The following is a 127141-nucleotide window of genomic DNA, read 5'->3' as shown; positions in this document are numbered from 1 at the left end:
TAATCAAAATCTGACTTCCAGTGAGACAATAACCCAGGCACAAGGCCTAATCAAAATCTGACTTCCAGTGAGACAATAACCCAGGCACAAGGCCTAATCAAAATCTGACTTCCAGTGAGACAACCCAGGCACAAGGCCTAATCAAAATCTGACTTCCAGTGAGACAATAACCAAGCACAAGGCCTAATCAAAATCTGACTTCCAGTGAGACAATAACCCAGGCACAAGGCCTAATCAAAATCCACAAAAAAATGCTTAATTGACCTCAAAATACTTTTTTTGCAATGACCATCTCTGTCTCCGGAGCAGAAAAGTACATAAATAAAAACTGTGGGGATGAGGTATGTGAAAATGGGTGTGCTATTTACCAATAGATTATGTACAGCTGCAGCGATCGGTTAGCTGCTCAGCTATCTGATGTTTGAAGTTGGTGAGGGAGATAAAAGTCTCCAACTTCAGCGATTTTTGCAATTCGTTCCAGTCACAGGCAGCAGAGTACTGGAACGAAAGGCGGCCGAATGAGGTGTTGGCTTTAGGGATGATCAATGAGATACACCTGCTGGAGCGCGTGCTTCGGATGGGAGTTGCCATCGTGACCAGTGAGCTGAGATAAGGCGGAGCTTTGCCTAGTATGGCCTTGTAGATGACCTGGAGCCAGTGGTTCCGGCGACGAATATGTAGCGAGGGCCAGCCGACGAGAGCTTACAAGTCGCAGTGGTGGGTAGTATAAGGTGCTTTAGTGACAAAACGGATGGCACTGTGATAAACTGCATCCAGTTTGCTGAGAAGAGTGTTGGAAGCAATTTTGTAGATGACGTCGCCGAAGTCGAGGATCGGTAGGATAGTCAGTTTTACTAGGGTAAGCTTGGCAGCGTGAGTGAAGGAGGCTTTGTTGCGGAATAGAAAGCCGATTCTTGATTTGACTTTCGATTGGAGATGTTTGATATGGGTCTGGAAGGAGAGTTTGCAGTCTAGCCAGACACCTAGGTACTTATAGGTGTCCACATATTCAAGGTCGGAACCATCCAGTGTGGTGATGCTAGTCGGGCATGCGGGTGCAGGCAGCGGTCGGTTGAAAAGGATGCATTTGGTTTTACTAGCGTTTAAGAGCAGTTGGAGGCCACAGAAGGAGTGTTGTATGGCATTGAAGCTCGATTGGAGGTTAGATAGCACAGTGTCCAATGACGGGCCCAAAGTGTATACAATGGTGTCGTCTGCGTAGAGGTGGATCAGGGAATCGCCCGCAGCAAGAGCAACATCATTGATATATACAGAGAAAAGAGTCGGCCCGAGAATTGAACCCTGTGGCACCCCCATAGAGACTGCCAGAGGACCGGACAACATGCCCTCCGATTTGACACACTGAACTCTGTCTGCAAAGTAATTGGTGAACCAGGCAAGGCAGTCATCCGAAAACCGAGGCTACTGAGTCTGCCGATAAGAATATGGTGATTGACAGAGTCGAAAGCCTTGGCAAGGTCGATGAAGACGGCTGCACAGTACTGTCTTTTATCGATGGCGGTTATGATGTCGTTTAGTACCTTGAGTGTGGCTGAGGTGCACCCGTGACCGGCTCGGAAACCAGATTGCATAGCGGAGAAGGTACGGTGGGATTCGAGATGGTCAGTGACCTGTTTGTTGACTTAGCTTTCGAAGACCTTAGACAGGCAGGGCAGGATGGATATAGGTCTGTAACAGTTTGGGTCCAGGGTGTCTCCCCCTTTGAAGAGGGGGATGACTGCGGCAGCTTTCCAATCCTTGGGGATCTCAGACGATATGAAAGAGAGGTTGAACAGGCTGGTAATAGGGGTTGCGACAATGGCGGCGGATAGTTTCAGAAATAGAGGGTCCAGATTGTCAAGCCCAGCTGATTTATACGGGTCCAGGTTTTGCAGCTCTTTCAGAACGTCTGCTATCTGGATTTGGGTAAAGGAGAACCTGGAGAGGCTTGGGCGAGGAGCTGCGGGGGGGCCGGAGCTGTTGGCCGAGGTAGGAGTAGCCAGGTGGAAGGAATGGCCAGCCGTTGAGAAATGCTTGTTGAAGTTTTCGATAATCATGGATTTGTCGGTGGTGACCGTGTTCCCTAGCCTCAGTGCAGTGGGCAGCTGGGAGGAGGTGCTCTTGTTCTCCATGGACTTCACAGTGTCTCAGAACTAAGAGCAGATGAAGGATATCAAGGATCTGGAAAGATTCTGTGTGGAAGTATTGTGTAGCACTTTCCCTGTCTTGCTCTTGCTCAACAAAAATGTCCTGTGTGTCATCACAACTTTTGGAGATACTTTAACAAAACCATTTTGTGGTAAATTGATTAATTAAAATAAAAATGTTTCAAGTTGTAGTTATATTCCAATGAAGTTAGATCTATAATTGTTTTTTGAATATACACGTAGGAAGGCCTTAAGATATATAATCCACTTGTTTTTTGAATATACACATAGGAAGGCCTTGAGATATATAATCCACTTGTTTTATGAATATACACGTAGGAAGGCCTTAAAATATATAATCCACTTGTTTTTTGAATATACACGTAGGAAGGCCTTAAGATATATAATCCACTTGTTTTTTGAATATACACATAGGAAGGCCTTAAAATATATAATCCACTTGTTTTTTGAATATACACATAGGAAGCCTTAAGATATATAATCCACTTGTTTTATGAATATACACATAGGAAGGCCTTAAAATATATAATCCACTTGTTTTATGAATATACACATAGGAAGCCTTAAGATATATAATCCACTTGTTTTATGAATATACACATAGGAAGCCTTAAGATATATAATCCACTTGTTTTATGAATATACACGTAGGAAGGCCTTAAGATATATAATCCACTTGTTTTATGAATATACACGTAGGAAGGCCTTAAGATATATAATCCACTTGTTTTATGAATATACACATAGGAAGCCTTAAGATATATAATCCACTTGTTTTATGAATATACACGTAGGAAGGCCTTAAGATATATAATCCACTTGTTTTATGAATATACACGTAGGAAGGCCTTAAAATATATAATCCACTTGTTTTTTGAATAGACACGTAGGAAGGCCTTGAGATATATAATCCACTTGTTTTATGAATAGACACGTAGGAAGGCCTTAAAATATATAATCCACTTGTTTTTTGAATAGACACGTAGGAAGGCCTTAAAATATATAATCCACTTGTTTTATGAATATACACGTAGGAAGGCCTTAAGATATATAATCCACTTGTTTTATGAATATACACGTAGGAAGGCCTTAAGATATATAATCCACTTGTTTTATGAATATACACATAGGAAGCCTTAAGATATATAATCCCCTTGTTTTATGAATATACACGTAGGAAGGCCTTAAAATATATAATCCACTTGTTTTTTGAATATACACGTAGGAAGGCCTTAAGATATATAATCCACTTGTTTTATGAATATACACATAGGAAGCCTTAAGATATATAATCCACTTGTTTTATGAATATACACATAGGAAGTCCTTAAGATATATAATCCACTTGTTTTATGAATATACACATAGGAAGTCCTTAAGATATATAATCCACTTGTTTTATGAATATACACGTAGGAAGGCCTTAAGATATATAATCCACTTGTTTTTTGAATAGACACGTAGGAAGGCCTTAAGATATATAATCCACTTGTTTTATGAATATACACATAGGAAGTCCTTAAGATATATAATCCACTTGTTTTATGAATATACACGTAGGAAGGCCTTAAGATATATAATCCACTTGTTTTATGAATATACACGTAGGAAGGCCTTAAGATATATAATCCACTTGTTTTTTGAATAGACACGTAGGAAGGCCTTAAGATATATAATCCACTTGTTTTTTGAATATACACATAGGAAGCCTTAAGATATATAATCCACTTGTTTTTTGAATATACACGTAGGAAGGCCTTAAGATATATAATCCACTTGTTTTATGAATATACACGTAGGAAGGCCTTAAGATATATAATCCACTTGTTTTTTGAATATACACATAGGAAGGCCTTAAGATATATAATCCACTTGTTTTATGAATATACACGTAGGAAGGCCTTAAGATATATAATCCACTTGTTTTATGAATATACACATAGGAAGCCTTAAGATATATAATCCACTTGTTTTATGAATATACACATAGGAAGCCTTAAGATATATAATCCACTTGTTTTTTGAATATATAGGCTTTGGTAGCAAATTTGACTGTTGTAAACTATTTGATGGGGGATCGAGCTACACATTTACTAATGATGGAAAGTGACGGGGGTACAAAGCGGTGCAATGTGGAAAAACGTAAACGTAAAACATTCTGAGTCAAACAGTTCTGACGGGCCTAATCAAGGGCCTGGTGTTAGACAGTTTCCATTGGCCAAGGAACAGCTTGTGCTAATGGCTACAGGACAGGACAGCCTGTCTGGCTCCTTTACAGTCAGGACATCAGCCTATGATGCAGGGAGCAGAGCCTCAGTTTCCTATTCATAAGAGCCCTATAAAGCAGCTTCTTTCAGCCTTATTATAGGCACCATCTCAAAGGGCTTTGGAGTAGACCTAGCATAACAGACCATGAAGCTGCTTTGGGGTTGCACAAACAAGGTAGGCTCTGAAAGTAAAAAGGCTACGGATAACCCTCACTCTCTCCATGTCTCTGATTTGGTGGGTATTCTAACTTGGCAACATTCTTCCCACCCGCTCCACTACACTACACACACGGCTCTAACAGGAAGGGCTATTGCCCTCTAGGCGTCTCTGTTGCCTCATCCCAGGATCCACCTCAGGCCCCAACAACTACTAACTAACTGAATAACAGAGGCAGACTATCTCTCTCTCTCTCTCAAACCCTGATAGGCAGATAAGTCACCATCTGCATCCCAAACGGCACCCGATTCTCTATATCGGGCCAATAGGGCTCTGGTCAAAAGTAGTGCACTATGTAGGGAATAGGGTGCCATTTGGGACGCATACACAGTTTCACTAGAGTAATGAGGAGTCTTACTGTAAAAACTCTTGAGATGAGCAATACGTTCTCTTCCTCACTGATGTTCACTCTCTCTCTGGTCTAGTGTGATAGAGGTCTGATTGCATTTGTTTGGTCAGTGCCCTCCGAGAGCATTCCTGATGAAAATGGCTCTTTCCCACGGAATATGAAATCCACTATAAGGCTGATTGTGAAATGATGCAGAGCATTGGGGAACCGTGGCGTTGAAAAAGCTCATGTTTTTGTTTTTAATCCGTGAACTTTTGCTGCATGTGAGATAAAATGTTGTACATAAGATCAAGAAAAAGGCTTTTGTCATATGTGGTCCAGAACTCTAGTCCATCTTCTAAACAGTATGACGTTTTATTAAATGTGAAAACTTAGGTGCATCTGGGACAAAAACCATGAATACCATTTGTACATTTGTAAACAAGGTTTTACTGATACAGTTGATAATAATATTGATACCGCAATGTAAAGCTACCATATTACACATACCTATGGATTTATGAATAATCATGGGCACTAAATGGAATATAATAAATAGTTGAACACAACATCTGTACACAGAAACAATGCCCCAAATCCATAGAAATGTACATATACCAGTACAACACGTTTATTTTTCCATAAAATTACAATTGACATAAAACCTTCCAAAATAAAATTGTTATCCTCTATTTTCACTTCCATGTCATCGAAATAAACACAAGCAACTGCTGAATTTTTAAGGGATTATTTACAGGTTCCTAAAACAAGTAACTCCAAAAAGGCACAATTGTCTATACAACATGTACAAAAAAAAATTGTCTGGAGCTGACACATTTTTTAAAAAGAAAAACGATTGGTCATCATTATCATCATCATCATAATAATAATTATCATTTAAGATTGCACATACAATATGAATGTCAGAAACTGTGCTTTGAAAGGTGATTTGCAGAGTAACAAACCCACCCTGAAGTGTTTTCAGTCTTAGAAAGTGACAAGCATTACAAAAAGAGAACAAAGAAAGAGCTTTTCGATAGGTAGCCTGGTAACCCAGATTGAATGCTGCGATCACCATTGTAAGCTCAGCATTCGGTTTGATTTGACCAGGCTATTCGACTGGGGGTTTCAGGTGGCGATGACCAGTCGGTCCTCGTCATCGCTTGATGCTGAGTCATCGATAAAGTCTTCCGTCACCTGCTGCCGTGACAGCATCGACTGCCTCCGAGGCATGACAGGCTCACTGGCTCCCCCTGCCCGCTCAACAACCCCCTCAGCAGCTGGAGCCGGGGAGGGTTGTGGTAGAGATGTTGTAACCCTCCCTTCCTTCCCTGGAGTCTGCATGTGATCAGAGCCTCCGGAGTTCCTGTGCCCAGAGCTGCTGGGTCTGCTGCCCGATGATGTCATTTCCTGGGCGGGACTTCCTCTCATGGTGGCAGTGGGAAGGGATGATGCAGCAGATGGAAAGCTGACCAAGGGTCCTAGTTCAGTCTGAGAGGAGAGTCGGGTGGCCCCTTGGGCCTCAGGGCTGCCCTGCCTCTCAGAGGGTCCAGGGAGGGGACTGAGGGCGGAGAGAGGGCTGAGCGAGGGGATGAGTGCGGGCAGGGCAATGTTGAGGATCTGCAAGCCGGGGATGGGTGTGTGGTGGGTGTGGTGATGGTGGGGGCCCGTGCTGCTCTGGGAGCTGGGGCTGGCAGTCAGGGCCTGCAGGCCCAGGGTGGCGTTGAGCGTTAGGCCGTGCTGGGACAGCAGCTGAGTGGAGGTCAGGCCTCCTGAGCTGGTCAGTCCCATGACGTTGAGGGTCTCCAGACCCATGGACTGCAGCGTCTGCTGGGAGGCCCCAAGGGCCTGAAGTCCGGTGACCTGCCCCAGGGGGAAGCAGGGCATGATACTGCTGATGGGCTCCTGAACCACCAGGGGCTGGTTGGTGGGGGTCAAGGCAGAGCCCTCAGGCTGGGGGGAGTTAGAGGATTTGGGGAACGGGAGTGGACTGGTATTCCGGTGGATGACACTCACTGCAGGGATGGTGAGCTGGACAGTGCCAGCCTGGATGGGCACGAAGGTGGAGTAGGTTGGCAGGCCAGCTGGCACCAGCTGGATGCCCCCCACGGGGACCATGCTGTAGGAGGAGCAAGAGGGCTGCTGGGAGTGCAGAGGCAGGTGACTGAAGAGGTGCGTGTGTCCCCCCTGTGTGGCCCCTGATCCTTGGGTCGGGCCCTGGGAGGGAAAGTGCCAGGGGCTGTAGGAGGAAGTCTGGGGGGTGAAAGAGGCGGTCTGAGTGCTGACGTCTGTCCCGAAAGGGACACCTGGCTCACTCATTGGTAGGGTGGGAGGAGCCAAAGAGCCATCCTGGGAAACAGCAAACATTTATAAAATGAGTAATTATGACCTTTACATACTCTACATGTCTTATCACTGGAAACAGGACAAACACTTGAACATACTCCCCATATCTTTTCACAGGAAAAACTCAGTGAAGACATGAGAAGATCATCTGTTACTAGAAAAAAAGCTTTCTAACAAGCTGCCCATCATAAATGTATTCACCTTTTCAAGCATTCAGAGCAACTTTGCTGAAGTGTCTCACATGCGGGATTCAAGGAAAAGGGTTTGGGTATGAAAGTGCAGAGAGACAGGGACAGAGGGATGGAGGGAGTGATGGAGAGAGAGAGGATGGGATGAGGAAAACATGGTGGGTCTCACCTGGCCGAGCTTGGAGCAGCCCTTGCCTGGTACGGGGGGACTAGGGGGCACGTCAACATCGGGGTAGTCGATGGACATCTGCCTGCACGGCGAGACAGGGCTCATCATGTGCACCGACTCAGTGTCGGAGGTGTGGGGGGGTGGGGAGTAGGGTAGGGGGCCAGGGCTTGAGCACCCTCCGGAGATTGACATCTGCTTGACCAGGGAGACGGGGCTCAGCATGGGCACGGACACTGTGTCTGAGGCGTCGTGGGTGTGGTGGGTGTGGGAGTCGGATGCGGGGAGCTGGGGGAGGGACAGGGGAGCTGGGTGGTGGTGGTGGTGGATGGACATCTGAGCCAGGAGGGAGCTGGGAGGGAGCTCAGCCTGGAGGGAGGAGGGTATGTGCTGGGGGCTGGCCGAGACCGAGGGGTTGGTGGACAGGCCCGACTCAGCCTGGCTGTCCTCTTCCTCTTCTTCGTTGTCATCATCGTTGTCATCGTCAGCGCCCTCCGAGTCCTCTCCGTCTGAATCTGGGCGGTCTGTACTGCCCACCTGGCTACGGTCTCCTGGGGTAGAGAGATAAAGGGCACTTAGTATACGAGACAGCAGTGTCAATATGTTCAACTATTAACCAACATTGACACAGTCATATGGGGGCCTTGGAAATCCTATATCTGGCACTGCTTCTATATCCCACTCCTAAAGTAAGAAAACTTGGCAATGAATAGCATTAAGATTGAGTACACAATGAGTGCACAATGAGTGCATCCGAAAGGGTATTGGTCCCTGGTCAAAAGTAGAGCACTATATAGGGAATAGGGTGCCATTTGGAATGTAACCTAGCATTGAAGGAGGCAGAAGGAGACAAATAAACAAATATCCTATCGGCCTGGGACCATAGAAAGCCTTTTAGCCTCTGCCTCTCTCCCTCTCTCTTTCTAAAATTAGACGCAGAAATTTCCCTTCTAAACACTGCCTGTGCACGCCACCCACGTGTACTCCCAGTTAACTGATAAAGAAGCTACATTTAGAATGTCTAATTAGAAACCTAGCAGTGGCATCATGGCTATTGATTGGCATGGCTACACTACGCAGACAGGGAATCGGCATTTCATAGCTGTGTGAAGTCATTTTCGGGAACTAAAGGACAGGGTGATTCTGTTGTTAGAATCCATATGAGATTGGTGCAAACCTTCCAAATCAAATTCACATTTTGTGTTATAAACACAGGCTTAAATCTGAATGCTAGTGCATCCCAGTTTAGCTATGGGATCTGTGTGGATTAAGAGTTCTGATACTGTAAGTGAAAAAACACAAATATTACTACAAATCTGTAATATCCCTTTGAACTAAGAGGAATACGTTAAACCAACAGGAATTATGCTCTCTTTCAAACCTGTGATGAACTGATTTTATAACAGCTATCCTATCACATAGGTCAGTACACCTGTGTGCAGAGATGGGTAGAATTTCTGTTACATGTATTTTAAATATATATTTAAATTACTATTGAGTATTTTGTCATTTATATTACAATGGGCTGAACTACACTCCAATTTATTTTGTAACAAGATCATTTGGGAGCTGTAATTTGTATTTTCTAAATACAAAATACTTTTCTACACTAGTTTTTATAGCGGTTCACCATATTGTGACCCCCTTTCACCCTGCATTGTTATCAGAAGTCTGATGACACTATGGCGTGATAAGAGTGTCTGCTAAATGAACTAAATATAAATGTATATGTAAAAATGTACAATTGCAAAGCATTCTGAGTATTATTCTAATGAGCTCTGCCCCAAAACAAGGCCAATAATAATACCCAGTGTGCTTTGCAGTTCATTTTTGTATGTTCATTTTCACATGTACATTTTGGTCATTTAGCAGACACTCTTATCCAGAGTGACTTATAGTCAGTCCATTCAACTAAGGTAGACGAACAACAACATATCACAGTCATAGCAAGTAAAACAGTTCTGTAACCGTTACAGCGAATGTTGTTGATGTTCGGGCCGCCTAATTGCAAATGTATTTCTGTATTTTAAAATGCAAAATACATGTATTTTAATTAAAGTACGATGTAGTTTATTTGGATACATTAATATTTAGGGTATTTTGTAAATATATTTTAACATTTTTGCCCATCATTGCCTGTGTGTATTACAGATCTGTAGTGAATTCATTTTTAAAATAGCCAGCACATAGGGGCCCTACGACAGCGGGTCGATGCTGAAATGTGAAGTACCTGAGTCCTCTGTATCATGGTCCTCGAGGCCTGCAGACACACCCATCTCCATGCACTTCTTACTGTGAGCCTTGGACTTCATATGCTTGGTCAGATTCCCTGTAAGAAGAGATTTAAGTTTTAAATAGAAACATCAATGCATAGCAGCAATATAAAAATGAGATGCTCTTTACAAGTGGAGGACCATTCTGAAATAAAAACCAAACATCACATCATAACCACATCATTTCTTTTTTTGAGAAAGAAGGCCACGAGTTCGTTAAGGTGGGACAAGCTTACGCACCACAGGAGGAGCTTACGTAAGTCTGAGAGCACTGACTGTGCCCCAAATGACAGCCTATTCCCTACATAGTGCACCACTTTTAACTAGGGCCGATAGGGTCTGGTCAAAACTGGTGCACTACATAGGGAATAGGGTGCCATTTGAGATTGCGCCACCATCTCTAGGCAGGCTGCATGTAATGGGTGAGTAATTGATAAATAAATGTTTTTAAAGGAACGTGGGATGATGCTCTGACACCGAGTACTGTTCTGCAGTGCCGCGTGGGTAGACAGGTTCGAGAATGGTGAATCATCCTGCCTCTTTTAGAAGACAGAGAGAGAGACAAAGTCTTCAAAACCATCAAGGCTTCTAACAGGAAAAAGATTAGAGCGAAACTCAGTTATGTGCTATTGAAAGTAAAAAGGGCCTTAAAAAGTAGAAACAAAAGGAATTAAGTGCAATATCTGGCAGGCAATTCATGTCTGCCCACACATGTCATTTAAGATTTTTTATCCTGTCACTTGATTGAACATTACGTTATTGGCCTCACAATGCTTGTTTTCTTGCCCAAAGAAATATGACAATATGACTGTTTTCTGTGCACATCCCTTATGACACCAAAGCCTGTCTCAGCCAGCAGCTACTGCTAGGCATTATTTGTAACTCACGATAGCTATTTGCTTATCTACAGGGCTGGAGTTAATTCAGATTGAAGGCAGTCAATTCAGGAAGTACACTACGGGTCCAAAGATTTAGAAGTACTACTCATGCAACGTGTTTTCGTTATTTGTACTATTTTCTACATTGTAGAATAATAGTGAAGTCATCAAAACCATAAAATAACAAATATGGAATCATGTAGTAACCAAAACTGTGTTAAACAAATCAAAATACATTTTATATATTTGAGTTTCTTCAAATAGCCACCATTTTCCTTGATGACAGAATGCTCTCTTGGCATTCTCTCAACCAGATTCACCAGGAATGCTTTTCCAACAGTCTTTGAGTTCCTACATATGCTGAGCACTTGTTGGCTGCTTTTCCTTCACTCTGCGGTCCGACTCATCCCAAACCATCTCAATTTGGTTGAGGTTGTGTGATTGTGGAGGCAAGGTCATCTGATGCAGCACTCCACCACTCTCCTTCTTGGTAAAATAGCCCTTACACAGCCTGGAGTTGTGTTGGGTAATTGTCCTGTTGAAAAACAAATGATAGTCCCACTAAGCACAAACCAGATGGGATGGCATATCACTGCAGAATGCTGTGGTAGCCATGCTGGTTAACTGTGCCTTGAATTCTAAATAAATCACAGACAGTGTTCACCAGCAAAGCACCCCCACACCATAACACCTCCTCCTCCAGGCTTTATGGTGGCAAATACACACATCTGTTCACCCACACCGCATCTCACAAAGACACGGCAGTTGGAACCAAAAATCCCCAATTTGAACTCCAGACCAAAGGACACCGGTCCACTGCTCGTTTTTCTTGGCCCAAGCAATTCTCGTCTTCTTTTTGGTGTCCTTTAGTAGCGGTTTCTTTGCAGTAATTCGACCATGAAGGTCTGATTCACAGTCTCCTCTGAACAGTTGATGTTGACATGCGTCTGTTACTTGAACTCTGTGAAGCATTTATTTGGGATGCAATCTGAGGTGCAGTTAACTCTAACGAACTTATCCTCTGCAGCAGTGGTAACTCTGGGTCTTCCATTCCTGTGGCGGTCCTCATGAGAGCCAGTTTCATCACAGCGCTTGATGGTTTTTGAGACGGCACTTGAAGAAACGTCAAAGTTCTTGAAATGTTCCTGGATTGACTGACCTTCATGTCTTAAAGTAATGATGGACTGTCATTTCTCTTTGCTTATTTGAGCTGTTCTTGCCATAACATCGACTTTGTCTTCTACCAAATCTATCTTCTGTATACCACCCCTACCTTGTCACAACACAACTGATTGGCTCAAATGCATTAAGAAGGAAATAAATTCCACAAATTAACAAGGCACACCTGTTAATTTAAATGAATTCCAGGTGATTACCTCATGAAGGTTGAGAGAATGCCAAGAATAAATAATAAATATAATATATTTTGATTTGTTTAACACTTTTTAGTTACTACATGATTCCATAAGTGTTATTTCATAGTTTTGATGTCTTCACTATTATTCTACAATGTAGAAAATAGTAAAAATAAAGAAAAACCCTTGAATGAGTAGGTGTCTGAAAATGTTTGACCGGTAGTGTCACTTTTAATACAAAAATACAAAACGAAAAACAGCATCAATGACTTCTCAATAAACTGAGGAGTATAAGATATTTATTGGAAAAGTTTTTCAATTTTTGAATATTAAATTACTGACTGCCTTCAATTTGAATTGAACCCAGACCTGTAGATAAGCAAATAGCTATCTTGAGTTACAAATAATGTTAACACTTTAAGATATATATTATATGTACCTTATAATCATTCGTTTTAAGATATTACTGATTTACAAATCTGTAATAAACACCTGTAACCCATTGGTTAATTTATTGTAAACCAAAGGTATATAAGGTGTACCTTACATTTTAAGATAAAACCCTTTTATGTATAGCAGGTGTAAGTGGGTTCTGAATTATTTTTGATGATCAAATAAAAATGTAACATCTTGAGTTAAAAATAATGGTAACACTTTACATAATGTTACACATTATAAATGTTTTATAAATAATACAAATTGTAAAAAAAAAGAAGATGAGTTTACAGTTATTATTATTATTATTAATTGTTAGGATTATAATTAATTAAATGCTTATAGATAATTAATAAACAGCAATAACACGTTGATTAATTTATTATAAACCAAACCATGCTACTGGTATAACTAAGCAATAAGGCCTGTGGGGGTGTGGTATATGGCCGATATACCACGGCTAAGGGCTGTTTTTAAGTACGAGCCAACTCGGCGTGCCTGGACACAGCCCTTAGCCGTGATGCATTGGCCATTCAATTTCTGTTAGTCACATGTCTGTGGAACTTGTTCAGTTTATGTCTCAGTTATTGAATGTTGTTATATTCATACAAATATTTACACATTTTAAGTTTGCTGAAAATAAACGCAATTGACAGTGAGCACGTTTCTGTTTTTGCTCAGTTTATAAACTGGTTACCAATGTCATTAGAGCAGTAAAAATACGATGTTTTGTCATACCCGTGGTATACGGTCTGTTATACCATGGCTTTCAGCCAATCAGAATTCCGGGCACAAACCTCCCAGTTTACAATGTAATATATACATTACGTTATAATATAACTTGTATTTATAAAGGGTTTATAAGCAGTTTACAGATATAACAGCTATTGATTCATTTATTAGAAACCAAACCACGCTACTCCTACGGTAAGCTCTGACCTTTAGTCTTGAAGGAGAAGTTGCAGTGGGTGCAGTGGTAGGGCCGTACGTCAGAGTGGGTGCGGATGTGTTTACGCAGCATGCTGGGCTTCTTGCAGCGGATCCCACACTCCTCACAGATGTATTTACCACGACCACGCCCGCGCACATAGACATAGTCCTCGTTAGATTTGAATCTGCAGGGTTCACAAGAAGGTGACAAACAATAAGTGCATACACCCAACATGACTGAATCCTTAATCCAATAACTGAATCCAATAACTAATCAAATTGAAGGGACAATGAAAATATTTATATTACGGTTAAGACACCTACCCTCCATCAAATATTTTGACCCTCCGTGGCTCTATTTTGGATGAGGAAGAATCCTTGTCTGACTCGCTGCTCACCTGACTCTCAGGTTGCACTTTGCTGTTATTCTCAGTTTTCTGAGGCTTTAGGACCTAGGGAGTAAGTTGATTTGAGAAATTAACTAAGTACAAGACAGAAAAGATAATGTGACATGCCCTTACACATTTCTATCATGAAATTATGGATATATTTAAATGGATTAAGGGATTAAATTATGGAAAATTAAACACAGATAATTCTACAATTAAATGTGAAAAATGCAATTAACGTTTGGTTCTTACCTTCGGCATGACGTCTTTTAGCTTGCTTGAATAGGCCAAGATGTCGGATTTCATACTTGTCGTTATGGCCTCTGTGTAGTGTATTTTTTTCGAGTTCTGCTTGGAGTCAAAGAGAGACATCACCACTTTGGTGGGCAGGCCCAGTGGGTTGGGGTTGTTGGGGCTCACCGCCCAGATGGAGTAGGCCGAGACCTTCTGGTCCGTCTGGGGAACATGCAGAGGCCTCCTCTTCATCAGGTAACACCAAGTAAAGGTGGTGGCAGTTTTCAGGCTGGGGAAAGACAGGCGATGGCTGTCTCGTGTGTTGACGACAGATACAGATGAGGCCAATTTCACCTGTCCATGGAAAGTCGAGGGCCTAATGGGAGACTTGGCGGGAGACCATCTCTCTTCCTCACTTTTGTCTTGAGGCTTCAGAGAGGCATTAGCTGGCACAGAGGAGGAGACATGACTCCCTGGAGCGGTGTTTAATGCAGAGCGTGGTTGTTCCTGGGGAACTACAGAAGATGGTTCATCCTTTCCGGTGCTTTCTGGTGTCATAGTCTTGCAGTTCTTAGGAGTCTGGGCGTCCTTTTCACCTACTGGCTTCTCGTGTTGCAGTGGAGGGGCCTCAGTTTCAATGGGACTGTCCACTGGTTCAGTGGTACACACCTGCCTGACTAGCATCAGCTTCCGTTGCCTAGTTACCTCCGCCATCTTGGAGTTCAGATAGTTGACTGACCTGCCATCAGTGAGGCATGCAGCACCATGTTCATCCTTTGCTCGCTTCTGATGTTTTTCCATGGCGATATCCAAGCTGTTGGCAGGGGAGAGCATTCTCTTGCTTGAGGCAATGGGCTCTTGTTGTGGGCAAAGGGTCACAGCTGCCATTTTCTGGGTGCAGTGTAAGGACCCCAGGGAGGGAGCTCTTTGAATTTCACCAATATGGTTCTGGGTATTGGAAACTAAACCGTGTTTTACTTGAAGGCTAGTAGATGCTGGAGGCCTGTCCTTGTTCGTTTCTGGTACAGTCTTTGTGTCAGTATCTACAACATACAGGTTACTGGTCACAGAGAGGGAAGGGTGCATCTGCTCATGAGTTATCAGTATCTGTGGCAATTGGAGAGCACCTGGTAGGTTTTGAGAAGGTGGGTCATTTTGTAGGCTTACAGGCAAGACTATTGATTGTGTCTTATTGCTTACAATCTGAAAACACGGTTGTGCCACACAGACGTTGTGGAGAACATCTGAAGACTTCAAAATACTTTGCATCTGATTGGCAATAGGTATTGTTAAGACTGGCAAAGTTGTCTGAGTACCTTGTGTGGTAGAGAGAGAGTATGTTTGGCTTGGTCTCAGAGCAGGACACTGCAGTTGGTATTTGGGCACAAAGCTTTTGTCTTGAGAGTCAGCAGAGTTGTTCTGGGCATCTTCTTGGCCGACCACGACATGAACCACAGATTGCTGTATATTTTGGCATGTCTGAATCCTCGACGTTAGGTGCCAAGGGTGTGGAAGGCCATGAATTTGAGGCAGTTGACCATGGCTGCCCAAGTTAATGCTTTGCACCATTCTTTCATTCTTCTGAGGGAGAGTTTCTCCAGAATGCACAATAAAGGGTTGGGCAAGGGGAGGCTTGTTGGTAGTCTGTTGAGGCCTCTGCTGAGATGTAGAGAATACAGTGGGGAGCCTCTGGAGAGGTATGGCATGCCTCCCGACATGTTGCTGACTCTCTGGCCCAATCTTTAAAGACATCTGGCGTACCAAGGGCCCCCTTCGCCTTTCAATGAGAGGTACCTGTACAGACGGGAAGGCTTGAGCACTCGTTGGCAGTTCCATTGGTGACATTGACCTGTTGGGTGGCAGAGACCTGCAGGGGGAGACACTGCCAAAGTCAAAGGACTTGCTGCGATAGTCGCACAAGATCTCCACTGAGGGTTGAGTGCAACTGATCTGTTCTGAGGCAGCACGTCTTATCATGCCAGGGACCCCCAGGGTGTTGAAGGCTATTGGTAGCCCTTGATGCTCAGATATTTTGTTCACAAATTCTCCTCTGGAGGGGCTTTCTGACCTGGATGGCTCATCCCGGTCGAAGGAGGCTGAGATACTGGAGCATCTTGAGAGGCTACTGTCTCTGCTGAGGCTACGAGACAGTGAGGACTCGAAGCTTGATTCTCCAGAGGAGTGTTCCATCTGAGCCAGACGAATTCTCTTTTTCTTGGGTGGAAGCTTTTCTGTCGGTAGTTTGGACAGGCTCTCGCTCCTCTGGGGCCAGTTGAATGTATCTGCAACCTTTTCCCCTTGCTCAGTGCTCTGACCGTCATGCTCCCGATCGGGTTCCTCTGTGACCAGGATTTCAGGAATGTTATTTTGGCGAACCAGACGAGACTGCTGGACAGCAGCACAGCTCTCAGCCACTGCAGCTAAAGTGCTGTCGACACGGTTTTCCATCCCTTGTTTCCCCTGGTCGGCACATTTAGGAATGGACATCTTTTCATGGTAGCTCTCTAATGAAAGATTGGCAGTAGCATCAGTCTTAGTTTTTCCTGTTCTATGGCCATCTTTGTACATTAAATCAACAGGAGAGGCCCTGTCAATAGATTCAGAGGTCTCAAAGGAATTGGGCTTGCTTAAAGAGTTGGTGTGTCTGATAACTGATGTACCGCTGCCTTGCCTCTGTAGGTCGCCTCTCTCTTTACCAGAGGTGTTAACCTGGGTTTCTCTGATCGGTGACAGTCTCGATTCTGATGCCTCTGTACCTCTTGCTACTAGCTGATTTTGAGTTATTTGCGGTGGGTTGCTTTTAGGCTGTAGATCAACCATGATAGAGTGCTGAGAAAATGGCCGATCTGAAGTGGCTGTTGATAGTTGGCAAGAATCAAAACTGACAGAGCATGGGGGATTGGTGTCAGTTGGTGATTGGTCATCATCGTCACCAACACTCTTCATTTTCCTTCTTTTTCTAAATGATTGCTGTTGGTCCATTATACATGAAATAACTGTTCTGGGGACTAACGGCTGCTGCATGACATGTTGAAAAACATCCTGCTCAGTCTCTCTGACAGATACTGGCTTGTTTTTCGGACCATGGAGCTCTGAACAATAGAATTTCTTGTGATTTTCAAAGTTTTCTAGTTTTCGGTACCTATTGCGACAGGTCTCACATTCATACATTGTGCCTTTGCTCTGCAGAGGCTTTCGGTTTCGGTCTTGTGCATGCTCAAAAGACCTGCTTCTTTGCATTAACTCAGTGGAGATGCTAGACCCATGGTAACCTTCGTCCATGGAACGGACTGAGGTAAGGCCCTCACTTGTGGAGAAATCCTCCACTGCTACTTGTCGTACAAGAGTACGAGAATGTATTGCTGGATTTGGGGTAGAGGGGGCAGATGAAAACACATCATCGTTTAAGGAACTCATTTTGTCATCAAAAGACTGACAGATCCGTAGTGGGTGGGGTTGCTGGACAATGTTTGGTGGGAGACCCGAGTGCCCTGGAGTTGTGGGCATAGAATTACTTCTTGTTATTGGTAAACAGTCCATCGGTGTATACTGATTGGGTACAGATAGAAGAAATACTGGCTTAGATTTGTCTGTGGGGGTGAAGGGGGACTTGGGTATGTCTGAGCTGGAACTCGACCTTCTCGCCATTGGTTTAAGGTCAAATTGAAAAGAGTCTTTAAATATATACGACTTGGGGGAGTCTATGCTACCTCTCCTAGAAAGAGAAGTCCTTCTTGGTTTGACACTGTCCAGTTGTTTGTCGTCAACCACTGCCTCATTGTCCGATATTAACTTTGAGATTCGTTCCTCGAGAGAGAGTGCTTTTGTTTCTAACGGAGGACGCATTTGTCCTTGCACAACACGTGGCTTCTCCACAGAAGCCACATGCATTGCAGTGGCAACCACTGCAGGGAGATTAGGAAGTACATTTTTGGTGACATCCATGTCTGTTGGTGGGGTTATTTTGACAAAGGGACTCGGGGGACTCATGGCCTGGTCTGCACTTTCAGAACGTGAGAAGTAACCAGAGTCTGTGCTGCCTAAACTGCGGGGACTAAGCAGACACTTGCCCTGCTGCTGCTGAGAAAAGTCTGTGGCTTGCTGCCTCTGAAGCTGACCATGTCCGCCTCCTGGTGGAGTCCTGCACTGCTGATACTCATCTTCACTTCCTGCATCCTGTAAGGGGCTTGTGCAATCCACCTCTTTCAAGGACGACAGGACGGTGATGCTGGATCTCAGATGTGCCGTTTGGAAGTCCTTTTGCCGCTGGGCAGTAGCCTGCTCAGGGCTGGAGTCTGTGACTCTTGGACTGTCCGCCCGCTGAGGGGAGACATTGACAGGATAGACGACCACTTTTGGTAGGCTAGCTGTCCCTTTGGACTCATAGCCCCTCTGACTCAGAGGGAAAACAGCTGATGGATCCCCTGCATCCCCATGATTGCCTTGTGTTGTGCCTGCACTCAGCAAACTGCTCTCAGAGAACGCTGCAAGACTGCTTTGTGATGAGTCAGGGTCTAGGTCTGCTGTGCTACTTTCCTCATCGCTGTCCCCACTTTCCTCCACATCTGAATGTGTTCCAAGTGCTTTGTCAGACTCCACGGAGAGGGACCCACTTCCAGAGTCGGAACGCGCCACAAGCCCCAGTTTTATTGCGTGAGCATGGGATTTCTTATGCTTGTACAAATTGCTCTTAGTTTTGAATGAGAAGCCACAAGTAACACATGGGTAGGGCCGCTCTCCTGTGTGAGACCTGATGTGCTTGAGTAACACACTGGGCTTTGCACATGCCCGACTGCAGTATTCACACACATACTTCCCCTGCTTCTTAGGCTTCTGGTCCTTTGCTGAGATGCTACACATCTGTTCAAGCCCAAAGTTCACAACCGTGGCCATCTGGGCTGGGTTGTAACCAGGTGTAACAGGGACTTGAATGGTGCTAGGGACACTAGCCGATAGGGACTGGCATGTGTGCACCACCGGCGGCTGGCTCCGTGGCAAGGAATTGGAGCCTGAGGGAACAGGTGAATGAGTTAGGGTATCGGAGGAGCCAGTACTGAAGCTCATCTGCAAGCCAGGCTTTTCCCCACAGTTGCTGAAATGCTGTGTAGCATGCTGCAAAGTCTGCAAGGGAACAGCCTGGGTAGAGGAGTGCATTGTGTAGGTCTCTTGTTTATTTACAAAGTCATTCTGCATATGCGCAGGCTGAGTTTGGAGTCCAAAATGTATAGCTGGCATAGCATTTACTTCACTATTAGACTGAGCAGAAAGAGTTCGGCCAGGTTTTTCAACGGCTGTGACTGGAAAGGATTTTTTTTTTTCTGACAAGGAGCTGAAGTCTGATTCCATAGCCTTGAGCAAGACTTCAAGGGGAGCGCTAGCATGGTAAGGAGAGTCACCTTCACAGCTTGTTTCGCCACTCTTACTGTCCTTGAGCTGCTGAGACTCCCCAACACCAGAGACAGATTCCTCTTTACCAGTGATGGGATCGAGAGACTGTGGCTTTGAGAAGGACGTATCCCTCTGCTTTAGCCTATCATTGTCAATGGAGGATGTCACTCCCTCAGAGGATTCAGCATTAGGCTGTACATACTCCGTATCTCGCTTCTGACTTGGTGAGCTGGCAGGGTTTTGAGAAGGGCTGTTGGGGTAGGAGCAAGAGGGTGCGGCTTCCTTGGACGAGGCAGCTTGGAGTGTTGCCACAGAGATCTTGGACTGCAAGGACTTCTTTACGGGAGATTTGGGTATTTTCTTCAGCTGGTTTTCTGCCACAACCTTTTTCCTCTTCAGTGCCTTTATGTTATCTGCACTTCTTTGACCACCCTCATTGATCCCTGTAAAGCAAACAAAAGAGAAATTGGCATGTATATTGAAATAATATTATATAATATACAATAACAACATGCTAGCAGACATTTTCATCCAAAGCGACTTAGAGTCATGCGTGCATTCATTTTACGTATGGGTGGTCCCGGCGGGAATCAAACGCATTACCCTTTGGAGTTGCAAGCGCCATGCTTTACAGCCTGGGCTGCAGTTTATGCAAAATAAAAATGATCCGATATGCTATGAGGATCTTCACTGAGAAGAATAGATATGATTCACCAAGAATTCACCAACCAGATAAGAAATATGGTTTGGCCTGTGTTAGAAGAAACCACCCTGCAAACTGTGCTGCCAAGCCTCTGTTTTGTTGATTAATTGGAAGTGAAGTTTGTTATGCAATACTCCTCAATGAACAAATTCCTCTGAAATTCTTCTGTCAATTTCATCCAAACAATTCTGCACGCAGGCATATTCCCAGTTTATTTTTTATCTTGCACAAAATATTCAGAGCATGATAATCAATTGGGGTATTTTACTAAATAAAACGCATCACCAGTTGCATTAACCATCGGTCTTTCTACCAAAGATAAAAGGCTGTACTCTACCTGTGCATCAAGATTTTTAACAGTAGCAGCAAATCACTTGGCTATGTCTGTCGTTTGTTCTGTAAAACCTCCATCCTCAACACCAACACCAGCCAACCTTTACCGCTCACTGCCTTTTGTCTCTGACCGCTCGTTCTCATGGATGAGGCTTCTTATTTTGGGCTCTGGAAGTTCTCCTCCGCAGCACTAGCTGTGCGTCTGAAGCCACTGAGGCCCACGCATCATTACAGTATGAATAAAACCCACTCTCTCCCTCGCTCTCTTCCTCATTCCCACTTCTTTTCAAACCATCCCTTAACATTTTCCCTTTCATAATGATGTTGAGGATAGATGAATAAAAAGCAAACCTATAAAGCAAACCTCTTCCCTATAAATGTGTACCCTAATGCAATGTTATTGTATATACATTGCATATGCATACATTAAATAGGTAGTGCATGTGTATTAGAGTATATGGAAACATGTTGAGTAACGAAGTCAATCCCTGATTGCACTTCATCCTGGAGAGAACCAGCGCTAATTATTATTGTGCCAGATAATTACATAACACCAAATACAGTAATGGGAAACAACAGGTGTATTTTATTACTGCGTTACCACACAATTAAGTGCAATTGCAGCTTTTATCCTGTGGGTGTGCAGTCAGTTACCCAACCAAATACAGCTTTTACTGTTTAAACCAGATAGACCAATAGAGGGCTGTCCCCATAACTCCTAAACCTGGCCTTGAAAGAGATGTTCATTAAAATGTCACTATTTTTCAACTTCATATTCATCATCTCCAGCACCACCCTAACATCAACATATGGAAAAATGGCACGTCTGTGTTTTGTGGGAAAAACGACAAGTGCTTCCAATGACATCATCGTGTGCATTGTGTGATTTTAACCAACTATGAGTAGACATTACCTAATACTTACTAATTGGTTGATTGTGTCATTGGAATCACTTATTGTCTATCTTTTTTACTATAAAACATTCAATTTTCACATATGTTGATGTTGGGGTGGTGCTGGAGATGATGAATATGAAGTTGAAAAATAGTGACATTTAAACACAGTGAAATAACCTTTTGACGCTTAAGTTCTAGGTATTAATAACGCCTTACAGTGCGAGTTATTTTTGCACATGGTACCAGAATTCTATGCTGCTGTTCTAGAATTTGATTGTTGCATCTTGCCACTATTCTCTGCACCCCTCATTGCAAAAAGATCACATTTTCTGCTTCATATTAGGCTTTATAAAACTATTTTTAACCACTCAATCTCTTATCCTTTCTGCTTATAGCAGTAGCAGCAAATATCTATAGTAATATTTATAATTAAAAAATAATTATTATGATCTATATTAAATTAATATATGACAGAGGCTGTGGTATTAGCCTGTCTGAGGGTCTGCGCATGTGAGACGGTGTAACGATGTGCACTGAGGGTCGGGAAGCAAGTTCAGAGAGTGAGTGTTATAAATAAATGCAACATAATACAAAACCAGAAACACGAACAACGCACAGATATAAAACTGAAACAGAAACAATGACGACTGGGGAAGGAACCAAAGGGAGTGACATATATAGGGAAGGTAATCAGGGAAGTGGAGTCCAAGTAAGTCTGATGACGTGCAGGTGCGCGTAACGACGGTGACAGGTGTGCACCATAACGAGCAGCCTGGTGAGCTAGAGGCCAAACACGTGACAGAAACTTGGTGTTAAATCCAGTGTGTTTGATACAATAGTGTTGAACAAACCAAAGTGATAGCGGGGTATGAGCATATATTACATATGCAGGCCATGGCTAAGGGAAATGCTGGCATCATAAATACTTTTTGTTCATTTTTTAAAATGTATGTAATTTATTCTACCCAGGAAAAACTAGGCTACAGCGGTGCCTACATTTGATCATCCTGTCAACGTATTATCACCACTGGGCATTTAGCCTAAAGACGCCTGCCTCGTCGCCAAGCGATGAAGATATTTCGCGTCATCAAATGCAGTAAGTATTATGGCTTGGATAAGTTTTAGCCTGGTCAGAGCGGAGGAGAGTGAGAACAAGGTCATGTAATCAACAAAGTGAGCTAGTTTGTTCGGATGGTCAGATTAAATGGTGACTGTGTGTAATCAGCTATATTGTGTGCAATGACCATGGCATTATTGGGTCACAAGTTCACATACACTCACTTAGTATTTGGTAGCATTGCCTTTAAATTGTTTAACGTGGGTCAAACGTTTCGGGTAGCCTTCCACAAGCTTCCCACAATAAGTTGGGTTGAGTGAATTTTGGCCCATTCCTCCTGACAGAGCTGGTGTACTGAGTCAGGTTTGAAGGCCTCTTTGCTCACACACACTTTCAGGTCTGCCAACAATTTTTCTATGGTTTTGAGGTCAGGGCTTTGTGATGGCCACTCCAATACCTTGACTTTGTTGTCCTTAAGCCATTTTGCCACAATTTTGGAAGAATGCTGGGGTCAATGTCCATTTGGAGGACCCATTTGTGACCAAGCTTTAACTGATGTCTTGAGATGTTGCTTCAATATATCCACATAGTTTTCCATCCTCACGATGCCATCTATTTTGTGAAGTGCACCAGTCCCTCCTGCATCAAAGCACCTCACAACATGATGCTGCCTCCCTCAAGATTTAGATGCTTCATGGTTGGGATGTTGTTCTCTGGATAAGAGCGTCTGCTAAATGACTTAAATGTAAATGTAAAATGCCTCCCCCAAGCTTCACGGTTGGGATGTTGTTCTTCGGCTTGCAAGCCTCCCCCTTTGTCCTCCAAACATAACAATGGTCATTCTGGCCAAACAGTTATATTTTTGTTTCATCAGACCAGAGGACATTTCTCCAAAAAGTACGATCTTTCTTCCAATGTGCTGTTGCAAACCATAGTCTCTCTTTTTTTATGGCAGTTTTGGAGCAGTGGTTTCTTCCTTGCTGAGAGGCCTTTCGGGTTATGTCGATATAGGACTCGTTTTACTGTGGATATAGATACTTTATGTACCGGTTTCCATCTTCACAAGGTCCTTTGCTGTTGTTCTGGGATTGATTTGCACTTTTCGCACCAAATTACGTTCATCTCTAGGAGACAGAACATGTTTCCTTCCTGAGCGGTATGACGGCTGCGTAGTCCCATGGTGTTTACACTTGCGTGCTATTGTTTGTACAGATGAACGTGGTACCTTCAAGTGTTTGGAAATTGCTCCCAAGGATGAACCAGACTTGTGGAGGTCTAGCATTTATTTTCTGAGGTCTTATCTGATTTATTTTGATTTTCCCATGATGTCAATCAGACGCACTGAGTTTGAAGGTAGGCCTTGAAATGCATCCACAGGTACACCTCCAATTGACTCAAATTATGTCAATTAGCCTATCAGAAGCTTCTAAAGCCATGACATAATTTTCTGGAATTTTCCAAGCTGTATAAAGGTACAGTCAACTTAGTGTATGTAAACTTCTGACCCACTGGAATTGTGATACAGTGAATTATAAATCTGTATGTAAACAATTGTTAGAAAAATGACTTGTGTCATGCACAAAGTAGATGTCCTAACCGACTTGTCAAAACTATAGTTTGTTAACAAGAAATTTGTGGAGTGGTTGAAAAACAAGTTTTAATGACTCCAACCTAAGTGTATGTAAACGTCTAACTTCAACTGTATTTGCAATGGTACGCTGCAGGGACCACTCAACAATGATCACAAATATGTGATCATACGCATCAAAAGGGTAAATAGTGTGGTTTTAGTGACCCATTACATAAGGTTAGCTGTACCCTGTGTGCATCCCAAATCGCACCCTATTTCCTATATATTATGTTACTGTTGACCAGGGCCTATAGGCCTGTCATGATTTCCTGGCTTTTACATTTTTCCCCTCACATTACCCATAAAATTATGTCAGGATTCTTATTAGTCCCTGACATAGATTAAAAAATTGATTAAATATATTTTCTTCTCACCCATCTACACACAACACCCCAGAAGGAAAAGTGAAAAAATGTTTTTAGAAATGTATTGAAAATTAAATACAGAAAAATCTGATTGAAATAAGTTTTCACACCCGAGTCAATATTTTGTATAATCATCTTTGGCAGCGATTACAGCAGTGAGTCTTTCTGGGTATGTTTCTAAGAGCTTTCCACACCTGGATTGAGCAACATTTGCCCATTATTCTTTTCACAATTATTCAAGCTCTGCCAAATTGGTTGTTGATCATTGCTAGACAACCATTTTCAGGTCTTGCAATAGATTTTCAAGTAAATTTAAGTCAGAACTGTAACTCGGCTACTCAGGAACATTCACTGTGTTCTTGGTAAGCAACTCCAGTGTATATTTGGCCTTGTGTTTTAGGTTATTGTCCTGCTGAAAGGTGGATACTTCACCCAGTGTCTGATGGAAAGTAGACCGAACAAGGTTTTCCTCTAGGATTTTGCCTAACTCCATTCCATTAATTTTTTTATCCTGAAAACCTTGCCATTCCTTAATGATAAAAGCATACTCATAACATGATACAGCCACCACTATGCTTGAAACTATGGGGAGTGGTACTCAGTAATGTGCTGTATTGAATTTGACCCAAACATAACACTGTACTCGGCACAAAAAGTTAGTTGCTTTGCCAATTGTTTTGCAGTGCTACTTTAGTGCCTTGTTGCAAACAGGATGCATGTTTTGGAAAATGTTTATTATATACAGGCTTCCTTTTCACTCTGTCAATTAGGTTAGTATTGTGGAATAATTAAAATATTGATCCATCCTCAGTTGTCTCCTATCATAGCCATTAAACACTTAAGGTCACCATTGGCCTCATGGTCAAATCCGTGGGTGGTTTCCTTCCTCTCCGGCAACTAAGTTAGGAAGGACACCTGTATCTCTGTAGTGACTGGGTGTATTGATACACCATCCAAAGTGTAATTAATAACTTCACAATGCTGAGTGGTGCAGCGGTCTAAGACACTGCATCTCAGCGCAAGACACATCACTATAGTACCTGGTTCGTATCCAGGCTGTACCACATCCGGCTGTGATTGGGAGTCCCATAGGGCGGTGCACAATTGGCCCAGCGTCGTCCGGGTTTGGCCGGAGTAGGCCGTCATTGTAATTAAGAATTTGTTCTTAACTGACTTGCCTAGTTAAATAAAGGTAAAATAAAAAGTAAAATATGTCCTTCTGCTCCTGAGCAAGGTAGTTAACTCACTGTTCCCCGGGCGCCGAAGACGTGAATGTCGATTAAGGCAGCCCCCCCGCACCCCTCTGATTCAGAGCGTTGGGTTAAATGCGGAAGACACATTTCAGTTGAATGCATTCAGTTGTACAACTGACTAGGTATCCCCCTTTCTCTTTCTAGATCCCCCTTTCCTATGTGCCCTTCTTTGCAAGGCATTGGAAATCTCCCTGGTCGTGGTTAAATCTGCTCGACTGAGGGACCTTACCGATAATTGTATGTGACGCAACTTATTATGTGACTTGTTATGCAAATGTTTACTCCTGAATTTATTTAGCCTTGCCATAACAAAAGACATTTCAGCTTTTCATTTTTATTATGTTGTAAACATTGAGAAAAAAACGTTCTACTTTGATATTGTGGGGTATTGTGTGTAGGACAGTGACACAAAATCTCAAGGTAATACATGCTAAATTCAGGCTGTAACACAACATGTGGAATAAGTCAAGGGGTGTGAATACTTTCTAAAAAAGACACTAAGTTATGCTTGGTGGTCTTCTAAATTAATAGGTCTAAATCAATTATTTGCACTTGCAATGAAATGCAGTTTTTCACCAGCCATGTTTTATCTTAGATTACTATTCTGGATTACATGGTACATTGCAGGGAATGGCCATGAGTTAGAACGCAAGGGAGAAAAATGACTGAAAGACAAGGAAAATGAGAAGCCATTGAAATGGTGTCCTAGTAGCACCTATTGATAGTGCCTTTCCATGGGGATTAACCTGTGATTTACAGGCCTGGTGACATCACCGGTGGTGTATTTGGAGAGGGGATTTAGACGATCAATACATTGTTTGTTCCGAATCCTCTCGCTTCAACACAACCCCACCCAACCTCATTCAAAAGGAGACTGAGGCTGTGTCTCAAAGGGAACCCTATTCCCTATTTAGCGCACTACTTTTGGGCCCTGGTTGAAAGTACTTCACTATAAAGGGAAAAGGGTGCCATTTAGGATGGATACTATGTAGGGCCTGCTCAGAGAGCAGGGGGGGATCTAATGGGATAGAGGAAATACCGGAACCTTCCTGATGTAGTAATCTCTTTGGCATACTAACACTAATCTTCCTAGCTAAGGAACATAGCCTTAACAGCGTTCAAGGCATGAGTAAATATTTATATCTAGGTCCCAAATAGTACCCTATTCTCTATATCAGTGGTTCCCAACCGTGGCACACTGATGGGATAAAAATTCCACACCTAAAATTCCCCAAATGTCCCTTTGAAGTTATTTAGTGGTGATGACCTCCATCTCACCTGGTACATACTACAAATAATCTATACAGATGTAACCATTTGTGCCATTCAATGTATTATCTGAGTGATATTCTTTCTAGTGGGACTGGTGCTCCCAAATCAAATAATCACATTCATTCCACAGGTTACATTTATAATTGAATGTTCAAAAAAAGTAGCAATATTAGGAAAACACAGTTTGAAAACTACTGCCCTGTATAATGCACTACTCAAAAAGTAGTGCACTACATGGGGAATAGGGTGTCAATTGGGATGCATCCTTTCTCCATGATAAACTCTGACCAGAGGAGTATCCTACAAATGGCAAGGAATTCTTCAGAACTAACCTGCTACGAGGCAGGTTAACTCAAGACGAACTCCATTTCAAATTAGATCACTTTTCTTTTTGGTCACAGGCGCCGAATACAAACGGTGCAGACCTTCCAGTGAAATGCTTACTTAGGAGCCCTTAACAAACAATGCAGACTAAAAAACTACAAAATTGCTGAATAAACTGAAGAAAAAATAGTACCACAATAAAATAACAACAAGGATATATACAAGGTGCAGGTGTACGAGGTAGTCGAGGTAATATGTATACAGTATACTGACTCTGCGTGCAATGAATGCAAGAGAAGTGACACAATTTCACCTGGTTAATATTGCCTGCTAACCTGGATTTCTTTTAGCTAAATATGCAGGTTTAAAAATATATACTTCTGTGCGTGTATTGATTTTAAGAAAGGCATTGATGTTCATGGTTAGGTACACATTGGAGCAACGATACGCACCGCATCGATTATATGCAACGCAGGACATGCTAGATAACTACACATGGTTGATGATATTACTAGTTTAACTAGTGATTATGATTGATAGATTTTTTTATAAGATAAGTTTAACGTTAGCTATCAACTTACCTTGGCTTACTGCATTCGCGTAACAGGCAGTCTCCTCGTGGAGTGCAATGAGAGGCAGGTAGTTAGTGTTGGAGTAGTTCACTAAGGTTGCAAGATTGAATCCCCGAGCTGACAAGGTGAAAATCTGTCGTTCTGCCCCTGAAAGAGGCAGTTAACACACCGTTCCTAGGCCGTCATTGAAAATAAGAATGTGTTCTTAACTGAGTTGCCTAGTTAAGTTAAATAAAGATTAAAAGGTGTAAAAAAAGAAGATTAAAATAAAAAACGGCCATATCGGTGTCCAAAAATACAGATTTCCGATTGTTATGAACACTTGAAATCAGCCCTAATTAATCGGCCATTCCGATTAATCGGTCGACCTCTATAGAGACAAAGTAGAGTCGCAATTCAACGGCTCAGACACAAGAGGTATGTGGCAGGGTCTACAGTCAATCACGGATTACAAAAAGAAAACCAGCCGCGTCGCGGACCAGGATCTTGCTCCCAGACAGACTAAACAACTTCTTTGCTCACTTTGAGGACAATACAGTGCCACTGACACGGCCCACTACCAAAACATGTGGACTCTCCTTCACTGCAGCCGACGTGAGTAAAACATTTAAACGTGTTAACACTCGCAAGGCTGCAGGCCCAGGCGGCATCCCCAGCCGCGTCCTCAGAGCATGCGCAGACCAGCTGGCTGGTGTGTTTATGGACATATTCAATCAATCCTTATCCCAGTCTGCTGTTACCACATGCTTCAAGAGGGCCACTATTGTTCCTGTTGCCAAGAAAGCTAAGGTAACTGAGCTAAATGACTACTGCCCCGTAGCACTCACTTCTGTCATCATGAAGTGCTTTGAGAGACTAGTCAAGGACCAGATCACCTCCCCCCTACCTGACACCCTAGACCCACTCCAATTTGCTTACCGCCCCAAAAGGTCCACAGACGTAGCAACCACACTGCACACTGCCCTAACCCATCTGTACAAGATGAATACCTATGTGAGAATGCTGACTACAGCTCAGAATTTAACACCATAGTACCCTCCAAACTCGTCATCAAGCTCGAGACCCTGGGTCTCGACCCCGCCCTGTGCAACTGGGTACTGGACTTCCTGACGGACCGCCCCCAGGTGGTGAGGGTAGGTAACAACATCTCCTCCCCGCTGATCCTCAACACTGGGGCCCCACAAGGGTGTGTTCTGAGCCCTCTCCTCTACTCCCTGGTCACCCACGACTGAGTGGCCATGCACGCCTCCAACTCAATCATCGAGTTTGCGGACGACACTACAGTGGTAGGCTTGATTACCAACAACGAAGAGACTGCCTACAGGGAGGAGGTGAGGGCCCTCGGAGTGTGGTGTCAGGAAAATAACCTCACACTCAACGTCAACTAAACAAAGGAGATGATCGTGGACTTCAGGAAACAGCAGAGGGAGCACCCCACTATCCACATCGAGGGGACAGTAGTGGAGAGGTAGTAAGTTTTAAGTTCCTCAGTGTACACATGACGGACAAACTGAATTGGTCCACCCACACAGACAGCGTGGTGAAGAAGGCACAGCAGCGCCTCTTCATCCTCAGGAGGCTGAAGAAATGTGGCTTGTCACCAAAAGCACTTACAAACTTTTACGGATGCACAATCGAGAGCATCCTGTCGGGCTGTATCACTGCCTTGTACGGCAACTGCTCCGCCCACAACAGTAAGGCTCTCCAGAGGGTAGTGAGGTCTGCGCAACGCATCACCGGGGGCAAACTACCTGCCCTCCAGGACACCTACACCACCCGATGTCACAGGAAGGACATAAAGATCATCAAGGACAACAATCACCCCAGCCACTGCCTGTTCACCCTGGTATCAACCAGAAGGCGAGGTCAGTACAGGTGCATCAAAGCAGGGACCGAGGACTGTTAAACAGCCACCACTAACATTGAGTATCTGCTACCAACATACTGACTCAACTCCAGCCACTTTAATAATGGAAAAATTGATGTACAAATGTATATCACTATCCACTTTAAACAATGCCACTTATGTTTACATACCCTACATTACTCATCTCATATGTATATACTGTACTCTATACCATCTACTGCATCTTACCTATGCCGTTCTGTACCATCACTCATTCATATATTTTTATGTACATATTCTTCATCCCTTTATACAAACAAGTGTAAGGTAGTTGCTGTGGAATTGTTCGATTTCTCGTTGGTTATTACTGTATTGTCGGAACTAGAAGCACAAGCATTTCACTACACTTGCATTAACATCTGCTAACCATGTGTATGTGACAATTTTTTTTATTTGAACCAACCATAGACATGCAGTGCATTCTGAAAGTATTCAGACCCCTTAACTTTTTCCACATTTTGTTACATTACGTTCTAAAATAGAGTAAATAGATGATTTTCCTCAAATCTACACACAACACCCTATAATGACATGGCAAAAACAGGTATAGACATTTTGGAAAAATGTATTAAAAATAAACCTAAATATTACATCAGTATTCAGACCCTTTACTGAGTACTTTGTTGAAGCACCTTTGGCAGTGATTACACTCAAGTCTTCTTGGGTATGACGCTAGAAGCTTTGCACAGCTGTATTTGGGAAGTTTCTTCCATTCTTCTCTACAGATCCTCTCAAGCTCTGTCAGGTTGGATGGGCAGTGTTGCTGCACAGCTATTTTTCCGGTCTCTCCAGAGATGTTTGATCGGGTTCAAGTCCGGGCTCTGGCTGGGCCACTCAAGGATATTCAGAGACTTTCCCCGGAGGCACTCCTGCATTTCCTGGCTGTGAGTTTAGGGTTGTTGTCTTGTTGGAAGGTGAACCTTTGCCACAGCGTGAGGCTCTGGAGCAGGTTTTCATCAAGGACCTGTCTTTACTTTGCTCGGTTCATCTTTCCCTCGACCCTGACTAGTCTCCCAGTCCCTGCCACTGAAAAACATTGCCACAGCATGATGCTGCCACCATGCTTCACTGTAGGGATGGTGCCAGGTTCCCTCCAGATGTGACGTTTGGCATTCAGGCCAAAGAGTTCAACCTTGGTTTCATCAGACCAGAGAATCTTGTTTCTAATGGTCTGAGAGTCTTTTAGGTGCCAAGCGGTCTGTCATGTGCCTTTTACTGAGGAGTGGTTCCGTCTGGCCTGATTGGTGGAGTGCTGCAGAGATGGTTGTCCTTCTGGAAGGTTCTACCATTTTCACAGAGGAACTCTGGAGCTCTGTCAGAGTGACCATCGTGTTCTTGGTCACCTCCTTGACAAAGGCCCTTCTCCTCCGATTGCACAGTTTGGCCAGCGGCCAGTTGTAGGAAGCATCTTGGTGGCTCCAAACTTCTTCCATTTAAGAATGATGGAGGCCACTGTGTTCTTGGACCTTCAATCCCCACATCTGTGCTGACACAATCCTGTCTCGGAGCTCTATGGACAATTATTTTGACCTCATGGCTTGGTTTTGGTTCTGAAATGTCAACTATCAACTAGGGGACCTTATATAGACAGGTGTGTGTGCCTTTCCAAATCATGTCCAATAATAAAAATTTACCACAGGTGGACTCCAATCAAGTTGCAGAAACATCTCAAGGATGATCAATGGAAACAGGAAGCACCTGAGCTCAATTTCAAGTCTCATAGCAAAGGGTCTGAATGCTTATGTAAATAAGGTATTTCTGTTAATTCGTCATACATTTCTAAAAAAAAACTGGTTTTGCTTTGTTGTTATGGGGTATTGTGTGTAGCTTGGGGGGGGACAATTTAATCCATTTTAGAATAAGGCTGTAACGTAACAAAATGTGAAAAAAAGTCAAGGGGTCTGAATACTTTCTGAATGCCCTGAGCTGGAATGTCAAGCTAACTGAAGCTGGTTAGCTTTAGAAAACACAATTTTTTTTTATTTTACAGTTAGCATAACCCCTTTCAAAAACAAAGCCTTCGCCGTATTCCACCTCGTGAGCTTCTGTGATTGACCAATTAAAATGTTCCTTGTATGTATCGTACAAAAAACAAGAACATTTTGAGTTGACTGACTTTAGGGTACATTGAATGATGTGCTGTTTACATCAGTATTATCATAGGGTTGACACGGGCTACCTCATCAGTATTATCATAGGGTTGACACAGGCTACCTCAAGTTATCATTAACATCAGAGGACAAAATGTATTGTGTAGCAACCAGGCAAAGCTTTTTCAATACACTGACTGTCAGAAATTGCATCCTATTCCCTCTGTGGTGCACTACATTTGACCAGGACCGATATGGTTCTAGTCAAAAGTAGTGTACTACATAGAGAATAGGGTGCCATTTCTGAAGCAACCAATGACTGCCTGAGGAAACGCAGACGGAAAATATCCAGGCAGTTTTTCCTGCGTTAAAAATGTAATCTCCATAATGTAATGACTGAACTCCACTAACACAGCGCACAAAGGACCAATACTTTTTCCTATGATGAGCTCAAAAAGACACTCCCAACATTTGCCACAGAACACCAGCAGTTGCAGCAGTACGTAAAATGGCACAGTACGTTCTTTACAAATCACTGCGTTACTGTAAGTATGGACACTTAGCATACACTTAGTTAACTAGCATATGTTGAAAGTGAAAGCATTCCATTAATTCCCTTAGATCGTTACTCATCGATTAGAAATGATACCTTTCTGTGCGCCGGCTTTGGTATCTTTCAGTTCATTCTGTGCTTCTTCGATTTTATCTGCAACACAAGAAAGGAAGGATACCTGTTGGTTTTCAGCACAGAGAAACAAACCAGAAGTAAGAGGCTGATTATTATCCACACTATAGGCAATGTAGAAAATAACTAATGATCCTGGGGATGCTTCCTACATTGGTGTTGTGATATGGAGAGGTTTTTTATTATAATAAGAACCAGACCTTCTTAGGGGAGGGAGAACACCAGAGTACTACAAAAACCATCATTATGAGAACAGCTCTTAGGGCTAGTACACACAGGTAATGTCCCAAATGGCACCCTTTTCCAAATTTAGTGCACTATAGGGAATAAGGTATGAATTGGGACACAATGTTGAGAGCTCTTAAAATACCTCAATTCCACAGCATATACATAATACATGTTAGCGGAAATGAGCTAAAGAAATGAACGCAGTGATAATGTAATTCTAATTACCTTTAAGAAACTGAAGGGATTCCATGAGGATCAATGTATGGATAAGATCAAGCACAACCTAGGCGACATCACAACACAACTCACATGGCTGTGTATTATTTCCATCTCGATTAGACCTTTTATTCACACCCTTGACCTTTTCCGCATTTTGTTGTTAGACAAAATTTAAAATGGATTAAATTGACTGGCCTACACACAATGCTTCATAATGACAAAGCAGAATTATGTCTATCAAAAATTGTACACATTTATTAAAAAAATTAAAATCTAAAATATCTTGAGTCAATAAATATTCAATCTCTTATTTATGCAAGCCTAAAGTTCATTTGCATAACAAGTCACAAGTTGCACGGACCCACTGTGTGCAATAATAGTGTTTAACATGATTTCTGAATGACTACCTCATCTCTGTAACCCACACATACAATTATCTGTAAGGTCCTTCAGTCTAGCAGTGAATTTCAAACACAGATTTAACAAGAAAGAACAGGGAGATTTTCAAATGCCTCGTAAAGAAGGGCACTTATTGGTAGATGGGTGGGAAAAAAAGCAGACAAATAATATCCCTTTTGAGCATGATGTAGTTATTAATTACACTTTGGATGGTGTATCAATTCAACTAGTCACTAGAAAGATACAGGCGTCCTTCCTAACTCAGTTTCCGGAGAAGAAGGAAACTGCTCAGGGATTCCACCATGACGCCAATCCTAGAGGAAAACGTGGTTCAGTTTGCTTTCCACCAGACACTGGGAGATTAATTCACCTTTCAGCAGGACAAATACCTAAAACGCAAGGCCACATCTACACTGGAGTTGCTTACACAAAAAGACTGACAGCTGTAATCGCTGCCAAAGGTGTTTCTCACATGTATTGACTCGGGTGTGTGAATACTTATGTAAATTATATATTTCTGTATTTCATTGTCAATACATTTTCAAAAATAAACAAAAACATGCATGTTTTCACTTTGTCATTATCTGGTATTGAGTGTAGATGGGTGATAACAAAAACCTATTTAACCCATGTTGAATTCAGGCTGTAACACAACATGTGGAATAAGGGGTATGAATACTTTCTGAAGTGTCATGCCCTGACCATAGAGAGCTTTTTATTCTCTGTTGGTTAGGTCGGGGTGTGACTAGGTTGGGTCATCTAGGTAATTATATTTCTATGTTGGCCTGGTATGGTTCCCAATCAGAGGCAGCTGTTTATCGTGGTCTCTGATAGGGGAAATGGCTGCCTAAATATGATCCCCATTATGCTTTGTGGGATCTTGACTACGTATAGTTGCCTGTGAACACGATTGTTGCTTCACGTTTCGTTTTGCGATTTATTGTTTTCTTTGAGTTTCAATTCCTAATAAAGAGAATGGAACCATACCACGCTGCATCTTTGTCCACTCATTATAACGATTGTGACATGAAGGCACTATAAAGGGAATATGGTGCCATTTGGTAGCTAAATTCTTAATTGCTAAATTGTAATTATTTCGCTACTATGGCCTATTCATTGCCTTGCCGCCCTAATCTTACTACATTTGCACACACTGTATATAGACTTTTCTATTGTGTTATGTGTAACTCTGTTTGTGTCGCACTGCTTTGCTCCATCTTGGCCGGGCCGCAGTTGTAAATGAGAACTTGTTCTCAACTGGCCTACCTGGTTCAATAAAGGGGAAATATATATATTTAAAAAAAACATGTTTTTACTAACTGCCTGATACTCAGCACTTTATTGTCCCTCTAATCACTGTATCCACTAAAATAGGAGAATCAGCTTTCTATAGGCTAGGCCTACTACTGTATATTTATTTCTCAACTTTCCTAATATTAAACACCGTGCTTATATTTACAACAGGAGTATAGCCTATCTGACTGGCATGAAAATAAACAACGGAGAAAAGCGCCCTCCACTCGCTATTTAAGTGCATAGATTACATGTTTTTTTCCTGCTGCCCCTGTTTCAATACAGGTGCCTGATAATGGTCCATTCTAAATCAAAACAAATTTCACACAGTATTTATTATATGTAAAGTCAAGATTAAATCAAGAATAGTCTGTTGGGTGATATTAGCCTATCACTTGTGAATTATATATTATCACTCGTGAATGATGCCAAGCATAAACTTTTTCAAATCATAGTTGCACACCTCATGTAGCCTAGCCCATAGGCCTATATGTTTTAATAAGGTTTGTATCACAACTAAAGTGGCCAAATAACCTCTTAAAATGAAGCACAATAATCTGATTTACAAGGGGTGTAGACCCTAACTGGCAAAAAAAGCAGTGCGTGAGTTTCAAGTTTAGGGAAGATAATTTCCCCCATAAAAATGCACCTTTATAAGAAAAGCATTACATGCACCTTTATAAGAAAAGCATTACATGCACCTTTATAAGAAAAGCATTACATGCACAATTGCACTTTTGAAAATGGTGTTTCCGCTAATGAAACATTCACGCTTATATATATATATATATATGAGCATTGCTGCGCTTATAATGTGAAGAAATAAACTATTAGGCTATCAAAATTTTAAGCTAAACATTCTGATCTGTTGTGTCAGCCACAGTAGGTAAAGTGTTTTTACATTCTACTGGTTGTATTAATTTGGAAACGATCGCATCCCACAACTGTCCCAGATCACGTTAGGAATATTTATTTCTCGCACAGAATAGGTCGACTTTGTACAATGGGGGATATTAGATTGACATAGGCGTGTGCTTTTGCTGTTCGTTAGACCTACTCATCTTGTTGGCTGCCGAAAAGTAAATGTAGCTCTTACAATATCTTCAATATGCACCTCGGAATTTAATTAGGACGCGAGCAGTTGTCTGTCTTCACTTGTAGCCTGTAAAAGGCATGGATTTTTTAGGATGCATTACGGCCACACAAAGGGGATGCTGCAGGGAAATTGGAGGCATTATCAAGTTCTTGTCAAATTGAAGTCTGCGAAAGATACATTAATAACTCTAAATTAAGCATATAGGTATGACTATTTCTTTGTTAACAGCACAACACAGAATAGCCGTATGTGCTCACTCCCTCAAATCGCTTGGAGAAAATATCCTTTCTATTTTATTCAGCTTTGTTCATTTGTATTTTTCATACTATAAAATAATGCCATGGAATTCTAAGCAAATCTTGTCTGCTAAATGAACTAGTGTAGCCCACAGCCATTTGAAATAGACTAATGGATTTATTGTGAAGGTTTGGCTATATTACATGGATTTATTAGACTTTTGAAAATGTAGACGTTCCAAAGTTCTGCATCAGTGGCTTGTAGGCTGTGTGTGGTAGCCAGGAGATTATGTGTTTGTTAATTAACTGTCAATTACCGTGAGACCAACAGTCGTGTGTGTGTGTGTGTGTGTGTGTGTGTGTGTGTGTGTGTGTGTGTGTGTGTGTGTGTGTGTGTGTGTGTGTGAACTGAGATAGCCCTCTGACAGGGGACACAGACTGATAGCATGTTCTTGGCACTGAGGCCTGGTTGGTATGCCTCCAGTGACAGAATCAGTAACAGAGTCCCTCCGACACACACACACTTCCCTCAGCTTCAGTTCATAGAACCACATTGCCTACCAGGCATTCACTAGAACTATCCCCCCAAAGCTCCCTAAAGCATTCCACAAACTATATTATTGCAAACTCATTTAAAATAATAATAAATACTCATTTTCATTGGTCAGGGGATTTGAGGGTAGACTTTTACTATTATGCTTTATTGTTTGTACATGTATTTCATTAGACCACACTGGCAATCTAATCTTCACTGATTACTACTACAACAGAACAATCTGAGGGGTAATATGGGGTATGAGACCAGGGACAGCATTCACCATAGATCAGAATACACACACCAAATGATTGACGACACACCTATTAAGTATAAGCCACTATGCCCAGTACTGAGTGCACACCGCCTCTGAACCTTAGTGAACAACACAGTTACAGTATGAAGCAGTGAAGGAGGGAGAAAGGGAGGCACTGGCTGCATACCAAATGGAACCCTATTTCCTTTATAGTGCACTACTTTTGAACAAGGCCCATGACCAGGGTCCAAATGTCAGGGACTCCAAAAGTAGTGCACTGTAAGGGAAATAGGGTGTGATTTGGGATGAAGATAACACACTTAAATCAGAATGCTAGGAGTTATTAAGACCGTGGGGAATGATTAGTGTTGTTCCTATTCCCCTCATTAAGATTCCTAGCTACTGTTATTACTGTGTGTGTTATTCCAGTACCCCTGTTATTAAAGGCAAGCTTTCAGAAGAGCCTTTTATGATGTGATGTTGGACATGGTTGGGATGACAGCCAGACAGCTACGTGTTTCACGAGAGGGAGAAAATGGAGAGATGTTAATCACGCAATTTTTACATGATTAATCAAATATAACGTAAAAAATAAACACTGCATTTATGTTGCCGGGGACGATGAACAGAGCACAAAAAATGGGTTTGTGTCCCAAATGGCACCCTATTCCCTATATAGTGCACTGCTTTTGAACAGAGCCCTCTAAGACTAGTGCACTATATAGGGAATAGAGTGCCATTTGGGACACATGCCTGACTGGAATTTAAACGGAGGGAGGGTCAACATTTGTTTTAGGGTATTGAACTCATGAAGCTATGTTATGGTTGCCAGTGACTGGACTGCTGTCGAGTGCAGGTTTAAGGAAAACAGAAAAATCTGAAGTTCATAAGATGCTTTCATACAAGAAAGCAGAGACTATAAATCAGTTCAATGCAGCTGTTTTCCATTTGACACAAGGCACTGCACCGACCTAGGCAGAGTCTGTGGTAGTACAAGTAGGTTATACAACCCTTTGGTTACACTTTCATAGATGAATTCCTTGATTTTAATGAGTTAATTATTACAACTTAGACAGCTGCTTTCACCATGTATTCAAGCAGCAAAACTGGAACATAACACCCAGTGTAATATGTCATGGTTGTGAAATTCAGAATTGATTCCCATTCAACTCATGAGCTGAAATTCAAATTGAATTGTCCACACCCCACAGGATGTAGAATTAGAATTTCAGTTTGAGTGACAGAAAATAGCATTTCATTAAGTGCAATTCAAATAAATTCCACTCTGTCATAGAACATGAATGTTTCATTGAATCTGCCAGGTCAGATACAGTAACTTTTATCTGGAAACAATGTTCATATACTCTTAACCTTAGTGCTAGAATAGCCAATTATGTTTCCACCAACCATTTAATGTGTTTGTTATTTTTTAAAGCTTTATGCTCAACTTGAGGGTTCAACTAATGCATTCAGAGATTATTTTCCCCATATTGAACAACATTTTTGTGATTTTGTTTTCCTTGATCATTCATTTTAAGAGTTGGACCTGACAATTGCATGTATATAACAACATGTTTTGTGTACACTCAATGACCAGTTTATTAGGTACACCCATCTAGTACAGGGTCAGACCCCCTTTGCCTCCAGAACAGCCTAAAGTCTTTGGGGGGTGGCAGGTAGCCTAGTGGTTAGAGCATTGGGCCAGTAACCAAAAGGTTGCCAGATCGAATCCCCGGGCTGACAAGGTAAAAATCTGTCGTTCTGCCCCCGAACAAGGCAGGTAACCCACTGTTCCTAGGCTGTCATTGTGAATAATAATTTCTTAAAACCTGTTTGGGGAAGGGGGTAGTATTGTCACCTCCGGATGAGAAGTGTGCCTAAAGTAAACTGCCTGTTACTCAGGCCCAGAAGCTAGGATATGCATATAGTTGGTAGGTTTGAATAGAAAAAACACTAACGTTTCCAAAACTGTTAAAATAATGTCTGAGTATTACAGAATTGATATGGCAGGCTAAAACCTGAGGTAAATCCATCCAGGAAGTGCTATTATTTTTAAATGGGTGTTTTTCCATTGAAAGCCTATCCACTATATAAAGGGATATGACCCAGATTGCATTCCCTATAGCTTCCACTAGCTGTGAACAGTCTTTAGAGATTGTTTCAGACTTTTATTCTGAAAAATTAGGGAGAATGACCACTTTCAATGAGTGGACAGTGGAAAGTCCCAGAGCTGTTTGTTGCGCGCAACAACCTTTCATTTTTCTTTTATATTGACGACGCTATTGTCCGGTTGAAATATTATTGATTATTTAGACAAAAAAACAACCTGAGGATTGATTAAACATCGTTTGACATGTTTATACAATCTTCACTGGTACTATTTGGATTTTTCGTCTGCCTGCTGTGATTGCCTTTGAGCCAATAGATTACTGAACAAAACGTGCCAACAAAACGGTTTTGGACATAAGAGGGACTTTATCGAACAAATCCAACATTTATTGTGTAACATGGAGTCTCCCTTTAACCCCTCTCTCTCCATATTTTACTCCCTTTACATTATCTCTCACTCTGTTTTACCTCTCCCTCACTCTCAAATCTCTGATATGATGAGCCCAGTCAGCAGCCCATTAATAGAGGCAGCATCCAAAATGGCACCCTAATCCTTATTTGGTGCACTACTTTTTGGTACCATTTGGGATGCAGAAAGTCTCCCGGTAAAGACCCTCATGTCAAACTTTGATCCAGGCAACGTGATTATATCTGGGGATCAGATTGGTGGTGGAAGTGGCTTGTGTGGGCAGGATGCATGTCAATTAAGCTGCAGAGCCGTGGGCCTAAAACGAGTCATCGTTGGAGCTACCATGACAACCAGGAATCCTATCCTCATTGCAGGCTGCCCCCCCCCACACACACGCACACACGCACACACACTGCCCCGTCTTTGCTCACTTCAGTGTGAGGTGGAATGTGATTAAACTGGTCCCCATGGACCAAAAATGACAAATCACAACCACCACATGTGAAACATAATTGACTTGGCTACAACACCCACATGTTAGTGAATTCCCGAAACACCAAGCCACAGCAAGGAGGAGGAGGAGCATAGCTTGCTCTTAACTCTTCAATGAAACAGGGCCCCTGTCAGCATTAGGCCCAAATTAATACAATTGGAGGAGTGTGCCCATGAGGTGCAGGGCACCTCTGCAGCAAACACCTGGCTCGGACTGAGGCTCTCCTCGTGACAGGCAGCACCCACTACCTGCTACCTGTCTCGGCCTGCTACTAGAAAACCACCAGGCTCCTCGTCCCCTGCCTGCCCACCTCCCCCTGCCAGGCAGTAACACATTTAGCTCCGCTCAACAGCCTGCTCTGCCCTTCTGGTGCCTGGGCCTAGCCATGCCCACTATGCCAAACAACTAAGTCAATCTGTGATTGGCATATGTGTGTTCAGTTCAACAATGGAGCACAATGCCTGGTGGGCTGCAGAGCAAACAGTATGGTGGATGGCTTTATTATTGGCTGCATTCCAAATTACACCCCATCCCCTATATAATGCACTACTTTTGACCAGGGCCAATAGGGCACTATGTATCTGGCAATAAACAGAGAGAACACAGTGGCAGAATACCTGACCTCTAACTGACCCTAAAATAAGAAAATCTTTGACTATGTCCAGACTCAGTAAGCATAGCCTTGCTATTGAGAGGCTGTTGTAGGCAGATCTGGCCCTCAAGAAAAGACGGGCAATGTACACACTGTCCACAAAATGAGGAAACTAATTTCTAATATTTCTAATATGTTTTTGTTGATGCTGTTGTCCTCTCCCTTGTGTTTGTTTATTTCACTTGCTTAGACAATATAAAATGTTTCCAATGCCAATAAAGCCCCACTGAATTGAGAGAGGGGAAAAGTGAGACTGATGCTGCTGCAGATGAGACAGGAACAGACAGCCATCCCCCACTTCTCTGTCACAGCAAGGGAGAGAGATGAAGATTGTGTAACTCAAAGAGCTACCTCCTCGGGCACTCTTCCTGTCGTCTGAAAATAAGATATTTCTTTTTCTGCAGCTCTCAGCAGGGACCTCCTGAAGCAGATAGCTACTGTACAGTATGGTCTGTCTGACACATGTTTGGGTCACCCTTACAAGAAACCATTGGAGACGCCTATGGGTCTGGGGAAAACAACCAATCACAGACAAGAAAAGATACCAAAAAAATAAGAACCTACACCCTATTCTAGGAAGTACAGTAAGCTCCTGGTTACGGTCAGTGGGTGACACACACACTGTGGTAGATGAGATGAGGAAGCCCAGTGACTAGTGTCCTATTACCCAACAGTCTATCATCATCAGCAGACTTACAGGCTAGTGCACACTGCTTTGACCTTCCCCACTCCCACAGACACTCACTGGAGCGACTGGCTCCATCAGCCTTAATAGACCAGGAGGTATGGAGAGTGTGTGTGAGGATGAGAAAGAAACTGCAGTGCTGTGCTGAGTGCTCCGACTCTCTCCGTCAATCATAGTGGACAAGGAGGGAGGGATAGAGAGAGAGAGAGAGGGGAGCAGAGAACGAGGAGAAATAAAAATAAAAAGGGAACCACGCAGACTTCAGTGCTGACTGCACGTCTGAGAGTTTCGCTTCTCAAAAGCCGTGCAGCATGACAAACAAATAATTCAGGCGAATCTCGCTCCGTCTCTCTGTCTCTGTAGTTACGGGATCAGCTTCTGACTACTAAGCACTCTGCGAGGACAGGAGGAGGGGAGGCAGCGTGGGAGGATGGTATGGTGCAGCGTTTCCTGTTGGGGCTGGGCGCGTCTCGTTCCATTGGGATAGACTGGGAGGGAGATGGTTGTGGTGTGGTGTGTATAGGCAAGGTAGTGAATGGACACAACATGCATTATGCACAAACTGAGTCAAACACCCAGTCACAACTTACAAGTTTGGTTTTGAACATGTACACACACAAGTTTTGGTGTGGGTTCTTTACAGTGCGGCTGGCCCCACAGGAAACAGTGGGAAGTAGGTAGGCAGGCAGGCAGTAGACCGGCAGGCAGCAAACAGGCGTCCATTGATTGGTGGGAATCTTCCTACAGTATCAGTCAAAATTTTGGACACACCGACTTATTCAAGGGTTTTTCATTATTTTTACTATTTTCTACATTGTAGAATAAGCAACCGACAAGTGCTCAGCATATGTGGGAACTCCTTAAAGATGGTTGGAAAAGCATTCCAGGTGAATCTGGTTGAGAGATTGCCAAGAGTGTGCAAAGCTGTCATCAAGACAAAGGGTGGATACTTTGAAGAATCTCAAATATATTTAGATTTGTTTAGCACTTTTTGGTTACTACACTGTAATTCCATATGTGTAATTTCATAGTAGAATGTATGCACACATGACTGTAAGTCGCTTTGGATAAAAGCGTCTGCTAAATGGCATATATTATATTATTATAGTTTTGATGTCTTCTATTTATTCTACAATGTAGATAAATAGTCAAAAGTAAGAGAACCTTTTAATGAGTAGGTGTGTCAACATTTGACTGGTACTGCATATAAAACTACATTGGTCAGATTGAGATGTGTTGGTTGGGGGGTTTGTGTGGGTGTGTGTTTGCGTAATGGCGCGGGTGGTGACAAATGTAAATCCTGAAACTTCCATCGCTATTAGACAAAAATCTGTCCTGTGTAAATAAAGAGACAGACTGCCAAACCAAAACACATGGCCAAGCAGAGCTAAATTATGATTTGTTTCTTTCTCAGTTGCCAATCATGGAAGGTGTGATTATGGTGCTGAAATAGACCCAATGATTCAGACTGGCTCTAGAAAACAGAACTAATTGACATTGCTGGTTGATATTTACATTTAACAAACAATCAGGAACACCGGTATGTGATTCAGTGTGTCTTACAAATCACTCACGGAATGTAAAATGTCAGAAAATATGTTCTATCAGTGGAATGGGTAAAGATTGATCTAATTGGAATAGATAAAATAAAACAAAACAAATTAAACAAAACGCAAATTTAGTAAAGAAATTAGGGAAAAGAAAATAGGAAATCAGTCCATGTGATTGGTATCACTTCCTGATTGATTAAGACAGGGGAGAGACATTATAATTGAAATGTTACAGCCAGCCCAAATACACACACACACACACACACACGCACACGCACACGCACTCTTTCCTTTCTCTGCATAAAACCCCAAAACGGGAAACAAAACAAGCCACACGTCAAATTTGATTGGATCAAAATCTCAAGTTCCCAATTGGTTGGTTCTTCTAGGGGCCGTGAACCAGAGCAAGTGTGTGTGTGACAGAACGAACATCCAGACTGCGGTTCCACTCAACTGACTCCACGGACAGACAGCCAGCAAAGGCGACCGGGACGGCGCGGGGTAGGAAGCATGTTCCATTAGATTCAGTGTAAAAACAACCTTCACATGCAGTCACACACATACACACAACAAACCTCACACAAGCCCTTCGGACCAGCCGAGGTAAGCTGAGGGCTGGGTGATTGTCGCATGGCTGAGACTAAGATTACTTTTTTTTATGCATTCCGTAATCACTTTAATTAATTAGATACTTTAGCCCGAAGTTGCCATGTCTTCTGCACACTTGGCTAAAGCTAAATGCTACATCAACACAGTCATTAGCTGAAGCAGGTCATTTGGAGAAGCCTCTGCCACTCAATTCAATTCAATTCAAGGGCTTTATTGGCATGGGAAACATGTGTTAACATTGCCAAAGCAAGTGAGGTAGACAACATACAAAGTGAATATATAAAGTGAAAAACAACAAAAATTAACAGTAAACATTACACATACAACAGTTTCAAAACAGTAAAGACATTACAAATGTCATATTATATATATATATATATACAATGTACAAATAATTAAAGGACACAAGATAAAATAAATAAGCATAAATATGGGTTGTATTTACAATGGTGTTTGTTCTTCACTGGTTGCCCTTTTCTCGTGGCAACAGGTCACAAATCTTGCTGCTGTGATGGCACACTGTGGAATTTCACCCAGTAGGTATGGGAGTTTTTCAAAATTGGATATGTTTTCGAATTCTTTGTGGATCTGTGTGATCTGGGGAAATATGTCTCTCTAATATGGTCATACATTGGGCAGGAGGTTAGGAAGTGCAGCTCAGTTTCCACCTCATTTTGTGGGCAGTGAGCACATAGCCTGTCTTCTCTTGAGAGCCATGTCTGCCTACGGCGGCCTTTCTCAATAGCAAGGCTATGCTCACTGAGTCTGTACATAGTCAAAGCTTTCCTTAATTTTGGGTCAGTCACAGTGGTCAGGTATTCTGCCGCTGTGTACTCTCTGTGTAGGGCCAAATAGCATTCTAGTTTGCTCTGTTTTTTTGTTAATTCTTTCCAATGTGTTAAGTAATTATCTTTTTGTTTTCTCATGATTTGGTTGGGTCTAATTGTGCTGTTGTCACTCACTGCAGGTCTGAGTCCCAAAGAGCACCCTATTCCCTACAGTATATAGTGCCCTACCTTTTGACCAGAGCCCTTAGGGGTGGGATATAGGGAATAGGGTGTCATCTCGGACACGGCCTCAGTCACAACTCCAGACGTAGGTGTGGAGAAATTCAGCACGGGTGTGTGGTATATTAATATTAGGCTACCCTGAAAAACAACTACGCCTAAGAAATGCTATTAGCGCTCACCCCGCTAACTAGCTAGCCATTTCACACCGGTTACACTAACAAGCTGTTCTATCTAAAACAAACCTACACCTTGCATGTTCATTTAACATTTGCTTCAGATGGGTCTCCTGTGGATAAACTTTAAAACAGACAGCAGTAGTGTTCTGAGGCAAAAACAGAAGGCTACATGAACTCTATATCATTCCTAACATGTCGGTTCCCTCATCCCTGGCCCCTTACCATATGAATGTCCATATTAAATTGGTTGCCATTGTTACAGTTGCTCTATGAGTGACAGCAGCCGAGCTGCTCCCTGTCACCTCTGCTCTCATCAAACACGTTGCTGTGGACGGTGGCAGTTAGCGGCACTCAACCCTGAACGCTCCCTCAACCCCTGGGGAGCAGTCCACCCATTCAGCTCACACACACTATATAAGTCACGGGGGGTATATATAATAGCATTAGTGGGTGCTTATATTTCTCCTATTTCACGTGTGTGAAATGGAGATATTTTTTTAATTCTCACTCCGAGACCCTCAGTGAGTGGAGGGGAGCTGGGCCAGCAGGGTCTGCCATTATCAACAGTGATCCTGGAGCAATTCAAGTGCCTTGCTCAAAGGCACAGACAGATTATTCACCTTGTCGGGTATTCAAACTAGTGACCTTTCGGTTACTGGCCCAATGCTCTAACCGCTAGCCTACCAACTGACTACTGTAAAGTATGTATCTCTCCATCCAGATACTATATAGAAGCTAGCTAGCTAGTCTGATCTCACATTCAACAAACACTTGATGACTGGCCTTTGTCCTGAAACACAAACAACAAGTCTTTTGTATAGCTTACATACTCATCCATCAGTCAACACAGTCATAAGTCATCATTTTTGGCCAAACAGCTGTGGAGCTGCAGCGGTAGCCACAGTAACTTGGCGACAAGGAGGGGAATTCCTGTCAGGGCAGAAGAGAGGGAAGGAGGAGATAGGAGGGACGGAGAAGAGGAAGGAGGGGAGCTGGGCTAGCCCAAACATAGTGGTGGAGTATGGTGACGTCACTAGAAGAAGCTCTGGTACCCTCCAGGGGTTCCGGCTCTCAGCTCTCTCGTTCTTTTTTCTCTCTCTCAGCTCTCTTTTTCTTGCTCTCTTTTTGGAGCAAGAGCGTTCGTCTGAAGTGCCAGAGGCAATGGTGGAAGGAAAGGGAAGGGAGGAGCGGAGGGGGGAGGATGGGAGTTGGGGTGGTCGGCTCTGCCAACTGCCTTCTGCCCAACTTCTAACTCAACAAGGAGGAGATACAGGTGTTGAGTGAGCCAGTTAATTATATTCTCCTCTCTCAGACCTGGTAAACAACTCAAACTATGTTCTTTGTCTTAGCAGCTGTGGTGTTAACTTACTATATGCGCAAAAACATTAATTGGGTAGGCCTACTTATTTAGAGAGAAAATTAACAGATCGTGGGCCTATAGCAAAACTGGGGATACACAATTAATGTGGCATCTTCTTAAAGCCATCTTTCAAAATGAATCACTCAATTCATTGTTCAACTAAAACTTCATCTGCACTTAAACAACTTAACGGCCCTGTATAGCCAAAAACGTGATTTTATATGTCTGGAACTCTATTGGAGGAATGCAATACCATTCTCCCACGAAATTCCATTTGTAGTTTTGTTGACTGTGGTGGAAAACTCCCCAGAATCTCACAAGTGTTCAGTTGAGTCGAGATCTGGTGACTGAGACGGCCATTGCATATGGTTTACATAGTTTTCTTGCTCATCAAACCAATCAGTGACAACTCGTGCCCTAGCATTGTCATTCTATGAGGGTGTAGCCATGGTAGCCAAAATAATGGGCAAAATATTGGCCTGTCCAGCATTTTTATACATGACCCTAAGCATGATGGCTAAGCATGATGGGAAGTTAAGTTATTAATTAAATCAGGAACCACACCTATGTGTGACCACCTGCGTTCAATAGACACTGTAGCCCTCATTTCTCAAGTGTTTCCAATATACCTGTATATTTCCACACTGAGTTTGGAATAATACTATGAAATTGTGAAAATGATTATAATGCCCTTTTAGTGTTAGAGCAGTTAGAAACCTGAATGGAGGTTTGGCCTGATGATTTGGGCCTGGGTATATAAAGAGGGAACTTCCCTGGGTTTCAGTTTTGGATATGGCTATTAGGGGAAGTCCTGAAGGCTAAAATAACCAGCCAACCTAAACAAGTGGCTTCACCCAATCAGATAAATATTTACCAAGGCCAGGGACAAACGCAGGCTGTTTCCCAAATGGCACCCTATTCCCTATACAGTGCACTACTTTTACCAGAGTCGTATGGGCCCTGATCAAAAGAAGTGCACATCTGTACATAGGAATAAGGTGCCATTTGGGACACTACCCTAGTGAGTGACCACACTGTTTTTTGCAATGTCACTGTGAAGTGGTGGTAAATAAATAGTCGTTTATGTGTTCCCGGTAAATCGTTGCAAAACAAAACCCAAACAGTGAAAACAAACCCAACACTAATTAGGGAGACACTGGGATAATTTGGCAGTAGTGTACTGTGGTAATTTTAGACAGGAATAAGGGTCACTGCCTGTAAACAACAAAGAACTACAGTACGAGTCAAAAGTTTGGACACACCTACTCATTTAAGGGTTTTTAATTTTTTTTATATTTGACATTGTAGAATAATAGTGAATACATCAAAACTATGAAATTACACATATGAAATCATGTAGTAACCAAAAAAAGTGTTAAAGAAAATATGAGATTCTTCAAACTAGCCACCTTGATGACAGCTTTGCACACTCTTGGCATTCTCTCAACCAGATTCACCTGGAATGCTTTTCCAACAGTCTTGAAGGAGTACTCACATATGCTGAGCACTTGTTGGCTGCTTTTCCTTCACTCTGTGGTCCAACTCATCCCATACCATCTGAATTGGGTTGAGGTCAGGTGATTGTGGAGGCCAGGTCATCTGATGCAGCACTCCATCAATCTGCCAGGTCAAATAGCCCTTACACAGCCTGGAGGTGTGTTGGGTCATTGTCCAGTTGAAAAATAAATGATAGTCCCACTAAGCGCAAACCAGATGGGATGGTGTAACACTATAGAATGCTGTGGTAGCCATGCTGGTGTCACCAGCAAAGCACCATCACACCTCCTCCCCCATGCTTCTCGGTGGGAACCACACATGCAGAGATCTGTTCTCTAACTCTGTGTCTCACAAAGACACAGCGGTTGGAACCAAAAATCTCAAATTTCGACTCAAGGACAGATTTCCAAGGCTCTAATGTCCATTGCCCGTGTTTTATAGTCCTAGCAAGTCTCTTCTTATTATTGGTATCCTTTAGTAGTGGTTTCTTTGCAGCAATTCGACCAAGAAGGCCTGATTCCACGCAGTCTCCTCTGAACAGTTGATGTTGAGATGTCTGTTACTTGAACTCTGTAGCAGTTATTTGGGCCGCAATCTGAGGTGCAGTTAACTCGAATGAACTTATCCTCGGCAGCAGAGGTGCTCAGAACCTCAAAGTTATACAGCTGCACCATCGAGAGCATCCTTACTGGTTGCATCACTGCCTGGTATGATACCTTCTCAGCCTCGGACCACAAGGCACTACAGAGGGTAGTGCGTACGGCCCAGCACGTCACTGGGGCCAAGGTTCCTGCCATCCAGGACCTCTATACCGGTGTCAGAGGAAGGCCCTAAAAATTGTCAGACTCCAGCCACCCTAGTCATAGACTGTTCTCTCTACTACCGCATGGCAAGTGGTACTGAAGCACCAAGTCTACGTCCAAAATACCTCTTAACAGCTTCTACCCCCAAAACACCAGTCTCAACGTCAACAGTGAAGAGGCGACTCCGGGATTCTGCCCTTCTAGGCAGAGTTGCAAAGAAAAAGCCACATTTCAGACTGACCAATAAAAATATATTAAGATGGGCAAAAGAACACAGACACTGGACAGAGGAACTCTGCTTAGAAGGCCAGCATGCCGGAGTCGCCTCTTCACTGTTGACGTTGAGACTGTTTTGCGGGTACTATTTAACAAAGCTGCCAGTTGAGGACTTGTGAGGCATCTGTTTCTCAAACTAGACACTTTAATGTACTTGTCCTCTTGCTTAGTGGTGCACCGGGGCCTCCCACTCCTCTTTCTATTCTGGTTAGAGCCAGTTCACGCTGTTCTGTGAAGGGAGTAGCACAGTGTTGTACCAGATCATCAGTTTCTTGGCAATTACTTGCATGGAATAGCCTTCATTTCTCAGAACAAGAATAGACTGACGAGTTTCCGAAGAAAGTGCTTTGTTTCTGGCCATTTTGAGCCTGTAATCGAACCCACAAATGCTGATGCTCCAGATACTCAACTAGTCTAAAAGCCAGTTTTGTTGCTTCTTTAAATCAGAACAACAGTTTTCAGTTGTGCTAACATTCTGTATTTGCAAAAGGGGTTTTCTAATGATTAATTAGCCTTTTTAAAATGATAAACTTGGATTAGCTAACACAACGTGCCATTGGAACACAGGGGTGATGGTTGCTTATAAAATGGGCCTCTACGGACTATGTAGATATTTCATAAAAAATCTGCAGTTTTCAGCAACAATAGTCATTTACAACATTAACAATGTCTACACTATATTTCTGATCAATTTGATATTTTAAATTGACATATTTAGCTTGTCTTTCAAAAACAAGGACTTTTCTAAGTGACCCCAAACTTGACCCAGAACGGTAGTGTACATTTTACCTCAATAAACTCGACTAACCGGTGCCCCCTCACATTGACTCTGTACCGGTACCCTCTGTATGTAGCCTCGCTATTGTTATTTTACTGCTGCTCTTTAATTATTTGTTACTGTTATTACTATTATCTATTTTTTACTTAACACTTCATTTGACTTAACTGCATTGTTGGTTAAGGGCTTGTAAGCATTTCACTGTAAGGCCCACCCACATCTGTTGTATTCGGCACATGTGACAAATCAAATTTGATTTGAACTCTGGGTCTTCCTTTCCTGTGGCAGTCCTCATGAGAGCCAGTTTCATCATGGCGCTTGATGGTTTTTGTGACGGCATTTGAAGAAACTTTCAAAGTTCTTTACATTTTCTGGATTGACTGACCTTCATGTCCTAATATAATGCTGGACTGTCGTTTCTCTTTGCTTATTTGAGCTGTTCTTGACAAAATATGGACTTGGTATTTTACTATAGAGGGCTATCTTCTGTATACTACCCCTACCTTGTCACAACACAACTGATTGGCTCAATAGCATTAAGGAAAGCAATTCCACAAAGGATATTTTACCAAGGCACACATGTTAATTGAAATGCATTCCAGGTGACTGACTCATGAAGCTGGTTGAGAGAATGCCAAGAGTGTGCAAAGCTATCATCAAGGTAAGGGGTGACTACTTTAAAGAATCTCAAATATAAAATATATTTTGATTTTAACACTTTTTTTGGTTACTACATGATTCCTCATAGTTTTGATGTCTTCAATACTATTCTACAATGTAAAAAAATTGAAAAATAAAGAAACCCTGGAATGAGTAGGGGTGTCCAAACTTCTCACTGGTATTGTGTGTGTGTGTGTGTGTGTGTGTGTGTGTGTGTGTGTGTGTTAATGGACGATCAACCCCCCTGCCTCCCATCCAGAGTGACAAAACAGCAGATGAACAACAACTGTATTGAAGAAGCCTGCCTCTTCTTTAATAACATTCCCTATGAGAGGCATTTCTATCAGTCTTTTCTCTAGACCGCAGCATAGTGTTTGTGTCAAATATGGTTGCGATCAGAACTGCAGGAATGGGACAGAAAGGCCACGTTCAAATGCTCCTTTATGCATCTGAAATTAACTGCTCGGCCAAGACCTTTATCAAAGATAATGTCAGCCTGTCTTTTGAACAACAGTGCACAAAAAAATCAAATGTTCTTCACTTATTATAGCAAAATAAGGAAGACAAGATAAGATAAGGAAGACACGAGGAGTGTCAGAAATGTGCACTATTAAGCTTGTGTTACTGTTGCAAAATGGCATAAAATCAGTGGTCTTACACCAGTCCACAGAAAGAAAGGAGGGTCTCAGTAGGCTGAGAGGAGAGAGGCACTGCTTGCTGGCTACCTTGATGTTGTTGCTGCTGCCATGCCTCTGCCTCACGTTGTTACTCGGTGCCAATCACCGACAGGCAGGCAGGAGGTAACGTTAAATAATCACACCCAGTGGAACACCGCTGACAGAGGAGAGCCTTCTCTCTACCCTCCCCCCACACTCTCCATCTCTCCCACTCCTCACTCTTTCCATCTCTCTTCCCACTCTCTCTCTCCTCTCTCCTTTTTTCCCTCCATCTCTTTTGCACCCGTATAACAGCATAACAAAACAAAGACATCCACTGAACATCAGGTTAATGTCGTGTATCAGACCACTGTTACAGAGTATTACTGCACCCAGATGGTAAAGAGATCGTAACAATCCCGTAAGCTAGTTTTTTCCACCCTTTAATTTCATCATGGTGAATGTTGGGCCCTGGTCAAAAGTAGTGCACTATAAAGGGAATAGGGTGCGAGATGTGTTGAGATGAAGGTGTCCTTGTACCTCTAGCAGAGGTAGTAGGATGATTATGTCATTAAAATACCTTGATGAAATAAAGCAGGGAGACCATGGCTATGTGGAACAAAACACTGAGGGAGAGTCTCACTCACTCGCACACACACACACACACACACACACACACACACACACACACACACACACACACACACACACACACACACAGCTCTCATCTGTGGGACTTGGCTGTCTGTTATGTAACCACCCCCCATCCAGCAGCTCATCCTGCTGGGTTCACCTTGTCCTCCTTGGTCCTACGTCACTCTGCCCATGAAGAAACACACCACAAACATGTGCAGTAAGCAAGCCCTGCTTAAGGACTCACTCACTGATTGGACTGACTGAGGAGTTAGTGGGAGTGGAGTTAGCATTTAGCCTTGTTAGCCCCTGACCAACTTCAACCATCCTGCCAATGTTAATGCCAACAGACAGAGAGTAGCCTGCATTTAAATTTTTTAAACGGAACCTTTATTTAAATAGGCAAGTCAGTTAAAAACAAATTCTTGCTTACAATGAAGGCCTACTGGGGAACAGTGGGTTAACTGCCTTGTTCAGAGGCAGAACGGCTGATTTTTACCTTGTCAGCTCGGGGATTCGATCCAGCAACCTATCGGTAACTGGCCAAATGCTCTAACTACTAGGCTACCTGCATCATCTGGTTGGGCACATATAATGAACAAAAAACATATCCCCACTAGGCTATTTTCCTTATTATACACTCTTAAAGACACAGGCACTCTTTTAAGATGTTACACACCATCCATAACATACCACCCTCCAAACTTGATACGTATTATTTTACAGTAAAGGTAAAACAAATTCAAAAAGGATCAGGGAAAAGGGAGGCCTCAATCCCAACTCCGCCTGGACAGGATATGACAAACAGTTCACAGTGCCACACAAAAACACCACAAAGTAGCAGCAGCACTCTTAATGGTCTAAGAAGTTAGATGAAAGGAGAGAGAGATAACGAAAGAAGGTGACGAGAGAAGGAGTCAATCAGAACCATGGCTACAGTAGAGGAGGTAAAGAAAGAGGGGGATCAATGAGGATAGTGAAGGACCGATAATCAGCAGATATATTGGGCCAATATTGGCCTTTTCTATTCTATTAGCCCTTCTCTGTTGGCTTTGCCGATAGTCCCTTTACATAGCAAAACTGTTAGTACTGTATGCCAGCCGACACTCACCGCCTGAGCCACGAGCCCTGCAGAATGCAAAGGAATGTCTAGCTAGGAAAATCAGCAGCAAGCTAGCTGTGACTGGAAATATTAATTTAGTTAATTCACTAATAATAAAGTTTGTGTCTGCATTCCCGGACATGCATGCAATAAACAAGCTAGCTAGCTAAGCAGATAGCTATGTGCCCTGTTAGTAAAGATTATGATAACGAACCCTTTCATCTGTGGTATTAGCTAGATTAGCTACTATGCTAGCTACTGTAGATAAACACCCCTGCTAAAATATCAGGAGATAATAGCCAACGTAGCTATCCAACATTAGCTGGTTATCCTTTTGAACATGCACCATTTTGGGAAACGAGCCATCTGACTTGGTGTAAGGTTAGCTATTTACTGGTGTGATGATCTGACCAGCCGCAATCGTATCCGTAAATTGACAGTTCACAGTCAGATTAGATGATTGTTGTAATAGGGAAAGTAGGAAGTGTTTTAAGCGGCCTAAATAAAGGTTGGAAATAGGTTTAGCAACCTAAGAATATTCCTGCAGGTTTAGGGGCCAAGAAAGCTGTAGATCAGCGCGAGCGAGTGTGCATTCTCACTTCACAAACTATGGACAGACTTGAGTCACGGACAGAACGTGCATAGCCTTTTCAGCTTTTTTCCTACCCTCAGTCTCCTTGTTAAATATTATTCACATGTATGGATTGGTTGCAAATGTCATTGAGCTAGTTCTCATAGTAGCAGTAAACAGCAGCAAGTGATATGAGCGATGGGGAGATATGTAACAGTAGGATCAAGTTACAATACGCCCATTTCTTGACAGATAGCTGAACTAGCCATTTGAGTCACTTGTTAAATCCACTTCAAATCTGTGACGATGAAGGGGAGGAGACAGGTTAAAGAAGGATTTTTAATCAAACTCAATATTAGGAAGGTGTTCTTAATGTTTTGTCCACTCTGTGTAAGTCCCAAATGGAAGGAACACAAGCTCAAAAACTCAATGCATGCACACACTCTTACTGACTCCACATTCATCTGTTTTGTGAGTAGGCCTATGCCATCTTAATTCACAGTTTATCAAAAGATTTACCATTCAAATAAGTATTCAAGTATTACAATTCTGTTGCTTTGTAGTTAATTTAGTAAAAAATTATATATATATATATATATATATATATTTTAAAAAATGTATACATTAATCTCTGGGAATATTTGTCATAAAAATGTAATGCTTTTGAATATCGGCCTAAAATATATCAGACATCGGCCTCATTGACCCCCAAAAATCGATATCGGCCCTAAAATATCTATATCTCCAAATGAAAACCATTGATACAGTAGGAGGTAAAGAAAGAGGGTATCAATGAAAAACATGGATACAGTAGAGGAGAACTGAAACTCAACAAGCTCTATATGAGTATATAAGGCTGTTTCAATAACACGTAGCCATAAATCAACGCACGCACGCACAAACACATCACAATACCTGTGCAAGAGGCAGAGAACTCTGTTCTGTTGTGTAGTCTGAAGTCTCTGTCTTCTCTTCTCGTCTTTCCTTCGAGTCAGACGACATGTAGCTTACAGGGGAACACCTGACCTAACATTCCCCACACAGTCGGTCAGTCAGACATGCTCCTCCAGAACAATAACCGGCTGACATTCCTTCTTGCCCCCTCCTCAACTCCTGAAATGCCACAGCAGAGCAGAAAGGAAGGCAGAGAGCCTCCGTCTGGTCACCGTCTGTCTGTCTGAGAACTCACTCACTCAACTCCACTGAGTGAGACAAGAGTCTGAGCTTTCTCTTTACACTTCTGCCTGCCTCCCCTTTTGCTGGAGCGGCAGCTAGCATGCAGCCAAGCTTCCCTTCCTTCTCTCTCTTTCTGCCTTGCCTTGCCTTTTTTTCTTCCCTCTCTCCTCCAGTTTTTTTAATCCCTGCTCTAAATCAGGGAAAGCCCTGGCTGCCATTGTGCCGACTTCCCCTACCAAAGCGTCAGCTCGCTCACTCACTCAAATCAAATCTTATTTGTCACATGCTTCGTAAAACAACATGTGTAGACTAAATGCTTATTTACGGGCCCCTTCCCAACAACTCAGAGAGAGAAAAATAGAATAATTGAAAATAAAACGCGTAATAATAAAATAAGTAAGAAATACAGATTAACGTGGCTAGATCTCTCTCAAAACAATCTAACCAAAGCAGGATGCAGGGGCAAAAAAAAAAGATCTGGTGCCTAATTCCACTTCACACAAATACAGACACACAGAGGCATAATGCACCCATTATTTTAGAGGGGGCATGAAGTACGTGAGTTTGGAGGGGGTGGAAATTGGAGAATTTACCATTTTTCAAACACCCTAAACAGCTTTTTTTCCTGCAATCCTGAGCCATAGTCATTATGTTCAATTGTAATTTTATTGAGGGTGTTAGACTGACTGTTGTTATCACACAACAGACTGCACTAACATGCCTAGGATATTACATCCACATTACAACACAGTACATGGGATCACAATCCCCAAAGATTGTAAAGCCTCTTCAAAGGGGGAGACACTCTAGACCCAAACTTTTAGATCTATATCTATCCTACCCTGCCTTTCTAAGGTCTTCGAAAGCCAAGTTAACAAACAGACCACCGACCATTTCGAATCCCACCGTACCTTCTCCGCTATGCAATCTGGTTTCAGAGCTGGTCATGGGTACACCTCAGCCACGCTCAAGGTCCTAAACAACATCACAACCGCCATCAATAAAAGACATTACTGTGCAGCCGTAGTCATCGACCTGGCCAAGTCTTTCGACTTTGTCAATCATCACATTCTTATCGGCAGATTTAACAGCCTTAGTTTTTCAAATGACTGCCTCGCCTGCTTCACCAACTACTTCTCAGATATAGTTCAGTGTGTCAAATCGGAGGGCCTGTTGTCCGGACCTCTGGCAGTCTCTATGGGGTTCCACAGGGTTCAATTCTCGGGCCGACTCTCTTCTCTGTATACATCAATGATGTCGCTCTTGCTGCTGGTGATTCTCTGATCCACCTCTACACGGACGACACCATTCTGAATTCTTCAGGCCCTTCTTTGGACACTGTGTTAACAAATCCCCAGACGAGCTTCAATGCCATACAACTCTCCTTCCGTGGCCTCCAACTGCTCTTAAATGCAAGTAAAACTAAATGCATGCTCTTCAACTGATCGCTGCCCGCACCTGCCCGCCCATCGAGCATCACTACTCTGGACGGTTCTGACTTTGAATAGTTGGTTAGACTGTAAACTCTCCCTCCAGACTCACATTAAGCATCTCCAATCCAAAATTAAATCTAGAATCGACTTCCTATTTCGCAACAAAGCATCCTTCACTCATGCTGCCAAACATACCCTTGTAAAACTGACAATCCTACCGATCCTTGACTTCGGCGATGTAATTTACAAAATAGCCCCCAACACTCTACTCAGCAAATTGGATACAGTCTATCACAGTGCCACCTGTTTTGTCACCAAAGCCCCATATACTACCCACCACTGCAACCTGTATGCTCTCGTTGGCTGGCCCTCACTTCATATTCGTCGCCAAACCCACTGGCTCCAGGTCATCTATAAGTCTTTGCTAGGTAAAGTCTCGCCTTATCTCAGCTCACTGGTCACCATAGCAGCACCCACTCGTAGCACGTGCTCCAGCAGGTACTTCACTGATCACCCCCAAAGCCAATTCCTCATTGGCCGCCTTTCCTTCCAGTTCTCTGCTGCCAATGACTGGAACAAATTGCAAAGATCACTGAACCTGGAGACACATATCACCCTCACTAACTTTAAGCATCAGCTGTCAGAGCAGCTTACAGATCATTGCACCTATACATAGTTCATCTGTAAATAGCCCACCCAACTACCTCATCCCCATATTGTTATTTATTGTTTTGCTCCTTTGCACTCTAGTATGTCCACTTGCACATTCATCTTCTGCACATCTATCACTCCAGTGTTTTAATTTATAAATTGTCATTATTTTGCCAATATGACTCTTTATTGCCTTACCTCCCTAATCTTACCTCATTTACACACACTGTATATATATTTTTCTATTGTGTTATTGACTGTACTTTTGTTTATTCCATATGTGCCGCACTGCTTTGCTTTATCTTGGCCAGGTCACAGTTGTAAATGAGAACATGTTCTGAACTGGCCTACCTGGTTAAATAAAGGTGAAATAAATTTTAAAAATTAACACACATCATCAATACAGGCACATATCATGGCATCATAATTAATACACAAATATCATGATATTAACATAAAACGCCAGATTACATTTAAATCAAGTATGTTCTGTATATCTAAGCATACCTCTTGACCTGTCTGTATCCTTCTTCTTTTTTAAAGAAACTAAATATCCTTCTCTGTGTCTCTAGTAAAATCTGGGGGGGGAAAGATGTCTTATTCAGTACATTTAATAATTGCTTGCTTTTCTAAAGTCTAGCAACCTTGCCAGTAGGCATGCAAGCTAAGATAGTTAGACAAGCGACTCCAACTCCATTGTTAGCCTGAATTGGCTTGGTACCTAGTTATTGGTTGGGAGACAGGGAACCTATCTAGCTGGCTAGCTAAAGCCAACTTCCTAAAATGACTGTTGCTAGTGTTTCAGACAAACAACAAAACATGTTCATTATATTAATCGAGAAGGAATCAACAGGCTACATATCTTGAGCAAATTAAATTACAAACATACCTCCTGCGAGTCCTGCCCATCACCGGCAGCTAAAGTCAAATCAAACAATGTGTGTCGTGGTGCACCTTGAAAGGAAACCCTTACGAAGGAGAATAAGGGGAGGGGGGTTCCAGTCACTCCTCAAAGTTCAGCTGACAGATATGATTATGATAAAACATGGGCTTAGAAATGATGTGTAGTTATTAAATTAACGTCGTAAAAAAATATATATTTAAATCAAAACTTGACAAATCTGAGGGTGCCCCTTGTGCCCCCTATGGGCAAGACGTCTCTGCACACACACTGCTCAACAGCAGAGCAGATTAGCCGCTAACCCACTTGTGGTGCGCAACAACATCCATTGGCCCCACATCAGCTTTGACTACACATCGATCTGTCCTGTGCATTGATCCTATCTGCTGCTGGACCATGAGTTCTCGCTTCGCTCCTGCCGAGGAGGACATCCGTAGCTAATACACAAACAGGGACTAATGAGTGAAGTTAACACACACATACACACATAGCAGGACAGAAATAGACACAGAGAAACAGACACACACACACACACACATAAAAAGATAAACATATGCACAGTATACACACACTCTCACACACACACACACACACACACACACACACACACACACACACACACACACACACACACACACACACACACACACACACACACACACACAGAAAGAGAAACAGACACACGCAAACACATTCCTTCATAGAAACAGACACACACATACACACTCACACATAAAAAGAGAAACAGGGAAAAGTGCACACACACACACGCGCGCTCTCTCCCTCTCGCTCTCTCACACACACAGTATACACACACTCTCCCTATTTCTCTCTCACTCTCTCTCACACACACACGAACACACACACGAACACACACACACAGAATCACCCGCTCTCTCACAGAAACACACACCAGGAAGTCTCAGCAGAGGGAGTGCTGCACATTGTGTGCTGTGTTCTTGCTGCTTGGTCTCAGCTGTGTTCTTCTCTCTGCAAGCTGGTGCTACAGCAGCCCTCTCTCTCTGTCTGTCTGTCAGTCACCTGGTTACAGAGTGACTCCACCAACACACTCCTGAGACCCACCCCAGTTAGTCATTGGCGCACCCACACACGTGCAAACGCACTCACACACACAGAAAAACTGGGAGAGACAGAGTTTTATTTTTTATAGCTCTTATATAGATATTTATTTATTTATATATATATATATATATATATTTATATATATATTTATTTATATATATTTATAAGGAACACCTGAGGGAGCATTGAGTCCCAGCCCAGCAGTTTCATTGCAGGATTTGTAGTCATAAACACACACACCATGTGAGAGCACACGAACTCTCATGCTCTATAAAATAAAGTATAGTCTAGTTCATGATAATATCCAGGCAAATGATAGGGCCCCTAAAACAGAATTTATGCTTTGTTTAGAAACACAATCCAGTTTCAGTGGGATCTACAGTATCTCGAAAAAACAATCATACAATTTAAGCACCTTCTCTCAGCCTCGACAGACAGACAACACAAGTCGGTTGGGGACAGTCGCAGGGAGCTTAGAAATCCCCAGACAGTCAGTCTCTCTCTCCTGAGTATGCGAGTGAGGCGTAGTGTGCTCAGAAAACACCTCCCTTCACCATTTTTCCCCATGGCAACAGCTGCTAAAGGAAGACGGCCCACATGTTACACAACCAGCAGGCAGTCAACCCCCTCCTCCTTCATCCCCCCTTCCCCTCCTCCATCCCCCTTACTCATACAGCTATTTCCATTGCCTCCTTAAGAGCTCAACAAAGGCTATGCAAACGGAGCAGACAGAGCCGCACAAATGTACGTAGAACTATGTACAGCAACACAAATGGACCTCAGTCAGCTCTGTTGGCATAGGCCCCTTCAACTCTTTTTTTACAGTAGACCCCCCCCCCCTCTCTCTTTCTTTCTCCAACACCTCATCTCCTACTTGCTCTCTTTCACACCCTCAATATCCAGGGCCTTGGTCAACATTTTTCACATTTTCTTTGGGAGTCCCAAATGGCATCCTATTCCCTACATAGTGCACTGTTTACTAGGTATAGGATGCCATTTGGGAGGCAGCTTGGAAAGAAACACTGGTGTCATGGCTGACTGGCTTTTCCATTAGAAAAGGCTGTTTCCACAGTGAGTCTGGTCAACAAACTGAAGTGCTGTATCTCAAATGGCATCCATTCTCTAGTTAGTGTACTACTTTTGACCAGGACTATGGTCACTAAATAGGGAATGGGGTGCCATTTGGGAAGCACTCGATAGCTGATGGAGGCTTGATGCCAGAGCTTGACCTGTAAGGAGGAGTGGAGCATGAGTTTCCCATCGTAAACCAGATCCTCCAGAGTCCAGACAATACATCAACCCATTACACCTGACTGCCACCTGTCAGTACGGGCTCTGCTGCCTGGACACTGTCTGAGAGGTGAAAGGTCAGGAACCGCCTGAACCCGATCCCTCAGGAGTAAGTTAGTGAGTGTGTGTGTGTGTGTATAATATTGACCTGACTGACCCTGCTGACCCCACATTCATGTTCCTGATGACTCACACACCCACAGTGGGGGTCTTTGAATATATCAACATCGACCCACCCGCTAGAATCCATCAGGTCCACACAACCAAGGACAGGGCCATGCTGACACCAGCACACACTTTAGACCATAGGCCTATACACTCAATTCCTCCTCCACCTCCTCTCCCTTCCTACAAATCCATACACACCAACACACCAACACAAGACCATCATTACCGGTAATGAGGGGGTTCAATTATTAAAACAACTAATTGAGGAATGTACATAACGACGAGAGGGACAGAGACAGTTTGTGAAAGTATGTCTTATCTACTTTGAGGAACTAGTAAGATAATTTAGTCCGACAGCTCTGCAGCATACTTAGGCAGGCTAGTTAAATACCACAGTATTGGGAGCACATAGATAAGATGGTCTGGCTGGCTGACTGCAACTGTCTGAGTAAAGATGAGATGATGACTAAGGAATAAAAAATTAATAGTAATCAAATAAAAACTAAAGTAATATACACAACTGAAATATTTTATTATTTCATAGTAATTTCTTATTTGTCTATTGATGTCTACCCAATGTGGACCTGTCAGAGACAATGGAATATTTTCAATGTTTTGGCAATTGAATGTTCACTATTTTGAGCTTTGGAATTTCAATTGAAAATAATAATAATTGTCATGTCATTATTTCATTATGCATTAAATGTTTACAAAAATAATATTGAAACCGAAACCGTGATATTTTTTAAAATAATCGAACCGAAACAACCTCAGAAAGCACAAAATCGCTCAGCCCTAATCCTTACAAAACCAGGCAGGAATATCTGTCAGGTTACACCAGCAAACACACAAAGCACCAGTTAACATTACATAAGCATCGTGGAGCAATTCTCTACAGAGAATGGCATTAGATTGCTTGTTGTGCTGTTCATTTCAGACCATCCTTCAACTGGACCTTGAACAGTATATTACAACGCAGCATACACAGCAGCAGTTAACTAAACAAAACCTGTGTAGAATAAATCTTCACAATAATGTCAGATTGATGGCCTGTTGTGTTGCTTATTACAGAGAACCTTCAGCATCATTCTACTGGACCTTGAAGACAATTCACCTCAGAATGTCCTGCCCCTCAACACACCACGGAGGCTGTGTCACAAATCGCACCTTAATCCCTAAATGTTCACTACTTTTGACCACGGCTCTGGTCAAAGGCTCTAGTCAAAAGTAATGGGCTCTGGTCAACAGTAGTGCAGTAAATAGGGAATAGGAGTAGTGCACTACTGTACATAGGGAATAGGGTATAATTTCAGAGCAACCTGAGAGCCACACACACACAGGTGTGCTGAGGATAGGAGAGCTTACAGTCCACAGTGTTGTGGTGACAGACAACCCATGCAAAACCAATCCCTTAACACATAAATGTCACATGCTTCATAAACAAATGCTTACTTCCCAAAAATGCAGAGAGAGATAGATATATATATATATATATATATATATATATATATATATATATATACACACTGCTCAAAAAAATAAAGGGAACACTTAAACAACACAATGTAACTCCAAGTCAATCACACTTCTGTGAAATCAAACTGTCTACTTAGGAAGCAACACTGATTGACAATACATTTCACATGCTGTTGTGCAAATGGAATAGACAACAAGTGGAAATTATAGGCAATTAGCAAGACACCCCGAATAAAGGAGTGGTTCTGCAGGTGGTGACAACGGACCACTTCTCAGTTCCTATGCTTCCTGGCTGATGTTTTGGTCACTTTTGAGTGCTGGCGGTGCTTTCACTCTAGTGGTAGCATGAGACGGCGTCTACAACCCACACAAGTGGCTCAGGTAGTGCAGCTCATCCAGGATGGCACATCAATGTGAGCTGTGGCAAGAAGGTTTGCTGTGTCTGTCAGCGTAGTGTCCAGAGCATGGAGACGCTACCAGGAGACAGGCCAGTACATCAGGAGACGTGGAGGAGGCCGTAGGAGGGCAACAACCCAGCAGCAGGACCGCTACCTCCGCCTTTGTGCAAGGAAGAGCAGGAGGAGCACTGCCAGAGTCCTGCAAAATGACCTCCAGCAGGCCACAAATGTGCATGTGTCTGCTCAAACGGTCAGAAACAGACTCCATGAGGGTGGTATGAGGGCCCGGCGTCCACAGGTGGGGGTTGTGCTTACAGACCAACACCGTGCAGGACGTTTGGCATTTGCCAGAGAACACCAAGATTGGCGTTGTAGTGAGGTCATACAGGCACGTGGAGGCCACACACACTACTGAGCCTCATTTTGACTTGTTTTAAGGACATTACATCAAAGTTGGATCAGCCTGTAGTGTGGTTTTCCACTTTAATTTTGAGTGTGACTCCAAATCCAGACCTCCATGGGTTGATAAATTTGATTTCCATTGATAATTTTTGTGTGATTTTGTTGTCAGCGCATTCAACTACGTAAAGAAAAAAGTATTTTATAAGAATATTCATTCAGATCTAGGATGTGTTATTTTAGTGTTCCCTTTATTGTTTTGAGCAGTGGAGGAATAAATACACAATGAGTAATGATAACTTGGCTATATACGCGGGGTACCAGTACCGAGTCGATGTGCAGGGGTACGAGATAACTGAGGTAGATATGTAAATATAGGTAGGGATAAAGTGACTAGGCAACAGGATAGATAAAGAACAGTAGCAGCAGTGTATGTCACGAGTCAAAAAAGGGTCAACGCAGATCGTAAAATAGGTAAACAATAGCTACATGGACAAACTATTTAGCAGTCTTATGGCTTAGAGGTAGAAGCTGTGCAGGGTCCTGTTGGTTACAGACTTGATGCATCGGTACAGCCGTGCCGCTCGAGATACAACTTTAAGCCTTTAGCATGACCTTAACCCAACCACCACACAAATTCCACCTAACTTCCCTTCTGTCCGCCCACCTGCCCACCTGCCCCTCTCAACCCATGTGTCAGCCCCAACATCTGGTAGGTCGAGACCACCTACTGTCAAACACACGTCACCAGCCAAAGCCTGTTTGTCACCTGTAGTCAAAGACAACATCGTATAGCAAGGCTGGAGAAAGGGTGTGTGTGTGTACATGCGTGCATGAAAAAGAGAGACGGGAGTCATTTGTGCTAGTATCATATAGCCCCGCATATGCTAACGTGTGTGTGTGTCATCCTAAGTATGTAACGGCTCTTTAATGTGTGTGCGTCAGATGGTGTACGGTCTAATGTGTGTCCACTGTATGAATGCAGAATATAAATGTTGACATTGAATTAATGATCTGCTTAGCTATTAAGTTCAGGCAACAAACTGTGTGTCATTAATAGTAATGACCACCGCTGCCAATAGGTTGTTGACATGGATTGCATCTCAAATGGCACCCTATTCCCTACGTAGTGCACTACTTTTGACCAGAGCCCTATAACCAAAAAGTCACATGGTACACTTACAGGCCAAGGAATAAATGCTATTTGATGATTTGAGGGGTTCCATTATTGGACTAGAGATGGTGAATGGAAAAGGGAGGAAAAGAGGGAAACATTATAAGAACAGTGGTGATTCAAACCCCAGCCCAGAGACTCAGGGACTCAGAGAGCATATCATTGTTGCCAGGCTGGCTGTTATTATTTTTCCTTCAGTATGTCACTGTGGAGCAGAAAGCGAAAAGAGACTTTAGGGGGGGGGTAACACTGCATGGCTGTCCTCTCTGGCCGGTAGATCTAAGCTGACGTGCGTCCACGCACTGTCTTGTCACTGTGCCAACCCTCCCAATAGCCATAAGCCCCCCCCGTTCTCCACACCTCTATTCTTCTGCCAGTCACTCTGGCCTGCTGAGTTTATTGCATTGTTGCTCCTACTCTGTTAACTACTCTTCTCTCCCATTCTCTACTTCTCATTCTCTCCCTCAGTCATCCCTGCTCTTTGCAGGAGTATGATTTTTCTTACGGGCCCCTACCGAGCGTCAGCTGAGGTCCAGGACTGTCCTCAAAGACTCTGGAGTCCTTTTGTGTGAAATTCTTCTTCTTACCCCCTACCCCTTTTTCTTCCTCTGTTATTTTTCCACCTTTATTTCATCCCCTGTTAGTGTTGTAACTAGGCTTTCTTAAAATCACTCTCTCCCTCATTTATGTACTTCACTACTTCTATCAAACCCATTTTATCAGTCTTACCTGAGCTGCCCAGTGCTCCCTGTCCTCCCTCCCTTCCTCCCTCTCATCGTAGGAGGCTCCAGGAGTAGGACACAAGGAACAGCACCTGCACACTAAGACTCATGCTGATCCGTTGCCCTGGCAACTGCTACATCAGGATTCGCTTGTGCAAACCATTAGGCATTGCCAGCACACTGCACTCACACACAAAGACACAAAAATACACCCCCACGCAACCACCTTATTAAGGGTTTCCGGCTGGCATACGTCAGTTCTACTGCCTCTCTTTTTCACCCAAAGCTGTTTTTCCAAATCCTTTTTTATTTGAACTGAAGTGAATTAACTCACATTTTCCCCAATCATAAAAGGAGCCTGAGGGAAAACAGAGCGCAGTGTGTGAACTCCACACAGAGGTGTAGTGTTTTGTTCAAGAGGCATTTCTTTGCAGATCAGATAGAGGGAGGATCTACTTTACTTCCCCCGCTGTGTCGTGATTCCTGAACGGGTGTCAAAACCACACTAGGTCCAATCATTGGACCATTTCATGACCGCAGGGGACTTCTCCCACGGTTCCAGATTTATAGTGCTGACGAGGACGGATGCAATTGTAAGGGGGCTCGACCGCTCCCATGCGGTTTTTCCCCTCAGTCCGGGTCAGTCAAAATGCAAACATGTCCCTTTCTAAGCAACATCAATGCCGCTATACCAAGGTTCCAGGAAGTGGTGTTGGAATGGAGCCCCTGGCTGTTGAGCTCACCTATGGAACGTGTATGTGTGTGTGTCTACGTACTTATGTGCGATCGGGGGGTGTAGTGGCCAGCTCTTCACTTGAACTTCAGTTTAAAATGTGTCAACAATTGCACAATCAATGATTCAGTCCAACGGATTGAGAAATAGTCACCATTACTAACCCACACGGATAGAGAAGGCACATAAACACACACACACACACACACACACTATAGGGAGGGCCGGTCAGGAGGTCAGACCTACAGTGCCTTGCGAAAGTATTCGGCCCCCTTGAACTTTGCGACCTTTTGCCACATTTCAGGCTTCAAACATAAAGATATAAAACTGTATTTTTTTGTGAAGAATCAACAACAAGTGGGACACAATCATGAAGTGGAACGACATTTATTGGATATTTCAAACTTTTTTAACAAATCAAAAACTGAAAAATTGGGCGTGCAAAATTATTCAGCCCCTTTACTTTCAGTGCAGCAAACTCTCTCCAGAAGTTCAGTGAGGATCTCTGAATGATACAATGTTGACCTAAATTACTAATGATGATAAATACAATCCACCTGTGTGTAATCAAGTCTCCGTATAAATGCACCTGCACTGTGATAGTCTCAGAGGTCCGTTAAAAGCGCAGAGAGCATCATGAAGAACAAGGAACACACCAGGCAGGTCCGAGATACTGTTGTGAAGAAGTTTAAAGCCGGATTTGGATACAAAAAGATTTCCCAAGCTTTAAACATCCCAGGGAGCACTGTGCAAGCGATAATATTGATTTAGTAAGGCTAAAACAGGACCGGGTTTGTGTTGTGAAACTAGCCACAATAAGGATTAGGCACAATCGTGGAATTTGCGGTTTGCATTCAAAGTAGAAGTAAAAATATGTCATTGACAGTGATGCAAATTAATACAAATAGTAGAATTATGCCATACTTTTATTTTGACGGCTAACCGCAAAGTCCACTATTGTGGCTAAACCTTATTGTGGCTAGCTTCACATAGATGAGTCCAACCACCATTTAATCAAATAAAAACTGTCTTATAAATTAGGGTTATTTTAGATGATGACACCTAGCTATATAGTTAGCTAGCTAACTGGAGGTACTGAAACAGATTGTCGTTTTGCTATGTTTTTGGGGGAAGAACATTGTTTGCATCCATGATCTAGCTAGCTTTATTTTGTGACCAGCACTGTAGGTGCGCGAGTCAACTTTACCAGCATCATGTGGCGATGAATCGTTGTGACATATGAGAAACGAGTGATAGTGTAATCGGTGTGTAATAACTATGTAAAAAATGTATGAACGCGTTTAATTATGTGATGTGCAGTCATATTCATGTCCTGATTGGTCAACAAGGTTATTTGACACATCAAAATAGTGTTGTTTGACGTGTATCTTTTTTGACATGCAAAGACTCAAACGGCGTTCCATAAAAATCCTGGTTGAGAATGAAACAACTGAACAAATGAACAACAAAACAGCACAGCAAGTAAGTGAAAGAAATAGGTTTTGATTATGGGGACATACGTAAATGCCAACAAAATACATTTTTGGTGTGTGTGTGTGTGTAACCTTTATATAACTAGGCAAGTCAGTTAAGAACGCGTTCTTATTTACAATGACGGCCCGGATGACGCTGGGCCAATTGTGCGCCGCCCTATGGGACTCCCAATCACGGCCGGATGTGATACAGACTGTAGTGACACCTCTTGCAATGAGATGCAGTGCCTTAGACCGCTGAATTAATGTGTGTGTTAACTATTTAACTGTACTAGAATGCTTAAAAAGCTGCAATTTTTTTTTTTACATCAGTTATCGGTATCGTTTTTTGCAAGGAAAATATCAGGTGTCGGCCAAAAATGACATCGGTGCATCACTAGTATGTATGGAAGGTTTCGTTCAAATCCAAAAAGGTGCTGTCAAAAGGTGATCGAGTTCAAATGGATTTAACATCAAAACAGGATATCTCAACTCTGACAAGTAAATTATACAGTTGACAATCAATTAATAAACTGTCTTGAGTTCCATTTTAAAGGGTATGGCACATTCTGAGAAGTACTGAACAGAAATAAAATGTTTCACTGCCTTCACAGTAGGACACAGGCAACACACACTAGGCAACACACACTAGGCAACACACACTAGGCAACACACACTAGACACACACACACGGGGCCTTCTCTGCGCAGACATGTGGGTGGTGTGAGCACTGGTATTAGTCACCATATAGTGCCTGATAAACAGGCAGTGTTTTTGACAGACATTCAAACCGAAACTGTCTGAAAAGAGCGCATGGTTTGAGAGGAGGTGGGAGCAATAAAAGAAAGCAGGCCTCAAACAGTGAGAGGGAGAGAAAATATAAAACTGAGAACAAGAAAACAACACAAGCGTTCCAATCCCACAGCTTAAAAAATGAACTAGTACGAAGTTAACTCAACCGTAGCTCGAGGGCCTGAGAGTCAAGTCGTGGGTTGGGTTCCTATCCAAGTAACTATCAACGAGTTCTGGCCTATTTCATTGGAAATTCACATCCAAAAAGATCTAATTACCTGAATGGACTGCTGCCATCTGAGATTGTTGGAAATTGGCCATTGGTTAAGTGCTTCCTCAAGAACATATGTTTGCCGGTAATGGAGAGGTCATCAGAGCAGACCTGCCCTCTCCTCTAGGCTAGGTGATTTGTCAGTGAACTCCCACCTCTTTAGAGAAAAAAACACCCCCCAAGCTGCTCTTGGAGACGGGAGAGACACCCCTGATGGTTTGAATCCCTACCAAATGGTGGGGGGAAAAAGGTATTCTAATGTTGTCAAGAGTTACAGCTAAACTACATATTGGAAATCATAGGTCTACTTTTCCATTGTTGAATATAAATCTATCACATTGTCTATGGTCTCTTTGGTGGCTTCCAGTTGAAATGAAAACACAGTGAGCAGTAAAACACACTGCCTTTTCCCTCTTGTAAAGGAGGTGGCTTAGAATTTAACCCATATTACAGATGAGTGAACAGCCGGTGTGTTTTTTCAACATATTCAATTTCATTCACACAAAATATGACAATAAAAATTATACTTTGTCTCCCTTGTCCCCTCCCTGTCTTTCTCACCTCCCTCCCTTCCTCTTTCCTCTCAAAGTGAAAGGCTTCTCCCGTTCTCAGAGGTCAACACTAAGTTAAACAGACGTCCGTGAACCCGTCCCAGCCTGTCTGTTGTACTAGTTACTGTTGCTAAAACCCTGGGTCCTTCCTGCCTCTGGGGCAGAAGTTCCCTTTGTGTGAATCTTGCTGGTTTCTAACACATTCATTTGAAGGAGGAGGTACAGTACAGAGGGACTGGTTTGGCTTCCTAAGCATGACACAACGTGTAGAAATCCATGACAGGAGTCAGGGTGTTAGCTCTTTCAACGCACCATTGACTCTAGCTGAGCTAAACTCAAAGTACAGTAGACAGACAGACACTATGCTATACAACATATCGTTTGATTAATTTCACCTTTATTTTATCCAGGATGTCTCATTGAGGTCATGAGACCTATTTTACAAGAGAGACCTGGCCAGTAATATAGAGCATTCCTGTTGGGCTATTTACTTAGGATATTAAGAATCTGGTGTCAAACATATAGGGTCCAATCCAGGCTCCAATCCAGCCCTGGGTAAAGTGCTTACTAAGCTGACCTAACTGCTTACAGGATGGGGGTCCTCTCCTGAGAGGAGGACCTAAGTATGGAGGGAAAGGGAATCTCCCAGACTGTGTCACAAATGGCACCCTATTCCCTTTATAGTGCACTACTTTTGACCTGGGCCCATAGTGACTTTTCAGACCCTGACCCTCCGGTGGCCCTGAGCTGGGAATTCAGAGGGGTTCACTGGGCATCAGGACAGGGCAGGGGAGCAGTCAGCAGAGGCATGGTAGGGCAGAGCTAACAGAGGAGAGGAGCCAGACCAGCAGCACAGAGCACTCTTAAAGAGCCACTGAACACACCGATTGGCACATGTGTTTTCTGTTGCTCATTAGAAAAACTAGACTTGAAAAGCAGTCTTGGAGGTGTTTCCTGACCGATTCCGCGTTTGGTTAATGATGTTTGTCCCCCATGAGACACTGTAGACGCAGAAGCCTATTTCACTTCCTGAAAAATCCCCAGAATTAGTCTAATATAACTCAAGACGCATTAGTTGTGCAATTTTGCAATTAAGGTGTGTGGTGCAGCATTTCTCAAGTAAAAAATATGTGTGACGGGTTGTCTTATGTAAACAGACTGCTATTGATTAGAGAGCAATCACAGCAGCTGTCCACCCCGTGTTAGTGGGTAAATGAACAGTCAAATCAAAACCCGTTGTGACACATGATGTGACATTTACCCGTTTTCGACAAGACTGACTTTATGACCAAAATTATCGTATTTACACTTCGTACTAAATTTTGACACTAGAATAGCTGTTTCTGACACATCAATACCACATAGGACGTTTTCAAAGGGATTCATTGCTTTTTAAAGGCAGTCGCTCTTTAACCTCTTGACCAAATCGAGACAAGATATCGTGTTACCCTTCCCCCTTCTGAGTGTGTTAGTTTTGTTTAACGAAATAAAATCCTGTAAATAAATAAATAGGCTTAACTACAGCAAATGCATTACAGAAAGAAAAAAAGCTGTGTCCTTGAAACCATAAAAAGACAAGTGAATAGCCTAAATAATACAGTAAATACACGCACCAAGCAGGAAGTAAAAAAACACATTATTGTAGTCTTGAAACCATAAAAAGACAAGTGAATAGCCTAAATAAATACAGTAAATACACACACCAAGCAGGAGGTAAAAAAACACATTATTGTAGTCTTGAAACCACAAACAAGTGAGAATGAGTGTGTGTGTCTCCCATATCTCTAGTTTACTGTGTGAGTTAGACCAGGGACTCTGACCCCAAAATACCTAACCAGTAACCACTGGCAGCAATGAAGTCATTGATTGCAGATCCATGGGTTGATTATTAACAGACTATATCCCGAATGGCATCCTATTCTCTACTATGTAGTGCACTACTCTCAACCAGGGCCCATAGGGTAAAGTAATATATAGGGAATAGGGTGCTTATTGGGACACAGACAGAGTGATGTTGGTATGGTCAGAAACTACCGTATTTGTGAAATATTCAACTGGCTAACAGAGCCGTTATACACACACAGAGCACACACTATCAACCTAAGCTATTACCCAGTTAATGCAATAGCCTATACAGTTTGCAGAGATTGAATGTATTTTTCCCTCTAAAGGGGTCAAATGTAAAACCTTGTTAAAAGTGTGGACCCCTGCATAGCAATTGTTCACCATTTTGCAGACAGTGTTTTGTTTGCTAAAGCAGGGGTCCAGACATACTGAGTCTTGGTGAGATTAAACCTTTTATAAGACAGGAGGAATGCAAGCTCGGTGCTATAATAAAAACTGGTGTGGTTAACAAGACTGGGCATTTTCAGGGGCACAATAAAAAGGAATATGAGGTGAGGGTAGCTAGGGGGTGAGCTGAGGTGCTATGCTACTGCAAGTCAACACCGACCAAACACAACATAAACTGAACAGTACCAGTCTACACATCATAAAGTTTACAAGATTACTGACATAAATAATCCAACATAAGAAAAAATCCAAGATCATGGACACTTGGTAAGGAGAATAATTACATTTTCAGAAAATATTTTTGCATTTTTAATCAAGGAAAAAAAAGCAGATCCCAAGGAGATGTGTGTCAATGGTGAATGTATGTATGATGGCCATAGAGTGTGAATCTGTCAGTCAGTGACAGGGGAAGTGGCAGGCTAGACCAAGGGGAACTACTGTTGTGACCTGGCGCCTGCCAAGCCAAAGCTGTTGGAAACCAGCTGTTTGAAATAAACAGAAGACCTGGATGGGGGTCCGGAGTTCCTGACTTCCTGCTTTGCTACCCGCAAACTACGTCACAGCATTCCTGTCATGTTGACATCACACACACACACACACACACACACACACACACACACACACACACACACACACACACACACACACACACACACACACACACACACACACATCGGAGCTTCACCCTGTTTTAACTTCACCTGTTTGCACCCTGCACATACAGCTGCGTTGAGAGTCAATAAAACAAAGAATCTTGTGTATCTCTTGACAGGACCAATGTGAGAACCTAAAGAGAATACATGGTGACACACAGACAAATACACACATGGGTGGTTCCTTCACTGACATGATTGTTGGTAATCATGGTACCAGTAGTCAGTACAGAGCTTCAAGCCAAAAATAAAATGGAGGGAACTTTGGCATTAAACACTGATTTTTAATATTTTTAAAGTATTTACAGTTGAAGTCGGAAGTTTACATACACCGTAGCCAAATACATTTAAACTCAGTATTTCACAATTCCTGACATTTAATCCTGGAAGAAATTCCCAGTCTTAGGTCAGTTAGGATCACCACTATATTTGAAGAATGTGAAAGGTCAGAATAATAGTAGAGAGAATGATTTATTTCAGCTTGTATTTCTTTCAGCTTGTATTTCTTTCATCACATTCCCAGTGGGTCAGAAGTTTACATACACTCAATTAGTATTTCGTAGCATTGCCTTTAAATTGTTTCACTTGGGTCAAACGTTTCAGGTAGCCTTCCACAAGCCTCCCACAATAAATTGGGTAAATGTTGGCCCAATCCTCCTGACAGAGCTGATGTTACTGAGTCAGGTTTATAGGCCTCCTTGCTCGCACATGCTTTTTCAGTTCTGCCAACAAATTTTCTATAGAATTGAGGTCAAGGCTTTGTGATGGCGACTCCAATACCTTGACTTTGTTGTCCTTAAGATGTTTTGCCACAACTTGGAAGTATGCTTGGGTTCATTGTCCATTTGGAAGACCCATTTGCGACCAAGCATTAACTTCCTGACTGACGTTTTGAGATGTTGCTTCAATATGTTCACATAATCTTCCATCCTCATGATGACATCTATTTTGTGAAGTGCACCAGTCCCTCCTGCAGCAAATTACCCCCACAACATGATGCTGCCACCCCCATGCTTCACGGTTGGGATGGTGTTCTTCGGCTTGCAAGCATCCCCCTTTTTCCTGCAAACATAACGATTTTCATTATGGCCAAACAGTTCTATTTTTGTTTCATCAGACCAGAGGACATTTCTCCAAAAAGTACGATCTTTGTCCCCATGTGCAGTTGCAATCCGTAGTCTGGCTTTTTCATGGAGGTTTTGGAGCAGTGGCTTCTTCCTTGCTGAGCGGCCTTTCTGTTGATATAGAACTCGTTTTACTGTGGATATAGATACTTTTGTACCTGTTTCCTCCATCATCTTCACAAGATCCTTTGCTGTTGTACTGGGATTGATTTGCACTTCTCGCACCAAAGTACGTTCATCTCTAGGAGACAGAACGCATCTCCTTCCTGAGAGGTATGACGGCTGCGTGGTCCCATGGTGTTTATACTTGCGTACTATTGTTTGTACAGATGAACGTGGTACCTTCAGGTGTTTGGGTATTGCTCCCAAGGATGAATCAGACTTGTGGAGGTCTATATTTTCTATATCTCTGGGTTTTCTTTAAGGTTGCTACCCCTATAATCACCAAGACCATCTCTGACCTTTTTAACCTGGCTCTCCTCTCTGGGGAGGTTCCCATTGCTTGGAAGGCAGCCATGCTTTGTCCTTTATTTAAAGGGTGAGATCAAGCTGATCCTAACTGCTATAGGCCTATTTTTTTTATTTTGCCCTGTTTATCAAAAGTGTTGGAAAAACTTTTCAATAATTCAACTGACTGTCTTTCTTGATGTTTATAGTATTCTCTCTGGTATGCAATCTGGTATCCGCTCAGGTTATGGATGTGTCACTGCAACCTTAAAGGTCCTCAATTATGTCACCATTGCCCTTGATTCTAAGCAATGTTGTGCTGCTATTTTATTGACTTGGCCAAAGCGTTAGATATGGTAGACCATTCCATTCTTGTGGGCCAGGTAAGGAGTATTGGTGTCTCTGAGGGGTCTTTGGCCTGGTTTGCTAACTACCTTTCTCACAGTGTGCAGTGTATAAAGTCAGAACATCTGCTGTCTCAGCCACTGCCTGTCACCAAGGGTGTACCCCAAGGGCTCGATCCTAGGCCCCACGCTCTTCTCAATTTACATCAACAACATAGCTCAAGCAGTGGGAAACTCTCTCATCCATGTATATGTATATGATACAATCTTATACTCAGCTGGCCCCTCCTCAGATTTTGTGTTAAACGCTCTAAAACAAAACTTTCTTGGTGTCCAATAAGCTTTCTCTGCCCTTAACCTTGTTCTGAACACCTCCAAAACAAAGGTAATGTGGTTTGATAAGAAGAATGCCCCTCTCCCCACAGGTGTGATTACTACCTCTGAGGTTTTATAGCTTGAGGTAGTCACCACGTACACGTACTTGGGAGTATGGCTTGACGGTACACTGTCCTTCTCTCAGCACATATCAAAGATGCAAGCTAAAATTAGAGGAAACCAAGTCTAGATATATCGTAAATTGCTCCTCTTTCACCCCAGCTGCCAAACTAACCCTGATTCAGATGACAATCTTACCCATGCTAGATTACGGAGACATAATTTATAGATCGGCAGTTAAGGGTGCTCGTCACTGCACTTTATCTTCTGTAAATTTGTAATCTCTTTATACCCGTCGCAAGACCCACTGGTTGACGCTTATTTATAAAACCCTCTTAGGCCTCACTCCCCCCATCTGAGATATCAACTGCAGCCCTCATCCTCCACATATAACACCTGTTCTGCCAGTCACATTCTGTTAAAGGTTCCCAAAGCACACACATCCCTGGGTCGCTCGTCTTTTCAGTTCGCTGCAGCTAGCGACTGGAACGAGCGGCAACAAACACTCAAACTGGACAGTTCTCAATTTCTTCATTCAAAGACTCAATCATGGACACTCTTACTGACAGTTGTGAGTGCTTTGCGTGATGTATTGTTGTCTCTACCTTCTTGCCCTTTGTGCTGTTGTCTGTGACCGATAATGTTTGTATCCTGTTTTGTGCTGCTACCATGTTGTGCTGCTACCATGTTGTGCTGCTACCATGTTGTGCTGCTGCCATGTTGTGTTTCTACCATGTTGTTGTCATGTCTCAGCCTCCAGTATTTATGCTGCAGTAGTTTATGTGTCGGGGGGCTAGGGTCAGTTTGTTATATCTGGAGTACTTCTCCTGTCCTATTCTGTGTCCTGTGTGAATTTAAGTGTGCTCTCTCTAATTCTCTCTTTCTTTCTCTCTCTCAGAGGACCTGAGCCCTAGGACCATGCCTCAGGACTACCTGACATGATGACTCCTTGCTGTCCCCAGTCCACCTGGCCGTGATGCTGCTCCAGTTTCAACTGTTCTGTCTTATTATTATTTGACCATGCTGGTCATTTATGAACATTTGAACATCTTGGCCATGTTCTGTTATAATCTCCACCCGGCACAGCCAGAAGAGGACTGGCCACCCCACATAGCCTGGTTCCTCTCTAGGTTTTCTTCCTAGGTTTTGGCCTTTCTAGGGAGTTTTTCCTAGCCACCGTGCTTCTACACCTGCATTGCTTGCTGTTTGGGGTTTTAGGCTGGGTTTCTGTACAGCACTTTGAGATATAAGCTGATGTACGAAGGGCTTTATAAATAAATTTGATTTTGATTTGATGTTGTGTTGCTACCATGCTGTGTTGTCATGTGTTGCTGCCATGCTATGTTGTTGTCTTAGGTCTCTCTTTATGTAGTGTTGTCTCTCTTTCGTGACGTGCGTTTCTACTTCATTTATTTTTAATCCCAACCCCTTCCCCGCAGTAGGCCTTTTGCCTTTTGGTAGTCCGTCATTGTAACCGAAAGGTTGCAAGTTCAAATCCCCAAGCTGACAAGGTACAAATCTGTCGTTCTGCCCCTGAACAGGCAGTTAACCCACAGTTCCGAGGCCCTCATTGAAAATAAGAATTTGTTCTTAACTGACTTGCCTAGTTAAATAAAGGTTCAATTAAAAAAAAAAAAAATTCTGTCAGGCTACATACAGTAACGTTGCCTTGAGGTCTGAGCATTATCATGTGATGGCAAGAGTCAGTTTGGGGAGTATTTTAGTACTTTATTAGGATCCCCATTAGCTACTGCTAAAGACTCTTCCTGGGGTCCACACAAAACATTACATATTACATAACATTAATAGGCAAGTACACTACATCCCTAGGATAGAACTACTTACTTCCCTCAATTCCGGATTATCTGCCCTGGGCTCTCTGTAATTCTGAACGAATCTCCCTCGCCACTTGGGGCAAAAATGTCCTAGACCACTGTTTAACCCACAAGCAAGTATACAAGGCTCTCTCTCGTTTGCCATTCGTAAAATCAGATCATGACTCCGTATTCCTGATTCCTGTTTACAAGCAGAAGCTGAAACACAAATGACCCGTGACTCACTCCGTTGAGAAATGGTCTCCAGAATCAGAGATTATGCTACAGGACTGCTTTTCTAGCGCTGATTGGAATATGTTTTGAGATTCTGCTGATAACATTGACGAGCTAACCACCTCCATCACCGGCTTCATAAGGAAATGCTTCGGCGACAGTTACATTTTGCTGCTTCCCCAATCAAAAGCCATAGATTAACACTGAGGTTAGATAGGGCTATCGCAGACAACCGAGGCTACGGCTGAGAATAGAAAAAGTACAAGAAATCCTGAAATGACCACCGCAGAGTCATCAAACGAGCAAAAGGACAATATAGGAATAATGTGGAATGATATTACACAGGCTTCGACACCTGGCGCGTGTGGCAGGGGCTACAGTCCATTACGGGATACAAAGGAAAACCCAGCCTCGATCTGCCAAAAAATGCCTCTCTACCAGATGACCTCAATGCATTTTATGCATGCTTTGACAATAACAACATTGTGCAAGGTGTGAGGGTTGCCACCGACCCAGAAGATTGGGTGATCTCACTCACCGAGGCCGATGTGAGTAAAGTCTTTAATCAGGTCAATATCCGCCCAACAGATCCATAGATGATCCCAACAGATCCATAGATCTCCCTCAACAGTGGAGCGGGTCGAGAGCTTCAAGTTCCTGTGTCCAAATCACTAAATGGTCCACACACACCGCACAATTGTGAAGAAGGCACAACAGCGCCTCTTCCCCCTCAGGAGGTTGAAAAGGTTTGGCATGGGCCCTCAAATCCTCAAAATGTTTTACAGCTGTACCATTGAGAGCATCTTGACCGGCTGCATCACTGCTTGGTATGGCAATAACACTGCCCCCAATCGCATGGTGCTACAGAGGGTGGTGTGGACAGCCCAGTATATCACTGGGGCCGAGCTCCCTGCCATCCAGGACCTTTATATCAGGCGGTGTGAAAGGAAGGCCTGGAAAATCGTGAGTCTCAAACCACTCAAACCATAGACTGTTCTCTCTGCTTTCGCACGGCAAGCTGTACTAGTGCAAGTCTGATACCAACAGGCTCCTGAACAGCTTCTATCCCCATGGCATAGGACTGCTAAATAGCTAAGAAAATGGCTACACGGATTATCTGAGTGCAAAAATAACAATAAAATACAGTCTCTCTATGCACATTCACAGGGCCCTACACAATATGCACACTGATACTCCAACATACATACAAAAACTCACTCCATCATTTGCTCACACACATATATACTCTTCATATATTCTGATGCCTAGTCACCTTAGCTACGTCTATCGATCCAATATGCCTGCACATTGTAAATATGGTACTGGAACTGACCCTGTATATAGTACGCTTACTTATTTTATCGTGTTCTTCTTATTTTGATATATTTTGTGTTTTGGTTCTACTTTGTTATTTTCAGTATTACATTGTTATTGATTACTGCATCGTTGGGGTTAGAGCTTGCAAGAAAGGCATTTCACTGTACTGGTGCATGTGACATTAAAACTTGAAACTTATGCCTTCATAATCACACCAAATTTTTTTAAATGGAATGGGAGGAGGGTGTGTGGGGTTCCCAAGAAGAACGTGACAAGGATCTAAGTGGTATGACTCTCACTTCAGCAGAATGTGAGTTTGCCTGTGATAGCATGCCACGCCACGCACTAAGCAGCATAGCATTTCCTGTCTGACTAATTAACCCCTGAGCACAGAGGGGGAGAGGTGATGAAACAGGTCAAAGGTCAAAAGCCACATTACAGAAGCTGTAAACGACCCCATGTCTATTCAATATAAAGTACCAGAAGCTGTAAAATACTCTTATACTATTTGTAATGGAGGATTTAAATCTACAGGCACCAAGTAATAACTATTATTTTTAATATATCTGATCATCTTATTTCCTTGAGCTCCTATTGAAACTACACTGAGTAACTTCAGATAGCAAAAGAGAGAGAGACTACAGAAGTTGGATCGAAATTTGAGCCAGTTTTGTACAGCAGGAAAATAATCCTGCAGCATCAGGAAATGTGGATTATTATATGGATTAAAATTCATGGGTATTTTTGTAGGGGTTGAAACATTTTTTTGTAAGGGAAATTCACGTCGGAAATTTCAAAGTGGAAATTTCTCCTGCAACGGGGTGATCAAATTCAGGTCCTACTCTGTATGAGAGGGGACTATGGGGTAAGAGGAATAGAGGAATGCATCAGAGAGAACGGGACAGGACATCCTTGTTCACTGCAGTATTTGCATGTGTAACAAAACAAAATCCATACTTTGCCAGAGGAAACAATGGAGGAAATATCAATCTTCCTTCCATTCCTTAATTAATTAGGTGTCACACCCTGACCATAGTTTGCTTTGTATGTTTCTATGTTTTGGTTGGTCAGGGTGTGAGCTGGGTGGGCATTCTATGTTACATGTCTAGTTTGTCTAGTTCTATGTTTGGCCTGATATGGTTCTCAATCAGAGGCAGGTGTTCGTCATTGTCTCTGATTGGGAACCATATTTAGGTAGCCTGTTTGGTGTTGGGTTTTGTGGGTGATTGACCTTGTTACTGTCTCTGTGTTACTTTGCACCAGTATTAGGCTGTTTCGGTTTTCGTGGTACGTTTATTGTTTTTGATTTGTGTTTAGTTTGTTTCATTAAACATGGATTGCAATAGCCACGCCACATTTTGGTCTGACTCTACTTCACCGAAAGAGAACCGTTACATTAGGTCCTACCTTTAGGTGACAGACATTTCTTCTTTTGAATTTGCTCATTCACATTGATTGATCCTAACTTTCTAACAGCTCATAAAAATGTTGCCCCAATCCCACCCTTTAGACCACATATGGACAGTTGGCATGGATATACTCACATTACATGACATTTACATTACCTCTGCCTAGCCCTGCAACTAATAAAACTGGGCGTTTCCACTCGCTCTAAAACAGTAACTGGGGAAATGTACTATCCCACACTCCTCCTTTGGGCAATCTGCTGTTATAAAACTAAATTATTTACGTTGTTTGGCCAAGTAAGCTCAAAGCATTAAATTTGTGGGTGGGGGTGTTATAATAAATAAACATTCAAATACTGGTCGCTGCTTGCCGACATTGGCAAAGTATGTTTCTTTCTAATTTTATTCTTATGGACTTTGCATGCAACACAAATAGAAACACACACAAACATCTAAATAAATCCATTACTAGTGTACATACATGCCTTAGTTTCTGACAGACACTTCGCCTCTGCGATAACGCATAATTGTTCGATAATTAGCCTATCAAAGGCAAATGATAAAGTCGAAGAAAAGCTCTGTTCTTGATTAACAGTCATGCACTTGTAAACATAAGCCGTTATAGCCTACACACTAATATATGGACCCCAACGACATAAAGGGAGCTTCCACCATAGAACGACACATTTGATTCTAGGTGTTTCCTATAGGTTCCACAGCACACACAGATTGGAAAACTAAGCACTAATAGTGAAGACAATTGTGTAACAAAAGACAAAATGAAAAAAATCACAAAAGGAAAGTGGACAACCACAGCTCAGCAGATTCTATAGACGTGTGGACAGAGAAGTGGGTAGGGGGCAAGTGTGGACAGCAGTCTAAGGGACTGTGGGAGGACAGATGGCTCAGTGATCCCTTCTATCTATTTCTCCCTCCATCTCTTGCCTTTGAATATTAAATTAAAGTCTGAACTAAGATGACCTTTGTTTTTTAAAGACCATTCATTTGTTTACCCAGGATAGTACACTTAGTAACAATTTACAGGGAGTCCTGAGTTTGATCAAATCAATAAAAACATACACATTACATGCCCTCCAAAAATGTAACAACACAGCACACAGTAGCATGACATGACATAGGCCTACACACACAGACATTTAAAACGCAGCAATTCAGGTTGGCAACTTACCTTTAAGGTTCTTCGGGTTGTTCTGCTTGGTTCGCGGCATCTTTTCTTGTTGGTTGTTTCACTGACACATCTTCTGAAAGGTTGTCAATTCTCTAATGCAGGTGGACCACGAACACTCTCTGGGTTCATCTACAAAGCACACATAGAGAGGGTCAGTGCCAGCTCAACACACCATAGATCAATAAACACTAAGCAGCCCTTATCTTCTTACTAAGTGTGTGTGAGTGTGTGTCTATGGCTGTCTGTGTGCAGTCTCCCGTCCTCTCACTTGGCAAGAATCAGAAAGGACACTGCTGTTGTTGCGTCTGTCAGTTTAACAGTTGTCCCTGTCTAAATTCTAATTCCAGTCCAAACTTGCACGGTCTAAATGTTTATTCTAGTCAAAACGTACATGGTATAAATTCTTATTCCAGTCCAAACGTACACAGTATAAATTCTAATTCCAGTTCAAACGTACAAGACTTACATTCTTATTGCAATCCAAACGTACACAGTATAAATTCTAATTCCAGTTCAAACGTACAAGGCTTACATTCTTGTTCCAGTCCAAATGTACAAGGCTTACATTCTTATTCCAGTCCAAACGTACACAGTATAAATTCTAATTCCAGTTCAAACGTACAAGGCTTACATTCTTATTCCAGTCCAAACGTACACAGTATAAATTATAATTCCAGTTCAAACGTACAAGGCTTACATTCTTATTCCAGTCCAAACGTACACAGTATAAATTCTAATTCCAGTTCAAACGTACAAGGCTTACATTCTTATTCCAGTCCAAACGTACACAGTATAAATTCTAATTCCAGTCCAAACGTACAAGGCTTACAGTCTTGTTCCAGTCCAAACGTACAAGGCTTACATTCTTGTTCCAGTCCAAACGTACAAGGCTTACATTCTTGTTCCAGTCCAAACGTACAAGGCTTACATTCTTGTTCCAGTCCAAACGTACAAGGCTTACATTCTTGTTCCAGTCCAAACGTACAAGGCTTACATTCTTGTTCCAGTCCAAACGTACAAGGCTTACATTCTTGTTCCAGTCCAAACGTACAAGGCTTACATTCTTGTTCCAGTCCAAACGTACAAGGCTTACATTCTTGTTCCAGTCCAAACGTACAAGGCTTACATTCTTGTTCCAGTCCAAACGTACAAGGCTTACATTCTTGTTCCAGTCCAAACGTACAAGGCTTACATTCTTGTTCCAGTCCAAACGTACAAGGCTTACATTCTTGTTCCAGTCCAAACGTACAAGGCTTACATTCTTGTTCCAGTCCAAACGTACAAGGCTTACATTCTTGTTCCAGTCCAAACGTACAAGGCTTACATTCTTGTTCCAGTCCAAACGTACAAGGCTTACATTCTTGTTCCAGTCCAAACGTACAAGACTTACATTCTTGTTCCAGTCCAAACGTACAAGACTTACATTCTTGTTCCAGTCCAAACGTACACAAAACAAAGCCCAGTGAGCACAATACGTTGAAAAGACGGTTATCAACGTCTTGTCAACATATGTTGCCCATAGGGAGGCTCCTGCTAAGTTTGATGGCATGGCATAATATCCAATACAGCACCACTGACGGGGTGCTCCTCTACCGATATCAGGTGAGTTCTGGACCAACTCTGAGATGTGAATGCATCTCTCTCCATATAAATATAAACCTGGAGTGGCTATCTATAATCTGATCTAAACCAAGAGGAGATGGCTGTTTTTTTGGTACACAACTGATTGACAAGTTGATGTCAGATACACTGCCCTGCCCTTCGCTTTGATGACACACACGTTTCAGATGACGAAAGACGCAAACAATAAGGCCTTGTGTCTGGCGGGTAGTCAGCGCTCCAGGGTGCTTACGCGGTTAGCGGGCTACACTCAGACGGATCTTCTTATAAAAGTGAACATGCATTAGATCATTGCATCACCATCAGACATAAGCAAACACTGAAAGGGCATCTTGATCTCATAGCTGTATAGTATCTGTTTAATCTTATTGTATTGCTGCTAATGATACCCTTTTTACAGTGGATGAAAAGGGACTAATTTTAGACTTCATGCAAATCTGAGCTCTGCAAAAAAAACATCAGCAGACACCATCAGCAGTATGTTGAAGCTAAATTATATCAAATCTTGACCTTTCAAAAACCCAAGGCAAAGAAAAGAACAAGCAGAATGAATGATCAGCAGAGCTCCCTCAGTCCCTCCCGATACATTTCTATAGACATGATCTATAGAAATTCACATACATTGCTCTAGTCTATACATTATCTATACATAACAATAAATGTATTGAAAATGACTAAACATTTTAGATAGTATATACTGTATTATGCTTATAGATAATTCCCTACATGATCTTCCTAGATCAATCCCTTCCACTGTACATTTTGTTCCAACATCCAGTCTGTTCCGTTTGCCAATGTTACATAACAGTCCGTTACTACAGCGGTATGATTTTTTTACCATATACTGGTACACGTGCGCTGCTACAGCAATGACATCATTGAGCTCGCAAAATATATCGGCAGTAATGTACACAGCGCATGCACCAGGGCACAGAGCCCAGAAAGAACGACAATGAAAGTCATACAATCAAACATGTTCATAAGCTCCCACCTGCCTCCCAGGGAGAACGAAGGACAGGTCGAATACCTTAAGTTCAGACGATGCTGGTGATTTGGAGAAGAGCGAGACGTGCGTGTGCGGCGCGCGTGTCAGCTGAGAATTTTTTGAGGAAACACCCCGAAACTGACAGCTTGATGAGGATGCCACAATAAGCGGCGGAGTAAATGTTGCAGTAGGCCTAGTCCTATAGCTGTCCGAAAAGAATGTTCTCTCTAAATCCCTGACGACAGACTTACGCCTCATTCAACACACACCTAGGAGGATTCCTTCCAGTCACCTTGCAGCATTTTACAGCAACATTGTAACAACATTTACAGCAGCATTGTAACATGTAAAAAAACAATTGGACATGATTTCCTTCATTGTGAAATATGAACACTGAATAGCCAAACCCCTGTGACATAATTAAATGCCTATATCGGTCCAACCAATAACGGTGGCTTCAAGTGAAACATCTAAGACAGGTGAACAACATTGTTTCATTGTAGCCATGCATCAATGTCTTTATAGAATACATGTTACATCACAACAGTCGCATATTGTTGTGATGGAATGTAAAAAAACAATGACTGGGTTATAGCGTATTTTATGCCTGTAGCACAAGCAACACATGAACGCGCTTTAACTGAGGGAGGAGTCAGGGAAAACCCCTCGCTCTCTGCAACACTACGGCGGCACTTCCCTAATTCAACAAATATGCGACAGTATTTTTGAACACTTTTTGTTGCGCAATATCTATGTATCAGAAAAATAATGTATCAGATAAATGGCAATAGATCAGGCTTACCTATTGGCGCAATAGACAGGCACATTCAGTAGCAAGCAAGACAGCAACATTACACACGCCACATTCGAATGCTACAGACGTATAACGTTACACAAAAACAACGATTCTATGGTAAGCATCGACGGTTCTGAAAGCTTAACTTGTTTGATCCCAAAATCACAGGCGTGAGCTAAAAGAAACACAACGGTGAATACATTGAATACAAATAACTAGCCGAACCAGCAACAACGTCCCCGACAGGCGTCAGGCGTTGTAGCATACACGATCGCCCAGTCAGAGTACTACCCCAGAACACTTCCACATGCATGCAGCCCAAAGTTCCAACCACATTTACGAGAAAATAAATATCCACAAACTATATATATATATATATATATATATATATATATATATATATATATATATATATATATATATACTTACAAGTTACAAGTGAGGTCTTAATAGTTGTCAGGGATTTCTGGTGTAACACACCTTAAGGGTAAAGGTCTGTTTTTGTCGCTTCTCCCTCTCTCACTTTCTATTGCAGGAAACAGACAGGCCAACTGACGTCAACGGGGGTCCCGTCTCCGCCTCCCAACCACAGGATGTCATCTCCGGGAGGTATGCGACGATCAAACGACGACCAAATAAATTACTAAAAACAACATCACCAGGCCTTATTTTTTACCATATTTATTCAAATATATTTCAAACGTATATTAAGTAAGTTTAGACCATATTTACAACTGAAACCGTGTCTAAAATAGTATTTATTTTAAGCGTCGTTTGTCGTGCACCCCCTAAAGATCTTTCCTTTGCACATAGTTTGGGACTGACAGTTTTCCCGGAGGTTCCTTGTTGTCAGGTCACGTTGCGCCCATCCACTGCCGACTGGGCTTTCCCATGCAGATCTCCCATTGCAATTACTAAACCATTTATTTTCAAGCCAAACAGACTTTGAACTTGCCTGGGGTATTGAGGCAGGATGAGTTTGAAAATCGAAGATTATATAGCATAGTTCAAAGCTACACTAGGGTGATTGCAGTCATGTTTTGCATAGCCTGCATTATTGTTTTTTCCCCATCCATAGAGTATAAATCCAATTTAATTTAACTTGTTTTCATTTTAATGAAATGAAACATGAAATTGCATACTGGTTTTCTATAATAAATTGTATAAGATGCACCCTGCAGAATACTCCATATTTGACTGTTACTGAATTGCATTTATGCGAACTAAGGAAGCACTATTCCCAATGGAATTGTATCCTGTAAATCTTGACTTTGGATAGAGTCTGCCTTCTACTTCCTTATTATTTTCCAGGTTCCAAGTTTCCAGCTTCCTACATTTCTAAATACTACATGTTTCTAATTTTTTTTAAATGTGTTTGGCTATTTGAGGTTCACATCAGGTTAAGTTAGATAAGCTACTATGGGAATTGTATCTATGGGAGTTTTATCTAATGGAGATATACTCAACATACTGTACAGTAGTTGGAATTCTTGCTACTGCAATAAATTGAGTCACAGCACCCCATTGTCTGCTAAGAGAAGATACATGTGAATTCAGATGATGCTGCGTGTGGGTTATTTTTAACCCATGCCTGTGCGCCTCAAATCATGATGGCTACCACTGTGTTCAGCTATGACACATCACCTAATGAAAAAGGTCAAGGTATATTTTTGTCATTGTGAACAGAAATACCTCACTAATGAACATGTGTGGCAGAAGTGGCAGTTTTTCTATGTTGAACAGATTCCCCACACAATGGTCAACAACCTGATCAAAAGTAAAGCACTATGTAGGGAATGGGGTGCCATTTGGGATGCAAACTACAGTTGAAGTCGAACGTTTACATACACTTTAGCCGAATACATTTAAACTAAGTTTTTCACAATTCCTGACATTTAATCCAAGCAAAAATGACGTGTTTTAGGTCAGTTAGGTTCACCACTTTATTTTAAGAATGTGAAATGTCAGAATAATAGTAGAGAGAATGATTGATTGGTTTCAGCTTTTATTTCTTTCATCACATTCCCAGTGGGTCAGAAGTTTACATACACTCAATTAGTATTTGATACCATTACCTTTAAATAGTTTAACTTGGGTCAAACGTTTCGGGTAGCCTTCCACAAGCTTCCCACAATAAATTGGGTGAATTTTGGCCCGTTCCTCCTGGCAGAGCTGTTGTAACTGAGTCAGGTTTGTAGGCCTCCTTGCTCACACATGCTTTTTCAGTTCTGCAGACAAATGTGCAATGGGTTTGAGGTCAGGGCTTTGTGATGGCCACTCCAATACCTTAACTTTGTTGTCCTTAAGCCATTTTGCCACAACTTTGGAAGTATGCTTGGGGTCATTGTCCATTTGGAAGACCCATTTACGACCAAGCTGTAACTCCCCGACTGATGCTTCAATATATCCACAGAATTTTCTTTCCTCGTGTTGCCATCTATTTTGTGAAGTGCATCAGGCCCTCCTGCATTAAAGAACCCCCACAACATGATGCTGCCACCCCCATGCTTGATGGTTGGGATGGTGTTTTTCGGCTTGCAAGCCTCCCCCTTTTTTCTCCAAACATAACGATGGTCATTATGGCCAAACAGTTCTGGCTTTGTGTCACGCCCTGGTTGAAGTATTTTGTGTTTTTCTTCATGTATTTGGTCAGGCCAGGGTGTGACATGGGTTTTTGCATGTGGTGTGTAGCTTAGTGGGATTGTAGCTTAGTGGGGTGTTCTAGGAGAGTCTATGGCTGTCTGAAGTGGTTCTCAATCAGAGGCAGGTGTTTATCGTTGTCTCTGATTGGGAGCCATATTTAGGCAGCCATATTCTTTGGTTGTATTGTGGGTGATTGTCTTGATGTCCTTGTGCTGTGTTAGTTGACACAAGTATAGGCTGTTTTTGGTTTTCGTTTCATTTATTGTTTTGTAGTGTTTGTGTTTATTCGTGTTTACGTTTGTTTAAATAAACATGGATTGCAATCGACACGCTGCAGTTTGGTCCGACTCTCCTTCAGCACATGAAAACCGTGACAGAATCACCCACCGTAAACGGACCAAGCAGCGTGTCAACAGGCAGGAGCAGCCCAAAGAGTAGATGCGTATTAAGGATTTCTGGACATGGGAGGAAATCCTTGACGGGAGAGGACCCTGGGCTAAACCAGGGGAGTGTAGCCGCCCAAAGGTGGAACAGGTGGAGGCAGCGAGGAGAGCAGAGGCAGCCGGAGAGAGGAGCCGGCGATATGAGGAGGGAGCACGGCAGTGCGACAGGTACGAGAGGCAGCCCCAAAAAAATTTTTTTGGGGGGGCAGACGAGATTTGGTACTAAGCCAGGTAGCAGACCTGACCTCACGCCTCGTGCTTATTATAAGCAGCGCATTACTGGTCAGGCACCGTGTTATGCGGTTAAGTGCACGGTGTCGCCAGTGCGTGCCCATAGCCCGGTGCGCTATAGGGCAGCCCCCCGAAAGTGCCATGCAAGTGTGGGCATTGAGCCAGGGCGTATGGTGCCTGCTCAGCGGGTCTGGTCGCCGGTATGCAGTTTTGGTCCAGGTTATCCTGCGCAGGCTCTGCGTGCTGTGTCTCCGGGGCGCTGGGATGGTGCAGTGCGTCCTCTGCCTGTGCTCCGCTCGTGCTGGGCAAATGTGGGAGTGGAGCCTAAGGGAGAGGTGCGTGTAGTAAGCACTAAATCTCCCGTGCTTACCCACAGCCCGGTTCAACCTGTGCCTGCGCTCTGGAGGGTCCGGGCTAGAGTAGTTGTCCAGCCTGGGGAAGTGGTGCCAAGGTTGCACACCAGAGCTCCAGTGCTCCCCCACAGCCCGGTCCTTCAGGCTCCTCCTAACACCAAGCCTCCTGAAGGTCTCCCCAGCCTGGTGGTTCCTGTGGCAGCCCCACGCACCAGGGTGTCTCTGTCTCCTCCCTGCAGGTGGTCCCGCCTGTCCGGCGCTGCTGCCGGAGCCCCTCAGTCCTGATCTTCCTTTCACTCCTGAGCTTCCTTTCACTCCTGAGCTTCCTTTCACTCCTGAGCTTCCTTTCACTCCTGAGCTTCCTTTCACTCCCGAGCTTCCTTTCACTCCCGAGCTTCTTTTCACTCCCGAGCTTCTTTTCACTCCCGAGCTTCTTTTCACTCCCGAGCTTCTTTTCACTCCCGAGCTTCCCCTCAGTCCCGAGCTTCCCCTCAGTCCCGAGCTTCCCCTCAGTCCCGAGCTTCCCCTCAGTCCCGATCTGCTCCTCAGTCAAATCAAATCAAATTTGATTTGTCACATACACATGGTTAGCAGATGTTAATGCGAGTGTAGCGAAATGCTTGTGCTTCTAGTTCCGACAATGCAGTGATAACCAACAAGTAATCTAACTAACAATTCCAAAACTACTGTCTTATACACAGTGTAAGGGGATAAAGAATATGTACATAAGGATATATGAATGAGTGATGGTACAGGGCAGCATATGGTATCGAGTACAGTATATACATATGAGATGAGTATGTAAACAAAGTGGCATAGTTAAAGTGGCTAGTGATACATGTATTACATAAGGATGCAGTCGATGATATAGAGTACAGTATATACGTATGCATATGAGATGAATAATGTAGGGTAAGTAACATTTATATAAGGTAGCATTGTTTAAAGTGGCTAGTGATATGTTTACATCATTTCCCATCAATTCCCATTATTAAAGTGGCTGGAGTTGGGTTAGTGTCAATGACAGTGTGTTGGCAGCAGCCACTCAATGTTAGTGGTGGCTGTTTAACAGTCTGATGGCCTTGAGATAGAAGCTGTTTTTCAGTCTCCCGGTCCCAGCTTTGATGCACCTGTACTGACCTCGCCTAGTGGGGTTCTGGGTGAGGAATACTAGGCCATGGTTGGCGGCGAGTGTGGACTATCTAGGGACGCAAGGAGAGGGGACTAAGACATTTACTGAGTGGGGTCCACGTCCCGCGCCGGAGCCGCCACCATGTACAGACGCCCACCCGGACCCTCCCTATTGATTTGAGGTGCGTTCGGGAGTCCGCACCTTAGGGGGGGGTTCTGTCACGCCCTGGTCGAAGTATTTTGTGTTTTTCTTTATGTATTTGGTCAGGCCAGGGTGTGACATGGGTTTTTGTATGTGGTGTGTAGCTTAGTGGGATTGTAGCTTAGTGGGGTGTTCTAGGAGAGTCTATGGCTGTCTGAAGTGGTTCTCAATCAGAGGCACGTGTTTATCGTTGTCTCAGATTGGGAGCCATATTTAGGCAGCCATATTCTTTGCTTGTATTGTGGGTGATTGTCCTGAGTGTCTTGATGTCCTTGTGCTGTGTTGACACAAGTATAGGCTGTTTTCAGTTTTCTTTTCGTTTATTGTTTTGTAGTGTTTGTGTTTATTCGTGTTTACGTTTGTTTAAATAAACATGGATCGCAATCGACACGCTGCAGTTTGGTCCGACTCTCCTTCACCACATGAAAACCGTGACACTTTGTTTCATCAGACCAGAGGACATTTCTCCAAAAAGTACGATCTTTGGCGGTTTTGGAGCAATTGCTTCTTCCTTGCTGAGCGGCCTTTCAGGTTATGTCGATATAGGACTTGTCTTACTGTGGATATAGATACTTTTGTACCTGTTTCCTCCAGCATCTTCACAAGGTCCTTTGCTGTTGTACTGGGATTGATTTGCACTTCTCGCACCAAAGTACGTTCATCTCTAGGACGTGTCTCCTTCCTGAGCGGTATGATGGCTGTGTGGTCACATGGTGTTTATACTTGCGTATTATTGTTTTTACATATGAACGTGGTACCTTCAGGCATTTGGAAATTGCTCCCAGGGATGAACCAGACTTGTGGAGGTCTACCATTTTTTTCTGAGGTCTTGGCTGATTTGTTTTGATTTTCCCATGATGTCAAGCAAAGAGGCACTGAGTTTGAAGGTAGGCCTTGAAATACATCCACAGGTACACCTCCAGTTGACTGATTGTCAATTAGCCTATTAGCCTATCAGAAGTTTCTCAAGGCATGACATCATTTTCTGTAATTTTCCAAGCTGTTTAAAGCCACAGTCAACTTAGTGTATGTAAACTTCTGACCCACTGGAATTGTGATACAGTGAATTATACGTGAAATAATCTGTCTGTAAACAATTGTTGGAAAAATTAATTGTGTCATGCACAAAGTAGATGTCCTAACAGACTTGCCAAAACTATAGTTTGTTAACAAGAAATTTGTGGAGTGGTTGAAAAACAAGTTTTAATGACTCCAACCTAAGTGTATGTAAACTTCCGACTTCAACTGTATGTGTACTAACATGCATATTTGAGGGACGGAGATAACGAATGGGAACAAAATAGCATCACGTGAATGTACTATTTTTAGGGGCGTATTGCCAGGCCAAGCTATTTTTGCTGGAGGAAATAGCCCACTGTGATAAATGTTTTCTGTACTAAACCTAATTCCATCTTCAGTCATTGCGAAATGTATTCATTTATATAATATGTTAACTGTGTGAATATCTGCTGGGTTGTTCCACGAAATGAGGGACTTTTGCGTCCCTTCAATATTTTAAGTAGAAATTGTTCACCAAATGCCTGTTATATTCAACGAAGTGCCCTTTAATATAGACCACATGGAGAATTCAATGAATACGGTTTTATTATGAATAAAGACTTGCTAAAGTGCCAAAATGCAGCATTTTGACATGTCTCTCCATGTACCTTCTTTGACTTCCAGGAAGATTGTAATTCACTTAACCCCAACATTTTTCACCATCATTGTAAAGCCCAAGTTATTTTGTTTTTTTGACCAAGTAATTTCTGCAGATTATTATTTCTTTCATGTGATTCGTGATGAATTTTAACGTTAACAAAATTAATAATTAAGGTCAACTCTGTTAGGTGAACTGGACTAGTTTTAAAATGGTGAGACTATTCCTTTTTAATATTATTTTCAAAAGAAACATTGAACATCTAATTGTCAAATTATAATGTAAAAGCAGGTGAGCTGGTCCTACTCTTTTTGGAAAATGTCTGGTGTTTTCTGGTGGAAAACTGAGTGGGTCGAGCACAACACGTCAACCCTGGTACCCATAGATAGACAGGCTAGAAATGTTTCAACAATTACAAAAACAATTGTGAAGCGTAAATTCAGTTGCCCCTTCCTGTTGCACATAACAAGCTTCCATTTCCCCTGCCACAAATAGATGTATAATAATAATAGATGTATAATTAGGTGGGTGCTTACATTTGTCTTATTTGTGTTTATTATACATGTGTGGATTGGAAATGAGTGTTTGCATATCCCACTCCCCCTGAGACACCCTCTGAGACTGGGGTCATAGTCAGGGATCAGACATTATTGATGGCAACCCTGTAGCAATTAGGGTTAAGTACCTTTCTCAAGTGCACATCAGCAGATCTATCACCTATTCAGTTTGGGGATTTAAACCAGCGACTATTAGTCTACTGGCCCAAAGCTCTTAACCGCTAGGCTACCTGCTGCCCATTTATGGCTGATTTCCGATTAAATCTCAAAGCTGTTATGGTCAACTCTGTTACTTTATTTGGCACTTAATAGGCACTTTCTATAGGTTTTTTTCTCTCTTTTTTAAAATGAATTAGAACATGCACTTTTTTTCACCAAGTTACACATCTCAAAAGAGCTGTGACCACACTGCTCTGGATAAGGGGGTGTTAGTTAATGCAATAGTCGCTCAGAAATTGTGTGACGCGTTTGATTGGTTCTCTCATGTTGAGACCTCTCGTTGTTCTGATTTGAAAATCCAACCGTTGTAATAGAAGGGGGCAGCACGCTGTGGGTGTTTGAGAAGGACACAGAATGACAACCAGTAAAACCACAGTCCCTTCATTATCAACGCATTGTGTCGACAACATCAAAGAGCCATTCCAGACTCTGAAGTCAGAAGGACTGGTCTTAGAAAACTCAACAAGGCAGTTAAGATTTACAAATTAATCCCATTTAAAATTAAAATGAAATGTCATGTCCATAATGGTGGCCAATTTGTGTTTTCTGTCAAAGGGTACAGAAAGAAGTAAGAAAGCACATGCTCCTTCTACATTCAATGCACTGGTACACTTTCTGACACTACACCGGTGTCATTAGTCACAGACTGTGGTCAATCTTCCATGGAAAGGTCCATTGAAAGGTGGTCTTGTGAAAGCTGCCCACCATCACATCTCAGGCTACCTGTAGAGTTGAACTAATAGCCCACTCACCCATTGTGACTAACCTTTTTCAACTGCATCCTACAGTACCACACAGAACATAGCCTATGTAATACAGTATGTGATATTAGTACATTTTGACAAAGAAGAAGTTTTGCTAAATATATCAAGTTTATGTTGGTGTAGGTCAGTTTATTTGAGTGAATATATTCACATAGGTACATTTATTCAGTATGTATGTTGTGTTTCCTTGACCTTGAGCAAATGCATAATATTTTTTATAATTAGGGAAAAAATAAGGGACTGATCTCTCTCTAATATTAAAAAGTGTTTGCTTTTTAGAAGTTCAGTTACATAAAGCCTACAGAAGACGATAATGCAGCACAGATATGATCTAAAGGGCACTCTCCCACACATCCGTCTCATTTTCTCGAAGAGACATAACCTCATTTGCATTCACCACTGTCTTCCCACCCACAGAGCTAGATGTTTTATTATTGCAGAGAAAGAGAGCACATGAGGGTGTGATATGAAATATTTTATGTAACTGATTTTCTTCCATTCAGACAGGTAAGGGAATTAACATTATTTATAATAAGGGTTACATGGAGAATATCTGATTTTTCTGAGATGAAAATGGATGGACTTCCCTTCAACAACAAAAAATATTTGATCTAAACCCTCCCTGAACGCTTGAAAAAACAAAACAAGTGACCCTTCCCTATAACCAAAATAATAATTAAAACAAAGTGGATAGCAGAGAACATGTCTTCCGTTTACCCTCACTTCTTGGACAGACCACAGCCTTAAAGCCAATTTATGCTTGATCTGAATATGTGGTCAGACAGAGGCTTCATCTGGAAGATGTGAAGTAATTGCGGATCCTCCGGAGGCATGCAGAGGCCAAATCAAGCTCCTTACTGAATCGCCGTCCACCTCTAAAATGTAGGTGGGGGCAGTACGTCCTGTATAAACACACACTCACTTCCTTGACAACTTCCTTAACAATTGCTCTGCTCCGTTAAGCACAAGAAGTATGAAAGCCCCGAGGCTGCATCAAAGTAAATGTTGTATGGCCACTTCAGATGTCGGATTGACCATGCAGTGCCTTTTTAAAGTCTCTGCCCGGTCAATCTGACATCTGCATTGGCCTTGCGGCGTTTATGGTGATATGACCTCTGCAGAAGTCAGAGCATTCATACTTCTTGAGCTTCGCAGAGAGGCAAAGAGCTATTGTGAAGGAAGTTGTCAAGGAATACATTTTGTGTTTATACAGGAACTCCCGCCCTCACCTACTGTCAACCAATCATGTCAATGCGGAGCTATACAGAGACCTCCGCATTGTTAAAAATGTTGAAAGGCGCACGGTGATGCGGTACAGAGCTCAATTACAGAGCTCAGCATGCCTCCAGAGGCTTTGCAATTGCGTCACACTATCCATACAGCACCCCCAACCACATTTTCGTATCAAGCATACATTTGCACACAGGGCTGCGGGCCAGAAGGTTGTGGGTTTCCAGAGCACTGTGGACAACTAATTAGAGACAGGCTAGTCTTTTGGTTAGCAGACATGCGTCTGTCAGAAACTATCAAGCTACATAAAGATCTCATGCTAGAGAGAGTCGTTGAGATGGTAAGGCAAACTGAAGTGAAAAAGCAGCCAAATTGATTGTGAGGTGACACAGTAACAACAAATAGGCATGCTCAGTGGATAGAGTTATGGAGAAAGGCAGCCACTAGAAACAGAAAGTCCAGCATGAGAAAGCTAGCCATGAAAATGCTAATGACAAAAAGCAGTCAAAGTGTTGAAACTGTGGCAAAATCCCTACACATCCAAGAGCACAGTGTGCAGCTAATGAAGTAGTGTGTCGCTCCTGTTGGAAAAAAGGACATTATCAACATGTGTGTATGTCATCAAGAGCTATAAATGAGGTTCAAGAAGAGGATGATAGCATTATCCTAGGAACAATAACAGCAGGAGGTGACCCATCGATGATTGACATTCAGGTGATGGACAGAAATGTGAAATTCAAAGTAGACACTGGTGCCGATGTGACTGTTAATCCCAGGCAATGTGTTCAATCACATGTTTGCAGGAACTAGCAAGTCAGAGATCAGAGATCTACACACAGCTTACAACAACCATATACCATCGAGCAGAAACCTGGCACAGAGCCCTACTCACTCCACACTCCATATTTGTTCTAATGACAATTACAAAAAAACTGAATGAAACATGTTCAATTTGGTTTAAATAATGCAAAAACACAGTGTTGGAGAATAAAGTAAAAGAGCAATATGTGCCGTGTAAAAAAGCTAACGTTTAAATTCCTTGCTCAGAACATGAGAACATATGAAAGCTGGTGGTTGAATATTCCCAGTTCTTCAATATTCCCAGGTAAGAAGTTTTAGGTTGTAGTTATTATAGGAATTATGATGCGTCTACTATTTCTCTCTATACCCTTTGTATTTCATATACCTTTGACTATTTGATGTTCTAATAGGCACTTTAGTATTGCCAGCCTAATCTCAGGAGTAAACAGCGCTGTGAAGCAAGCAATGCTAAGAGCTGCTGGCAAATGCAGTAAAGTTTGAATGAATGCTTACGAGCCTGCTGCTGCCTACCACCGCTCAGTCAGACTGCTCGATCAAATCATATACCTAATTCTAATATAATAAACAGAAATATGAGCCGTTGGTCATTAATATGGTCAAACTATCATTTCGAAAACAAAACGTTTATTTTTTCAGTGAAATACGGAACCGTTGTCACGATCGTCATTGGAAGCATACTCGAACCAAAACGCAGCGTGATCTGGGTTCCACATATTTATTGAAGTGGAATTTTGAACAAGACAAAATAGTCCCCCTCAAAGGTGCGGACTCCGGCTGCAAAACCTGAAACCAACTGGATAGGTTAGGGGGGAGGACTAGTGTCACTGGCGGCTCCGGTGCGGGGCCTTTGGAGCCGGGTAGAACGCCGTGCCCGGACTAAGCATCGGCACAGAAGAGGGCCCCGGCCATGGAGCTGGTTTGGACGCCGCACCCGGACTGGGCACCGGTGCCGAGGAAGGCTCCGGCCTTGGAGCGGGACTGTACACCGTGCTTGGACTGGACCTCAGCACAGAGGGATTGCTCCTGCCATGGAGTAGGACTGGACGCGGTGCCTGGACTGGACACCGGCGCAGAGGGAGACTCCTGCCCTGGAGCTGGATGTTCTGGACCGTGGACCGTTGCAGGAGGTTCCGGACTGTGGACCGTCGCAGGAGGTTCCGGACTGTGGACCGTCGCAGGAGGTTCCGGACTGTGGACCGTCGCAGGAGGTTCCGGACTGTGGACCGTCGCAGGAGGTTCCGGACTGTGGACCGTCGCAGGAGGTTCCGGACTGTGGACCGTCGCAGGAGGTTCCGTACTGTGGACCGTCGCAGGACATTCTGGACTGTGGACCGTCGCAGAGGTTCCAGACTGTGGACCATCGGCGGAAGCTCTGGACTGGGGGCCGTCGCCGGAAGCCTGGTGCGTGGAGCCGGCACAGGTGACACCGGACTGGTGACACGCACTTCAGGGCAAGTGCGAGGAGGAGACACAGGATGTACGGGACTGGGAAGGCGCACTGGAGGCCTAGTGCGTGGAGCCGGCACAGGTGGTACCGGACTGGTGACACACACTTCAGGGAAAGTGCGAGGACCAAGCACAGGACTTACTGGGCTGTGGAGGCGCACTGGAGACCTGGTGCGTAGAGGCGGCACAAATTGTACCGGAACGATGACACACTTCGCACGGCGAGTGCGGGGAGCAGGCACAGGACGACTAGGCTGTGAAGGCGTACTGGAGACTTGGTGCATGGAGTTGGCACAGATGGTGCCGGGTTGAGAAGGTGCTCTTCAGCATGCCTGTGCTGCAGCATACTCTTTGCCAAAACCACTTTCCGGTATCTCTCATTACCTTCCTCATAAAGACTCCCACACAGGCTCTGGCTCACTCCCGGCTCCTCCGACAAACCCGCGTGCTCCCCCACCAAAAAATAGGGCTGTTTTTTGGGCTTTCAAAGTGGCCGCAAACCCCGGCGTCGATGCTGTCCTCCCTTCTCTCCTTGCGTCTGCCGCCAAGGAAGGTGATCCTGTCCTGCCAGGATTTCCTCCCAAGTCCAGGATCCCTTCTCATCCAATATCTCCTCCCAAGTCCAGGATACCCTCTCCTCCTGGGCACGCTGCTTGGTCCTGTTGTGGTGGGATCTTCTGTCACGATCGTCGTTGGAAGCATACTCGGACCAAAGCGCAGCGTGATCTGGATTCCACATATTTATTGAAGTGGAACTTTGAACAAGACAAAATAAAGAAACAACGAAACGTGATGTAAATGCAGTGCTCAAAGGCAACAACACAAAAACAAGATCCCACAAAACACAGTGGGGAAATGGCTGCCTACATATGATCCCCAATCAGAGACAACGATAAACAGCTGCCTCTGATTGGAAACCATACCAGGCCAACATAGATTTAAACAACCTAGATAGGAACACCCTCCCTAGTCACACCCCTCCCTAACCAAAATAGAGAATAAAAAGGCTTTCTATAGTCAGGGTGTGACAACCGTTCCGTATTTGCAACCCTAAGTCTAAATATTGCTGTTTCATTGCACAACCTTCAATGTTATGTCAAAATTATTCAAAATTCTGGCAAATTAGTTGGCAACGAACCAGGCGGCCCAAACTGTTGCATATACCCTGACTCTGCATGCAATGAACGCAAGAGAAGTGACACAATTTCCCTAGTTAATATTGCCTGCTAACATGAATTTATTTGAACTAAATATGGAGATTAAAAAAATATACTTCTGTGTGTTGATTTTAAGAAAGAAATGGATGTTTATGGTTAGGTACATTCGTGCAACGATTGTACTTTTTTCGCGAATGCACTTAAATCATCCCCCGTTTGGTGAAGTAGACTGTGTTACGATGATAAATTAACAGGCAACGCATTGATTATATGCAACGCAGGACAAGCTAGTTAACCTAGTAATATCATCAACCATGTGTAGTTAACTAGTGATTATGTGAAGATTGATTGTTTTTTATAAGATAAGTTTAATGCTAGCTAACAACTTACCTTGGCTCCTTGCTGCAATCGCGTAACAGGTGGTCAAGCCTGCCACGCAGTTTCCTCGTGGAATGCAATGTAATCGGCCATATTCGGCGTCCAAAAATGACGATTTCCGATTGTTATGAAAACTTGAAATCGGCCCTAATTAATCGGCCTCTAGTCCAGAGTAGTGATGCTTGACGGGCGAGCGGTTGCGGGCAGCAATCGGTTGAAGAGCATGCATTTAGTTTGACTTGCATTCAAGAGCAGTTGGAGGCCATGGAAGGAGTGTTGTATGAATTGGAGCTCGTCTGAAGGATTGTTTACACAGTGTCAAAAGAAGGGCCAGAACTATACAGAATGTTGTCGTCTGCGCAGAGGTGGATCAGAGAATAACCAGCAGCAAGAGCGACATCATAGATATATACAGAGAAAAGAGTCGGCCTGAGAATTTAACCCTGTCCCCATAGAGACTGCTAGAAGTCCGGACAACAGGCCTTCCGATTTGACACACTGAACTATATCTGAGAAGTAGTTGGTGAAGCAGGCGAGGCAGTCATTTAAGAAACCAAGGCTGTTAAGTCTGCCAATAAGAATGCGGTGATTGACAGAGTCGAAAGCGTTGGCCAGGTCAATGAATACGGCTGCTCAGTACTGTCTTTTATCGATGGCGGTTATGATATCGTTTAGGACCATGAGCGTGGCTGAGGTGCACCCTTGACCCGATCGGAAACCAGATTGCATAGCGGAGAAGGTACGGTGGGATACTTTGTTCTCTGAAAAGGAGAGATGTAGTGTAATTTGCATATTGCATAGCCTAAAGGCTATGGATCATTTGATTGAGACAACACTAAATAGCATATGGGCATACTTGATATTGTGCGCCCAGCAGAGAATCAGAGATAAGGGGCACACATCGATATATAGCCTAATAAGCAACTAATTCTAAAACACAGAGAAATAAAGACATTTCATCAATTAAAAATTACACAACCCTCCCCTGGACTAGATATTTTCCTCCAGGTAATCATTATTTACATTTTGGTCCATCCATAATGAGTTGGGGAGCTACTGCAATATGCCAGAAGTTGAAAACTTCCCACTGGGCAAAAACTGGTTGAATCAACATCATTTCCACGTCATTTCAACCCAACGAATTCATGTGAGGATGTTGATTCAACGTGGAAAACTGGTTGGATTTGCAAAACGTCATCAACAAAAGGGCATTTCATATTTTTTTCATCCAACTTTTAACCGAAATTCATGACATGGTGACATATTTTGTGGATTTCACGTTGAATTCACAATAGTTGATACCTCAACCTCAATGTAAATCAAAACTAGATGTTGAACTGATGTCTCTGCACCGTGGGCCTGTAAAAGGAATACAAATCTGAAGAACTACCGCATTACGCCAGAAGTTAATACCTGTAAAAGCTCCGGCTCTTGTCAGCCAAGGTTAGGGCAAGATCATGTTTGGACTTGAGAGTAGCCAATGTTTTCAACAGAAGCATTGGCATGTCATAACTGCTTCTCAGCAGAAATTGTAGGTCTTTTTGGGAACAGTCTTGGTTTAGGATGCTATTGGTTTAGGATGCTATTGATTTAGCATGCTATAGGTTTAGCATGCTATTGGTTTAGCCAAGCCACAGAGAAGCAATCTGCATGTCCCGATAAACCCCTACCTCTTCTATATTGAACAAAAATAGAAAGACATGAAAAGTGTTAGTCCCATGTTTCATCAGCTGAAATAAAATATTCCAGAAATGTTCCATACGCAAAGGTTTTCTCTCAAATGTTGTGCACAAATTTGTTTACATCCCTGTAGTGAGAATTTCTCCTTTGCCAAGATAATCCATCCACCTGACATGTGTAGCATATCAAGAAGATGATTGAACAGCATCATCATTATACCAGTGCATCTTATGCTGGGGACAATAAAAGGTCACTCTAAAATGTGCAGTTTTGTCACACAACACAATGCCACAGATGTCTCAAGTGAGCGTGCAATTGGCATGTTGACTGCAGGAATGTCCACCAGAGCGTTTGCCAGAGAATTGAATGTTAATTACTCTACCATAGGCCGTCTCCAACGTCGTTTTAGAGAATTTGGCAGTACGTCCAACCGTCCTCACAACCGCAGACCACGTGTAACCACGCCAGCCCAGGACCTCCACATCCGGCTTCGTCACCTGCGGGATGGTCTGAGACCAGCCACCAGACAGCTGATGAAACTGAGGAGTATTGCTGTCTGTAATAAAGCCATTTTGTGTGAAAAACTAATTCTGATTGGCTGGGCCTAGCTCCCCAATGGGTGGGCCCATGCCCTCCCAGGCCCATCCATGGCTGTGCCCCTGTCTAGTCATGTGAAATCCATAGATTAGGGGCTAATTAATTTATTTCAAATGACTGGTTTCTTGAATTGAACTGTAACTCGGTAAAATCGTTGAAATTGTTGTATTTGTGTTTTTGTTCAGTAGATCAAATTAAATAAAACTTTACTTTTGTGTAAAGTCTACACAGTAAGTGTAGACTTTACCATGAAATGATTACTAATAAGCCTTGAACCAACAGTGCAGTTTTAAAAAAAAAAATTATTTCACCTTTATTTAACCAGGTAGGCTAGTTGAGAACAAGTTCTCATTTGCAACTGCGACCTGGCCAAGATAAAGCATAGCAGTGTGAACAGACAACACAGAGTTACACATGGAGTAAACAATTAACAAGTCAATAACACAGTAGAAAAAAGGGGGAGTCTATATACAATGTGTGCAAAAGGCATGAGGTAGGCGAATAATTACAATTTTGCAGATTAGCACTGGAGTGATAAATGATCAGATGTACAGGTTGGTGTGCAATGGTGTTGCATATTGGTGTGCAAAAGAGCAGAAAAGTAAATAAATAAAAACAGTATAAAAACAGTATGGGAATGAGGTAGGTGAAAATGGGTGGGCTATTTACCAATAGACTATGTACAGCAGCAGCGATCGGTAAGCTGCTCAGATAGCTGATGTTTGAAGTTGGTGAGGGAGATAAAAGTCTCCAACTTCAGCGATTTTTGCAATTCGTTCCAGTCACAGGCAGCAGAGTACTGGAACGAAAGGCGGCCAAATGAGGTGTTGGCTTTAGGGATGATCAGTGAGATACACCTGCTGGAGCGCGTGCTACGGATGGGTGTTGCCATCGTGACCAGTGAACTGAGATAAGGTGGAGCTTTACCTAGCATGGACTTGTAGATGACCTGGAGCCAGTGGGTCTGGCGACGAATATGTACCGAGGGCCAGCCGACTAGAGCATACAAGTTGCAGTGGTGGGTGGTATAAGGTGCTTTAGTGACAAAACAGATGGCACTGTGATAGACTGCATCCAGTTTGCTGAGTAGAGTGTTGGAAGCCATTTTGTAGACGACATCGCTGAAGTCGAGGATCGGTAGGATAGTCGTTCAAGAAGAGTTAAGAAAATATTTACCAAGTAGACTGTAATAATAAAAAGTAGCACAATAAGAATAACAATAACGAGACTATATACAGGTGGGCACCGGTACCGAGTCAGTGTGCGGGGGTACAGGCTAGTTGAGGTAATGTGTACATGTAGGTGGGGGCATAATAAACAATGCATAGATAAAAAAACAAACTGCGAGTAGCAGCAGTGTACAAAAGGGAGGGGGTGGGGGGTCAATGTAAATTGTCTGGTAGCGATTTTATGATTTCTTCAGCAGTCTTATGGCTTGAGGTAGCAGCTGTTGAGGAGCCTTTTGGTCCTAGACGTGGCACTCCGGTACCACTTGCCGTGCGGTAGCAGAGAAAACAGTCTATAACTTGGGTGACTGGAGTCTGACAATTTTATGGGCTTTCCTCTGACACTGCCTATTATATAGGTCCTGGGTGGCAGGAAGCTTGGCCCCAGTGATGTACTGGGCCATTCACACTACCCTCTGTAGCGCCTTATGGTCAAATGCCGAGCAGTTGCCATACCATGCGGTGATGCAACCGGTCAGGAGCTGTAGAACCTTTTGAGGATCCTGGGACCCATGCCAAATCTATTAAGTCTCCTGAGGGGAAAAAGGTTTTGTCGTGCCCTCCTCACAACTGTCTTGGTATGTTTGGACCATGATAGTTCGTTGGTGAGGTGGACACCAAGGAACTTGAAACACTCGACCCGCTCCACTACAGCCCCGTCAATATTAATGGGGGCCTGTTCAGCCCGCCTTTTCCTGTAGTCCACGATTAGCTCCTTTGTCTTTCTCACACCAAGGGAGAGGAAGTTGCCCTGGCACCACACTGCCAGTTCTCTGGCCTCCTCTCTATAGGCCGTCTCATCGTTGTCGGTGATCACTGTTGTGTCATCAGCAAACTTAATGATGGTGTTGGAGTCGTGTTTGGCCACGCAGGCGTGGGTGAACAGGGAATACAGGAGGGGACTAAGTACACACCCCTGAGGGGCCCCAGGGTTAAGGATCAGCATGGCAGATGTGTTGTTGCCTACTATTACCACCTGGGGGTGGCCCGTCAGGGAGTCCAGGATCCAGTTGCAGAGGGAGGTGTTTAGTCCCAGAGTCCTTAGCTTAGTGATGCGCTTCGTGGGCACTATAGTGTTGAACGCTGAGCTGTAGTCAAAGAACAGATGTTCCTTTTGTCCAGGTGAGAAAGGGCAGTGTGGAGTGCGACTTAGATTGCGTAATCTGTGGATCTTTTGGGGTGGTATGTGAATTGGAGTGGGTCCGAGTGAGTGCCACGGGGAGGTCATCTTTAAGACAGGTTACCTTTGCTTCCTTGGGCACAGGGACTATGGTGGTCTGCTTGAAAAATGTAGGTATTACAGACTCGGTCAAGGAGAGGTTGAAAATGTCAGTGAAGACACTTGACAGTTGGTCCGCGCATGCTTTGAGGACACGTCCTGGTAATCTGTCTGACCCAGCAGCTTTGTGAATGTTGACCTGTTTAAATGTTTTGTTCACATCGGCTACTGCGAGCGTTATCACACAGTCATCCAGAACAGCTGGTGCTCTCGTGCATGCTTCATTGATGCTTGCCTCGTAGTGAGCATAAAAGGCATTTAGCTCATCTAGCAGTCTCGCGTCACTGGGCAGCTCGCATCTTGGTTTGGATTCGTTGTCCGTAATAGTTTTCAAGCCTTGCCATATCCGACAAGCGTCAGAGTCGGTGTAGTAGGATTCAATCTTAATCCCGTATTGACACTTTGCTTGTTTGATGATTCGTCTGAGGGCATAGCGGGATTCTTATAAGCATCCGGATTAGTCTCCCACTCCTTGAAAGCGGCAGCTCTAGCCTTTAGCTCGATGCTGATGTTGCCTGTAATTCATGGCGTCTGGTTGGGATATGTACGTACAGTCACTGTGGGGATGACGTCATCGATGCACTTATTGATGTAGCCGATGACTGAGGTGGTGTACTCCTCAATGCCATTAAATGAATCCCAGAACATATTCCAGTCTGTGCTAGCAGAACAGTCCTGTAGTGTAGCATCCACGTCACCTGACCACTTACGTATTGAGCAAGTCACAGGTACTTCCTGCTTTAGTTTTTTCTTGTAAGCAGGAATCAGGAGGATAGACTCATGCTCAGATTTGCGAAATGGAGGGCGTGGGAGAACTTTATATGCATCTCTGTGTGTGGAGTAAAGGTGGTCTTGGATTTTTTTCCCCTGCTTGCACATGTGACATGCTGGTAAAAATGTGTTAAAACTGATTTAAGTTTGCCTGCATTAAAGTCCCCGGCCACTAGGAGCGCCACTTCTGGGTGAGCATTTTCTTCTTTCACTATGGCCTTATAGAGTTGGTTGAGAGCAGTCTTAGTGCCAGCTTCATTCTGTGGTGGTAAATAGAAGACTACAAATAATATAGATGAGAACTCTCCTGGTAGATGTAGTGTGGTCCACAGCTTATCATAAGCTACTCTACCTCAGGCGAGCAATACCTCGAGACTTCTTTAATATTAGATATCCTGCACCAGCTGTTGACAAATAGACAAATACCCCTCATCTTACGAGAGGTAGCGTCTCTGTTCTGCTGGTGCATGGAAAATCCCGCTTGCTACAGTTTTTAATGTCCCGTTGCTAGGATAATCTTAATCATTGGTTATTAATTTTATTTTCCAATGATTGCAGGTTGGCAAGAAGAACGGATGGCTCACCTCCGGATTCTCAGAAGGCCGCCGATCTGCGGCCCCTTTTCCGGTGTCTTTCCACATGCAAAAGGCTTGGATCTGGGCCTGTTCCAGTGAAAGCAGGATATTCTTCTCGTCAGACTCGTTAAAGGAAAAAGATTCTTCCAGTCTGCGCTGGGTAATCACTTTTCTGATGTCCAGAATTTATTTTCTGTCATAAGAGATGGTAGCAGAAACATTATATACACAATAAGTTTTTAAAAAATAAGTTAAGCATAATACAAAAAAATTACTAAATAGCGCAATTGGTTGGGAGAATGTAAAACGTCAACCATGTTCTTCGGCGCCATCTTTAAATAGACCTGAGTGTCAATTTACAGGGAAGGTGCCATTTTGGACACAACCACAGTGTAATTTGAATAATGGAGAGTCATCCCTCCTCCCCTTAGCTGAATCGCATTAGTGTAAACCAATACTGTTCACAGGCCTGGTTGTTGTGTTAACCAATACTATTCTCAGGCCTGGCAGGCCTGTTTGTAGCTAGATCTTTTTGAGTCATGTCGGGGACGATTTTAGCATTTTAGCTTTAACCCTAACATTTTTCCTTACCTAATTCTCTTAACATACTAAGTTCTCCTAACCTGCTACGAAAAGCCACTTCTGCTTGTCAACACTGTCAGACCTGCATTAAGAGCTGTGTGAGTATCAAATAATGGGATAAGTCTCCACTTATGGGCTCCTATCGGGTCCACAAGGATAACCCTAACCGAGAAACCCCAGATTTCCAACACTTGGCCAATGCCACCTAAACCTGTGACAATGTTCCAATAAAATAACATTTTGGTCAAATTACAAGAGGGGAACTGCCTCCACAGCAGTCATAGCCAATGGCTCCACCAGCGAATGGCTATTAATAATCTGGGTGGTTTCAGTAAATAAGCACAGCTGCCCTCCAGAACTGTCCTGCTGAACAATGGCCTCTTATGTGACTGGGTTGAGAGGAAGGAGGTCGCTTCTGGTTGGGCCATATTATCCCCTACCATAGCTCTGCCCCAAATGGCACCCTATTCCCTACATAGTGCACTACTTTTGACTATGCACTATCAAATCAAATTTTATTTGTCACATACGCCGAATACAACAGGTACTGTTTTATTTCACCTTACTGTGAAATGCTTACTTTCCATCCCTTGACCAACAATACAGTTCAAGTAATAGAGTTAATAAAATATTTACGAAATAAACTAAAGTGATTAAAAATAAAATAATTATAATTATATATATATCAAAAAGTAACACAATAAAATTACATAACAATAAGGGGGCTATATACAGAGGGTACCGGTACCAAGTCAACGTGCGGTGGTACAGGTTAGATGAGGTAATTTGTAAAGTGACTATTTATAGATAATAAACAGCGAGTAGCAGAAGGGTAAAAACAAGGGGGAGCCTTGTTCAGCAGTCATATGGTTTGGGGGAGCCTTTTGGTCCGAGACTTGGCGCTCCGGTACCGCTTGCCGTCCGGGAGCAGAGAGAACAGTCTATGACTTCGGTGACTGGATTCTTTGACAATTTTTTGGGCCTTCCTCTGACACCGCCTAGTATATACAGTTGAAGTCGGAAGTTTACATGCACGTTAGCCAAACACATTTAAACTCAGTTTTTCACAATTCCTGACATTTAATCCAAGCAAAAATTCCCTGCCTTAGGTCAGTTAGGATCACCACTTTATTTTAAGAATGTGAAATGCCAGAATAATAGTAGAGAGAATTATTTATTTCAGCTTTTATTTCTTTCATCACATTCCCAGTGGGTCAGAGGTTTATATACACTCAATTAGTATTTGGTAGCATTGCCTTTAAATAGTTTAACTTGGGTCAAACGTTTCGGGTAGCCTTCCACAAGCCTCAAATCAAATCAAATTTTATTTGTCACATACACATGGTTAGCAGATGTTAATGCGAGTGTAGCGAAATGCTTGTGCTTCTAGTTCCGACAATGCAGTGATAACCAACAAGTAATCTAACTAACAATTCCAATTCTTATACACAGTGTAAGGGGATAAAGAATATGTACATAAGGATATATGAATGAGTGATGGTACAGGGCAGCATACAGTAGATGGTATCGAGTACAGTATATACATATGAGATGAGTATGTAGACAAAGTAAACAAAGTGGCATAGTTAAAGTGGCTAGTGATACATGTATTACATAAGGATGCAGTCGATGATATAGAGTACAGTATATACGTATGCATATGAGATGAATAATGTAGGGTAAGTAACATTATATAAGGTAGCATTGTTTAAAGTGGCTAGTGATATATTTAAATCATTTCCCATCAATTCCCATTATTAAAGTGGCTGGAGTTGGGTCAGTGTCAATGACAGTGTGTTGGCAGCAGCCACTCAATGTTAGTGGTGGCTGTTTAACAGTCTGATGGCCTTGAGATAGAAGCTGTTTTTCAGTCTCTCGGTCCCAGCTTTGATGCACCTGTACTGACCTCGCCTTCTGGATGATAGCGGGGTGAACAGGCAGTGGCTCGGGTAGTTGATGTCCTTGATGATCTTTATGGCCTTCCTGTAACATCGGGTGGTGTAGGTGTCCTGGAGGGCAGGTAGTTTGCCCCCGGTGATGCGTTGTGCAGACCTCACTACCCTCTGGAGAGCCTTACGGTTGAGGGTGGAGCAGTTGCCGTACCAGGCGGTGATACAGCCCGCCAGGATGCTCTCGATTGTGCATCTGTAGAAGTTTGTGAGTGCTTTTGGTGACAAGCCGAATTTCTTCAGCCTCCTGAGGTTGAAGAGGCGCTGCTGCGCCTTCTTCACGACGCTGTCAGTGTGAGTGGACCAATTCAGTTTGTCTGTGATGTGTATGCCGAGGAACTTAAAACTTGCTACCCTCTCCACTACTGTTCCATCGATGTGGATAGGGGGGGTGTTCCCTCTGCTTTTTCCTGAAGTCCACAATCATCTCCTTAGTTTTGTTGACGTTGAGTGTGAGGTTATTTTCCTGACACCACACTCCGAGGGCCCTCACCTCCTCCCTGTAGGCCGTCTCATCGTTGTTGGTAATCAAGCCTACCACTGTTGTGTCGTCCGCAAACTTGATGATTGAGTTGGAGGCGTGCGTGGCCACGCAGTCGTGGGTGAACAGGGAGTACAGTAGAGGGCTCAGAACGCACCCTTGTGGGGCCCCCGTGTTGAGAATCAGCGGGGAGGAGATGTTGTAGCCTACCCTCACCACCTGGGGGGCGGCCCGTCAGGAAGTCCAGTACCCAGTTGCACAGGGCGGGATCGAGACCCAGGGTCTCGAGCTTGATGACGAGCTTGGAGGGTACTATGGTGTTGAATGCCGAGCTGTAGCTCCCACAATAAGTTTAGTGAATTTTGGTCCATTTTTCCTGACAGAGCTGGTGTAATGGAGTCAGGTTTGTATGCCTCTGTGCTGGCACACGCTTTTTCAGATCTGCCCACAAATCTTCTATAGGATTGAGGTCATTGAGGTCATGGTTTGTGATGGCCACTCCAATACCTTGACTTTGTTGTCCTTAAGCCATTTTGCCTCAACTTTGGAAGTATGCTTGGGGTCATTGTCCATTTGGAAGACCCATTTGCGACCAAGCTACAACTTCCTGAATGATGTCTTGAGATGTTGTTTCAATATATCCACATCATTTTCCATCCTCATGAAGCCATCTATTTTGTGAAGTGCACCAGTCCCTCTTGCAGCAAAGCACCCCTTCAACATGATCCTGCCACCCCCGTGCTTCATGGTTGGGTTTATGTTTTTCGGCTTGCAAGCCTCCCCCTTTGTCCTCCAAACATAACGATGGTCATTATAGCCAAACAGTTCTATTTTTGTTTTTGGGCTTTTTTATGGGGGTTTTGGAGCAGTGGCTTCTTCCTTGCTGAGCGGCCTTTCAGATTATGTCGATATAGGACTCGTTTTACTGTGGATATAGATACTTTGTACCGGTTTCCTCCAGCATGTTCACAAGGTCCTTTGCTGTTCTGGGACTGATTTGCACTTCTCGCACCAAAGTAAGTTAATCTCTAGGAGACAGAACGCGTCTCCTTCCTGAGTGGTATGACGGCAGCGTGATCCCATGGTGTTTATTCTTGCATGCTATTGCTTGTACAGATGAACGTAGTACCTTCAGGCATTTGGAAATTGCTCCCAAGGATGAACCATATTTGTAGAGGTCTACAATTTATTTCTGAGGTCTTGGCTGATTTCTTTTTTTTCCCCCATGATGTCAAGCAAAGAGGCACTGAGTTTGAAGGTAGGCCTTGAAATACATCCACAGCTACACCTCCAATTGACTCAAATGATGTCAGAACTTCTAAAGCTATGACATCATTTTCTGGAATTTTCCAAGCTTTTTAAAGGCACAGTCAACTTGGTGTATGTAAACTTCTGACCCACTGGAATTGTGAAACAGTGAATTATAAGTTAAGTAATCTGTCTGTGAACAATTGTTGGAGAAATTACTTGTGTCATGCACAAAGTAGATGTCCTTACAGACTTGACAAAACTATAGTTTGTTAACAAGAATTTGTGGAGTGGTTGAAAAATATGTTTTAATGACTCCAACTTAAGTGTATGTAAACTTCCGACTTCAACTGTAGGTCCTGGATGTCAGGAAGCTTGGCCCCAGTAATATACTAGGCTGTAAGCACTACCCTCTGTAGCGCCTTACGGTCAGATGCTGAGCAGTTGCCATATCAACTGCATACCAATGCAACCGGTTAGGATGCTCTCGACGGGGCAGCTTCAGAACTTTTTGAGGATCTGGGGACCCATGCCAAATCTTTTCAGTCTCCTGAGGGTGAAAAGGTGTTGTCATGCCCTCTTCACAACTGTCTTGGTGTGTTTGGACCATTATAGTGCGTTGGTGATGTGGACACCAAGGAACTTGAAACTCTCGAACCTCTCCACTTCAGCCCCTTTCCTATAGTCCACGATCAACTCTGTCTTGCTCACATTGAGGGAGAAGTTGTTGTCCTGGCACCACACTGCCAGGTCCCTGACCTCCTCCCTATAATATAAGCTGTCTCATCATTGTCGGGGACCAGGCCTACCACTGTTGTGTCGTCAGCAAACTTAATAATGGTGTTGGAGTCGTGTTTGGCCAAGCAGTCGTGGGTGACTATGCACACACCCGTGAGGGTCCCAGTGTTGAGGATCAGCGCGGCAGATGTGTTTTTGCCAACCCTTACCACATGGGGCCGGCCCGTCAAAAAGTTCAGGGTCCAGTTGTAGAGGGAGGTGTTTAGTCCCAGGGTCCTTAGCTTAAGGATGAGCTTTGTGGGCACTATGGTGTCCTTTTTGTCCAGGTGGGAAAGGGCAGTGTGGATTGAGATTGTGTCATCTGCGGATCTGTTGTGGCGGTATGCGAATTGGAGTGGGTCTAGGATTTCCGACATGATGGTGTTGATGTGAGCCATGACCAGCCTTTCAGAGCACTTCATGGCTACCGACGTGAGTGCTACGGGGCGGTAATCATTTCAGCAGGTTACCTTCATTTGAAGAATGTAGGGAATAGTGTGAAATTTGGGACACACTATGTTTAAGTGGGTTTTTTATTGAGTTCTGGTATGTTTTTCTTGGCGGGATGGATACATATTCATTGAATACAGAAACAAGTCCACAAATTAAGAAAGCTTTTCTCAGGGGCATGTAGGCTGCACATATTCCTCTTAGCACATTTGTTCTTCACAGAGTATAGATTTATGTCCTTATTGAAGTATATAGGTTGATGTGCTTTCATTGATTTCCACCATCCATTTTACAGTGCTATAGATATTAAAAGGATTTGGCTCACTTGAACACCGTAACATAAATTCTTTAATTTTTCCTTCACTACAAGGAGCTGTCTTCCAGTGATAAGCGCTACTATATACACATATCACACAAGACAGTTTTTCTAATTAAATGCTATTATATCTGAAGCCACAGAGCAAACAGCTGGTAAGTCCCCAAGCGAACTATATTTCAGTATTTTCTGTTAGGGCTACCACGCATTGCTGTTAAAATGCTCCTATTATTGTATGCAAGCGTTAAAGGGAGGGAAGGAGGGAACACTGCTGGGGCGTTTTGTTTACACCTTGCCATATGATGTTACATAACTGAGGCTGTTGCCCCGGCAACGCTGACTCTGACTCCACTCCAAGGCCCCCCTGCTCATGAGAGAGAGAGAGGACATTCTGTGGCCACATGAGTGACTGACTGATTTAATGCTGCTCATGTAAAAGACTTCACGCTGCTTGCTTAGGGAGTACCATTTCCTCCCGATGTGGCCCATACCTAGAGTGAACTCAGGACCTCTGCCTCCCAAACACACATGACTTCTTACCCAAGTGTCTGCCGATCGCACCACCTCATAAGCTAGCTAATGAAGCAACACAAGTGGGACACTTTAGGCTGAGGAGCAAGTTTCACACATCCCCATGTACTACACTCACCGATAGATATACGCCCCGTAATGAGATGGCTGGCTGTCTCTCTTTCTCTCTGGTGCCCTGAAATGGTATTTCTAAGAGGGCCTAAATAGATACCTTGGGGCTGAGATGCACACAAATTAAATAGCCACATTAATGAAGAGTCTAGTGACGCACCTGTAATAAACAAATCCCCATCAAAATCTGTCAGTTGAAGCTAGAGAATCTGTTTTTGTTGTTGGCCTTATGCATCTGTGGTGGAGCTACAACGATGTTTGTCAGACCATGAGACATCCTGAAAATCAGTATTCTCACGAAAATGTCTATAGCATCCAAACGGTTTAATATGGAAAGATGAGACTCTCACAAACATGATAGTATTTTTTCGTTTTTCTCTCCGACCCCCACAAGCCCCACGGGACTCGTCTGAATGTAACCCATACAAATTCATGTAAGTATGGAGGTAGTTTTGTGCCAACAAAAATAAGAGGTTAGATATGTGTCAAATACAAATACAAATATATCCTAGATATAGGACAGACATTTCAAAACCTTATTCCTTATGATTACATTTTTGACTGTCTTTTTTTTATTCAATGCGTTTCTATGGGCTATAGTAGTAAAGGCCAAATTCAATATTTTATCAAATAATGTTTAATAGTGTTCAAATAGCTAAATGATCCATGGTATGACCATCTTTAAAAAATTCCATATGTTAACTTTTTTCATGATATCCAATTAGTAGTTACAGTCTTGTCCCATCACTGGATCTCCCCTATGGACTCGGGAGAGGTGAAGGTCGAGAGCCATGCATACCCCGAAACACAACCTTGCCAAGCCGCACTGCTTCTTGACACACTTCTTAACCCGGAAGCCAGCCGCGCCATTATGTCGGAGGAAACACCGTACAGCTGGCCAGCTGGCGACAGTAGTCAGCTTGCAGGTGCCTGGCCCGCCACTAGGATTTCGCTAGAGGCCAAACCCTACCCTAACCAGGACGAGGCTGGGCCAGTGTATTAGACCACTGCGCCACTCAGGAAGCCCTCCATATGTTAACTTATTAGAACCCCCCACATTCTAACGGCTTAGACCTTTCGAGGTTTTTAAAGGGGATCTGAGGGAGGGGATTGATGATGAAGGAATTATGAATGCATTTTTCATCATGAGGGGATCTCATGTTGCATCTGTGTAGTAGGAATAGTACAATATATTAAAATGAAATTTTTTATGGCATTTTATCGTATACATCTGAACCAGCCTTGGTCCTTCACAATTTAATTTACCCCAAAGTATCAAATGTCAAACATATTGTTGTACAAAAAAGCAAACCCCTAGGTAGCCTTACCTTTGAGAGAAATGTAAGGAGGCTACTGCCTGTTCAAGTCACATACAAACACGCAATATCACTGGTAACAATGAGAGTCGATTCTCATTACTTTGTGGGTGTAATCCCCTCTAGGAGATGGACTCAAGGTCACAGGCACTCTGGTCCTCCTGAGCCGTGCAATAACAGCACCCGGCTTCCCCACAGAAGACGCTGTCTCTTTGTATTCCAGGGAACATCACTGAGTGCTCTCTCAGCTCTCAACACTGCCACTCCCTTCTCCATTCATATAGCCTACCATGTGACTTTAGTCCTTACCATCAATCAGCCTCTCTGGAATAAGTAGAAGCTTCCATGTTTCCAATCGGCAAGTCTGAGCATTCTTTGCTTGCTTTGCCTTTCTAGCAATCAATGAAAAACTCAATGAAGTGCCATTTTTCTCTTCACATTTTTGCTGATCTGTGCTTCTTAACTATTCACTTAGAGAGTATTGATGTCTGTGCTCTCCACAATATCCTTGATAGATTTGAGCTTGAAACATTGCAGCTCTTCGCACATCCATAAAATCAATTTGGGAGGATGAAAATTGAAAACCCTCTAACGATAAGAGAGATAAACCCAGTGATCTTTTTATATGGTCGTTGGACCTCTAGGCCTTCTGCTTGAGCATGAATGTCAGTTTTAGCCACATATAGAGAACTGTTACGATGTAGCGGTGGAAGCCAATGTCTATGATTCACAAGGTATTTGAGGGGCTTCCGGACATGCACAAATCAAAGTAACTACTCCACCCACAGGCACTGAGCCACACAGATGCAGAGATTCTTATCGAGAGAATGGAGGGGAGAATTAAGAGTGTGCACATGTAGACTTGAGGCTGGTGGAAGAGCTAGATGGAATATACAGTATCCCCATGTGATCCATCATGGAGCTGTAGGTTCCACTACATGTGCAGGGAATACATAATGACACGTGAGGACATTGGCCTGGTTGCATAAAACAACTTAAGTGTTTCCTTTAAGGGTTTACCTTAAGGAAACCCCTCAAACATTTCCTTAGGTAAGTGTCACGTCTGCTCCCGCTCCCCCGCTCTGGCGCTGGAGGCTGCCAGGCTGCTCATCATTACGCACACCTGTCACCATTGTTACGCGCACCAGCGCTTCATCAGACTCACCTGGACTTCATCACGTCATTGATTGCCTCCTCTATATCTGGCACGTCCTCAGTTTCATTCCCTTGTCTACATTGATGTCGTTTTGTTTATCTTGTCCAGATACTGTTCTTTGTTTAGTTTCACGTCTATTTATTATTACATTTTCACCCTGTACTTGCTTCCCGTCTCCCAGCGTCTGTGGTTACTGAACTGTTACAGGTAAGGGTTTAATGAAGCATTTTCCTGCAGTCTAATGACCTAGTGGCCGTATGGGTGTAATGCTATTCATATTTTTCATAATTAATCAACTATTTAAAAAAAAAAACGAAAATATGGTGTTTCTATGTCAAACGGTTTTGTTATATTTCAGTCTTTTGTGATGTGTGTGTGTGTATATAAAGTGTGCAATTGAATACAATTGACCTGTACCATGTCAGGTATCACCGCCTGGTATGGCAACTGCTCCGCCCACAACTGTAAGGCTCTCCAGAGGGTAGTGAGGTCCGCATCACCGGGGGCAAACTGCCTGCCCTCCAGGACACCTACACCACCCAAAGTCATAGGAAGGCCATAAAGATCCTCAAGGACAACAACCACCCGTGCCACTGCCTTTTCACCCCGCTATCATCCAGAAGGCGAGGTCAGTACAGGTGCATCAAAGCTGGGACCGAGAGACTGAAAAACAGCTTCTATCTCAAGGCCATCAGACTGTTAAACAGCCACCACTAATATTGAGTGGCTGCTGCCAACATCCTGACTCAACTCCAGCCACTTTAATAATGGGAAAAATGTATGTAAAAAATCTATCACTAGCCACTTTAAACAATGTTAGCCACTTAATATAATGTTTACATACCCTACATTACTCATCTCATATGTATATACTGTACTCTATACCATCTACTGCATCTTGCCATCTTTATGTAATACATGTATCACTAGCCACTTTAAACAATGCCACTTTTATATGTTTACATACCCTACATTACTCATCTCATATTGCCACGATCGTCGTAGTAAGGAGACCAAAGCGCAGCGTGATGTGAATACATATTTTTAATGAAAGACGGAAAAACACGAAGTACACTAAACAAACAAACTAACTAACATGACGAACGTGACTGCTATCAAAACACTGTGCTAACATGCAACGTAACATAGACAATAACACACCAACCACAATACAAAACAGGCTACCCAAATATGGTTCCCAATCAGAGACAACGACAATCACCTGCCACTGATTGAGAACCATATCAGTCCAAAACACATAGAAATAGACAAACTAGACATACAACATAGATTACCCATTCATATCACACCCTGACCAAACAAAACATAGAAACAAACAACGCAAATCATGGTCAGTGTGTGACAGTACTCCCCCTTAAGGTGCGGACTCCGGCCGCAAAACCTAAACCTATAGGGGAGGGTCTGGGTGGGCATTTGGCCGCGGTGGCGTCTCTGGCGCAGGACGTGGACCCCACTCCACCATAGTCATTGCCCTCTTCAAGGGCCTCTTTAGAGTGACGACCCTCGCCTCCGACCTTGGGCCTAAGACCCTAATTAAAGGCCCCACTGGACTGAGGAGCGCCTCTGGACTGAGGGGCAGCTCCGGACTGAGAGGCAGCTCCGGACTGAGAGGCAGCTCCGGACTGAGGGGCAGCTCCGGACTGAGGGGCAGCTCCGGACTGAGGGGCAGCTCCGGACTGAGGGGCAGCTCCGGACTGAGGGGCAGCTCCGGACTGAGGGGCAGCTCCGGACTGAGGGGCAGCTCCGCACTGAGGGGCAGCTCCGCACTGAGGGGCAGCTCCGGACTGAGGGACAGCTCCGGACTGAGGGGCAGCTCCGGACTAAGGGGCAGCTCCAGACTGATTGACAGCTCTGGCAGCTCCTGGCTGGCTGACGGCTCTGGCAGCTCCTGGCTGGTTGACGGCTCTGACGGCTCCTGGCTGGCGACGGCTCTGGCGGCTCCTGGCTGGCTGGCGGCTCCTGGCTGGCTGACGGCTCTGGCGGCTCCTGGCTGACTGGCGGCTCTGGCGGCTCAGGACAGACGGGAGACTCTAGCGGCTCAGGACAGACGGGAGACTCTAGCGGCTCAGGACAGACGGGAGACTCTAGCGGCTCAGGACAGACGGGAGACTAGCGGCTCAGGACAGACGGGAGACTCTCGCGGCTCAGGACAGACGGGAGACTCTAGCGGCTCAGGACAGACGGGAGACTCTAGCGGCTCAGGACAGACGGGAGACTCTGGCGGCTCAGGACAGACGAGAGACTCTGGCGGCTCAGGACAGACGGGAGACTCTGGCGGCTCAGGACAGACGGGAGACTCTGGCGGCTCAGGACAGACGGGAGACTCTGGCGGCTCAGGACAGACGGGAGACTCTCTCAACCACAATACAAAACAGGCTACCTAAATATGGTTCCCAATCAGAGACAACGACAAACACCTACCACTGATTGAGAACCATATCAGGCCAAAACACATAGAAATAGACAAACTAGACATACAACATAGAATGCCCATTCATATCACACCCTGACCAAACAAAACATAGAAACAAACAACGCAAAACATGGTCAGAGTGTGACACATATGTATGTGTCCATCTGATACCATCTACTGCATCTTGCCTATGCCGTTCTGTACCATCACTCATTCATATATCTTTATGTACATATTCTTCATCCCTTTACACTTGTGTGTAAAAGGTAGTTGGTGAGAAATTGTTAGGTTAGATTACTCGTTGGTTACTACTGCATTGTCGGAACTAGAAGCACAAGCATTTCGCTACACTCGCATTAACATCTGCTGGGAACCATGTGTATGTGACAAATAAAATTTGATTTGAGTTGTCTTTTTTTAAGCCCATAACCATGTGTGTGAGGTATATACTTTTCCTTCAAAGTAGATTTGTTTAAGACTACCAAGAAACACTGATTTAGCCCACTGCAGTAAAACGTTTAAGGTTTTGCAATAGTTTGGAGGCATGTAAGACAGAAAGAGTCTCTGGTTACCATGGAGATAACCTGATTCACTGAATGTCTTATCAAAGAGATCTAATTTATTTTGGGAGATTGCAAATGGAACTTCTACATTCAAGAGAAACAAATTGAGTCAGAAGATAACAAAACACTTATTTTAGCTACTTTTTCTCAACTTGCTTCTATTACTTTTTAGTGAACTTTGGCCTTATAGCCATGGATCGTGCACCTCCCATTGTTTAGCCAAGTAGCTAGCTGGTGGATGTTTTGTTTTTGAAACCAGGGCAGAGGAAAGCAACATTCACCTCCACAAATGCTGTTTACATTATCCATACTGAATGAAGCATTTATTAAGGGACCTCAAGAGCAACCTTACCTTTTTCACTTGATTTAAGGGGGAAGTTCACCTTCATGTTTTGTGCAACTGAGTTAAAAACCTCTAAAACGGGGGAACCGCTTTGAATAACACAAAGACAGAAATTGCTACAGTCAGAAGTTGGCATATCAACATTACCGACCTCAAATGAATCCTGTGACATTTGTGGGGGTTGTGGAAAAAAATGTAGAACAGCATTGTGTTCATTCCCCCTTTTCCATAGTAGGGTCATATTAGACAGAAGTTGGCACATCAGCATTATTGACTTAAATCCAGTCTTGTGATCCTTGTGGGGGTTATAGCAAAAAGTGAAAATCTCCCCCTTCTATAGTTTGTACGATACTACAGACATTTTTGTGAGAAGACAATTTTCGGGACGTGTCATGGTCTGACAAACACCGCTGTAGCACGGCTACCTTCCACTGCAGATGCGGTAGGCTGACATAGGCGGATGTGGTGGATTGAGATGCAGCCCACATCGATCAATTATAGACCCTTAAGGATTAAAGTTAAGGAAACTAAGGGGAAAATTCACTTAAGATGTTTTCTTCATCCAAGCCCCTTTTCCTTTGTTGCAAAAGAATGTGTAGAATTCTTATGAATAAAGCAATGACCTTACCTTACACAGGGTGCATAGCTTATGCCTTCTCAAATGGGACATTTTCTCTGGGTTTGTAGACATGAAAGTAGGTAGCAACCATTGATTTGAAAAAGGCAGTGTTTGAATTTGGCATTTAATGCAAACTTCCCTCATCAGTGTTGCCACTGTAATGGAATATAACGTTATGACGTCCACTGAGAGAGAAGTCTAAAAATATTCTTACACCCTAATACTAATCCCTGGTGAGAAAATCACGCTGCCCTGCATCAGCTTTAAGCAGAGTGTTTCTCGGAAAACTAACATTGCTGCCTGCCTGCGGTAAACCCTGATTCTGTGCTCCCTTCGACCTACGGCTGCCTGGCTGGGTCCAGCTCTCTGCTTTCTCTCTCCACAAAACAAGGCTTGAAGAAAAATAAATCTCATATTTAATTGTCTCTATGTGACCTGGCCAGGGGAGGAATTCAAGAGAAAGATGCATTTTTAAGAGCACTTCTTTCAAGTGGGGCCAGATTATTAGGAAGTTCCCTACTTTGGGGGATTTTTGTTGGGCCTATTTAAACTAAGAGTCACTGACCCGGTCATGGTGCGAGTGGATTACTACAGTTCATTTTCCTGCAGTGGTTCAACTGAAGACCAGCCAGGCCAGCAGGGCACAACTGAGACGATGTTATGGCAACATTGTGGCAACAATTCAGCAATGATCCACAGTGGGATGAGAGAGGGAAGAGAGGGAACCTCACCCAGGGGGAGAGAATGGAGACTGGAAACCTGGATGCTTGGTGTGTTTTGGGACTCGGGAGAAGCTTGATATTTTGTCAACATTTCCAGTGACATTATTTGAGGGAAAAAGCTGCTTGGGTTGTTGGTAAGGCAAGTCCCTGAGGAGAGGTCTATATTAAGAAGGCTAGAAGACATGCCCAAGTAGACACCATGAGACAAGTCATTTTAATAGAGCAGTCTGAGGAGGAGAGCTGAGTAAAGCAAAATCATATTGTTATTCCAATCACTTTTATTCCATTGCTTTTATATAAAGTCTCAGATAACAATGCTACTGCATACACATACGCATGGTTATGAGAAAACACTACTGAAGCTGTTTTACCCTCTTCTATGAACAAAGTGAATATAGAAGACTGCAAAGCACATACAGTCTGAAATGGCTGCAGTGGAAAAAATATCTCTGGAAAAAAACAAGGAAAATCCAAGTCATCGAAAAGCTCTGACTGTGCGGCCACTCCTTTTTTGAGCCATCACTGGAAAGAAAAGCCCTACCTACCCCAAGAGCAACCGTACCACCCTTCTTTCAGACACCTCTCTTTGTCTACACACTTGAAAAGCGTTTGAAAAGCTCAATTTGTGGGGAGCTGAGGGGTGAGGTGGTGGTGGTGCCAGATGCAGGGCCCCTGGTAGATCATACATCAGATGATTTATGAGCTCCCCACACCACTTAGTAATCCTCCTCATGCAGGCTGCAGTGTCACTAGCTGGTCCTCTGTGTTGCTGGGCCGGGGCCCTGGGGAGCAGTGGCGCGGCACATGACTGGCCTGCGTCCCAAATGGAACCCTATTCCCTATTTAGTGCATTACTTTTGACCAGAGCACTATGAGATTTCCATATGGAACCTGGTCAAAATTAGTGCACTAAATAAAGAAAAAGGTTGCCATTTGGGGCGCACTTGGTCTGCCTGCAGAGAGGAAGAGACCTGCGTTTCAATGTCTTTCTGACGCCTCCACTTGATCACTGATTAAGCTCTCTCTCTCCCTCTCTCTCTCTCTCTCTCTCTCTCTCTCTCTCTCTCTCAATTCAAGGGGCAATATTGGCATGGGAAACATATGTTTACATTTTACATTGGCAAAGCATGTGAAATAGATAATAAACAATATAAAATGAACAGTTAACATTACACTCACAAATGTTCTAAAGGAATAGAGACATTTCAAATGCCATATTATGTCTATATACAGTGTTGTAACGACGTGCAAATAGTTAAAGTACAAAAAGGAAAATAAATAAACAGAAATATGGGTTGTATTTACAATCTTCACTGGTTGCCCTTTTCTTGTTGCAACATGTCACAAATCTCGCTGCTGTGATGGAACACTGATATTTCACACAATAGGTATGGGAAATTAGATTTGTTTTCAAATTCTTTGTGGGTCTGTGTAATGAGGGAGATACAGTGCATTCTGAAAGTATTCAGACCCCTTGACTTTTTCCACAATTTGTTACGTTATGGCCTTATTCTAAAAATATACAGTTGTCGGAAGTTTACATACACTTAGGTTGGAGTCATTAAAACTCATTTTTCAAGCACTCCACAAATTTCTTGTTAACAAACTATAGTTTTGGCAAGTCAGTTAGGACATCTACTTTGTGCATGACACAAGTAATTTTTCCAACAATTGTTAACAGACTTATTCACTGTATCACAATTCCAGTGGGTCAGAAGTTTCCATACATTAAGTTGACTGTGCCTTTAAACAGCTTGGAAAATTCCAGAAAATGATGTCATGGCTTTAGAAGCTTCTGATAGGCTAATTTACATAATTTGAGTCAATTGGAGGTGTACCTGTGGATGTATTTCAAGGCCTACCTTCAAAACAAATCAGCCAAGACCTCAGAAAGAAAGACCTTGTAGACCTCCACAAGTCTGGTTCATCCTTGGGAGCAATTTTAAAACGCCTGAAGGTACATGTTCATCTGTCCAAACAATAGTACGCAAGTATAAACACCATGGGACCATGCAGCCGTCATACCGCTCAGGAAGGAGACGCGTTCTGTCTCCTAGAGATTAACGTACTTTGGTGCGAGAAGTGCAAATCAATCCCAGTACAACAGCAAAGGACCTTGTGAAGATGCTGGAGAAAACAGGTACACAAGTATCTATATCCACAGTAAAACGAGTCCTATATCGACATAACCTGAAAGGCTGCTCATCAAGGAAGAAGCCACTGCTCCAGAACAGCCACATAAAAGCCAGACTACGGTTTGCAACTGCACATTTGGACAAAGATCGTACCTTTTTGGAGAAATATCCTCTGGTCTGATTAAACAAAAATGGAACTGATCGTCGCTATGTTTGGAGGAAAAAGTGAGAGGCTTGTAAAGCCGAAGAACACCATCGCATCCGTGGCAGCATCATGTTATGTGGGTGCATTACTGCAGGAGGGACTGGTGCACTTCACAAAATAGATGGCTTCATGAGGAAAGAAAATTATGTGGATATATTGAAGCAACATCTCAAGACATCAGTCAGGAAGTTATAGCTTGGTCGCAAATGGGTCTTCCAAATGGACAATGACCCCAAGCATACTTCCAAAGTTGTGGCAAAATGGCTTAAGGACAACAAAGTCAAGGTATTGGAGTGGCCATCACAAAGCCCTGACCTCAATCCTATAGAAGATTTGTGGACAGAACTGAAAAAGGTGTGCGAGCAAGGAGGCCTACAAACCTGACTCAGTTACACCAGCTGTCAGGAGGAATGAGCCAAAATTCACCCAACTTATTGTGGGAAGTGTGTGGAAGGCTACCCAAAACGTTTGACCCAAGTTAAACATTTTAAAGGCAATGCTACCAAATACTAATTGAGTGTATTAAACTTCTGACCCACTGGGAATGTGATGAATGAAATAAAAGCTGAAATAAATCCTTCTCTACTATTATTCTGACATTTCACATTCTTAAAATAAAGTGGTGATCCTAACTGACCTAAGACAGGGAATTTGTACTAGGATTAAATGTCAGGAATTGTGAAAAACTGAGTTTAAATGTGTTTGGCTAAGGTGCATGTAAACCTCAGACTTCAACATATATTTTTTTATATTTAAAAAATGCTCATCAATCTACACACAATACCCCATAATGACAAAGCCAAACAGGTTTTTAGACATTTTTGCAAATTTATAAAAAAACAGACACCTTATTTACATAATTATTCAGACCCTTTGCTATGAGACTCCAAATTGAGTTCAGGTGTATCCTGTTTCCATTGATCATCCTTGTTTCTAAAACTTGATTGGAGTCCACCTGTGGTAAATTCAATTGATTGGACATGCTTTGGAAAGGCACACACCTGTCTATGTAAGGTCTCACAGTTGACAGTGCATTTCAGAGCAAAAACGAAGCCATGAGGTTGAAGGAATTGTCAGTAGAGCTTCGAGACACAACTGTATCGATTGTGTCGAGGCACAGATACCAAAATTTTTTTGCAGCATTGAAGGTCCCCAAGAACACAGTGGCCTCCATCATTCTTCAATGGGAGAAGTTTGGAACCACCAAGACTCTTCAGTGACTGGCTGCACAGCCAAACTGAGCAATCGAAAGGCCTTGGTTAGGGAGGTGACCAAAAACCCAATGGTCACGCTGACAAAGCTCCAGAGTTCGTCTGTGGAGATGGGAGAACCTTTCAGAAGGACAACCATCTCTGCAGCACCACCAATCAGGCCTTCATGGTAGAGTGGCCAGACGCAAGCCACTCCTCAGTAAAATACACACGACAGCCTACTTGGAGTTTGCCAACAGGCACCTACAGACTCTCAGACCATGAGAAACAAGATTCTCTGGTCTGATGAAACCAAGATTGAACTCTTTGGCCTGTATGAAAGCGTCCCATCTGAAAGAAACCTGGCACCATCCCTACGGTGAAGCATGGTTGAACCAGCGTCATGCTCTGGGGATGTTTTTCAGCGGCAGGGACTAGGAGACTAGTCAGGATCGAGGGAAAGATCAACGGAGCAAAGTACAGAGAGATCCTTGATGAAAACCTGCTCAGGACCTCAGACCGGGATGAAGGTTCACCTTCCAACAGGACAACGACCCTAAGCACACAGCCAGGACTTACGGAGGAGTGGATTCGGGACTGACAAAGCTTGAGATGATCAGCAGAGAAGAATGGGAGAAGATCCCCATATACAGGTGTGACACGTGTAGTGTCAGACCCAAGAAGACTCAAGGCTGTAATTGCCGCCAAAGGTGCTTCAAAGTACTAAGTAAAGGGTCTGAATACTAATGTAAATGTGATATTTCTCTTTTTATGTTAAATAAATTAGCAAAAATGTCTAAACCTGTTTTTGGTTTGTCATTGTGGTGTATTGTGTATAGATGAGGGGGGACTATTGAATCCATTTTAGAATAAAGCTGTAACGTAACAAAATATGGAAAAAGTCAAGTGGTCTGAAAACTTTTCCGAATGCACTGCATGTGTCTCCAATATGGTCATACATTTGGCAGGAGGTTAGGAAGTGCAGCTCAGTTTCCACCACATTTTGTGGGCAGTGTGCACACAGCCTGTCTTCTCTTGAGAGCCAGGTCTGCCGGTAGCATCTCTCAATAGCAAGATTATGCTCACTGAGCCTGTAAATAGTCAAGGCTTTCCTTAATTGTGGGCCAGTCACAGTGGTCAGGTACTCTGCCACTGTGTACTCTCTGTTTAGGGCCAAATAGCATTCTAGTTTGCTCTGTTTTTTTAATTATTTCCAATGTGTCAAGTAATTATCTTTTTGTTTTCTCATGATTTGGTTGGGTCTAATTGTGTTGCTGTCTTGGGGTCTGTTTGTGTTTGTGAACAGAGCCCTAGGACCAGCTTCCTTAGGGGACTCTTCTCCAGGTTCATCTCTCTGTTGGTGATGTCTCCCTGCTCAGGTTTGGGAATCCATTCCTTTTAGCTGGTTGTAGAATTTAACAGCTCTTTTCTGGGTTTTTATAATTAGCGTGTATCGGCCTAATTCTGCTTTATATGCATTATCTGGGGTTTTACTTTGTACACAGAGGATGTTTTTGCAGAATGTTGCATACAGAGTCTCAATTTGGTGTTTTTCACATTTTGTGAATTCTTGGTTGGTGAGCGAACCCCAGACCTCAACCATAAAGGGCAATGGGTTCTATAACTAATTCAAGTATTTTTAGCTAGATCATAATTGGTATGTCGAAATTGATGTTCCTTTTGATGACATAGAATAGTGTTTCCCAACCAGGGGTACTAGGTACTTGGCCTACACATAGGGGTACTTGAAAAGACTCATGAGGGAGCTCTGCTTTCATGCTCCAACTGGACCAAACCTGGGGCCCAACCTGAGGCATGACATTTTCATTGAGGCTTCGCTAAGGTGCTGCCACAATGAAGCCTCAGCTGATTTAGAGACATGGGTGCCAGCGCCATCCCGTTGCTTTCAAAACAGGGGAGACCATTTTTAATATATGGTGCCATAAGGGATTCAGCCCCAGGCATTCCTATCAGTCCCACAGTTCCGACCTTTCCACCAATGCTTGCCCACAGGGAAATACCGATTAGCATTGTTATGCTGGGTTGGCATGCCACTGTGTGTGTGTGTGTGTGTGGGGGGGTTCTATGTGTGTGTGCATACAGGAATTTGTGTGTGAGGGGATTGTTTGGTAGGTGAGCTGGGCCAGCAGGTTGTACTCTACTGTATCACTGCTTTAGGCAAGTGTTGTAGGCTTACTGTATGTAATTCACTTGTGCTGACTGCAACCTCATCAAATACAGTAGTGGCTGTACGCTCTAATTGATATACTATCTGTCTATTGAGTTTAGATTTGTTGCAGTATTTTCTATAGAATTTCACTAGAGCATAGGATCCAGTATATTAAGTTTTTCTATTGTCAATATCCAGAACATCACATTAGGTAATGTTTTCATCTCAAATATATGTAGAGGTAGGACCTAAAGACAGAGACATTGAAACAGCATCATGACAACATGATACAGTTGGAATATGTCTAAACCAATATTTTTATGAGGCATATTTCTTGGTATATCGGGGGGTGACTCATCGCTCCCTCAATCCCAGTCTGGGTATAAATAGACACACACACACACACACTTTCCACACCCTGCTGTCATTACATAAGATTGGAGCGTGGGAGGTGCGATGCAAGCCATATATAATTCATCAATGTGGGATTGGATCTCACCTCAGCTCCCATCTGACCACAAGACAGAACCCCCCCCCTCAAAAACGTACACACATTCACACGCACTCACAAACAGATCTTCCAGTGTATATTTCCATCTTTGTCCCTCTGAGCTGTACATTCCAGTAAAATGACTGAACCATAATACACTAAGAGCTTCCTGAATACGGTGGCTTGACATGCTCTGAGATTTGGTCCTTTGTAGGAAGTGCCAATGGAGTCGTGTTGAGCCACAAAACAGTTGCATTCACTGCATTCATTCTGACAACAAGATCCGAGTTTGGAAAACCCTGTCCTAGGGTAAAAGTTGAATCCCTTTGCTATAGAACAGGGATGTCAAACTCATTCCATGGAGGGCCTAGTGCCTGCTGGGTTTTTTTTTTCCTTTCCTTTTTATTGCTATTATAAACTGGTTACCAATGTAATTGATGAATGGGGTTACTTTGGCTCCTGAGATGCTCAGCGGTCTAAGGCACTGCATCTTAGTGGTAGAGGTGTCAGACACCCTGGTTTGAATCCAGGCTGTATCACAACCGGTCGTGATTGGGAGTCCCATATGGCGGCACACAATTGGCCCAGCGTCGTCCGGGATTGGCCGGTGTAGACCGTCATGGTAAATAACAATTTGTTCTTAATTGACTTGCCTAGTTAAATAAAAAAATATATTATAAAAAAAGGGGTTCATAGAAAATACTTAATAGATAGATAGTCAATCTGAATGAATTATATTGACAAAAGGGGATCTTTTTACCTGAGGGTAAAAGATCAAGAAATGCACGTAAGAAGGCATCGTCAGAGACGGAAGAGGAAGCGAGGCATTCCACTCCCTCATTTTTTCTGGTTTGTATACAATCAATGAACTAAGCAGCCCAGACCCAGCTGCTAATGCATTGGTGCCTATGGGAGAACCACCTTCTTAAGCACACTTACATTTTTTCAATGGTAAATGGCCTGAGTGGGACATCTTCATTTTACTTACCATCTTTGGCATCGTTTCTCCTCCACCACTGATACCAACTCTCCTGATCTCCATTTTCTTTTCTTCATGAAGAGTTGGCGCTCATCATTTAAATTAACATTGATCCACCATTTACTGGTTTCTAAAATTCAAATAGTTTGCCTAATTTCAGCTTGTTACAAAACAAGCAAGTATAGTGCAGAGAATCATTGTACTTATTGTACTCATTGTATCTAAACCGCTGTGAAGTATCTTTTTCATAACCAAAAATATAGAATTTTCAGCTGTTTGAAGCTGGTCTACAAAACCAAAAGGAAAAGATGAAAAAACTAAACTTAAGCATGGGAAGCATAGAAATAGTGTGCATAGAACAGATTTACCACTTAGACTTACTTTCAATGAGAATGACAGATCTATATTTCTATGTGAATCAGATCGTATTTCTATGTGAATCAGATCGTATTTCTATGTGAATTTGGTTGGGTCCCCCAAAAAGTTACATATTGCAGATACTCTTATCCAGTGCACCTACCAGGCGCAACTAAGGTGAAGTGCCTTGCTCAAGGGCACATCAGCTGATTTTTCACCTAGTCGGCTTGGGGATTTGAAACAGTGACCTTTTGGTTACACGCCCAACACTCTTAACCACTAGGCTACCTGCCACCCCATCATCAATCCAGGTCTCCAGAATTGATGTCTTTCTCCTATAGAAATAAGACCTAGACAACCAGGCGAGGGGACGTGCGCCAAATAAATTCAACATTCCACCTTACAGTGAAATGCTTATTTACAGGCTCTAACCAATGGTGTGGGAAAAAAAAGGTGTTGTGTGTGTGTGTGTGTGTGTGTGTGTGTGTGTGTGTGTGTGTGTGTGTGTGTGTAAAGAAATAAAACAACAGTAAAAAGACATTTGCAAAAGGAGTAGCAGGGTTATATATAGACACCTGTTAGTCAGGCCTATTGAGGTAGTATGCACATGTAGGTATCGTTAAAGTGGCTATGCATATATGATGAACAGAGAGTAGCAGAACCGTAAAAAGATGGGTTTGCGGGTGGTTGGTAGGACATCATGCAGATAGCCCTGGTTGGTCGGGCCAATTTAGGTAGTATGTACATGATTAGTGACCTCAATACATCAATCAAGTTCAAGGGAACAGTGAAAATCCGCATACACCTGGTCCACCGTGGAATTAATTTGACCGCTAATATAGAATTACAGAAGGGAGAATCTCATGCTCTGCTTCCATGTGTTCTTCCAGTAGGGGGGCCTAAGAATTCTGTTCTAATAGGAGATGTAGGTAGCACATTGACACTTGTTTAGACCGTCTCTATCATCACAGTTTCCAAAAGCAAACCAGAGAAAGACATTTCTTATTACCTGCACTGGATTCTCCCATCACAGTTCCCCAAAACACACACCCTGTATAACCTGCACTGGATTCTCCCATCACAGTTCCCCAAAACACACACTCTGTATAACCTGGACTGGATTCTCCTATCGCAGTTCCCCAAAACACACACTCTGTATAACCTGGACTGGATTCTCCCATCGCAGTTCCCCAAAACACACACTCTGTATAACCTGGACTGGATTCTCCTATCACAATTCCCCAAAACACACACCCTGTATAACCTGGACTGGATTCTCCCATCGCAGTTCCCCAAAACACACACTCTGTATAACCTGGACTGGATTCTCCCATCGCAGTTCCCCAAAACACACACTCTGTATAACCTGGACTGGATTCTCCTATCGCAGTTCCCCAAAACACACACCCTGTATAACCTGGACTGGATTCTCCCATCGCAGTTCCCCAAAACACACACTCTGTATAACCTGGACTGGATTCTCCCATCACAGTTCCCCAAAACACACACCCTGTATAACCTGGACTGGATTCTCCCATCACAGTTCCCCAAAACACACACCCTGTATAACCTGGACTGGATTCTCCCATCGCAGTTCCCCAAAACACACACCCTGTATAACCTGGACTGGATTCTCCCATCGCAGTTCCCCAAAACACACACTCTGTATAACCTGGACTGGATTCTCCTATCGCAGTTCCCCAAAACACACACCCTGTATAACCTGGACTGGATTCTCCCATCACAGTTCCCCAAAACACACACTCTGTATAACCTGCACTGGATTCTCCCATCACAGTTCCCCAAAACACACACCCTGTATAACCTGCACTGGATTCTCCTATCGCAGTTCCCCAAAACACACACTCTGTATAACCTGCACTGGATTCTCCTATCGCAGTTCCCCAAAACACACACCCTGTATAACCTGCACTGGATTCTCCTATCGCAGTTCCCCAAAACACACACCCTGTATAACCTGCACTGGATTCTCCCATCACAGTTCCCCAAAACACACACTCTGTATAACCTAGACTGGATTCTCCCATCACAGTTCCCCAAAACACACACTCTGTATAACCTAGACTGGATTCTCCCATCACAGTTCCCCAAAACACACACCCTGTATAACCTGCACTGGATTCTCCCATCACAGTTCCCCAAAACACACACTCTGTATAACCTGCACCTGCACTGGATTCTCCCATCACAGTTCCCCAAAACACACACTCTGTATAACCTGCACTGGATTCTCCCATCACAGTTCCCCAAAACACACACCCTGTATAACCTGCACTGGATTCTCCCATCACAGTTCCCCAAAACACACACTCTGTATAACCTGCACTGGATTCTCCCATCACAGTTCCCCAAAACACACACTCTGTATAACCTGCACTGGATTCTCCCATCACAGTTCCCCAAAACACACACCCTGTATAACCTGCACTGGATTCTCCCATCACAGTTCCCCAAAACACACACTCTGTATAACCTGCACTGGATTCTCCCATCACAGTTCCCCAAAACACACACTCTGTATAACCTGCACTGGATTCTCCCATCACAGTTCCCCAAAACACACACCCTGTATAACCTGCACTGGATTCTCCCATCACAGTTCCCCAAAACACACACCCTGTATAACCTGGACTGGATTCTCCCATCACAGTTCCCCAAAACACACACCCTGTATAACCTGGACTGGATTCTCCCATCGCAGTTCCCCAAAACACACACCCTGTATAACCTGCACTGGATTCTCCCATCACAGTTCCCCAAAACACACACTCTGTATAACCTGGACTGGATTCTCCTATCGCAGTTCCCCAAAACACACACCCTGTATAACCTGGACTGGATTCTCCCATCACAGTTCCCCAAAACACACACTCTGTATAACCTGCACTGGATTCTCCCATCACAGTTCCCCAAAACACACACCCTGTATAACCTGCACTGGATTCTCCTATCGCAGTTCCCCAAAACACACACTCTGTATAACCTGCACTGGATTCTCCTATCGCAGTTCCCCAAAACACACACCCTGTATAACCTGCACTGGATTCTCCTATCGCAGTTCCCCAAAACACACACCCTGTATAACCTGCACTGGATTCTCCTATCGCAGTTCCCCAAAACACACACTCTGTATAACCTGCACTGGATTCTCCCATCACAGTTCCCCAAAACACACACTCTGTATAACCTGCACTGGATTCTCCCATCACAGTTCCCCAAAACACACACTCTGTATAACCTGCACTGGATTCTCCCATCACAGTTCCCCAAAACACACACCCTGTATAACCTGCACTGGATTCTCCCATCACAGTTCCCCAAAACACACACTCTGTATAACCTGCACTGGATTCTCCCATCAAAGTTCCCCAAAACACACACTCTGTATAACCTGCACTGGATTCTCCCATCACAGTTCCCCAAAACACACACCCTGTATAACCTGCACTGGATTCTCCCATCACAGTTCCCCAAAACACACACTCTGTATAACCTGCACTGGATTCTCCCATCACAGTTCCCCAAAACACACACTCTGTATAACCTGCACTGGATTCTCCCATCACAGTTCCCCAAAACACACACCCTGTATAACCTGCACTGGATTCTCCCATCACAGTTCCCCAAAACACACACTCTGTATAACCTGGACTGGATTCTCCCATCACAGTTCCCCAAAACACACACTCTGTATAACCTGCACTGGATTCTACCATCACAGTTCCCAAAAACACACACTCTGTATAACCTAGACTGGATTCTCCCATCACAGTTCCCCAAAACACACACTCTGTATAACCTAGACTGGATTCTCCCATCACAGTTCCCCAAAGCACACACTCTGTATAACCTAGACTGGATTCTCCCATCACAGTTCCCCAAAACACACACTCTGTATAACCTGCACTGGATTCTCCCATCACAGTTCCCCAAAACACACACCCTGTATAACCTGCACTGGATTCTCCTATCGCAGTTCCCCAAAACACACACTCTGTATAACCTGCACTGGATTCTCCTATCGCAGTTCCCCTAAACACACACCCTGTATAACCTGCACTGGATTCTCCTATCGCAGTTCCCCAAAACACACACCCTGTATAACCTGCACTAGATTCTCCTATCGCAGTTCCCCAAAACACACACTCTGTATAACCTGCACTGGATTCTCCCATCACAGTTCCCCAAAACACACACTCTGTATAACCTAGACTGGATTCTCCCATCACAGTTCCCCAAAACACACACTCTGTATAACCTAGACTGGATTCTCCCATCACAGTTCCCCAAAACACACACCCTGTATAACCTGCACTGGATTCTCCCATCACAGTTCCCCAAAACACACAC

The 127141-nt window shown here is 43.2% G+C and overlaps 1 protein-coding gene across 3 annotated transcripts; it reads right to left on the bottom strand.

The window, feature by feature from the left end:
- Positions 1-5595: 5595 nt before the first annotated feature.
- LOC118397989 (zinc finger protein 40) lies at positions 5596-82815 on the bottom strand. Of its 3 annotated transcripts, none has more exons than XM_035792906.1 (9): positions 82766-82815; positions 78885-79013; positions 32613-32669; positions 14193-20005; positions 13876-14003; positions 13561-13736; positions 9911-10009; positions 7684-8231; positions 5596-7329 (listed from the first exon to the last, which is right to left on the bottom strand). In XM_035792906.1, exons 2-9 carry the CDS (start codon positions 78922-78924, stop codon positions 6109-6111), a joined length of 8082 nt encoding a protein of 2693 aa, XP_035648799.1. In that variant the 5' UTR covers positions 78925-79013; positions 82766-82815; the 3' UTR covers positions 5596-6108. The 3 variants fall into 3 exon arrangements, with proteins under 3 accessions (XP_035648799.1, XP_035648798.1, XP_052326033.1); XM_035792905.2 differs by having other exon boundaries at positions 82715-82814; XM_052470073.1 differs by lacking the exon at positions 82766-82815 and adding an exon at positions 82292-82567.
- Between the last annotated feature and the right edge of the window lie 44326 nt (positions 82816-127141).

The sequence above is a fragment of the Oncorhynchus keta genome, chromosome 19, assembly GCF_023373465.1.
Source record: "Oncorhynchus keta strain PuntledgeMale-10-30-2019 chromosome 19, Oket_V2, whole genome shotgun sequence".
Lineage (NCBI taxonomy): Eukaryota > Metazoa > Chordata > Actinopteri > Salmoniformes > Salmonidae > Oncorhynchus > Oncorhynchus keta.
This window is presented reverse-complemented; position numbering and strand designations above follow the sequence as displayed.

What these genes read in the sequence shown, in the direction of transcription:
- LOC118397989 (XM_035792906.1), bottom strand. Translation starts at nt 78,924, where the DNA reads ATGCCGCGAACCAAGCAGAACAACCCGAAGAACCTTAAAG. An exon ending in CAAAGCCGGCGCACAGAAAG is followed by an intron (nt 20,006 to 32,612) that starts GTATCATTTCTA and finishes TTTGCTTTACAG; the next exon opens with GGATCAATGAGGGTGGTCAA. An exon ending in GCTGCTCCAAGCTCGGCCAG is followed by an intron (nt 7,330 to 7,683) that starts GTGAGACCCACC and finishes GCTGTTTCCCAG; the next exon opens with GATGGCTCTTTGGCTCCTCC.